Source organism: Nylanderia fulva, unplaced genomic scaffold, assembly GCF_048542155.1.
Source record: "Nylanderia fulva isolate GAGA-0341 unplaced genomic scaffold, ASM4854215v1 Scaffold18, whole genome shotgun sequence".
Taxonomy (NCBI): domain Eukaryota; kingdom Metazoa; phylum Arthropoda; class Insecta; order Hymenoptera; family Formicidae; genus Nylanderia; species Nylanderia fulva.
The window spans coordinates 1,693,903-1,807,253 of NW_028190055.1; the positions used below are offsets into that span (position 1 = coordinate 1,693,903).

At 34.0% G+C, this 113,351-nt stretch overlaps 14 protein-coding genes and 1 long non-coding RNA gene across 28 annotated transcripts; 8 read left to right on the plus strand and 7 right to left on the minus strand.

Annotated features, from left to right (window-relative positions):
- Nucleotides 1-538: 538 nt before the first annotated feature.
- On the plus strand, nucleotides 539-5,158 carry LOC114938418 (F-box only protein 21). Of its 2 annotated transcripts, XM_029312386.2 has the most exons (9): nucleotides 539-1,089; nucleotides 1,769-2,035; nucleotides 2,111-2,555; nucleotides 3,178-3,308; nucleotides 3,398-3,551; nucleotides 3,782-3,970; nucleotides 4,064-4,147; nucleotides 4,382-4,640; nucleotides 4,802-5,158. In XM_029312386.2, the coding sequence occupies exons 1-9, from the start codon at nucleotides 929-931 to the stop codon at nucleotides 4,942-4,944; spliced, it is 1,833 nt and encodes a 610-aa protein (XP_029168219.2). In that variant the 5' UTR covers nucleotides 539-928; the 3' UTR covers nucleotides 4,945-5,158. The 2 variants fall into 2 exon arrangements, with proteins under 2 accessions (XP_029168219.2, XP_029168220.1); XM_029312387.2 differs by lacking the exon at nucleotides 4,802-5,158 and having other exon boundaries at nucleotides 540-1,089; nucleotides 4,491-4,555.
- Nucleotides 5,159-10,406: 5,248 nt separating this feature from the next.
- Nucleotides 10,407-13,162, plus strand: LOC114938423 (sentrin-specific protease 8). Of its 2 annotated transcripts, none has more exons than XM_085481445.1 (5): nucleotides 10,407-10,495; nucleotides 10,700-10,855; nucleotides 10,945-11,694; nucleotides 12,100-12,350; nucleotides 12,694-13,162. In XM_085481445.1, exon 3 carries the CDS (start codon nucleotides 10,949-10,951, stop codon nucleotides 11,648-11,650), a length of 702 nt encoding a protein of 233 aa, XP_085337571.1. In that variant the 5' UTR covers nucleotides 10,407-10,495; nucleotides 10,700-10,855; nucleotides 10,945-10,948; the 3' UTR covers nucleotides 11,651-11,694; nucleotides 12,100-12,350; nucleotides 12,694-13,162. The 2 variants fall into 2 exon arrangements, with proteins under 2 accessions (XP_085337571.1, XP_085337573.1); XM_085481447.1 differs by having other exon boundaries at nucleotides 12,698-13,162.
- Nucleotides 11,989-23,468, minus strand: Hao (Hydroxyacid oxidase). Its single transcript, XM_085481444.1, has 9 exons — nucleotides 23,403-23,468; nucleotides 19,844-20,014; nucleotides 19,403-19,554; nucleotides 13,437-13,692; nucleotides 12,953-13,081; nucleotides 12,712-12,844; nucleotides 12,472-12,588; nucleotides 12,199-12,310; nucleotides 11,989-12,110 (listed from the first exon to the last, which is right to left on the minus strand). Exons 2-9 carry the CDS (start codon nucleotides 19,975-19,977, stop codon nucleotides 12,043-12,045), a joined length of 1,101 nt encoding a protein of 366 aa, XP_085337570.1. The 5' UTR covers nucleotides 19,978-20,014; nucleotides 23,403-23,468; the 3' UTR covers nucleotides 11,989-12,042.
- On the plus strand, nucleotides 14,701-19,352 carry LOC114938420 (N-acetylgalactosaminyltransferase 6). The gene is made up of 2 exons (XM_029312389.2): nucleotides 14,701-15,283; nucleotides 16,040-19,352. The coding sequence occupies exons 1-2, from the start codon at nucleotides 15,098-15,100 to the stop codon at nucleotides 17,657-17,659; spliced, it is 1,806 nt and encodes a 601-aa protein (XP_029168222.1). The 5' UTR covers nucleotides 14,701-15,097; the 3' UTR covers nucleotides 17,660-19,352.
- LOC146723633 (uncharacterized) lies at nucleotides 21,279-22,500 on the plus strand. Its single transcript, XR_014924458.1, has 4 exons — nucleotides 21,279-21,526; nucleotides 21,616-21,675; nucleotides 22,297-22,342; nucleotides 22,427-22,500. It is a non-coding gene; the product is annotated as an uncharacterized LOC146723633 (long non-coding RNA).
- An 885-nt stretch (nucleotides 23,469-24,353) lies between the features above and the next one.
- On the minus strand, nucleotides 24,354-43,545 carry faf (ubiquitin carboxyl-terminal hydrolase-like faf). 3 transcript variants are annotated; one of them, XM_085481441.1, is made up of 30 exons: nucleotides 43,460-43,545; nucleotides 42,074-42,287; nucleotides 41,711-41,975; nucleotides 41,324-41,549; nucleotides 41,096-41,230; nucleotides 40,794-40,950; nucleotides 40,395-40,718; nucleotides 39,958-40,215; nucleotides 39,777-39,875; nucleotides 39,413-39,687; nucleotides 39,128-39,329; nucleotides 38,714-39,043; nucleotides 38,271-38,605; nucleotides 37,942-38,182; nucleotides 37,718-37,855; nucleotides 37,336-37,614; nucleotides 35,507-37,257; nucleotides 35,136-35,309; nucleotides 34,927-35,068; nucleotides 34,431-34,735; nucleotides 34,074-34,324; nucleotides 33,815-33,990; nucleotides 33,532-33,728; nucleotides 33,300-33,427; nucleotides 33,046-33,212; nucleotides 32,591-32,856; nucleotides 32,264-32,493; nucleotides 31,983-32,185; nucleotides 31,549-31,886; nucleotides 24,354-31,326 (listed from the first exon to the last, which is right to left on the minus strand). In XM_085481441.1, the coding sequence occupies exons 2-30, from the start codon at nucleotides 42,137-42,139 to the stop codon at nucleotides 31,179-31,181; spliced, it is 7,806 nt and encodes a 2,601-aa protein (XP_085337567.1). In that variant the 5' UTR covers nucleotides 42,140-42,287; nucleotides 43,460-43,545; the 3' UTR covers nucleotides 24,354-31,178. The 3 variants fall into 3 exon arrangements, with proteins under 3 accessions (XP_085337567.1, XP_085337568.1, XP_085337569.1); XM_085481442.1 differs by lacking the exon at nucleotides 43,460-43,545 and adding an exon at nucleotides 43,203-43,429; XM_085481443.1 differs by having other exon boundaries at nucleotides 31,248-31,326; nucleotides 31,682-31,886.
- Nucleotides 43,546-44,065: 520 nt separating this feature from the next.
- On the minus strand, nucleotides 44,066-49,684 carry eIF2A (eukaryotic translation initiation factor 2A). The gene is made up of 12 exons (XM_029312409.2): nucleotides 49,575-49,684; nucleotides 48,743-49,006; nucleotides 48,527-48,626; nucleotides 48,126-48,301; nucleotides 47,070-47,158; nucleotides 46,830-46,980; nucleotides 46,568-46,738; nucleotides 46,252-46,426; nucleotides 45,999-46,168; nucleotides 45,778-45,873; nucleotides 45,540-45,718; nucleotides 44,066-45,454 (listed from the first exon to the last, which is right to left on the minus strand). Exons 1-12 carry the CDS (start codon nucleotides 49,600-49,602, stop codon nucleotides 45,329-45,331), a joined length of 1,725 nt encoding a protein of 574 aa, XP_029168242.2. The 5' UTR covers nucleotides 49,603-49,684; the 3' UTR covers nucleotides 44,066-45,328.
- A 174-nt stretch (nucleotides 49,685-49,858) lies between these two features.
- On the plus strand, nucleotides 49,859-53,429 carry LOC114938439 (growth hormone-regulated TBC protein 1-A). Its single transcript, XM_029312410.2, has 7 exons — nucleotides 49,859-50,463; nucleotides 50,835-51,036; nucleotides 51,110-51,340; nucleotides 51,474-51,634; nucleotides 51,714-51,822; nucleotides 51,950-52,135; nucleotides 52,233-53,429. The coding sequence occupies exons 1-7, from the start codon at nucleotides 50,444-50,446 to the stop codon at nucleotides 52,338-52,340; spliced, it is 1,017 nt and encodes a 338-aa protein (XP_029168243.1). The 5' UTR covers nucleotides 49,859-50,443; the 3' UTR covers nucleotides 52,341-53,429.
- Nucleotides 52,863-53,936, minus strand: LOC114938440 (mitochondrial import inner membrane translocase subunit TIM14). 2 transcript variants are annotated; one of them, XM_029312412.2, is made up of 3 exons: nucleotides 53,836-53,936; nucleotides 53,309-53,434; nucleotides 52,863-53,219 (listed from the first exon to the last, which is right to left on the minus strand). In XM_029312412.2, exons 1-3 carry the CDS (start codon nucleotides 53,836-53,838, stop codon nucleotides 53,004-53,006), a joined length of 345 nt encoding a protein of 114 aa, XP_029168245.1. In that variant the 5' UTR covers nucleotides 53,839-53,936; the 3' UTR covers nucleotides 52,863-53,003. The 2 variants fall into 2 exon arrangements, with proteins under 2 accessions (XP_029168245.1, XP_029168244.1); XM_029312411.2 differs by lacking the exon at nucleotides 53,836-53,936 and adding an exon at nucleotides 53,707-53,787.
- Nucleotides 53,937-59,608: 5,672 nt separating this feature from the next.
- Nucleotides 59,609-62,345, plus strand: LOC114938491 (uncharacterized). Its single transcript, XM_029312480.2, has 2 exons — nucleotides 59,609-60,100; nucleotides 60,437-62,345. Exons 1-2 carry the CDS (start codon nucleotides 59,888-59,890, stop codon nucleotides 61,442-61,444), a joined length of 1,221 nt encoding a protein of 406 aa, XP_029168313.2. The 5' UTR covers nucleotides 59,609-59,887; the 3' UTR covers nucleotides 61,445-62,345.
- An 831-nt stretch (nucleotides 62,346-63,176) lies between these two features.
- Nucleotides 63,177-68,068, plus strand: pic (DNA damage-binding protein pic). The gene is given in 6 exon segments (XM_029312475.2): nucleotides 63,177-63,512; nucleotides 63,598-63,746; nucleotides 64,159-64,342; nucleotides 64,345-66,883; nucleotides 66,963-67,359; nucleotides 67,466-68,068. Coding segments are annotated over 6 exon segments (3,423 nt in total). The 5' UTR covers nucleotides 63,177-63,442; the 3' UTR covers nucleotides 67,550-68,068.
- On the minus strand, nucleotides 67,388-69,617 carry LOC114938488 (ADP-ribosylation factor-like protein 16). Its single transcript, XM_029312476.2, has 2 exons — nucleotides 68,538-69,617; nucleotides 67,388-68,440 (listed from the first exon to the last, which is right to left on the minus strand). Exons 1-2 carry the CDS (start codon nucleotides 68,742-68,744, stop codon nucleotides 68,120-68,122), a joined length of 528 nt encoding a protein of 175 aa, XP_029168309.1. The 5' UTR covers nucleotides 68,745-69,617; the 3' UTR covers nucleotides 67,388-68,119.
- Nucleotides 69,618-69,687: 70 nt separating this feature from the next.
- LOC114938486 (uncharacterized) lies at nucleotides 69,688-84,285 on the minus strand. The gene is given in 10 exon segments (XM_029312473.2): nucleotides 69,688-70,817; nucleotides 71,049-71,120; nucleotides 71,241-71,357; nucleotides 71,439-71,696; nucleotides 71,908-72,027; nucleotides 72,108-72,317; nucleotides 72,415-75,311; nucleotides 75,314-77,144; nucleotides 77,146-83,715; nucleotides 83,840-84,285. Coding segments are annotated over 9 exon segments (11,715 nt in total). The 5' UTR covers nucleotides 83,284-83,715; nucleotides 83,840-84,285; the 3' UTR covers nucleotides 69,688-70,745.
- A 374-nt stretch (nucleotides 84,286-84,659) lies between these two features.
- On the minus strand, nucleotides 84,660-100,811 carry LOC114938415 (putative Rho GTPase-activating protein CG5521). 7 transcript variants are annotated; one of them, XM_029312377.2, is made up of 29 exons: nucleotides 100,461-100,811; nucleotides 98,986-99,096; nucleotides 98,713-98,730; nucleotides 98,281-98,452; nucleotides 97,836-98,190; nucleotides 97,384-97,661; nucleotides 97,016-97,310; nucleotides 96,556-96,926; nucleotides 96,245-96,467; nucleotides 95,949-96,156; nucleotides 95,160-95,294; nucleotides 94,478-94,693; nucleotides 93,783-93,973; nucleotides 93,607-93,705; nucleotides 93,163-93,447; nucleotides 92,952-93,077; nucleotides 92,704-92,871; nucleotides 91,838-91,948; nucleotides 91,585-91,743; nucleotides 91,070-91,246; nucleotides 90,631-90,994; nucleotides 90,399-90,547; nucleotides 90,144-90,319; nucleotides 89,565-90,024; nucleotides 89,196-89,482; nucleotides 88,975-89,111; nucleotides 88,674-88,799; nucleotides 88,167-88,187; nucleotides 84,660-87,876 (listed from the first exon to the last, which is right to left on the minus strand). In XM_029312377.2, exons 1-29 carry the CDS (start codon nucleotides 100,564-100,566, stop codon nucleotides 87,716-87,718), a joined length of 5,685 nt encoding a protein of 1,894 aa, XP_029168210.1. In that variant the 5' UTR covers nucleotides 100,567-100,811; the 3' UTR covers nucleotides 84,660-87,715. The 7 variants fall into 7 exon arrangements, 6 of the variants coding, with proteins under 6 accessions (XP_029168210.1, XP_029168208.1, XP_029168209.1 ...); XM_029312375.2 differs by having other exon boundaries at nucleotides 94,478-94,711; XR_003821073.2 differs by having other exon boundaries at nucleotides 87,834-87,876; nucleotides 88,621-88,799; nucleotides 94,478-94,711.
- Nucleotides 100,812-100,823: 12 nt separating this feature from the next.
- On the plus strand, nucleotides 100,824-107,090 carry LOC114938416 (uncharacterized). 3 transcript variants are annotated; one of them, XM_029312384.2, is made up of 5 exons: nucleotides 100,824-100,934; nucleotides 101,707-101,953; nucleotides 102,555-102,738; nucleotides 105,865-106,050; nucleotides 106,227-107,090. In XM_029312384.2, exons 2-4 carry the CDS (start codon nucleotides 101,824-101,826, stop codon nucleotides 105,956-105,958), a joined length of 408 nt encoding a protein of 135 aa, XP_029168217.1. In that variant the 5' UTR covers nucleotides 100,824-100,934; nucleotides 101,707-101,823; the 3' UTR covers nucleotides 105,959-106,050; nucleotides 106,227-107,090. The 3 variants fall into 3 exon arrangements, with proteins under 3 accessions (XP_029168217.1, XP_085337576.1, XP_085337575.1); XM_085481449.1 differs by lacking the exon at nucleotides 106,227-107,090 and adding an exon at nucleotides 102,814-103,834 and having other exon boundaries at nucleotides 100,825-100,934; nucleotides 105,865-105,926; XM_085481450.1 differs by having other exon boundaries at nucleotides 105,865-107,090.
- Nucleotides 107,091-113,351: the final 6,261 nt, after the last annotated feature.

Here is a 113,351-nt window from a genome sequence, read left to right on the forward strand (position 1 = left end):
CTTCGTAAATGTACGAAGATGGTTCAAGAAAAGTCTTTACAATGCACATTAATGCAACATCCATTTCCATATTAAAAAAAATCTGCTCCTTAGTACGTAGAATAAAAAGAAAGAGAATCTCTTTATTTTGTACAATTCTGAAATAATTGCAAAAACCTTAGAATGTATATATATTATATTATTACAAATTTATTATATTTATTATATATATTATTGTACTTATATATATTTATTATTGCAAACACTTGAATCTAGATACTTACCACTGTAGGTTCTGTGAGAAATTAACAATAATATATCCTAATAAACATTTAAAAAATTATACATCATCAAACAGCTGTCAATTGCACATACAACTGTCAAAACTGTCAAATTTGAGAGAGAAGAGAGATACCTCTAGATTAGTTCTTTATTGCTGCACTGGTGAACAAGTGCACACTGGTGCAATAAGTTAAAGCAAGATAAATATATTCTGTTTCACTCTAACTTATTACACTAGTTCATCAGTGCAGCAATGAAGAACGAACCCTCTGTCTCGCTTCGTCGTGCTGTGCAGTGGGGGACGATGGTGGGAAAACTGACGCGCACTGTCGCTTCCCCAACCACACCATTTTCTACGAGTTTCTGTTTCCAAAGGAATCGAAGAGAGATCGCATTTCGATTTTCATTTGCACGTCTATTAATTTTATACGCTCTATGATAATTAACATTGGCAAACAAATAGAACTGGTGAACAGATGGAGACAATAAATATATGAATATTTGAGAAATGTAGCAGTCAATCTCGGATGTTTTAGTACAATTTTTGTGAATTTATATCGTAAGTTAAAGTTGTGCGTAATTAATCGTGCGACAAATAAACGTCCATCGCGAGTTAACGCGGATCGCAAATCGTACTTTTTGCGTACTTCATCAAATTTATCTCGCAATGGCTGCGATAACACATTTATCTAGCGAAGTGATCAGCATTATCCTGGGAAATGTCAGTGTCAGCATTAAAGACGTCGTCAGTTTTGCCTCTACGTGTAAAGGTTTCCATGATATGATCAACGATGATAATGTACTTTGGCAAAACAAACTTTATCAAAGGTAATGATCTTCCTCATCCTTAAGTAATATTTTTTGTACTTAACTGTGGAATCCAGTTGTAAATAAATATTTTTTTTATATTCTTCGACTTATTTCGATTTATTTGACATGTAGCACATGATAAACTGTATTTTTTATTTTTCACTTATATATGTATAAGGACTCAGTTTCATTGTATTCTCAGCAAATAATTAGATAATGCAAATGGCGAATATAATGAATAATAAAATTTTTGTGTTCAATTTTTCATTTAATATGATGGCAAACAAAGATATGAATGCCTGTATTATTTTTTATTATAGAACTATATCTGCTTATGCAAACAAGGATCTTGTTGATAAGCTTAGTCATATATGTATATATGTTTAATGATTAATGTACTATTATTTCCTTATTAGATTTCCTATTATGATGTAATCTTGTAATTATAGCAATTTTATTCTATGTAGTGGCGATATAAATAATATTTCTTATTGATATTATATTTTATTGTTTAGGCATTAAAAATTGTTATGCATTAAAAAGAAGATTATTATATTATACAATTTTTTTAATTTATTTGAAATATATAATTTTTTCATATAAAATTTATTAATGCAATAGCATCATGCATTCTGAACGATAAAATATTACATACTCAGAAAATTATATAAGTATCAATCTTTTGTCTTAATTCTAGATGGCCTGATTTGAAAAGAGTCTACAATAAACGGAAATATGAAAGGCATATAAATTTTAAAAATGAAGTAAAAGCAAGTGTGAAATGCAGGAAAGAATTATGGCATTATGTGGAGCAAATGTCTGATCTCCACTATTATAAAGATGATCTATCTGATAGTGACATGAAAGATTTTGATTCATTATTTCATCTAGAAAAAGGTGCATATCATATGAATTATTATTTTGTCATAGATGAACTAATGAGTATCCTTGCACAATCTCCAAGGTAAGATTTAATAAACTGTTCAAATATTTTTGATCAACATTTGGATTTATTGCAGTTAATATATATACTTTTTAGGGAATCCAATTTAACACATAGATATTATGTCAAAAAACTTCTTCGATACCTGCAGCAATGTCGTTTAAAAAGTATATGGCAAGAATTTATAAATTATCCTGAAGAACAGCAGATTTTAGAACAGGCAGCTACTATTGTAGCTCAATGGTATCAACCTAGAAAACATGTTTCTTACTCACGTGTAAAAGCATCATTAACAAGTATAGCACAGCAAGTATTGGAGTGCCTTAAAAAAGAACATTCTGAGCATTCAATATTTTCGACGCCCACTGAACTATTTTCCTTTTGGGAAAATAATAATATTGATGATAACCAATGGAATATTAAAGAGGGAAAACAGATTATAGATACTCTACGAAAGGTTTTATTTGATGAAGTGGGTTTTTGTGGATGGCTTTGTGTGGATCCTGCTATCACCAGTCAAAAATATACTTTTATAGATTGTGTAAGTTATACAGTACCCTCCATAAGTTTGGAAACCTTACATTTTACAGTTAAAGAATTGCATGGCAGCGATCTGTTATAAATAATAATGTCGTTTAAATATTTTACGTTTATTTTATGATTTATTTATACAAAAAGTCTGCACAGATCTGTCAAAAGGATCCTCTTAATTTAAGAGAAAAATTCTCTAAAGAAATATTCTTTAATCAGATATTCATAACATGCAAAAATATAAACTTAATGGAATGTTTTTTATCAGTATATTATTTGAAATATTATTAATCGTGATTACAAAAAACAGTCTTATAAATGGGCATTTGTTATTTATTGCATACTGTACCCTTCACAAGTTTGGAAACACTTTACATTTGACAGTTAAACAATCGCATGGCAGGGATCTGTCATAAATAAAAATGTCATTTAAATATTTAACAATTTATTGATACAAAAAATCTACACAGATTGCTGCCATACGATTGTTTAACTGTAAAATGTAAGGTGTTTCCAAACTTATGGAGAGTAATATATATTATGATATATTAATAATAGTTAAACTATAAATATATAGCTCATATTTATATTTTATAAATATTAATTTTTTATTGTGATTTTTTAATGCATAGGTTTTGGAAAAGAAAAATGGTAATGCAGTATCCCTGGCAATAGTATTTCACAGTGTGGCGAGAAGACTTGGTATACGTTGCGATCTAATATCTTTTCCAAGTCACTTCTTTTTAAGTTGGAAGTCAAAATAGTAAGCATAAAATTTTATTTTTCTGAAAACATCTTACTCTTCTCGATTTTATTCAGCTTTTATTTTACATATATTCTTATTGCTTACAGCAACACAACAAATCCTGAAGATGAAGAATGCTTCTATATTGATGTTCTGCATCGTGGATCTATTCTAACCAGAAATGACTGTCCCAAAATTCGTGGTACTAAGAAGTGTCCTATAGCAAATTTCAGTACATACAACAAGACTAGTCCTACAGAGGTTGGCAATTTTTATATATTACATACATATATTGTGCATATACATATGACAGCTTTTCAATAGTTAGTAAACATAATAAATAATCAGTTGCATAGATATTAGCAAATATATGATGGGTCAATAAAACATTTCATAGACAATTAGAAAAATATTTCTTATCTATTGTAAATCTTAACTTTATATTTTATATTTTAAGATTTATATTTTAATTTTATTCTTTATATTTTAAGATAATGTTGAGGATGATCAATTATTTGCAAATGGTAAGCCGTGACAAAAGGACAGAATTACGTTCATTATTAGAACTCCAGCATCTGATAGAACCAGATAACATAGATACAATTGCACAGTTAGGTCGCTACTATATACAGCATCACATGGATTTGTCAGATCTCATGGTTAAATTGATTGAAATACAGGTATATAAATTAATTTTTTTCATATATAGATAGAATCATAAATTTTTTTATTCTTTGATTTATTAAGAATCTTCTCTTTATATCTATTTGCAGAATAATTCTAAGAACAGTAGATGTGCAGAAGTAAGACGCGCCGAAATGATGTTGAATAAATTTAGGAATTATACAAAACATCTGGTAATATTATAATTATGATAATCATATTATTAATATTTATAATATTAATATTAATTTTACAAAGAGATATGTAATCTAGAGTTTAATCATTATTTTTATATATTTGCGAGTAATTCTTACATATATTTATGTTGAACAAATATATTAGCAAAGTAATTTGATCAACGATTTATATGTATTATAATCACATTAATAATAAACTTAATTTTGATATTAATCTGCATTTTTGCCTAGCCTTACAATATAATAAGACAAAAAAGAAAACAAAGAAAAAAGGAGATGATGTTTGCAGTTGGAATGATTGTAACATGTTATGATAAAATCAGAACTCGTTCCTTAACAGGCGTAATTATTGGATGGGACGAAGTATTTAACGCACTTGTAGATATAGAATGGACACAATGCAGATCCTTATATAATGACTCCGATACTCTATTACAACCATTTTACAAAGTTTTTTGTGAAAACAATGAAGCATATTACGTCATTGAAGGTATAAGAAAATTATTAGAAGCATCTTATAAATCTTATGAATATATTTCTATATTATAAATTGTATAGTGTATAAATTGTATAATGTATAATTATATATTTATGATTTATGATCTCATCTACATATAAAAATCTGCATAAAAATGTTTCTTTTGATTATAGATGCTATAAAGAAGACATCTATACCGAGTTGGATTACTCATAAAGAAATTGGTCGATATTTTTGTAAATTTGAAAATTGTTATTATGTACCAAACAAGATGTTGGCAGAACATTATCCATGTGATCTGCAAATTAATAATTAAAAGACTCGATAATTTCTACCAAAATTTATAATTTCTATAAAATTTTTTTATAGATAATATCTTGATAAAAAAATCTAGTAATCTCTCATTATTTTTATATATTTTCGAGTAATTCTTACATATATTCATGTTGAACAATTATATTAGCAAAGTAATTTGATCAATGATTTATATGTATTATAATTACATTAATTATAAACTTATACAGAAATCAGTTTTATATATTAGTACACCTTGAAAGCATCTTATATCAAAGCATCTCTCATACTTATATAAATATATATGAAAAAGATATTTAATTTTGATATTAATCTGCATTTTTGCCTAGCCTTACAATATAATAATAAGACAAAAAAGAACAAAGAAAAAAGGAGATGATGTAGGTAGATAAAGACTTTATAAAATATAAATATATTGCTCTTTTTGGACGAATAATTATTATATAGCATAATTATATTAAGTAATTAAAATTATTCATAAAATAATATGACAAAATGTGAGACATTTTCTAATTTATTAAATATGAATTATGATATGAGAAAATCTTCAATTTCACATTTATTTCTTGCACAAATTGCAAGAAAATGTTATATATGATTTTTGTTAAAAATGTAAAACTAGATATATATATATATATATATATATATATATATATATTTATATATTTAATATAGTTTATTTTTTATTTTATAGTTATACATAATGTATATATTAATTATATTGTAAATAATAATAACATATATACATTACACTTTTAGTCAAAGATGGTGTATATCTTACTATTGAACCATGATAAAATAGTGATAAATATTTAAAATATTTTAGTTTCTTTGTCAAAAAATATCAAGTAAGCATCACAATTGCAATCTTGCTTTGTATTATATTTTATTCTTGTTATTTGTGTTATCAAAGAAAGATAAATGCACATATAAGTAACATTTAATTTTTATTAATTATTTTTAGAAAGAGAATCATATGTAGTTGTAGAATGAGAAAAATGGCATTGCAAATTTATCGTATATATAAAAAATAGGAGATATACTTATAAAGGAGATATTTTATAAACACATACATTTTTTAAACATACATATATATATATACAGGGGTTAGACAAAATAATATGAACACCATGCAATATAGTATAGTTTGTTGCATGTGACAACACTGCTTCCGTGTAAATAATTCGATGCGTATGTAATGCACAGTTTACGTGGCAAGTCTTGTAGATTATATTTCAGTGTATTATACGCTTTGTTCTGCGACGGTGAAATGCGTGATCTCTCAGACTTCGAAAGAGGGCAAATCGTTGGTGCTCGGTTAGCGGGAGCGTCTGTGACGAAAACAGCTGAACTGTTTAACGTCTCACGAGCGACAGTATCCACAGTAATGACAGCATACACAAAACATGGTAAAACATCATCGGCGAAGAGGAATAGTGGACGAAATCCAAAGTTAACTGACAGAGACCGACGAACATTAAAAAGGATTGTGGCCAGACAACATAAAACTACCGCGGCAAAAGTGACAGCAGAACTCAACGCTCACCTGAGTAATACTGTTTCGACAAAAACAGTACGGCGGGAACTCCACAAAGCTAACATTCATGGAAGGGCTGCAATTGCAAAACCCCTTATAACGGAAGCCAACGCTACGAAAGAAGTGGTGCGACGATCATAAAACCTGGACACTTGATGATTAGAAAAATGTGGTATGGTCCGATGAATCATCGTTCACATTGTTTCCTACTAACGGCCGGGTTTATGTATGGAGAACCCCAAAAGAAGCCTACGATCCGGACTGCCTGCTTCCTACAGTCAAGCATGGGGGAGGTTCCGTTATGATTTGGGCGGCTATATCGTGGTATTCAGCTGGTCCTCTCATTCACATTACTAGCCGGATTACTGCGAATGAATATCTCGACATCCTCAATGATGAAGTTCTTACTATGACTAGCATACTGCTGCCAAACACTGCCATATTCCAGGATGATAATGCGCCCATACACACAGCCAAAAAGGTTCAGTCTTGGTTTGAGGAGCATCAGAATATCATCAAACATCTTCCCTGGCCAGCACAATCGCCAGACCTCAACATAATTGAACCGTTGTGGGGAGTTTTAGAGCAGAGAATAAGGAACAGATTTCCATCTCCAACATCATTGAAGCAATTGGCGGATGTTTTGGTAGAAGAATGGGACAACATTCCGTTGGAAACTATTCAGACACTCTACAAATCTATTCCGCGAAGAATTGCAGCTGTTCTACAAGCAAATGGTGGCCCAACACCTTATTAATAAATAAATATTGTGTATATGTCAGGTGTTCATATTATTTTGTCCAACCTCTGTATATATATATATATATATATATAAAGAAACTTATTGTATATATGTTTAAATTTTATTCTATACATATATTTAAATACTTACATTTTTTAATAAATATGACATATATCTATCTAACTTTTTAAAAATTGTTACTTTATGTAAAAAAAAGTGAAAATTTGAACTTTATTATAAAATTATCAATTTTTCAAAAAATTTTTAAATAAATTAAATGAAAAAAGTGGTATGTTTTTTATATTTAAGGGTCGGCAGGCGACATGGTGGAGACGCCTATCGGCCGGCCGGGAATTAGAGATTCTTATATTCCAGATATTAGCGAAACTACTGAATGAATCTTATTAAATTTATGATATTCTTAATCAGTAAGCTCAAATGCAGTCCGCCAAAGAGTTATTTATTGAAAAAAAGATGAAAATAAAATTTATAATAAAACTTGGGGGAATGCGCAGCTAGTAACGGGTAAGGTTGGGTTAGCCAGGAGTCCGTATTTATTTATTATAAATTTTTCAGAGCAAAAAATGCAAATATCCGACTCTTTGGCGGACTACTTTATTATATCAAGAATATATTAAAAAAAAAAAAAACCAAAGTTATGTCACTTATTTTATGAAATATCTGGACGATAAGATTCTCACTAGATTCATAAGGAGCAGGGGAAATTTCCGTGGTAACATACTGACAGCTAACAGCTTGACAAGGAGAGACTATCATTCTGTCCTTGTCTCTCTTACATCGCATATGTAGTACATCCATGTAGACACAAACACTAATGCGTTGAACGAATGCGATTATTGGGAGATATCAGCAAGAACCGGTTTTCGTATTATCATTGTTTCTCTGTATATGTATATTATATGTAAAAGAACAATAAGAATAGCAATAATTCTTGCCTAACATTATCTTCCAATTATCGTTTCGTGTACGCAATATATATTTCACATTATGCATCTGTAACAAATAATCGAATGATTTATTTAAATATTTGCATATAATCTATATAAATCTATATAATAAATAAAATGTGTAATAAATTATCGAATGATTTATTTAAATATTTGCATATAATCTATGTAAATAAAATATGTACAAATAAAATAATATTTATGCAAATATTATTTTATTTGTGTACATATTTTATTTATATACCCAAACAACACCAAGTCCAAAATTGGCGCGTAAGATATCTTTATAAGATGTCTTTTTGATATCATATCATAAGATAGCTGTCTTAAAAATTTCTTAATGCTATCTTATGCGTCAATTTTAGACTTGGTGCTGTCTGGGTAGATAATATGCAAATTAATATGTTTATATATATGCACACACATAGATATGACAATAGCGTTATCGTGATTTTTTTCGATTATTAAAGTTATATTGTATAATCTCTCTCTTATCTCTTTCTCTCTGCTACATAAATACTATTATAACGTAAAAGAAACTTACGAGTAACGTATGATGGCTCAATGCAATAATATTCAATCACGTAAAAAACTTGAGTTCAAATATATCAATATCAATTTTTTACAATATATTAGAATATAGAAAAAATTATAGAAATAAGGCGATAAACTTGAAAATTTTTAAATATTGAAAATATTTTAATCATTTTTACAATTACATACACTATATATATATATATATATATATAAATGCAAAATAAGTCCGTAAATAAATTTATCAAGTAATAAATCCGTTGCATGCTTGCAGCTACATATGCACACACAAATAGCTGGTATGTTGATTTTTATTATAAATTTATTTTCTGTATTATTTTGCATTTATATAGTGTGTATGTGGGTGTGTGTGTGTGTGTGTGTGTGTGTGTGTGCGCGCGCGCGTGTAGTAAAAATATTTTCAATATATTTATAAAATTTTTTATTGCCGAAATATATTTTTTTATCATTTCTCTGTATTCCAATATATTATTAAAAAATTGATATTGATATATTTGAACTCTAATAATTTACTGGGTGATACATACTGAACATCCTTTGCATTGATCAATATTACTCGACATAAGTTCTTTTATGTTATAAGTATTTATGGAGCAAATTATACAATAACATCAATAATAGAAAAGAAATCAAGAATAATCAACGCATATTCGTCAATCTATGATTGCTATACAAGCTAATAATAATTTATATTCGTTCTCTTATTCTTGTCTCTCGAAAAAGTATAAGCAATAATTATCAAATCTAACAAGTACCCCGTGTCTAACATTGTAGACTAATTTACTTTCAATTATGCTACTGTTATTATTTATCATTAGACAATTATAAAACATATATATATATAGCACTACAAATTATATATGTATATGTTTTATAATTTATTTTATATTTTATTATTTGACAAGTTAAATCTCTCCGAATCATAATTTGCGCTTACATCTTAAAGACGAAATGCTGTAACTCTCTGATATTCCAATCTGTATTTTTGAAAAGGACCACATCCCGTATGGTCGAAATGTTAAAATAAATATATATACAACTTTAATTTGAGGCCAGTGTAGTCAGACCAAATCTATAACCTCTGTTTTATAATTGTCTAATGATAAATAATAACAGTAGCATATATAATTGAGAGTAAATTAGTATATTTTATATATATATATATTTATATATAAATAATATATCCACATATGTGCATAAGCATATATAAAATTTACAAAAATGGGTGCTTATTAGTCTTGCTACGTTACTGCTTTCTGCTACGGAAAGCCAGAAAGCATTTTTAGGCGGCATCTCGCGTATACCGGCACGGTAGAGGAACAAGGAGAACACGTGATTATCGGTCCTTGTCTCTCTTACGTGCGTCCGCGTGAGCGATGCAGTGGTGTATGTACGTGTACAGACATACACCACTACATAAAACCCGAGAATTGGTTTCTCGGCGTTGGCAACACTGAAACCGGAGTTTCGCGTTGTCACCGCACGAGGTCTCCAATATCAATTCGGAGTTTGCCTGGGTGTACTGCCGACCCTTAACCATCAATCCAATCGTATATTTTATAGCGTTTTTCACGGGCAGAATAGAGACCTATAATAATTGTGTCGACGCGCGCTTGCAATGGCTAGAAGATGGCGGAAAAGCCACGTGATTCCAAGAGCCAATCAAAAACTGTTCGGAGTTGGTGCATCTCTTATTTATAGGTCTCTAATCTAAATATTCATGCATCATGACTTAAGGATCAAATTAAAGGTAAATAATAATATATGTATTAAAAAAATTAAATTGATAAAAATATAATTTTAAATGTTTAAATTTTCATGATATGTGTATAAATATCGAGATACGATATTTATATGCAGTGTATGCATATCTTAAATGTAAATTCATTCATAAGACATTGAGTGCACAACAGATTTCTAACATGCTGTTATATTTGATAATACATTATTACAGGAAAAAGAAAATAAATAAAACAGAAGATTAAAAAAAAGACGGAGAGACAAAGTGATATAGAAGAGTGTCCTAAAAGAAACAGACGACAAGAAAAAATTAAGAAACAGACATTTATAATCTTTTCTGTTCCTCAGTAATTCATTCGTTCATCTTAATGTATGCTTATCTTGAAGTATTTAATGCAAATTTACTTTCTATAACTATATCCCATTAAATAAATATTTATATTTGTTGTTGGATTTCAGTATTATGCCGATTTTGCCTGAATTTTCGAAGCACTTAAGCGCTGATTTTATGGTGAATCTAGAGGAAGACAATGATGTTGTGTTGAGTTATCATAATTATTTGGTGAGATCATCGGATGCTGCGTTGTTGGAGAAAAATGATACATGGCTCAACGATATCGTAATAGGATTTTATTTCGAATATTTGGATCATCAATATAAGAAGAATAATAAGAGACAGTTATTATTTATTGATCCAGGAGTAACTCAGTTATTGAAGATGCAAGCCCCTTCGCAATACAATATATTTCTTGATCCTATTGAAGCAACAAGTTATGACTTTATATTTTTTCCTTTGAATGATTGCGAAGGAAATGAACCAGGTGGCTCGCATTGGAGTTTGCTGATATTCTCTCGTTTAGACGAGATGTGTTATCATTATGATTCATCAAACAGTATTAACAGAGCTATTGCAGAAAAATTTGCTAAGGATGTAATCAAATATTTTCTTGATAAGCAAGAAAGAAGATACAGTGAAATGGATTGTCCACAACAAAATAATGGCTATGATTGTGGTTTATATGTCTTATGTTTAGCAGATTTAATATCGAGATATATTCTGAAAGGTTTGAAAATAAGAGATTGTGATTGCAGTCTAGTTACAGAAATGGTCTCAAAAAAGCGTATGCAATTATTAGGATTGATTCAGGATTTAAGAAATACGTAATAATGAATAACAGAGTTACTCTTAATATTTAAGGTATAATTAAGGTAATTATATTTTACTTCTATACAATAAATTTGTTGCATAACTAATATTAATTCTTTTTTATTATGATATTTGACATTTATATATGTGTATAACATGATAATAATATAATTTATTTATTCTTATCAATTAGATAAAATAGTTTAGAAAAAAAATATAACCAACTATATTTTACAAAAGCAACTATATATATACATATATATGATATGGTAGATATATATATATATATATATATATATAATGCATTATAGTACATCAATATTTTAAATACAAATATGTTAAGAAAATAGATAAGATAAAAATATCATAGTATTGTATATTTTAATATTACATTATAAGCAAAACTTTTTTCATAAACGACTATAATATGACGCATGAATTACCATATCTCTTGTAATGTCTTTTAGGGATGCACAGCCTGGAAAAAACGTTGACAAACAAATTTTATTAAATTAAAAGATAAACGCAAAATTACAAATTGAGAGATGTTAAAAATTGCAACTTGCCAGTTAATGCGAATGCTAGATCAATTTCTCTTCTCATAAGTTCAAGAACCTCGCTGGCACCTTTTTCGCCACCATACGCCAAACCCCAAAGCATCGGTCGACCAAAGAAGACCTGAGAAAAAAAGGGCACAGTCAATTGATGAATGTAAAAGGTACAAATAAGAAATTCTCTTAGTAATTAAAAGAAATCATATTTGAAAAATACGATTCAGAAACTGTTCAAATATTTTTACATAAATTGTTGTAATCTGCCATTCGATAAAGTCGTCATACCATTTTTGCGCCTAATGCCAAGGCTTTTAATACGTCGATGCCTTGAGTCACCCCACCATCCATGTAGACTTCAATTTGATTTCCCACAGCTTTGCTTATTTCCGGCAAAACTTCAATCTGCAAATGTGATTATTTTAATGACTTGCTTTGTGTATTATATTATATTATTTTTAATTTGATTGTTTAACAAACTCCTCATAAAATTCAATAAATTTTTTTCAGCAAGAATTATGAACTGACCGTTGCTGGAACGCTGTCTATTTGACGTGCACCATGATTTGAAACAATAATGCCATCGACTCCATTTTCCACGGCCAAACGTGCATCTTCTGCCGTTAAAATTCCTTTAAGAACTATTGGTAGCGTTGTAGATCTACAACAAGTCGACTAGAATACTATTTGATTTGCTCAATGCATTAAATATATGAAGAGATTTAATATGTCAAGATAAGAAAATTTTTATCAACAGTGATATGGATACCTTTTAAGCCATTTGACATCGCTCCAGGACAAGGATGGATTAAATATTAATGTATTCACGTATTCAATAAGAGCAGAGCTGGTTTTTGCGCTATTTATTTGTGCTAAATCGCCTTCAAAATTTGCAAATCTAAAAAATGTGTACATATAAATATTATACCTTTTTGTGTGCTTATAATAATTTTCAAATTAAAGTATATATAATTAGAAATTGACAATCTTTTTTGCTTCAAATATTTGTGAAACAAAGTTAAATTCATATTATCTAGTCTTTTTATGAATACTGAATTAACAATATAATTTAATTTTTGACAAAATAGTTTGATGCGTCAATACATACATATATACATTAATTGCTTTATTTGTACTCTTTTAGAGTTACTAGTAAAGTTCATTTTATAACTTATAATTTATGTATAATTATGTATTTTTGCATTTTTTTAGATATTTATTTACATTTGATTCTATCTAAGATCAGGAAATACCTCAAGTGACTCGGTAACGCGAATTTATTTTTCACATCAGCACGTCTATCACCGGAGAGCGGAGTATCAACAGTAAGAACCAGTGCTTTGAAGCCAGCATGTTCGACGCGTCTTATCAAATTCAAGGTAACATTTTTGTCGTTATAAATGAAGAGCTGGAACCATTTTATACCATCCGGAGCAGCTTTCGCCACTTCCTCTATGCTACTTGTTGATATCGTCGGAAGAATAAAAATCGTTCCTGCTGCCTGAGCGGCTGCAAATCGATAAAACGATGTAAACATATTGGTGTGAGAATAGTTTGAATAATCTAAAAATGGATAAAAACTAAATTGATTAAATTCATTCGCATTTGTTTGTTATCTTGTAGAATTTTAATTATTGTAGATTTATTTAATTTTATTTATTAATTTAATTTCTCTTTTTTTCGTAACGCTATATTGCAAAATTGTACTGCGTTAATTGCAAACTAATTTTAGTTATCCAACCGATTTCACCTATATGATTACATCACGCGAGCAATATGCAACATGCACAATGATTATCACATGCATTATTCGTAACACATGTTAGGTGATTTCTTCCTAATAGAAAAGCAATTATGTGTTTCTTTTATATTATATATTATATTTATGTGTTTCTTACATATTTATATTCTATAGTATATCTATATTCTATTTTTATCGTACAATTATTTTATTTATATATATGCATTTTGTATAGAAATATCAGAAGTTTAGAAACTTGGAATAATTATCAATCAATTTTTATCATTTTTTGTCAATTTTTAAATATTCTCAAATATTAATTATCAAAAGTATAAATATAATGTTAGAGAATATATATATGAAATTATTGAAGAACATCTTAAATTTTAAATTAAAAAAAAATAATATTCTAGTCTTTTTGTCCGTGCAATTACAGCGTTCATTTCGATTTAAAAAAATCCTATAATTGAATCTACATATATATAATTTAACATTTCATAATTATTTACCTGTAATATTTTTTATCTTATTTTACTTTCCACAATTATTGATTATGACAAATTTAATTTTAAAACCAGAAACCAAATAAGTAATAAAATAAAATAAGATAAATATATAAATTATACATATAGTTTTACAAGAATTATTTAACATTTTACAATTGGTTATTCGCATGTAATATATCTTTTATTAATTAAATAATCAATTGTCAAAAACATTAAATAATTCTTAATAAAAGAACAATTTAAGTTATAAAAGAGTTGAAAATATATATTAAAATAAATACAATAAGTACTTCACGCGCGTTGAATAAACTTTTAAATAATTTTTCAAAATTTTACCGCCAGGGCGCATACGTGAAAAAACCGGGCTGACAGGCTGACACCGTTTCCAATCTCCGATCCGCGTCAGTCATCGCGTGGCAGTTGCGCGTGTCGTTTGATTTATCGTTTGTGTCACTTGTGTGTATCACGCTAATTCTCCTTATCAAAATCCAGCATCCGCCGAGACGCTACAACGAGGGAGAGTCAACGAAGAGGAGATTTCGGTTGCCGAGCGGATAAATGACGTCACGTCGCAGCAAGGTCGTTCGCCACGTACGCGAGGAAAGGCAAGGAGTCGAGGTTAAGTCCTCGTGATGAGACCGGCCCGCGGCATGATTCTCTGGCGAAGATGAGACGAAACGTGATCAGCCTAATCAAATTCCTCCTCCTGGCGGTGCTCACGGTCTTCCTGACCATCGTGGTGTTCCGTTATATGCGGTCACCACCTAGCCGTCAGACTTCGACGCCAATTGACGTTTTGGCAGCCGCGGTCGGTCCGAGGAGCAGTCGAGGAAACGATGAACATCTGGATCAGGTACGGGATACAGGTGGAATTCAACGAAGTCCATCGTAATTTCTCATTCAGATGTCAATTCTGACATATGTTGCACCGATTTATCCGCGAGTATAAAAATATTAATATTTTGTTGAATTTAATTTTTAAAGAAATTACGAATAAAATTTCACATTAATTGTCAATTGAGGAATTAAAAACTGATATGTAACTTTAATTGGTTTTAATTTGTCAGATGTAGAAAAAGAAAATATAACTTATCAATAGCTTATTATCAATTATCATGTTTTAGATTAATGTCGATAAATTTTATATTTTATTCTTGCGTCAGAAATAAATCGGTATTGTATGCCGATTACAAAGATATAAAGATAAAAGATTATAAAGATAATATATACTTTGGAAATTCACGTTTCACAACAGTTAGCAAACGAGTTTTTGTTGCATTCCTAGTAGCCAGGAATGTACGAAGATAATCACGCACCCCCAAGACGATTATTTTGTTTTTTTTATGATGATAAAAATTTCATTTTCTGATGTCTAACATACTCATAATATAGATCACATGTCATTTTTTTCAGCTATTGCAATATTTTTAAATATGAAAAAAAAGTTGAGAATTATTAAAAAAAAATATATATATATATATATATATTTCGAAATTTATATAAACGCGCAAATTTTAATTAAAGAAAATTAGCCCGTTATACATATAATAATAGCGATCTTATATTTTATTTCTAATTATTTCTAATTCGATTTTTACATGTTTCACAGGACAAAATCGACTGGCATGACTATGAGAAGATTAAAAAGGAAGAAGAGCGAACTGGAATGGGAGAACACGGAAGACCAGCATTCCTTTCCCCATCCCTCGATACGAGGAAGGAAAAATTGTATCAAGTAAATGGATTCAATGCTGCTCTCAGCGATGAGATCTCGGTGAATCGTTCAGTGCCTGACATTCGCCATCCAGATTGTAGGAAAAAGAAATACCTAAAAAACTTAGATCCGGTCTCTGTGATAGTATCCTTCCACAACGAGCACTTCACCACGTTGCTACGAACTTGCTGGAGCGTAATTAATCGCTCGCCGCCCTCTCTCCTGGAGGAAATTATATTGGTTGACGATGCCAGCACGAAAGTGGAGTTGAAGAAGAAATTAGACGACTATATTATGCAACACTTGCCAAAAGTGTCGATTGTACGATTAACAAAACGTTCGGGATTAATCAGAGGCCGATTGGCGGGCGCAAAGGCGGCCAGAGCGAAGGTTCTCGTATTCCTGGACTCGCACAGCGAGGCTAACGTGAATTGGCTACCGCCATTGTTGGAGCCCATCGCGCAGGATTACAAAACCTGCGTTTGTCCGTTCATCGATGTGATAGCTTACGAAACTTTCGAGTACAGGGCGCAGGACGAAGGTGCTCGAGGAGCATTCGATTGGGAGCTGTATTACAAACGACTTCCGCTGCTTTCAGAGGATCTGAAGAGACCCGCGGAACCCTTCAAAAGTCCCATAATGGCGGGTGGTCTGTTCGCCATCAGTGCCAAGTTCTTCTGGGAGTTGGGCGGTTACGATCCGGGCTTGGATATATGGGGCGGCGAACAGTACGAACTATCCTTCAAGATCTGGCAGTGCGGCGGACAAATGTACGACGCGCCGTGCTCTAGAGTCGGCCACATTTATCGCAAGTTTCCGCCGTTCCCTAATCCCGGCCGCGGCGACTTCTTAGGAAAGAACTACAAGAGGGTCGCCGAGGTGTGGATGGACGAATACGCGGAATACATCTACAATAGACGGCCGCATTTGCGGGCGCTGGATTCGGGAGATTTATCGGAGCAGAAGGCCCTGCGCGTGAAATTACATTGTAAACCGTTCCACTGGTTCATCGAGAACATAGCCTTCGATCTCGTGGAGGTTTACCCGCCCGTTGAGCCGGACGACTTCGCCTACGGAGAGATTAGAAACATGGGCGCGACCGAGTTATGTTTGGATTCCAAAAAGCGTAAGAGAGACGAGCTCATCATGGTGGATACTTGCATGAAGGACGACCCGAAAGTGTCGGGTGAGCAGGAATTCCGACTGACGTGGCACAAGGATATCAGACCGAAGGATCGCACAGACTGCTTGGACGTGTCCAGAGGCGAGGAGAAAGCGCCTGTGAGCCTGTATCCTTGTCACGGGAAGCAGGGTAATCAATTGTGGCGCTACGACATCGAGAAGCAGTGGTTGCAGCACGGTTATTCGTCCAGATGCCTGGACACCGATCCGGGCAGCAAGAGGGTGTTCGTGACTGCTTGCGATAAATCGTCGCCTACTCAAAAGTGGCGGATAGAGCAGGTTAACATGAAGGCCATTAATAATTGGGAGAACATTGGACCCAAGCTCAAGTGAATTTCTTCTTTCCCTTGTACTGCCATTCTCTTAGACAGGTAGGCTGGATTCCTATTTATACAGAAAGGATCCAAGTAGCAAGCGTTTGCTACTTGGAGAACGATCCCTTTATTGCTAGTCATCACAAATTTCAACTTGAACGACATATTGCGCTTGTATGGATGATCGATTATGGGCAAGAATCATCAAATCAGAGTAATTTTGCACGTAGCGTAAAGCGAGATTTTCGTTCCTTTAGATATATTAGATTAGATAATAAGCATTTTTTTCATATATCGACTTATACATATCGCATAAGCGCTATATCGTGCCTTACATTACATATGCAAAAATATAATACTTTACTACTTATTAAGAATCATAATAATCTTAACACATTTAAGTTTTTCATTTTAAAACAATCGCTCAAAGTAATCTTATAATATACGTTACATTCTTTCAAAAAAATGCTCATTAAGCAGGGGACTGATATATTTCATTTATATTATAGTATAAGTTATTGAAGCAAAATTAACAAAATTTTAAAGTCTACTAAAAGAAGCCGAAAATTTTTATAGCGAATAAGTTACAAATTATCGCACATTATTTTCTAAAAAATTATGAAAAGTATAACAAAATTTTGTTTCTTTTATCTGTTAAAGTTTTCTAGAATTTATATGTGTGTGATATATAAAATGTGCAATCGAGATCTCTAAGGAGAACAGAGAAAGGTAAGTCTTCCTTTTTTTAAATGTTTTACATTTCTCTTTAATAGTAGAAAGGGAGAGAAAGAATAGCGGCCTATATATCACACAAAAAATTGTACTAAATCATATAACATTAAAAAGAAAAATTCTTTTTGCTCTATTTGATAGTTTTCGGAAAAATAGCTTGTAATAATACTTCGTGTAACTCTCATGTATAATAATCATATATAATTCTTTACATTCTATACAGGGTGATTCCAATCATCCTGTATAATATACATATATTATAGTCTGTATGAACAAGTATTATGAACTATTTTTTTATCTAATTAGATTATTTTTAGCCAAAAAGTATAAAAAATTGCTTCCTCATAATGTATCAAGTAAATTGAAGAATAACATCAAATACGAAATATTTCTTTTTACAATAAAAAGATATTACGTACAAGGTATAAAATAAAACGTATAACATTAGTTATATCTATTTTCTTTAAAATATTTTCCATTGAATAGTGAAACCGATACATTTTATTGTCTCACAAAAAAAAATTCTTTTCTAATGAAACATGCGTATAGAAAATCGTGATTGTTATATTGAAAGTTATTCTACAATATACTTAAAACTGATCAAAATATTAGATGGAGCATAGAGATTGCGTTAGAAATAAACAAGAGCATTTAAAATATGTTTAATTTTTTTATATTTATATATCAATATATTATATGTACTTGTTTATGTATTAGCATGGATCGTTGAACGAATGTAAAGTGGTAAATGGATGTTGTATAAAAGAGATATCGTTAACTGTCTGTGATCGTTGGTGTATTTGGGCTAATCTTTCATTTTTGTGACTATTTTTTATAGCATATTTATATATGATTTTAATAAAAAAAAAAGGTTTGTATTAAACTCTTATATATATTTTACGATGAATGTAAGTACCAATCTGATGATGGTACTTACATAAGATTAAGGAGATACGCAATAAAGTTATAACTGCAATCAATCAATCTTATGCTGATATTCAACAAGTATTTCAACAAAATATCTACTTACCCCTTGCATTAGCACATTCTCCATCAGGATGCGCCATACGTTGCATCGCGGTAGGTGCAACTCCTAAGGGCATCGAAACTTTGTGTCCCAATACTGTTGCGCTTAAATCCCTTTTGGACACATCTCGTAAAAATCTAGGACGTATCCTGTAACTGCGAGAAAAAGAGTGAGTTGAGATAAATTTATTAAATTAAGATTAATTAAAAATTGAATAATCATTCAATTTAAACATAAGAATTGCATGTTTAAAAATATTCTCTTTAAAGAGTAAATTGTTATTTGAGAAATTATATGCAATATAAATATCTAGATAGATTGTGTACATGTAGAAAATAATTTTTTAAATATTTTCTCAAGAGTTTGCAATGATCTCTTTTATTTCTCTCTCGAGAAAAATTTTTCTAAAAATTGAGAAAAATTGTTCTATTTTTAACTTTATACTTTTTGAAAGCCTCTCTATTCCATTTGACACTATATCCTTCTCCGGCGCCGCTTTTGTAATAATCTCTCACAGAAGGAGGCAAATGTTCCACAGCATATTTTTCGTAGTCCTCGACACACACATACGTTGCCATTTTATCGGAATAAAATGATATTAATATCAGTTGCAATCTGTGAAAAAGTAATTATATTTTGTCTTGAAAAAAAATAAAACGTAAAAAAATTATGAATCTATATTTTTGTCTTATAATTTGATAATTTTAGAAGTAATTTTTGAATACAGACAAGATCATTGATATTTGTCGAGAGAGAAAAATAGAAAGAAAAGCATTGATTTTATAATATAATAGTAGAAAAAATAATAATGCATAATATTGCTGCAAACATACAATAATGTCGCATAACGGACATGCATAAATATAATAATTATAAAAGAGGAACCAATAAATACGTGTTAATTATAATTATGTTAAAGATTATATAAGATATATCTTTTTACTTATAAAATTATATCTCTCTTATGTATGAAAGAATGTCAAATTTTAATAACAAATTCAATTACTTTTTATTTTTTCGTGTATTTTACTTTTGAAAATTTACACACAAATATAGCTTAATGAATGATCTTATTACTCCATGCATATAAGAATCTTTCAGTTATATTATGAATTACGATTTAATATTATATAAAGATATTACAGAAACAAAATTGTAAAATTTTGACAAGAATGCAGCAATATTATGGTAATGTTTCAGAATCGTAAAAATATAATAGGTTCAAATATACACAGAGAAAATATACTAAAAATTACACAAAGTATATATTTTAATTCTTTTTTAGTTGAAGAATATTAACGTATAAGAAAAATTACAATATTTTTATTTAGTAATATTATATACATATTATATTTTACAAATGCATATTTTGATACACACGCAAATGCATAATTATTAATAAATAATAAAATAAATGCACAAATTATAATTTTCATATCTTAATGTCATATTCCAGCTTTATGATAACGTTATAAAAAAATTTTTCGTGTAATTTGTATTATAAAATTTTCTGTGTATTCATATATTTCTGAGATAAAGTACAGAGAAATTTCTAATATGATAAAAAATATATTACATACACATACTATATATGCACATATTCACGGTTTATAATATATATCGATATAATCGCGCGTTTTAGAAATCTCGTGCAAGAAAAGTTATTATAGTTATCAATAGATTGATATTTTATAGCACGATAGTAAATAGAGTGTCGTGTTGCAATATAGCATGTGCTCGAGATACTTAATTTTATAGTATATTATTATTATCATAATTGCATTTAATATCACTTTGGAACATAAGTTCTTATTAATCAAGGAAGGTTTAAAGCGTATTATTATCGTTATTTATTCTATTAATAAAAAGTGAAAAAATGAGTATTATTTCGTCAATACGGTCTCTCATTGGCTGCTGTGTGAACCTAAGAGGAAAAATGATTCACCAATGAGATTCGTTGTAGTATCCGGATAGGGAATGTTGGTGACATTGGTATATACATCTCGAAGTAATAATGACGGGACTGATAGGATAGGTTAGCTGTCACCTGTTGCGTGTTATTGTCAACAACAATATTAAGTGAAGTGTATTATTATGGATATATCTCAAGAAGATATAAATAAAGGAGTAAGTTTCTTCTTTTATATTTATTGTTTTTTTCTTTATTTAGAATATTGTTATTATTATTTATTTATTGTTTCTTTATTTATATGTAGGAAGAAGATACTCGCTTGAAGATATCTGAAGAAGAAAACATTATTAATAATAGAAAACGAGTAAGTCTTGTTATTAATAATTAATAAAAATATATAATATAATTAATAATATAATTAATATGTTGTAGTCATAACATGGCTATATGAATTTATATTTGTCTGCGTAGCCACTTATTTGCTATTAAATTTGCTACGTAGCCACATTGCTATAAATATCCACATATATAATTGTATAAATGTATATAGTTATTTTTTCTCTTATTTGTATATTATATAATAATTATATAATTAATTAAAAATATGTATACAAATATATTTATAGTTATACAAAGATATTAGCGCACCAATAATTATGGCAATGCAGACAAATATATTAACTTACATAGCCAATTATCTACTACAAAAGATTATTCACATATGTAATAATAATTAAGGCTATACAAATATATAAACTTACTTGTGATTACATAATGTATAAACTTATATAGCCATAAGAAAGTTAATATATTTGTCAAAGCCATAATTATAACTGCGTACAAGTTTATGTATTTGATATAAGATATTGTTGTCATCTGTCTTTGTCATCTGTCTCTCTCTATCTATCAATCTATCTATCTAGCTATTTTTTTTTATTTATCTCTCTATTTATATTATATTATATTAATTTAAAAATTGTGGCAGAAAAATATTTGGAAAGAATATAGAACATTGCAGTCACATGGTGAGTGTATGTGTGTCTTTATTATTATTATTATTATATTATATACATTGTAATATATATATTACATAATAAAAACTTTTACATGTGTAGGATGAAGAAGCAGAGAGACAAAAGAATGAAGAAACAGCATAAGAACAGCAATAAATTAGAAAATAAATAAAAAAAAAAAATAATAAAAAAATTAGAAAATAAAAAATAAAAATAAAAAACAAAAAAAAATAAAAAATAAAAACAATTAGAAAATAAATAATAAAAATAAATTAGAAAAAAAAAAAATTAGAAAATAAAAAATAAATTAGAAAATAAAAAATTAGAAAATAATAATAAACTTTTTTACAAAAAAAAAACTCCCGACTGCTGCCAACAAAGTTTTAATGTTTAAATTAGAAAATAATGTTTAAATTAGAAAATAAATAAAAAAAAGTAATAAAAAAATTAGAAAATAAAAAATAAAAAACAATTAGAAATAAATAAAAAAATAAAAAACAAAACAAAAATTAAAAATAATAAAAAAACAAAAAATTATAAGTATAAAAAATAAGCTTGTAAAAGTTGGAAATAATCACACATAAATAAAGTCTGTTGTTTATTATATAATTTTTCTTATTTAAATTTATTGTTATCATACATATTTAGCGCTATATAATTTACAAAAATTTCAGATTTTTGAATTCAAAAAATTTTTTTAATTATAATTATTATTATTAATTCTACAATTTACAAGAGCAGTCGGGAGACGCCGCGCTAAATTTGAGACATATACGCACGCGCACGTTTTATGTAATAAATAGACACAAACACAAATATCGATACTCAACGGACGTTACAGTTTTTAGACGCGCGGCGTCTCCCGACTGCTCTTGTAAATTGTAGAATTAATAATAATAATTATAATTAAAAAATTTTTGTTTAATTGCAGTTCCAATTTTATGAGAACGCAACATTCAGCGAACTATATAATATTTGATCGATACGTATCGAGTAATATTCGCAAATAAAAAAATTTATCGAATTAATCGTGTTAAAAAAATCGCGAGAAATATAAAAAAAAATCAAAGAAACTTACCAACCAAATAATTCACTCTTCACCACGATCTTTAACAGATGACTGACTGTTCTCGAATGACTTTTTACTGCAGATAACAGTTGCAATTCAATCATGTGACCAAGATAAAACAGTTTATACTTGATATAATATTTCTCTATCTGCGAATTATGCGCACTAATATAAGTATAGGTATCTCGATTATTTTTCCTTTTTAAAGAAGAAATTGATAAAAATTTATAAGCTTTAAGAAACTTTTAATTATGACTGTTCAGCAAACTTTTAATTACAGTAGTATTCTGATAAAGTAATTCCGATAAATCTCGTAACACACATTTTTTATGATAGATTATCAACTACAATGAATCTAATATTACGTTCGTATATCAAAATAACTAATATTACGTTTGTGTTTCCCAGTTCATGAACATACTGTTCAATTATTTTATTTATTTCCAATTACAACTTGTCACTTGTAATATCATAAAAATAGAGATTTACAGTCTCATATGGTCTTGTATTAATGCTTGAAATGTTATATTATTATTTTGATATTTATGAACATGCTATACAGGATGCCCTTATTTTAATGTCCCACCCCAAATAAGTTTTTTATTTTTGATTGTAGAAAAAAATGTTTCAGACAAAAATTGTATGGTTTCGAGGAGGACATAAGGTGGTGCCATTAGTTTGACCTTGAATAGTTGCTTGAGGGTCATGTAAAGGTCACCTTTAATTTCTTAAATGGAACCACCTACTTTTCATTACATATTCTTGTAGCTGACATTGAGAGCTTTTCAAAACACTATAATGAAACATTTTTACATACAACTTTTGTCTGAAACATTTTTTTCTACAATCAAAAATAAAAAACTTATTTGATGTGGAACATTAAAATGGGACACCCTGTATTTGTATGAAATAAAAAAAAAAAATTCGCGAAGAAAAGAGGAGGCGAAGTGATCGCATATATTTGTTTAAACTTTACTTTATTACATTCTGTTAGAAATAATACACAAAAGATTCCACAGGCGGCAGAGGTCTCCTTACTGCGTAAACACGCAGGACACACGTGCGAGTACTCGTATATCGTCCTTTTCGTAAGTGAAAGCTCCCCGCGAAAGTTTGCAAACCGTCGCCCGCAACCCCCCGTGTGTATATGTATGTATTTACGTGCATATGTGTGTGTGTGTGTGTGTGTGTATGTGTGCATTTTTCTTTTTATTTGAAATCACCTAGCGACCGCGCGCGCACGCCAACACGTTGCATCTAATTAAGAATATACACAATCTTAATAATTATACTTATATTATATTTATATGTATATATATATATATATATATAATATGTATATCGAAAGAGAGAGTCTGCGAGGGACCATAAATAATCGCGCGGGTCGGCGGCGAGAAGGGTCGCAGGATCGGTTGGCGAGTTGTTTACGAGCTCGATAAGACGAGTTTAAAATGAAAAATGCCTGCATAAATGCGCTATTTTTTTAACGGATATGTAGCGCGCGGGACGACCTGAGCGCTTCTGTTCTTTTTTTTTTTTATTTATTTTTTTGACGGGGGACTTCCGGTCACGCGCGCATCTCAAACGAGACAAATCTGTCTCCCGTTTTTATTCTCGTCTACCAAACAACACGGAACTAGAAGGCATCCTCGGTAAGACGTCTAAAGGACCGATAATTCCTGCGATCTTAATATATATTGTCGGATCTATTAAATCCTAATATTTCGAGATACATTTAAAATCCTAGTGGTTTTTTTACACGTCCTTCAGACGTTTTCCGGACGTCTTTTGGAGTTTTGTATTGTTCGCGTTTCGTCGTCTTGTTCTCAAAATACAAAAAAATCTCGAAAACATTAGCCTCATAGTTTATTCATCTCTGGTAACATTATTTAATTTTATATATATATATATATATATATATATATATAAACGCGAAACAGCTGATAATTTGATAAAATAACGAAAAGAATCCAGATGCACTTGCAAGCGCAAACGTTTTTAATTATGTCGACGCGTTTATAAAAAAAGAAAAATATCGAGATTATAAAAATTGGATTGAATATGCGTAACGTAAATAATTTTGAGGACAATGTTATTTCGCGATAAAAATAAATCGGTTTCATCTAATATCTCCCGATTAGTCAAATTTTTTTTAAAGTTTTTTCTTAAAATCTGTCTCGCTTTAAAAAAATCTTGTCTTGTCTATTATAATATATTTTTCTCCGGAAATCGGTGCCTGTCAACGTACTCTCTTACTTTAACATCTTAAACAACACAGAAGTCCAAAAATCGTCCAAGAGACGTTTGAAAAACGTCCCAGAAGTGTGATGGAGATTTTCCGGCGACATCTGCGTGTTAATCTTACATTGATTTCATTTTTTTTAAAGTCTCGACAGCATTTTTTTCTCTCGCCATCGCACACAGTGCATCTTTAACACATTTACTGTCCATCTATTTCAGCTTTCTGCATACATTCTCGCTGCCTGCATCCTGATCGACTATTCGAATCACCAATTAAACACATTTTCACTCTTGATTTTGGCTAAAAAAGGTTTTTATTTCAGAGATTGCATAATAATACATACGTGATCATAAACGTATAGGTAACATTATTATCAGAGCGATACGTCCATGAAATCGTATGCGTCCATACGACATATATTCGTAGGAACGTTCGTATGTGTGGACAGTAAACACGTTAATAATCCTGCATAATTCCTTACATTTATATGTACTCGTCCTATACATCTCGTCTATAAGCGCAAAAATGTTCTCTTTATTCGCTAACATCTATCATCCAATCAAGTTCCAATACTATAATGTCACATCAGCGAGAGAAGAGGTTCCGAATCTGGCCTCTCTTCATCTTCGAAAATCTTATCTAGCATTATTATTAACGTGCCGTCGAAATCGTCAATTAATTTGTTAATGACGCGTCTCTTCAATGAGACTCTTGCAACTTAATAATCGTCCTATATACGCATTATCGTACATGTTTCTCTTATCTCTCTTTTGCGTCCAATTCAGGTTTCGTTTCAGTATTCAATTGAACGGAATGACAATTTCCAGAGTCTCGCTGGGGCAAAGCAAACGCTAAATAACAGTACGCGGAATCTATTCTAGATCCCGTAATGATAATAGATAATCGTTTTCCTAGTTTTTTATCGCATAAATCGCGATTAATTGGTGCTATGGGTGAAAGTAACAGCGCAAAGGCATTTACATTAACTCTACTGTTTATGCTCGATTCTTGTAAATTACTTTAGCTCTTTCGCCATGACGCGATTTAAAATATTTATACGAGTCCCAGACAATAAATTATTCGGTTTATTCTTTTTTATTCGTGACGCACGTGTTTCTACACTTCTTAATTTACTTCTTTCATTTATTCGCTTTTTAAAAAAAAACATGTGTATTTAGTTTTGTGTGAAGAAAGCGTAGAAATTAGAAACATGCAACAAGACAAGCCTTGTTACACACATGCATAAGTTAAATAATATTCACGCATTAGAATACATAATTATCTCAAAATTAGGGAAATTGTTATATTTCAAAAATTGGTTAAATGTTAATTACATATATTTATTATACTGTGCAAATTCAAAGTCTCGTTTCTTGGTAAACAAATTTCAATTTTACTTTTTTTTCGTCCTCAAAGTTTTCAAAGATACGAAAGCGGCGTGACACTTAGTGTTCATTAAATGCGTCGCAGCGAAAAAGATAAATTAATATATTAATTAATATTTTTTAATCGAGAGTACAAATCACACAATCTGTACTCGCCTCTAAAAAAATTACTCTACATGAGCGTATAAAGATGTTCATGTAAATGTTAAACGCGCGAATAGAAGTGGGAAAACATGCTTCTCGTATTTAACTTTGGTAAGGATTAAGCTTGCGAAACACAGACTTGGCCCAAGGATCATGCGTCAGGATCGATGTTTATATCGGAGCTTTGAAACCGATATTATTCATCTTCGGTGAATCTTTAGTCTGAACGCAGACTTACGACCAACAAATCGCTGTTCGACAAATACTTTTCTATTCATTCCTTATAGATGGTAACTAATTAAATAGTTTCGTAAACGATACTGTGTGGCGATCAACGATCGCGCTGGTGCACAAAGTATTTACAGTGTTTGGTAAAAATGACGAATCCCTTCTTCCCTTCCTTTAAAATATTTCAATGAAGTTTTGCGAAGCGTGATGAAGAGAAAGTTTAGACAAATTCTGTTCGAATAAATTTTAATTTGTAATTATTTTTCAATAATAAAACGAGATTATAAAAGGGGGAGTGCACTCGATGCATCAGCGCTCGCGATCGTCTCCCTTCCACGAGGCGGGATCGCTAAAACGAAGTACAGCGTAAATATATTGCTTTGCAAGTAATCGAGGTAGTTTACAAATGACGAGTCACTCGCACGTCAAAGGCAAATGAGAAAATGCTGAGAAGAAATCGCAAATCGAAATCTGCAGAAACGTTCGTGTGTTAATACAAAATTGATGACAACGGGCGACATACATAATCTCTTTTCGCGGTGTTAGAATCTTATAAAAACTCCGAGAACAGATCGCATTAAATGCGAATAAAACTATTAAATCTCCCCTTTCATTAATTCGTAATTTTATTGACTAGAGCGTCATAATCGCGCTAAATACAATTAAAATTACCTTTGGAACTAGAACTAAAGAAACGTTAATGAGATAATTTTTTTTCTTTTACTACGTATTTACGATAATTAGCTTTACAAGCATACAATTTAAAGAATAACCAATGATTTTGGTTTCCGTCAGTGCACGGCACAGTCCACGCATTTGCCTTTGATTTTTTGTTTGACTTCTGTCCGACGACCCTCGTACTCGAAAACATAAAAAATCGCAGTGCGCCGCGCGAAATACGCAAAGTAATTAATAGCAAATTTTATTTGGTTCGTAAATTGATATCTGTGAGATGGGATCACGCATACCATAAAACTGGTGCACACAATCCTCCCTTTCGTTTCTTTCCTCCCTTTACTTTATTACGTACACAAGTATTATAGGAAATCGTATATAATTCCGGTGAGTTGTAAATTCCAATGTAAATACGTGTCATTATTTTTGCAAAAATAAGTGTAGAAACGATTTTCGCTTTGCACATCCTCGTAGCATTCTCGCAAAAATCTACATTCAGCGAAATTACACTAATCTTAAATGATGTATGTATGTATGTATGTATGTATGCGGGAAAATGACATTCCGTCGCAATCTCTACTGTCCCCCGTTATCTCTCTTCCTCCTTTCTTTTTATACTACAATGCCGAGCGCTGTTTCATCTTGATGGCAAAAAAAAACGATAATTTCAGCGATCTTATATTACGTATAATGCGCTCGGCTATCGCACACAATTTATGTCTCCCTTATTTCTACCACGCATAAGATAAATGACACTAGTATCATGACACTTCCAGTTTTTGTGAACCATATCTCTCTCAAATTAAAAAAAGAAAAGTAGAAATAAAGTAACTTTTTTTTACATGATATACGCGCTTATTATTGGTGGGGGTAAAATTAAATATTAAATAATTATAGACTACATTTTCGTGTTAACAAAAGTGAACTTAGCATACAGTCTGTGTACAAAAACCAGGATTTACAATAGTGTTTCTCTAAATCTCAATGTATATATAATAGGAATATAATAATTTTTTTTATCACATATAAAAAGCAGTTGTCTGTGTAATGTCTATATGTATATGTACATGTTTGAGTAAGATTAGGTACCATTATTATTTTTTAACCAATAGAAGCTATTATATAATTTGGTACACTGTGTTTAACTCGGTATTCGATAAATACGAACAATAATAATCAATACGTCATTATTTCCTGGTGTCTTGACATAGTCGTTGGTTTTTCGCACGAAATCTTATTATACACACGGGTCGCTTATTCCACGTTACATGTGATTTTATTTCTCTTTTTTCTTCTTTTATATAAGATTATTTTTATATATAATATTCTATATATATATAACACACACACGTTCCTTTCTTTATTCAATAAGTCAGAGCAATGGCCAGTTCATAAATTCAAAGGTCGTTCGTTACTCATTCTCCTTTTCTTCGTCTCTATTTCTCATTCTTTCTCGTAGAATATTTCTGTTACGTGGTATGCCGGGACGATTTTATCGAAACGCGCTGTGATCGTTCTCACAATTTTTGCGAAAAGACCACGGCTCTATCAACGATATAGGTCGTACCATACAACGATACAAATTAATTATTTGTTTGCTCCATATCCTCTTTGCATCTTATTACTTGCGTCATGCTTTTTCTTTTTTCAATTCCTTTCTCCGTAAAAATTTGTGTTCCGAATGAGGACATTTTTCATTTCTAAACGATTACCCTTACGGGACAACTCGATGTCGATAATTTTTAACGTATTATGCGTGCGTCATGACATGATAAACTAGAGTGGCTCGCAGCAATCACGTTTTTTCGGATTTCGAAATACGTTTCAACGTTCTTATAAATATCTCTCGTCGATGAATATTGTATCGAATCTCACGCAAGTTTCCTGACAAGTTTCTAGCTTCTTTTTCCCTTTCTTTTTTTCATAGTCAACTCAACAAGCGAGGTATAAGCAATCAAATTTGAAGCAACAACTTGATTCTTAAATATCTACCTAAAAGTACAATGGAGTCGCACAATGTCGAAGGCACAACTCTTTCAAATCGGTCGAACTGAAAGAAAGCACAACAGGAGGCATCATTGGCGTATGTTGAAATTTTAGCAGCACGGCAGGCCGCCGGATAAGTGTCTTTCTTCCAGAATGCTCGAGATTATTAAGTACAAGAAGGTTCTTTTATTCTGTTGTTAAAAGATTAAATAGCAAAAGCTATGTTATACATATATCGCACATAGCTATATGCACATAAATACATACATACATAAGAATATATGTATGTATGTATGTATGTATGTATGTATATATACATACATATGTTAGAGCATAGCTTCGCGATAACTGTGCTTTCTCTGAATAAGATGAGAATATACTAACTCGTTTTCTCTTTTTTTTGTAATTGTATCTTTCGATCATTAAAAAGTTCTATTTCAACTCTTCTTTTTTATTATTAGTAACAAATTTACATAGGCATACGGAAAATTATGCTTTATATTCTTGTTTTCTAATCGGCAGAGAACGGGATTCCGTAACACTACTCGCTATACATTTATACAATCTTATGATACTCGTTAAGCTTGAATCGACATGCATTAATCGAGGCAAATGAAACTCTTAGCTGTACTATTAGTTTTATCGATCTCTCTTAAAAAGAGAGAGAGAGACAGGGAGAGTGCGCGCATCTTTATATATATTTTTCTTTTTTTCTTTGTCAAATTGTCATTTCTAGAATTGGAAGCCAAACAGTTGTCGGGGGACACAAACATGATGAATGACAAACAATGTCAAGATCAAGGAGGAAAAAATTGTCGAAAATTGATTGCCTCAACCAGCATGCATTAATTCAGTTCTCAGTCGTAATCGTTTCCCATTTCGTTTTTCTTGTTTGCGATTCGAACATTTATAGCGCGTCATATTATCAAAAGAACTACCCACAATGAAACTAAGAGATTAGCACGAATTTGTTAAAGATCACTAAAAAAAACAAACCCTCACTTGTTATATCTGTACATATGCTGCTACTGTTCGCCACCAAGCTTCTGGCGCAGTAATATCTAAGTATTCCGAAATCATTTCACTGAGGCAGCAACTTGGTAGAACATCAGTGTTCAGCGTTCATTATGGATCCTGACTGGTATTTTGTGACGACTCACAGTTCTGCGGATTATGCATTTGAAGCGCTAAGTGGGGCGTGTGTACTGGAGAAGGTCCTGGTTGAGGCTGTTGTTCATCTTGCATTTGTTGAATTACGGTAAAATCGGGGTAACTGCAAAAAGTATTAACAATTGTGAATTTATTTTCAAAAAACAATCATATTTACAAAAATGATAAAATTCAATATCTAATATCTAATTTTATAAAACACTTGTCAATAAATTCTAAATTGCAATATTTGTAACATATAGAGAAATTTAAGTAATTATATTTTCTAATTATTACTACTGGAATATATATTATAAAAAAGATATAGTATAGTTGTACAACTTACTCCGTAGATGATACAGAGTACCATCCTAAGTCTCTATTGTTACTACGCCTCTTTGAGACTCGATATGAACTTTGGAATGATTTTCCAGCAGAAATATTGGAATATTTAAGTGAATTGGGATATGTAAACACACGTTTCTCAGCTTCTTCCGCGCAATCTTCGGTTGTGTCTTCAACTTCTGGCTCCTCGTCCGGACACAGTTCGCATGCTCGTTCCAAAGTCTTCCTCGCGCTATTGCTACGTTCCAAAACATACCCATTCGCGGAATCATTGGATTGTGCTGGCGGAGACCAATTATTGTACGCATGTGTATAAGGCGCCGTAGAGGCATATGGTCTCTGAAAATAATATATTTATTCAGCATTTGTAATGATCTTACTAATATCGTAATAATGCGTATGTAAATTACTACTTTTAGCTGTCGCGCTACATACTTTGTCGAGTTCGTCGTGGAGCCAATCTATGGCATGACTCCATTTTCTCTTCAGTTCTGGACTATGGTGTAAAAGCTGATGGGCAGGTCTACATTTACTAAAGAGCTGCACCATACACTTAATACACTGGTAAGCTCTTTTTTGATAATGATTTTTACTTCTTTGGATCGTTTCGAATAAACCCTCTCGTTCGTCGGGAACTCCTGAAAGATACAATCTCAATAATTATCGCGGAACAACTTTTTTTAACTTCAATGTTTCGCGCAAAAGAATCAACTTACCCTTGAGTGCGTTGTGCACGCGATGCGTTTGCCACGAATCTTCCATCAATAGTATCGTAAGCAGCAGATCCGTATGATGCCTCAGCTCGTGAGTATACGCAAAACCTATTTGCCACAATAATTCACTAAGCACCGTACGCGACAGATGTGGATTCTCCCAGCAACAGTATTGCAACAATTTAACCGTGTCCTCCGTCACATTAGCGTCCTCTATCAATTTTTTTATGTAACTGTATGTAGGACAGAATAAGAAATTGTTGAGCAAAAAAAAGACATATACAGATTTTATTTTCCGTTATTAAAAATACGAATCAATCAATCTCTCACCTAGTACGGACAAATAATATATCAGCCGCTTGCGACTGGATCGGCATAAGATACTCCGACTGACAGGCGGGATCTCCGTACGGATTCGGCAAAGGTTCTGCACGGGTCTGCGTGTGACTCGAATGTGCTTTCGATGACACGTCGCAGCACCGTATCAACATGCTTACTACTTGATGCAGTTTAGTCAATTCGGGATACTGATACTTTATGGTAGGACCCGGACCTTCGTCAATGGCGACCAACATGAACGTAACCGGGACATTTAGCTACAACGAAAAAAAATCAGTGATTATATATAATTATATATTTATATAAAATTATATAGATATTTATATATAATATCAGTAACATATATATGTTATTGATATTATATATAAATATCTATATTAAATATATATATATATATATATATATATATATGTGTGTATTTAAATTTGTAATAATTAACTTTATACCTTAAGCAATTGTGCCTTCTCGGCAAGACCGAGCGAAGCGTACGCGTGAAAGAGGGAGAAATAATGAGGAAGATGACGCCCATGATCTGAAATTTCACGGTGCAATAACGACAGTACCGCATGTAACAGATGATCGCTGAGCGTTGCTACTGGATCGAAGAGTATGGCTGATAAAAAAATATATTTATGAATTATAAAAGTGTATCAAATAGTGTATATATATATAATTTCTATTTAATCGTTTGAGTACTCACTCGGTGCATTTAGGCTAGGCGGGGCGCATGGACCATCTTGTAGAGAAACATGTGCAAGGAACACCAAAATCTTGAGAAAAGCAGTGCGTACTTCCGTACTGGGACAACTCAAGAGATACTCGCAAAATCTATAATACATGAATAAAAATAATTAATGTTATTAAAATGTCTCAAATGTTTCTCTCTCTCTTTATGTGCAAGATCATGTATTTTGAAAAATCTGTTGAATTACCTATGCGGATGATTGAACAACACTTCATTGGCGAACCAAGAACGCACTGTTTTACTGCTACGCAAATGATGGCATATGATGTCGTACCAATCTGTCGCCGTTCCGCGTAATGTTTTTTTAGTATGAAAGCCCGTGTAGAAAAGAAATCTGGATGCTAATTGAACCGACAGCATCGCAAGCTCTTCCGCTTCGGGACTCTGAAAATATGCGAATACAATGTTTATTAAATAAGAAGAACCTGTTGAGAAATCTTGTATCTTATGTATGCGTCATGGCAACTTACGAGTTTCTCATTCAGATTCTGTCTGTTAATATTATGTGGATTACAGGACACCAGTTTCTTGATAAATTGAAAATATTCGGCACTAAATTGATTTCGGTGGTGCATAAATTTGATATTCTGTTTCCGCACACTATATTCTATCGCCGGTGGCATTTTCATAACTCCTAGTTTCGTATCTGAAAGGAAACAATGCGCGATAAGAGACGATATTATAGCTAAGATCAAGCTTATCAGTGTTACTAGATACACATATACTTACACAATGACAATTCATTTACACTCTTCATTAGAGAATTCTCTTCTACGTCTAATCTCGTATAAAATAACATGTACGCATTCCACCATCGTTTCTGTTTGCGATAACTCATTCGCTTGAGCATATGATCGAATACTTCCCCTAAATAATCACCGCCAAAGCACTGAGATTTCATTTCTTCTTCCTCTTCCATTTTACACTCCGTCACATCGCCGTCATCGAACTTGTACCACTTGGCAGTGCCATCGTTTAACCTGCAAAATTATTGAATATCAATTAAAAAATATTAAAAAACTTTATTCAGTCAGTCAGTTACACGTATACATATATATATATATATATTTCGCATGTTCAAAGTACCTGTGCAGGATGTAAGAATAATAATGGCCACCGCTAGCCTGACCGCTGTGAACCACGATACCAGTTAATTGATACTTGGTGCACGTCCCTTTCACAGATTCCTCGTAATCGCAATCTATGACCTCTCCCTCCAGTTTAGCTAAACCGGAAACGGTATAAGGCTCCATGTCCAGATCTCGCGGAAACTCAAAATAATCGTTGAATTTTATGGCGCATACGCGCTCAAAGTCGTACTCGAATCTTTTCAACTGAATCGCTAAAATGGGTGGCAGTTTTTTCACGCACAACCTCTTTACTGTTACGACCTAAAATAAAATGCAAAATATGTAAAATGTTTGCTCGAGTTGAACTTTGCCTTTAGTTTGTTTTTAAGACGTATAAAAGATCCATTTTATTTTCATCACTAATTAATAAACTATCATCTATCTTTTGGAAATTACTTTCAAAGGATCTTTTATACATTCGTAAGAAATGATATTAATGCACAGAATCATACCTTTTTGTTACACTTATCACAATGGTAGGCGTCTGCACCTTCTAGCAATTCTCCCTTTACATATTGCTCAAGAGAATCCAATAAATTACTGTGATTCCGTATGTCCACGCTTATCACACTGAACGGTTCTTCTTTGGAATATCTGAAGACAATGTAATGCGGTATTACAGTCTACCGAAGAAAGAAAAATGTAAGAACTAAAAAGGTACCTATGAGGGCAACCTTTGCAGATTTTTTGGTCGCTGTACGAGCCACCAAGAATCTTGCCCATTATCTGCTCGTGTCCCAAGGCTTTCAATGCTTCGTCTAGACTTTCTACCAGACTCATAAAAAATTCTACCGCGTCTTGTTGTTCTCTAAGATTTACAGGTTCTCCTTGAAGTCTATAAAAGTCGAATGCATACATAAAAAATTATTAGAATTTATATATAATATTATATATAAGTAAATATTATATTATTATACAATATATATTGGTAATAAATAATAAAATATAAAAAAAACTACATTTCTAGTGGACATAAATCATTGTGCTAATTTTACTTTTAGTTTGTAAAAATAAAATTGTAATTATTCTTACTTGAAATGCTTCCACAATCCTCTAGGTATATAATATTGTAATTTGCTATAAGCCAGGTGACCGAATATCGCTTGCACTTGCTTCAAAATACCGATATTATATTCCTTTCTAGATTCATCGGCACCGCACTTTTCTTCGTTCGTATCATTGTCGTTCGTCTCGATCGTCTGCTCCCCTTCGATTCTCTCCTCGCCCGAAAAGTCCTCATTTAAATCAGTCGCCGCGCCTTCCGCCGCTAATAGTCCGATTCTAATGCTCTCCACCATGTACAATTGTTGTAATACTGAATTCATGTAGCAGGTCGCCCCTGCGTTTTTCAAGCCTACGAAACCTTTAAGCGGTCTATGACCCACAGGTGGTAGATAATCCCATTCAGCTAAAGGTTCGTCCTTCTCGGAGTAGAACATGTCGGTGAGCATTGTGACTAGAAGTTTCATGTTGGGTACACAGCCTACGCAAAGACCTACGAGCAAGTCGAACGCGGCACTAGTCGATTGAGGAGTACTGCAGACCGGACACGCTTGCGATGGGCTCAATTCGCCGGTGCTACGTAGCTGCAGCATCAAACGAGACGCGGGGAACACAAAGTCCTCGACTAACTCCTTGATCAAATTAACTCCGTGCTTCTCGTCGGAACCGATCTCGTATTTTTGGCTCGGTGGCAAAAAGGCCAGCAGTTCCTTGGTTAGACCTAGGTGACCCTCGAGTAAGGCCTCGTCTACCTGAGTCTCTCCGGTCTCCTTCATGTTATCCCGAACTTTTTTCAACCACGCTATTTCCACGTTTAATAGCGTCTCCGCGGTCGTCAAGGGACAACCTGACATATGCGCGAAGTTCAATAACCGGCACAGAAGTTGGAAGTATTCGTGACTCTGTTTCGCGTTCTCCGTAACGATAGTGTTTAAAACAGCGAAGAGAAGAGTTATAGTGACCAGTAACGTTTGATGTCCGCCGCTGCACCACGTCGAGATGAGAAAAAATTGCTCGCCGGCGGCGATCCTAATGGCTCTCGACGTACTAAGTAGCACCAGGTCTATCAGGAAAGTGTGCCAGATTTTGTCGTGCGATAACGTTTCCAACGCCGATGGATTCAACACAAGGGCGATCGTTAGCACTTCGAGCGCCTCCTTACACACGAGGACGTCGTTGTTGTCGGGATTTCTCTGTTCCTTCTGATTAATCTCGTGCATCAAGTGAAGGACGTCGTTCGACGCGTTAATGTTGTTCAAGTTACCCGTAGATGCGGCCCACGCTAATCTAATTATGGCACGTATAGTAGCCACATCCGGTAATTCCCAGGAAAGGGCCTGCACAAAAAGCTGCCGACATCGATCGGCCTCCGGCCCGCCGGATAGCATTCGATGGGCCAGATGCTGTGCCAATTTAGCCGCTACGCTTCTCAACATGTACTCGGTACTTTGATTCGGTACACTCTGAAGTGCCTGTTTGAGTACCGTCACTCGACCGCGATTGTTAACGTGATTGTCATGATTCTCCGGAGTCCCGCTTTGAACCTCGTCCATCACGCATGCCATCACGTTACCCATCACCGTCAGAAGAAGCTTGCATAATCTCAGCACTGTTAAATACGCAGAGCGTTTTGTAGTCTCGTCCGCATTTGGTAAAAACTTGTTTTTGGTTAGCATATCGAGGATAACGCCCGCTTCACCGCTTTTTATGAAATTATATTGAAATTCAAACGCTCTCTCCGACGTGGGGTCGAGAGCAGGCATTAACAAAGTATACAACACCTAGAAATTAAAAAAAAAAAAGAAGCATTATTGATAGTACAAGCGTAGAAGAATAAAATTTATTTAATCCGCACTCACCTCTAAATTGTATAAAACTTGGCTAGGACTTGCAGTAAAAAATAGAGAATCTACCGTCGTATTCTGCTCGTTACAATGATACTGAGAGGGGTTCTGTAAAGCTTCGTCGTCTTTGTAATGACCAAATAACCACTGTAATCTTGTTACAGTGAAGGTATCCGGCGGCACCAATTGTAAGAGATTTCGCGCACCGTCACGCAGTTGCGAATGTTGAAGCGTGCAGCCAAGATCTGCCAATTGAAAGAAGAATGTCGCGTATTGCGACCTCTGCGACATGACCTAGGAACGAAATCGCACAATTAAATTAATTAATAAGAACGCAATATAACAAATGCGGAGAATGCGAGGATTAAATTTCTAAATTTTACGTTAGTAAACTTACCACACCGGGCAAACTGTTCTCTGCCTCTACATTCGGCCCGTCGTACGGATGATGCGGAGAACTAGTAGAGCTATCAGAGCTACTATCCGGTGAGCTTGGCATATTGCTATTTACTTGACTGAGCTTCGCAGATAACAACTAAAAGAAAAAACAAATAATCACGAAAATTGTACGGATATGAATCTTTACATGTTAAACCTTTTAATAATCTTATTAATATTCACCATTTTGTCTCTCAGTGGGATCTGAGAAAGGAGTTTCCTATCATCGGATTGTTCCAGCGAATCTCCATTAATAAATAAATCGAGTTTCACATTTGTTCCGCTTGCTTTAATTCTACGTAATATCTGACGTCTCAATGAAGCTAATGTGTCATTACTATGCGTGAAGATATCTATGTCGTCGACGTTTCGACCAGGACTCGCAAAACGAATAACAAGTGATAGATGCTTGCCACGAGCTGCTCTGTAATTGAAATGGAATTTAAATATTGCGCTTACATCGTACATGCATTTGTAAGAAGAAACGTTCTCGTTATTATTTGTAACTTTACCTATGCAATGGTAATATTTTTCGTTCCCCTGGAAAAGCTGTATCGCACTCGTTTATATATTCCTGCAAAACTTTCATGACGCGACACATTTTTATGGCTTCTATTTTAATTTTATTTGTCATTTGTTCTTCACGTTCCTCTTTTCCATCCAAATATACTCTGCTCAAAACAGTCACAGTATCATAATGAGCTTTCAGTCTGTCCATGCATTCCGCTATATATGTTTCATGAAATGCTAAAACAGACGACTGCAGTCGTGGTCCTAAATTCGTATTCACTTCCTTTAAGAGTTCTATACCCCTGTTTGCAATTTCCTCTGGGCTATTTGTTACTACCTATAGATAAATAAAATTACCATTGTTAAGCAAAAATATATATACACATGCATGTAAAACAAGATAAAAGACAAAAATAATAAAATTGAAACATATGTTATTACGTACTCTCCATAAATAATCAGTCCCAATTAAATCCACATCATCCATAAGAAATGTTCTACGTTTCAGCTTCAATTTTCCTTCTTTAGAATTAACAGCTTTAAAAAATCTTTCGTAACATTTAATACCGCTTTCTGTAAGTAATGTCGGATCTAATTGCAGTATATTATTTTGAAAAAAGTCTTTGTTTATTGCTGGATCTAGATCTGGCTCGTCTCCCATAAGCTTAGAGAACCATTTAAAGCACGCCTCGCGATCCGAAACAAATACACCCTGCTCTGCTAAACATTGCCAAATCTGCTCCGCTTGATCGGCGCATAACCATAATTGTCCATCCTGAAAAATCCATGTAATGTTATTCAATGTATTTTTTAACAGAAATTCATCCTTATCTTAGTATTCCAAAATGTGGAATCTTACCTTTAATAGGAAACGCAAGAAATTCAATCTTTCCTGCACTTGCATAATATGATTATAGCGACCATCAGGCATAAAAGAATTCGCGTCGATTTCAGGATCTTCCTTTACCAATTGTCGCACTTTATCCATATAATTTGTTAAACTATTTGTTACAAGTATCACTACTGAATGTTCGCTCTGTAAACGTTCTATTACTTCTTGCCTGTGTAATAGAAATAAAGAGTAAAAAATGATCAATGTAATGTAATGTAATGCGTATCTGCATGTACATTTGTGTGTACATACCTGTAATGTAAATGATGACTACGTGTACTGTGACCCAAGTTGGGATTTGGTTCATAAAGGCAACATATTTCGCGAATTTGCTTCAATGCAGGAAGGGCCCACTTATCGCCATTTTTCAACTCTTCAACACACTTATCCAACCAGATTGTCTTTTGCGCGTCTCTTTCTTGCGAACATGAATAATCAAGAATCTTTACATGAGCATTCAATGCCTGATCCATAATTTCTGTCGGAACTTCATCGGAATGAGCCAAAGTCCAAAAAAGTGTCAACACCTAGCAGTAGAAACAATAGAAAAGTATTTCAAAGTCTCTGAAATATATTTACATGTATATGATAAATATATATTGAAGATTCCTCTAACCTTGTGTGCCATAACGCCATCTTTATCATCCTCTGCCAGTCTCCTAATCAGTTCTAATAATTTTTCCCGTTGTTTTTTATTGGCAGTCCTCCAACTTGTCTAAAATAATTGTACATTTGATTGTTAAATTTTATGCAATTTTTGCGATATTGTTATTACATTACACTATTGTAATAAATACCTGAAAACACTCAAATAAATGGTCAAGTTGTTCAGGACTAAAATCCCAAGCTAATTTGGCTAACAAATCATGAACGTTTTTCACAATCGCCTCATGTTTACCAGCTTGAGCCGCCCAAACAGCATCCAAATCTTCTAATGTAAGTGCACGTTCTTTTATAATAAAGCGTAAGATCTTCTCCAGTTTTTCTACATATTGTGGCTGATGCAACGAATCTCTCAGTACAATTTCCAAAACGCCATTGTCTTTAATCCATTTCTGTATCACAAATAAATACTCTTTACATCTTTACAATATTTACGATATAAGTGTCAAACTCGTGATATTTAGTGAAATATTCACTTAATACACTTTCTCTTTAACATGATTTAAACATTATATTAAATGAAGATATATGCATGTGTATAATATTATGTCGATTTTTAAGCAAAACTTACTGCCATACGCTCTGCTGTAAGCCATTCTTCCTCCTCCACTATTGTATTACGATGCTGGTGATAACTAACACTAGATATTACTTTATTAACTTCATTTAAAGCATTCATCTTCCCATTAAAAGAAGAAATTTGTAAGAGTCTCAATATCATCTTCAGTCTCAGTATTTCCAAGTTCTTTATCATCTCTTCCTGATGAGGTACTCGTGACACCAAGCATTTAGCAGCTTTGATTATGGCTGATATTGCATCGTTTTTTGATTCGTTTTTTGCCTCCTTCTTCAACTCATCATCAGTTAAATTATTCAAAATAAGAGGTACCATTTCCTATATGTAAAAATATTTTTTAAAAGTCGTATAAATAAATATTGTTTAATGATAAATTAAGAAAAAAATACTTACAACAATAGGCATCAAATATTTAACTATCGTGTGAACAGTCAATAGTTCATAACACAAGCCAAAAGGTCTGATTAAAGCATAAATAACTGGCACTGTTAAATTACGTCCACTCTGAAATCTAGAGAGCAAAATTTCAAATCCGTTGAGACTCCCGAATCTGCAACAGAAATTGATATCGATTTGTATTGAAATGAAACACATTTGCACACATAACATATACATAATACATATAAAAAATATATATAATATATATGTATATATATATATATAATAAATATAAATATATATAATATATAAAATACCTGTTTATAAGATCTACTAGCCAACCACGGGGACTTCGCGAATCAGGTGGTGGGCGAGCATAAAGTTCCTCATCAGGAATATCACTACCAGGAGGAACGGTTTCAGACACTCTTATTGCATTAAATGTGTGAAATCTAGAAATACAAATTTGACAATATATAAGTATAATCATCTTAAAAGCTCATATCTCGTAATCGAGAAAAAAAAATTAAAATATATACACTTACTTATTACTAGGATTAAAAACCATTGCCAATAAATCAAGTAGAGGAAACCAATCTTCGTCTAATTTCAGGACACATAATTCCACCAAACGTGCACAATTAGCATTAATACAGTTGTGAATATTTAATTTCCAACTGTTTACTGCATCATCTGTTAATATCTTGGTAAATGAGATTGTGAGACCTTCTCGAAAAAAGCGTTGACACGCTTCACTTTGTACATCAATTCCTGCAATATAGTAAATACAAATTGCTACATTCTGATATATAACAAAGACAAATACGTTACTATGCAATCTAAATATTTAATAACACTGCTGAAGTATAATTATTTATAATGCATTTATATGTAGACAAACAATTATCTTTAAGACATTTACAATGTATTACCTTTTTTACAAAGTTCGATACTGGCTTGTAACAGGCACTCTAATTCTTGTTCGGGTAGAACTGGTACAACCCATCGTGGACTAGATATCTTTTCATGAAGCATATTAAGTTTGGAAATAGGAAATTCAGGTTCTCCATGAAGCTGATTGCTATCCTCCACTGTAGTGATAGCGTCATTGTTGCATTCTGTTTGTACCACATTCTCAGTGAGTTGGAGTCCCGACATTGTGTCAGCCAATTGTTGCGGGCCTGGTGGACTGTGCATCTATACAGAACAGATTTTTCATATATTTTGCTTGTGCGATACAATCAAAGCATATCGCAGACCATTTTACTAAATAATTTTATACTCTAAACGCATACCTGTGTATTTTGTTGGCTGTCGGGAGGGTCTATGCCAACTCCCTGGCCCCTAGTGGCAATCGTCATTTTACACCTTTCTTTGTTACACCTTAATTGTCTCAATATCTCTTGGTCCAATGATTACACCACCAATAACAAGCATCCAGCTTATATACTGACATTAAATATAATTGTATCCTAAAGGCCTTGTTTTAATAAACTATACCTACATTATCTGAAACAAAGGAACAGAAGGGACACAATCTTAACACTGTCTTCTTCCAAGTGTCCTGAAAAACAACCAAGAGTCTATGTCTAGCGTAGGTGCACACCATCAATAATGACAATTGTTAAATTCAGTTTACGAGTTCACAAGCAATAAAAGAATTTAATAATTTTTTCAAGCTGTGCAAAGACAGTTACATAAGCCCTTATTTCTCGAATAAGTTATCCTATTATCCTATTATCGAATAATATCCTAATATAATTATTATAAATTTTTCCGAGATTTCAATGTGACGGTCACTCGCTTCAGAAAATCGCTGGTGAATATTCTCGATTATGACGGAATCGGAGTGTATCCGAACGCAGGAAATCGCATGACAGCCGTGATTACATTATCAGGGCTTCGTGCGGACGCTGTTAAGCAAGGTAGCGCGAAGTCGCAGACGGACAGGGCAAACGAAATTCTCTCTGCCGCCGAAGAAGAGCGAGTGACTTTACATTCTCAGGATCGTGCGATCGCGCATGGTTACGATCTCGAGTCATTATCGCCGTAAGAGAATTCACGCGCATCGCGTGAGCTGTCAAACGTCAAGGAGTCGGCGCTGCTGAAGACGACGTCGACGTCGACGACGACGACGACAGGGAGCGGCCGCGGTGCCGGTCCTCCGAGACGACACACGAGGAGCTTCGCCGAGAAGTCGCGCCCGACGACGGAGTCTCGGTAAAAAACAGGATGACAGGTGAAGAAGAAATAATTAACAACCAGGGTGCGGAAAGTCGGAGCAGAGGAAAACGATCGGCCGCAACGGGGGAGAGAGACTCCGAGATGGACGAGATCGTCGTTGAGACACGTCGAGACACGTCGCACACCCGGGACCGAAGAGACGCCTCGACGGCGACGTTTCGCGCGGCTCGCTCTACCTACGCGATTATTCCGCGAGAATCCTCGGCGGTCCAGGCAGCGCCTATTTTCGCCGCACGTTCGCCGCGACCGGGCTAAAACCTCTCCGGACAAAATGGCGACTATCCTAACGATTGGCACTGCCGTAATATTAACAAAAGCGCCGATATTCCGTGGCCCGCGAAACCGCCGCGGATGGCGTCGATTCGTCGACGACGTCGACGATCACGTCCGGGAAAACGAGCGGCGCGACCGTGTCCTCTCGTCGCCGGGGAACGCACCTTTACATAGTAAACGTTGTAGAAATTCGTGTGTTGCACTTTTTTGACGTGACGTTACGGAACTCAACTGGCAAATCTGTAAACACGACTGTCGCGGCGCTGCGGCGCCGTCCGAGACGACGTGGGGGTGACGAGTGACGGCTCCGATTGGACGATTTCCCCTGGCACCCATGCTCCGGTCTCCGCTGATCGCCCAATGCGACCAGCTTTCCTCATTCACGCGGGAATTATGAAATAAGATCCAGAAAACATTTTTATTTTAAATTTAATTATTGGAAAATTAATTGTAAAAAAGTACTTTCCTTTAAACTCAATTAAGATTTCTTTCCATCTGAAGGAAAAAGAAATATACAATTCTATTTTATGCGAGAAAATTCTCGCATTTTATGCAAGAAAAATACAATAAAATATAATAAACTTGTTTGTATTCACACACATTAATATTCCAAATTCTTTGTATATCAGTAGATATTGCTTTTTTTTATATTACATTATTAAAGATTTTGTTGCAAATCTTCTGAAATGCAAATATAAAATATTGTATACAGAATACAGAGTATACATACACATATTGATATTTATATATATTCTTGCACAACCATTGAATTCTTTCTTTAATAATTTATTTCCATAAATTTCATCTTACTATACATAACATTCGCACAATTTTGCTGTTCCTGTCTACATCATAATAAACTCTTATTATGTATCGATAATACGTAATTTGCACATATCTTTTAATGCAGTTACACATACACATATCCCAGATACATACACACATTGTATACAATCTTATATGGACTTTATTTCACTCATTGTCAATTGAACAAGCTTTGTCATTTTGAAAAAATGTTCTTTATTTATACTAATTATGTATGTATATAATTAAACTTATTTATATATACTTCTTTAAAAATTGCAAAAACATTTAACTTGATTTCGTATTGTATATAATATAAAAGAGAATATTTTTTCTGAATTATTATCTAAAAATATTGAATATAACATTGAATATTGAATAGAACATTCAATATAATCAAAACAATAATATTTAGAAAGAAGTTTAAGTATTAAATGCTATTAAAAAAATTGATATTTAAAGTTTTTTTTTAATATTATAAAGACTGATACATCCAAATCTTATAATTTACAAAAAGTAATATTAGGTAATAGTCATGTGCAGAGAAGAATGTTAAGCTAATATTTAAATGCAAAATTTATTACTGCACTATAAAAATATTAGATAACTTCAAGTTTTGAACTAATGTTTGAGAAAAAATTAAAAAAAGGCCAATTATATCGTTCCAATATTCTCACTTTCTACATTTGCTTTTCATATTTTAATAAACAAAAAAAATATCTTTTCAAGTTTTCGTTACAATAGTGAGTTGTCAATTACACAGTAGACTGCTTTTATTTTAATTATAATTATTAAATTGCACAATCATTTGTGATTTCTTGCTAAGATTGATAATAAACACTGCAATTATTTCTATTATTATTAATTTTTAGCAAAATCATACATAACAAACATATTTATTTAATAGTATTTATTAGTTTTCTGTTTAAAACTAATATGACCATGTATTCTTATGTATGTGCGAACACAATTGTTGGATGCAGTATCAATTCAATTTATAATTTGTCTCTTGAAAGATTCAAAGTTATTTTTATCTTACAGTATCACACATGTGATATAATTATCTCAAGTTTTTCAAATTGTCAGAATGAATAATTTGATTTGTATTCATAAGTGTAAGTCTAATTTCTTGCAACTCTTTTACTTTAAAAAGAACCATTTAATTGCAATTTTTTTTTTTTTTTTTTTGCAAAGTCAAGTCAATTTCTGTTCGACATCTAGAGTGTTTATCATACAGTAAGTTCTTCAAGTTCTTTTAGTAATTCATCTTCTTTCTTGATCTTATCTAGTTGATTAATTTCTAATTGTTTTCCCGATTTTAATTGCTCCTTCAATTTAGAAATTTGATCTAATTTCTGTGACATAAATCGAAATGTTATTTTAAATCTTTATTATATGATAGTAATAAAAAAGGAAAAATATTGCTATTAATATACTTACACTTTTCACTTTCTTTATTTTTTTATTCTTTTCAGGATCGTCTGTTAATTCCATTTTTACACTTGTTGTCGCACTTGTAACTTGTCCATTAACAGTGGAATTATTAGATTCTAATTCTTTTTTAGCCTTTTTCGCTTCCCGATTTTTCTTCATTTTCAGTGCAGCTTTTGATGGATTTGCTATAAACAAATTTCAGAGTTAACAATGATATATTCAATATGCATTTGTATATACTTACATTCTGCAGGTTTTGAAGGTGGCTCTATGTCATCGTGCAATTTAAAAGTGATATTTTGTCCTCTAGCACACGGTGGTCTATATGCTCCTTTCGGTGCTTTAGAAAGAGACGTCAATAATTATTATATATTATTATGTATATGTATTCCGAAGCTAGATTCTCTCTCTTATGCTTAGAAAGATATTCACTCCTAAATATTCATAAATAAAAATAATCATTACCTTGTGATTGACTAGGACTAGAAACAATACCCTCGACTGCTTTATAACTTATAGGTCTCTGTTGGAAAGTACTTGAAGGGAAATTTTGCCAAGTCACCTCCCATAGTTCTTCTTGGTTATTCCAAGGTCGCTGATACACTAATGAGCCAGTGTAATGCCAAATCTTAAATCTAACAATATATATCTATTAATTGATAGTACATAGAATGTATTTAAAACTAAATACAGTCTCTTTTTATACGTTTATTATTACCCATTGCCTATTCTTAATCTAGGTGCTGTAGTTGCTGTCATAAAATGTTCACCATCCGGCGACCACTGAAGTAGTGTAGTATCCGGTGCATCAGTTTTAGCAATAAGTTTTCTATTAGCAATATCCCATAATTCAATGCCACCTCTAAGATTACCAAATCCAGCCAAAAGCAATAGTGCACAGTAGTCAAGGAAATTAATGCATATTATTATTTTTTATTACAAGTATTAGTTAAGTACGATTTCAATTACTATTCAATAAATACTAATAAAACATGTATAGATTTATCAGCATATGTTAAGTAATAAAAGGATATTGTTGCCATGTGGATTGTAATATATGCTATTCCTATGTAATGTTCCAAACTCAAAGATTGCTTCGCACTTAAGATTAAACAATGTTGCTTTAGCTGGCATAAAACCGTATATCACGCAGAATTCTGTATTTTTGGGAGACCATTCTACCGCATGTATAGGACCTTCTTTACCTAATTGGAAAAATTTACATTATAATATTGATACAAAATTAATTTTAAATATGCTAAATTGCAACAAAAAAGTAATTTTTGTAAAGCTTACTGAATGTAACCATAGCAGTATCTCCTTTTGTGCTGAAATAATGCAAAGTCTGTTTTCCATAATATGATGCACCAGTCTTATCAACCTCGGTACTTGCCATCAATAATGCATTTGTTCCACGTTGATGCCAATAGATATCAACTCTATCTGCCTAAAAATCATAAAGTAATATTGAGGGGAAAAAAAAAAAAAAAGAAAAAGACAAATAATGACATGATTAGAATACATTCAATGATTTACCTGAAAAAAACTTTTGCTCGCAAGTGCTTCTCCAATCTCAAATTTTGGATATTGAAATAATCTTCCAAAGGAGGGCTGACCAGGTTTTCCTAAGTTATATATTAAAAAGTCTTTAATTTAAATGTATATTTTTTAAATTCTATGAAGTGACATTAATGTTTTCAATTTAAAGACATACATAATACACATACTTAATACTTTTTAAGACATATAAGTAACAAATAATTAATTATTATAGAAGTACTAAATGTGGAAAGTGGTATAACAGCAATGCACATATAAATTTCAATTTGTTGAATTTATAAAGTAATGTAATTTAGTGGAAATGTATATGTTAGAATAACATTATACAGTATTTTCTGTTCTATTTTATTGTACATTATATATAAGCATATATGATTCAATATAAATATAGATATTTAAATTATTTTTTACATTAAATCTAGATAAATTTAAGAACTACTTTGTGCAATTACATATAGCAATATAATTTTTCTGTTTAAAAAATACTTACAAATTGTATGCTGTATAATAATTAGGAAAATTTTCCATAGCAGATCCTCATATTTTGTGTTTCATATTTTGTTTTGGAAAATGCCAATATGTATGTGTCTATTATTTTATTTTTTTTTAATAATATAAAACAATATATATGGTCAGAAAATTATTTAAATGTCTTCATTTTATCACTTTTACTATATTTCTATCAAATACATATATGCTTTAAAACAAATAAACTAAAATAAAATAGTATTTTGTAAACTGTAGCATAAAGTTACTTGTACATATGTATTATTTCCAAATCACACATTTCATGTAACAATATTATTATTATTATCTATATGTTCATTATAAAGTTCTGAAATATATCAACAACAAATGTCATCAAATGCTATCACTGTATACTTTATATACAAATTAAAATGTGATATATATCTTTAAGATGTATATAGTTGCTTTCGTATTTCAGTATTTTACTGTAATTAATACTGATTGACTGACTATATATATTGTTATGTGGAAAAAATATTGCATTATAATAATAAATATAATTACCAGGCATGTAGCAGAGAATGTGATAGGGAGCATTACCAGGTGCTATACTAAATTTGGCAACTTTGCCTGCACTTATCTTGTGCACATATCTATCAAAATTGTTATCTTCGTATAAAAGGACATTTGTACCATTCAATAATCCACAGAGCTTTTCATCACTTGACCACTGTGGTTCCCTATTATTGGTATAAATTTGAAATTATTATTTCTATCTCATATATATATATATATATATATTTAATGATAACAATGTCAGCAATGTATACAAAATTAATTTCCAAATGGATTACCATTTAGGGTTTATATTGTTATTGTAATTACTAATCTCGCGAACTCTTCAAATTTACCAATAAAAAAAAAAAGGATTATAATCAATGTAAATCAATTGTATAATACATTACCAATTAATCTGTTTCTTCTGCACAAAACTGTGAATTAATTCACCATTTTCAGACTTCCATATGTGAAGATTTTGTGTTCCTTGAGGACTTGTTTGTGTTACTGAAATTATATTACAATATTCTCACTATTACAGATATAATAAAATTACATCACATTAAAACTCATTAAAAGTTTACTTATAGCTTTTTGAGATATAATACATAATTTGAAATTACCAAAAGATGGTTCCCAAGTTGTGAAATACGTGCTATGGGTAGAGAATTTAATAGCGCAGATTTTAGGTCGCGCAATTTCAGCAACAATCTTCCAGGTCTCGCACAGTACAATTTTAACACCAACAGTATTAACCCATGCAAAGTACCGGCCGTCTGGACTAAAGAGCATAGCCTTACAGCTTTTGCTGTCATCTTTGGGAAATGTTTTGACTGATTCGTAAGATGGTGGACCTTGCGCTAGATTTATACCAGTGGATCCTCTCACTATACATATATATATATATATATATATATATTAAAAATATATTATTTTTCTCTTCTCATATATATAATAACAATACAAATATTAGCTACACTGTATAATCTTGTACGCATTTGTTGAATAGAATGTACGAGAAAATATAAAATTGACGGATTTTTATATGATAAATGTATGTATCGAGGCAAGAATAATCTCAATATTTTTTTTCAATCTTATTATTCTCGCGAAAACTCACGTCAGCAGTTCGAGAGTAACACGTCAGCAGTTATAGGTTAGACTACGGTATTTCTTATTTTCATACATTTTATTACGCGTTTATAATTCGCGAATATCACCGTTACCATAAATACGCCCAAATTTATTCGACATCGACGAGACACGTGTCTGACACATGTTTATCGCGACAAAAGTGTGCACTATCCGGAACATCGTGCAAGGTGGAGGATCGTGAATGGATACGCGGCAATCCTCGAGGAAGGGAATTCATCCAGAGAATCGCGCGTTCGATAATTAAAAATTGACACTTTTGCACGAATCCAAGAATATCGAATTCTGCGCGAAAATGCTTACCAGCAACGCAGGGAATCGGCGAAGCCATCTTACCACCGTCACCATGTGGTATCGCACAGTCGACATTACGTACGCGCGACCTGAAGTTGGCCACACTTCCGGCGCTCCGATGACAGCTTGCGCGCGCGCGCGCCCGACTGCAGTCGGTACGCGAGATATCGATCATATCGACAGTCGACACTCAAACTCGATACTCTCGCGATATAATTATATTTTCGCGCATTCCTTCGATGCGAGATCGATTGACGGCGCTTTTTCAAATATAATCATTTTTGTGATCAATTGACAGGACAGCGCGCGACTCTCGATAATAATTTACGCGCGATAACTCGCGAAATATGTGTATAATTTTGCGGATGAGTCGAAGCGCGCGGTTACGTTCGCGCGATTAATCTTCTTATATCCTTCGATTCGATATATTTTCAGTGTCGCATTGTGTCCTCTCTGTCATTTTCGTTACAAGAACGATTGTACTTTTACGAGGAGAACGCGAGAGGGGAAATCTATATTTAGAAACGCGATTGCGGAATATTCAATGTTTTTTTTCCGCCTGTGATATATATCGCAATAATAAATTTCGTAACGTGACACAGAAACCTCTCTCTCTCTCTCTCTCTCTCTCTCTCTCTCTCACCGTGTGTACTCCGCCTGAATAATAATTCGGAATACGTAGAACAAAACACGCGCGTCTCAAGACACCCGTTGTGTGACAAAAGCGAACGCACAGTGCTCCGAAATACCTTTTCCGTGCTCGATGCTTTGTTTGCTCGACGAACAACGAAATTCCTAGACGTACGTATTAAATATCTATGGACGGAGTTATCTGCAATCGCACAAATCCATTTGACACCTGCCGAATTACGTAGGGCATGGCAAGTTCATGCTTCAGGTGAGTGTGCTTCATTTATTCAGTTTTATTGAATGATTTTAGCACACACGTGCTTGTCATTTTCTGTCGAATAAGCGACTTATTCCGGTGAATACGACGAATACCGTATTTATTTTCTATTTTTATATGAGGTTAGATTCCTCTGCACACGCCCCCTTTTGTACTTTAAATGGGAAAATCTTTCTTAAAAATTTATATTTTTTATGTTGTTTTATCAAAATTGATTTTTTATTTCTCTCATTCCTTATGTGTTCTTATCAGACATCAATATTCACATCAATCGTTTATATCATATTTTTTAAGCAACATAAAATGTTTATACTTATTTCATCCATCTACTTACAATTATTTAATTAATATAAATTCTCTAGTGATGTGGACGAATATGGTTTTGAACGACCACATGATTTTGATTATGAAACTTATGAAGATTTTATGTCAGAGTACCTTAAGGTTCTCGCAAAAATGGCCAAGAAATGGGCAAAAATTATTGGCGAAGGAAAATCATTACAGAGAAGCATTACTATAAAGAAATATGTTCGTAAAGGTATTCCAGGAGAACATAGAGGATTGGTAATATTATTAAGTTTCATTTATTGTACTTGAAATTTAAACGTTTAAAATAAATTGAGGATCACTTGATCAGGTATGGCTCGCTGTGAGTGGTGGAGAAGAAATAAGAAATACATCGCCAGACCTCTATCAAAAATTATTGCAGTCTCCGCATAATACAGAAATTGCTGAAATTATAAAAACTGATCTCCCAAGAACATTTCCAGATAATATATTCTTTAATAATACAGAAAATCAACAGCATCAATTATATAATGTGTTATTGGCATTTGCTCATCAAAATAAAACTGTTGGATATTGTCAGGTAACATTCAAAATGCAGACTCTTAAATATAAATATTTTTAATGAATATAATAAAAGTACAAGTTTTCAAAAAAGCTTCAAGCAAGATGTTTGCTAATTACTGCATCTTACTTTGCAATACTTTATTTTTTAGGGTCTGAACTATATAGCAGGTTTACTTTTGCTTGTAACAAAAAGTGAAGAGACAGCATTTTGGTTATTAAAAGTGTTAATTGATAAAATCTTACCAGATTATTACACACGCACTATGGATGGTCTACTTACTGATATCGATGTGCTCGCAGAATTAGTAAGGTAAAACATAACAAAGCTTTGACTGAAGTATCATTATAAGTAATATTCATATAAATATATGTGTATATTATTTACACAGGATAAAAATGCCTGATGTTTATCAGCATGTAACAAATATAGGATTGCCTTGGGCAGTAATTACAACAAAATGGTTTGTGTGTTTATTCGCAGAGGTCTTACCTATAGAGGTATATTTAATTATTAAAATATTAAATATAATTTTAACAAATATATGTAATCACATGCATTTTCAATATATTTGAAATGTTTGTATCATAAAAAAATTGAAAATGTTAAATAGTTTTGATTTTGCAGACTACTTTACGTATTTGGGATTGTCTCTTTTATGAGGGTACCAAAATTATCTTCCGTGTTGCATTAACGCTTATAAAAAGGAATAGGTCTAATTTATTAGCTTGTCAAGATTTTACAACATTAGCTGAATGTTTCAAAGAAATTACAAAAGACAGTATTGTTTTACGATGTCACGAGTTTATGCAGGTATATATAGTTGTATATGACATATAGTTTAAATATTGAATAGGTAGATGAATTAGATCAAATATTTACTGAGATAGTTTTTCTTCTTATTTCACAGAGTATTTTTAAAGTACCTGGATCACTGCCTGGTAACACAATAACAAAACTAAGAACAAAAATAACACGACAACGTATAGAACAAAAGCAAGATAAATTAGGACGATAGTATTATTGATTGAAGTTTTCACATACACCGAAATATTCTAGTCGTTATGTTATTCATTTGCATCTTTTGCAAAATGAATGCATGTAAAGTTGTATTATATATATTTTGTTACTGCATAATTATTCTATGCTCTATTGCTGTAAATACAATGTTTCAAGGAAATTAGCAACATAAGAAATTTTAAAAGGTACATTTCAATTACTCTAAATTTATTTTAGCTCATTACTGTATATAAATACAATTAAAAAAACAAATTATAAACTATTAATATTTTATCAAGAATAATGAAATATAAAGTATAATTGTGATACGAAATATAATGAAAGTCATCATTATAACACACTTATGAAGAGATTACATGGGAATATTAATTAAGTATTTAAAAAGACAGTTAGCCTCTTGTAATATTTTATAATTAGTACCAAGTTTTATACATACTGCCTTTATTTATGCATAAATTTCTCGTAAAACTTTTTAATTTGGATTGAAATCTCGAAATTATATAACAGCAGATTCAGAATGTAGATTCAAAAAAGCTTATTTATTATAGGGAGTAGATAATATACAAGATTAAATATGTTAATAACTATGTACATTAAAATTTGGTTCCTAAAATAACATAAAAATCTGATATATTACAAATGTGTACTACAGGATCCCGTTTTACTGTTTCTCAAGTATATCCTTTGCCTCATTAATTTTTGCAGCAATATATGGAGAACCTCCGCGATCTGGATGATTTACACCCATCACTTTTTTAAATTGTTCCTTTACTTTTCCTTTACTAGCTGCGGGTGACACTCCTAAGATTAAACTAGCTTCTCGCCTGGTCATTTTTTGCTCAAAACCACCCTTATAATACTTGCTGTTTGCTAGTGACTACAAATGTTAAACAGTGTCAACACTTTCATGTGCATGCAAATGCAGCTATAAGATCTGTTTAAAAAATATATTATAGACATTCTTACCTGAGAATCTAGCTTCTTCACCGTCTCAGCCATCCTCTGTGATAAATTTGGCATTCTTTTGAGCAAATAACGACCAGCAAAGCCTACAGCAGCGAGGCCAATACCTGCTGCTACAGCCGTACTTGCCTGAAAAAAAATTAAAATTTTTTAACAGCACTTTAAATTCAATATTACGAATAAAAACTTATTTTAATAAAAAAAAGTATATGTCATAAAGAGTAAACTTAACCTTCAATGGTTAAGTTTAAAATTATTTGCGTTGTATTAGTATCGAATGTCAATGATATCTAATAGAAAAATTATATAACTGCTTTTACAACGATATTATCTTTATTTTACGATAATAATATTGCATGTTTATCGATATGAAAAAAAAAAATGATGAAATACTTTTGTACCTTCGACAGCCTTGGCATTTATGTTTCTCGAAGAATGTTAATACAAATATTAATTTACATGTTTACAACATATAGAATGCAATTTTTATTCTATTAAATATCTCTTGATGAAATCATCAAAATTCTTACCATTTTATTTAGGGTTTCAAAACAGTAGATATAATTTTTTTTACACCGGAAGGAAAATTATTTTCGTAGTAGCATGCTGCGTGTTAACGAAAATTACATTTGCTCCATCTATGGCTGCTTTTGAAAACAATCTTATCACTTATGATAAGATCATTATACTGCATTATCGATCTTGCATACATTAGGTACCTATACATCTACATAAACTTTTTGTTGACATTTTATAGATGTATGTGTTATATATATATATATATATATATATATATATATATATATATATATATATAAATATATATATATATATAACGTATATATTTTGTTGTTTTTCGTCTCTTTTCTCATCTTTGAACATTGCCAAAAAATATAATTACATTTATAATTATGATTATTACATATTTTAAATAAATTATAAAGTATAGCCAAATGCAGAAAATAGAGTTCTGCGTTTTTATATTTATATACATATTATATATATATATTATATTTATAAAAAGTATGCATTTTGATACATATAGTTGAAAAAAGAGGAAGAATGACAAATATATCTTGCACTTTGGAAGGAGAGAAAAATAAAAATATAAAGAGCTGAAACAAATGATTATTTAGTAAATGCATGAAAATTTTATTGTCAAACTTTTTTTATATATGCATACAAAAATTACATATAAGATGTAAGGAATAATACGAGAACTCTTTATATATTCTGAAAATAAATAGAACTGTCATTGCTCGACGTTGTTATTCGATTTCAGCTATTGCATTTCATTTATACGTGTCACCTTTAAATTTCAGCTGTTGAATGTTATTGAAAGTCAAATATGGAGAACACCACCGAACTCTCCAATCTTGTGTTAAAGGTATATCAAACATATAAATATGCAAAACGCGACTAGAGAGGCTACAGGTGCATTCGTCGTTTACATTCATGTATTTATACATGTGTAACGAAGTGGTTGCGAAATGCATGAAATGTTCATTTTGTACGCGTATATAATATATATATATCAATTGCAGTTGAACCTGATTTCCAGCAAAATCCTGAAGAAGGCGAAAGACTTTCAAATACCGTCGTATATAGCTGTCTAATTGCGCGAGACTATCTATATTTACTCCAACATCCTAACACGTGTTGCATTTTCCTCGAATATTAAATTCTCGCTCTGAATTTACATTTATCTCGGATTCCGATCTCTAACTTCTTATAAATAAGCTTCGGGAAAAAACAAGGCAAGCGCTACGAACGTAAATATAAGATCGTTTTGACATACACACACATACATAATATATATATATATATATATAGAAGAAAGTAGAATCCGGGGCAGAGGAAATCTTTCGCAGAAATCCCTCCCGTCCCTCTTCGTAAACCATAGAGAAAAATGTCGCAATAAAGGTCGCCCGGATTCGTTCCGATTTTTCTCTCCCTCTTCTCTCCGAAACTCAGGTGAGAAAAGGGGAAAACATCTACGTCGCAGCAGTTACTCGCCCAACGAGTCACACAACTATGTCCCAACGCTATTGTAAGTGTATTACATCTGCGCCGCAAGAGCTAGCATAGATACGCACATATATATGTATATATAAATATATATATGTATATATATATATATATATATATATGTATGTTGTATATATATATATATATACATATATATATATATACAACATACATATATATATATACGAATACATGTGCACAGAACGAAAAGTAGGTTCTGCGCGAAGCAGAAGATAGCGCATGGAAGTTCGCACGGATGAACAAGCGCATAAATGTATGTGTTGTGCAAATCGTGATTGCGCGGGGGGAGGGGGATGAAGGGGAGAGAGGGCGGGGGGAGGGGATGCGCGCGCCCGTGGCGATTTAAAATCATAGTGGCAAAACCATACGCGCGAATTGACGCAAGAGAGAGAGCACGCATATTATATATATATACACACACACACACATATATATATATATATAATTTTTATTACATATTACATATATTACAATATATATGCAATATGTAATAAAAATGTAAATATGTATATATATATATATATATATATATATATATATATATATTACATCCCGTACCTACCCATACAGCACAGATTATTGCAAATATATTGCAGCAACGTTGCAATGTTGCAAGTTGCAATGCAACATTATAAAGACATTGCAGAGATATAAGTGCACAAAATTCCAGCACACTTGTAGCAACATGACATTAATATTTCGGAAATATTGCATGTAATCCAAATTCTATAATTTATATATTGTAATATATATGAATTAACTACAACCTATTTTCATTAATGATTTATTTACATTTATATACCTGTATATGCAACATTAGTTTATGGTTGCAATAACAATACATTATTGCAAACTCATAACATATTGCAATATTGTTGTAATATTTTGTTGCAATCTTCCAAAAAGCGGACATTTTAACATTGCTGCAATTCAACAGCAATGATGTAGCAACATTTTGAGTGAATTTGCAATATTGCAATATTGCGGTGAAAGATTGTTGTAATGTTTTTGCAATCTTTCGGTGCTGTATGGGTAGTAAAAAATTGGACTTATTATATGTTCGGGGTAGAAATCAATGAAAATCAAATAAATTTTTCGACAAGATGCGTGTTCTACATTGAGTCGCAACAGGGGGAGATAAATATATATTCACGCAAAATCTCTTCTTCATTTAAGAGGTTTAAATTAATATATTTTTAGACCAGGGAAATTGATCAATTACAAAAGTAATTAAATTTTTGTTGCAGCATCTACGTGAAGATTTCTCTCTCCTTTCTAGTTCCCCCGTTAATTTATACACGCCACCGCGATATTATATATTATTATACGCGCCTAGATCTGTGTTCGGTGCAGCCGCTCTTTAGGTCGCTCTTGGAATTGACATAGGAGAGAGAATATATACATATATATACGCACAAACAAATGCAAATAGTTAGGTTAGCGTGTCGCGCACGCTCGATACAAGCTAGTTGTGTCACACACATACACGTCTATTTGAGAATATATATATATTTATATATGAACCCAAACGTGTTTATATGTATGGATCAAGGTGTTTTATAATACCCACGCCATGTGTGCGTGTTTGTATGCGTTTTATGCGCTACGGTCTTTGTCCCACGGAACCTTCCTCCGAGCATAAAACGTCTTTCACTCTTTTGTTTGTTCTCTTGTAGTGATAGCGCGCGCGCGCGCGAGTGAGAGTGAAGTTAAATACACCTCGAGGAGGAAGGCGAGGAATGGCATCCGCGCGTTTAGAGACGGAAGAGAAACAGAAAAGGAAAAAAAGAAACGAACCCCGCGAGGATGGGATACGCGACTCCCCCACGTAGGCGACTCCGTATTTATAGTCCCCGTGTTGCTCCCGTAGTAGAGATTGCATCGACATGTGTATATATACAATATATATATATATATATATATATATATATATATATATATATATGTAACATATATATATATATTATTTTATTTTTTTATTATATATTACATATATTATAAAGATACATATGTCATTTTTATTACATATTACATATATTACATATTTACATATATATATATATATATATATATATATATGTAACATATATATATATTATTTATTTTTTTATTATATATTACATATATTATAAAGATACATGTCATTTTTATTACATATTACATATATTACATTATATATATATATATATATATATATATATAACATATATATATATTATTTTATTTTTTATTATATATTACATATATTATAAAGATACATGTCATTTTATTACATATATATATATATATATAACATATATATATTATTTTATTTTTTATTATATATTACATATATTATAAAGATACATGTCATTTTTATTACATATTACATATATTACATATTTACATTTTTATTACATATTGCATATATATTGTAATATATGTAATATATATGTAATATGTAATAAAAATGTAATAACGTAAATGTAATGTGTATAATAAAAATGAAATAAATGTCATATGTAATAAAAATATAAAATATGTAATACATATAATATGTAATAAAAATATAATATATATATGTAATACATATAATATGTAATAAAAATATAATATATATGTAATACATATAATATGTAATAAAAATATAATATATATATGTAATACATATAATATGTAATAAAAATATAATAAAATGTAATATGTAATATATGTAATAAAAATTGTATTATAATGTATATAATAAATAAATAAAAAATGTATATCTGTGCATGTGTATACATGCACGCGTGATTGCGTGCGTACATATGACGAGAGGTTCGCGAATCGTGTAACGGGTGTATGTAATGCTCTTGCACGCATCGTTACGCGCCGTACGTTAAAATAAACGAATGCACTCTAACGACGGAGGGAGACTTCTGGCAATCGTTGTGGAGGTCACGACATTGGTCCATTGTTTCGTTCGTCATGTGTGTGCGTTACTTCATATACGCATATATATCTTCGTCTTCAGGATTAGGGAAAGAGCGAGAGAAAGCTTTTTTTTTCTAGCAACTGACAATCTTATCGTCTTATTCCACACGATATATTTATTATCGATATTTCCGTAATGATATATATTTATCACCTTTTCAATTACCTTGTAATTGAGAAAGTATAAATATATCGTCAACGATGATGATTCCGATTAATTGACGTATTACGTGTTTAATTGGAAGCCACATTATTATTGAATCCCTTGATCGTTCTTATCGTAGTTTTCCTTTGTTGTTCGCTTGCAAGGAATGATTTCAATTTTTTTTAAAGAAGATAGATTCGTCGATTCACGGAAGATAACGAGTACAATGACCTGACGTGAAATTGCAATTTCTAATAAAGGATATTTACTGGCATTGCGAAAGTCGCGCTTTATCGCGGATCGCGAATAACAAAACGCGATGCAAAGTCGCGATGCACAAATGTAAAACGCAATATTTTGATTTAATAAAGACGTTCTTTTACCCTTGTGCAGTAACCATCTCTCTCTCCTCGTGCGATCTACAAAGTCATCGAATATAATGACAATTGTTCGAGCGCGAAATGAGTATACGCAGATTATTACTTGGCAACATATGTAATTTTTGTAAATGAATGACACGAATATCTATTAACATTTTAAATTCAGAAAATGTATAAAGAGAACGCAAATGAGAGAGGAGTAAATTTTTTTAGGAATTAAGAATAACATTATTAGAGAGATCACATCATGAAATAAAAATTTTATATTTTCGTTTCGCATTCGCGTGGGTGCAAGGACGATGATGAGGCAATATGCGCATTTACATATTCTTTCGATTATCATTATTATGAATTGTACCGTGTATGCATAATAAAGTTTTATTAGCAGATTTTTCTTTTGAAATTAAATATATATATATTTGCTAAATTTTATATCTTAGTTTAATGAGTCTTATCGTGTCACAAAGTTAAATTCAGTTTTATTGCCTCCTAATATATACTATCTCGACACAATTTATCGAATGTGTTAGACGGAGAAAGCATAATAATTAATAATATCTCGACACAAATTACAGATAATGTGTAATCAACATAAGGAATAAATATCGCATGCGTTAGACGGAGAGCCATGTGTTGATGCAATTATACATGTGTGCATATATATATATATATATATTTTATTAATGATAAATTTTGGTTATCGAGTCGCGCGGGATCCAGCGGGGTCGAAGCCAAACGTGCGCGAGATGAGGCGCCGCGAATCGAGAAGAACAGAACGCAACTGCGCTGCCTTGCGCCGTGCGAATACGCGATCGAGGTGGAGAGGAGGAGGGTCGCGAGGTGGTCGAAGTAGGGACCATACGTCAGCATGTTTCGCCTCGCTATCGTACGGAGAATCACGGACAGATCAAACATGGCGATTCAGTCGCTGTTTACGGTGAGAGCAAACGGTTTCTAGCGCCCGAGCGGCGTCTACCAGTGCGGGAGAGTGACTTTCTAAGGGCGGAGCGGACTCGTGCCATCCTGAATTGAAGAATTTTCGTGAATATTGTGAGCATGGAGACGCGCGAGGCGGAAACGACGGCGGAAAAAGCGTCGGGCGGCATTTGTGTCGATAGCGAAGTACGCGACGCGAAGGGCGTCGTGCGCTCCGTAAAAGCGGAGCCAACGCCTGCGGCGTCATCACGCCCACTGCCCAAGTGGGCGGCGCCACCTGGAGGCGACGACGCGAAACGTCAACCGAACGTCGATCGTTCTAGCGGAAGTAAGGTAAAGAAGTCTTACCACCATTTTTATCATCTGATGATAAGTGAGATAAGCGTAAACATTAGATATACAATTTTGTGATGTCTATATTTTATGAATATATTTGGAAATATATTCTTAGTGTATTTATTTAAACTAATTTTTTTATAATTATATACTGTTGTTTGTATATGCTTTCTCATCTCAAGCCAATTCTAAATATATAAATTATAATACATATATAATAAAATATATAAATTATAATATATATATAATATATAAATTATAAAATATAAAACGATCATTAATATAATTCTAGTTAAATTTATTTAATAAAATGCTTTTATTTGTGTTTTACAGTATAAAGCGTCATTTATAAAGACCTATGGAAAACTGGAAAGCGGTAGCGGTAGCGGTGACCAAGACGGTGGTCAGCATGAGGATACAGCGGCGAAGAAGAGGAAAACTCGCAGGGGTAAACCTAAGCATAGGAAGTTAAAACCCTATCTGAAACAATTGTCTTATCAGCAACAGTTGCGGAGCAGGTGTATCGGTAGAATTGCAAAAACTAATAGGCAACCGCCAGCCCTATATAATACAACGCAATTTCTTATGGATGATCACAACGATCTACCTGATCTTGAACAAAAATTATCGGAAGCTGCGTCGTTGGAAGTATCTGCCATGTTTCAAAAACCGCCAGCACCACCACGTACTCGTGATTCCAGTTTCAGCATAGATTCTGATGAAGATTATTTTTATTCATCTCCGGAAGATGAAGAGGAGTTTTTGACAAAAGAATTTTCAACTGCATACGAAGCCCTTCATGAGGAAAGATTGAGCACTTTGACAAAAACAGAATTAATACAGGAATACAGGCATTTAGAAGCTAAAATGGATTCGCTGACAAAAAGATTACGTAATAAGAGCATTCATCAAATGGAGGAAAGAGATTCGGAAAATAAAAATGTATCTACTACAGATTCTGAGATAGCAAAAAAATTGAAACTATGCCAACAACGGATTGATGATCTGATACAACAAAACGAGCAGTTAAGAAGGGAAAATGAAATGTTACGTACTGAAAAAAGATTATGCACGAGCAGTTCCGAGTCTAGTGTCGACAGTGAAAGCGATAACGACAGTTGTAGCAATAGCAACCAAAGTAGATGTAGTTGCTCTTTTATAAGCCCAGGAACATCTCCTAAGCATACTTACAAATCTAGATTAGATAATAATATAAGAACGGATAAAAAAAACGATAGCTGCGATACTAGCCAAAGCGAAAGCCCCAAAACATCTATAACACCTACTAATTTCTCCAACAGGCATATGATTATGAATGAAACTAGTGATTTTCCTACATAGATCCTAATTTCTTTTCAATCAAATTTAAAAAAAGCATTGAATCATGCGCAACAAACAGCAAAATGTATCTGTATTTATATCCGATTTCATTAATTGAATATATATTAATATATATATATATATATATATTAATATTATTACGTTCAATATTGTAAAATTATGAATAGTAAAGCATACATTGTATGCATTTATTCGATACATGTACCTTCATATTTAAATATGGCGAATTTTTCAGTAAATTTTGTTGTAACAGCATTCTCAATCTTTCTCTTATATCTGCTAAATTTTGTTAAGCTATTATTTACTCTTGTTGCAATTTACCAGTTGACACTTCTTTCCTTTAAGACGTGTATGTACATACACAATTATATGGATATATATATGTATAACAATATGATAAATGTAGGATTAATAGGAATCTATAGCAAAACTACTCTTTCGCATCTGTTTATCCTATTTTGTTATTTGCTTTAAAAAATATTTACATATATCATGCATTGCTTCTGTCTCCAATTTAGTATCGTACACAATGCACTTTATTTACATTTTTCAATCTGATTTTTGTTCTTTTGCATACTGCCAATTACAAATGCTAAGTTTATAAATGGACGGTCTACAGACCATCAACTAACACGGACTTATGTACATATATGCGCATGAGTACATAAAGCCACAATTCTCTCTTTAAGACTTATTGAAAATATTATATGTATTATATGTAATATATTGAAAATATGTGATGAGAGAATTATTATAAAAGAAATGTATTAAAAATCTTTGTACAATTGTATAGTTTTAGAAAGTAAGATATAAAATGTTAGTTTATGGTCTGAAAATGTAAAATATACAAAATATGTTTTAAATTTCCAAAATTTTTAATAAATCTTAAGTTCTGCTCTGATACACATGTATGTTTTCATCCTCAAATTAGAAACTGGACACAGCTAAATTTTGACTTGAATATGATATAGCAATATATATATATTACAAATATTCAATTTATTCTACAAGAAAATGATTAATATTATTAAATTTGTATTAATTATCAAAGCATTTTAATGAAATGAGAATATTTCTGTAAGTTATAAATAAAAATAAATATATATAGATTTTATTATTAATAATTGAGATACTAAATTGGAAAATTTGAAATAGTCATATAAAATTTGAACTATTTTAATTACTTTTAAATTTCAGTAGACTTAACATTAATGAAACATTTTATCATTTTTATACAGATATATTTTTAAAAATATGTGAAAAACTATAATATATTGTACATAATAGAGATATATGAGACAAATAAGAATCACAAGAATGCTGTGTCTATATATTTTTCAATTTTACAATATTACTTACATATAAAAATGAAAATCTATATGAATATCTTTACATATATAATATATATATATATATATATATATATATATATATACTAATAAAAAAAGAGTAAAAATTAAACAATACACTAATTAAAAATTTTAATAATACTCTGATAAAAGTTTCCACATAAAATTTATTATGTGCAAAGTTGAAAATTCATATTTTACTTTTACTTATACATCTAATTAATTATATTAATTCGACTAATTTCGCCATGTTTGATTTCACAATGGAAAATAAATCAATCGCTAAGATATCAAAAATTGTTTACAGGAATAAATTAACTTACAGCTTACAGGAGGACGTCGAGAACAACTCGAATTCGAAAGAAGAGAGATAACAGATAAATTCAAAAAATCTGTGCACCGAAACTGACGAAAGTTGGCCGAAGACAGCCGAAGTGTAAGGCAGCCTCTCCATGTATGGCTTCATGTAAACACGTCGGAATGAACGGACCTCTCGTTGTGTTTACTATCTGGCAGATGTGACCAACTTCATGGCGCGATAAATTGAAAAACACACAAGCAAGGGTGGAAAGGGAGCGCTCGGTTGAAACTGGTTGAAGAAACTTATTCGTATGCACGAGAGTGTTTATCGTCCACCAGACCGTATATTATGAAAGCAATGTCTCATCATTACATAGTGACGGCGCACAAACCAACAGCTGTCACTGCCTGCGTGACCGGTAAGTCGTGGATTCTGTGAAAAATTACAAGACGAAAGCTAATGTTGCATCTGTGTAATCGTTCCGTTGCACTCCACTTTACAAGGTAATTTCACCTCTCCTACGGATTTGAATCTGATACTGGCTAAGAATGTACGTTTGGAGATATACCTTGTAACTCCGGAAGGTCTTAGACCTTTGAAAGAGGTCGGCATCTACGGTAAAATAGCAGTCATCAAGTTCTTCAGGCCGCTGGTAAGGTTAACTTTATGTATGATGATTTCGAAGGTGTATTTATACCGGTTGTGTTTTCTTATATCATGTTTTTTCTGATATCATCTAGCGTTTCGTTGATCAATAAGAGACACAATAGATAGCATGATTATTTCAATGTTCAGTAATTTGTGCGAATTAGATTATTTCTTTAGCATTATATATTATAATATATAGAGAAAAAGAGAAAATATATGGATAGAAAAATATTATCTCTCTAAAAGATGGAGAGAGAAAAAAATATGTAAAATTTATTATTTATGTTATTTAATTATATTATTCAAATTGCATATAATTATAGCATTATCTTGAATATTATCTTAAAAATTTACTTGACTATAAGAGAATAAATTGTGTACTATAATATTTATACAATTTTTATATTTTTTGACAGCACGAGAAGAAGGATCTTCTATTTTTATTAACAACAAGTTATAATGCTATGATCTTGGAATGTACGGGCGAAGGAGAAGATATAGAGATTATAACAAAGGCTCATGGGAATGTGGCTGATCGTATTGGAAAAGCTTCCGAAACTGGGATTAAAGCTGTTATTGATCCAAAAGCTCGAGTAATCGGTCTAGACTATATGATGGTCTCTTTAAGATTATACCCTTGGACAAAGATAATCCAGAATTGAAAGCATCTTCCATTCGTATGGACGAACAACAAGTGCAAGATGTAAATTTTCTCCATGGATGCACCAATCCTACCTTAATTTTAATTCATCAAGACATTAATGGCAGACATGTGAAAACACACGAAATCAACTTGAGGGAAAAAGAATTTTCAAAGATACCTTGGAAACAGGATAACGTAGAGCGGGAAGCTATGATGGTTATTCCTGTACCTAATCCCATCTGTGGTGCAATTATAATAGGACAAGAGAGTATTTTATATCACGATGGTACTACATATGTTGCTGTAGTACCACCAATTATAAAGCAGAGCACCATCACTTGTTACGCCAAAGTCGATAATCAAGGATTAAGATATTTGTTGGGAGATATGGCCGGTCATTTGTTTATGTTGTTCCTAGAGCTAGAAAAGAAGCCTGATGGGACGCAAGTGGTGAAAGATTTGAAAGTTGAGTTATTAGGCGAAATCAGTATACCAGAATGTATAACTTATTTAGATAATGGCGTAATATATGTCGGTAGCCGGCTAGGTGATTCTCAATTGATCAAATTAATAACAAAAGCAGATGAAAATGGATCCTACTGTGTACCTATGGAAACTTTCACAAATTTGGCACCTATTGTCGATATGGCTGTTGTAGATCTGGAAAGACAGGGTCAAGGACAGATGGTAACATGCTCGGGTGCTTTTAAAGAAGGTTCCCTGCGAATTATTAGAAACGGTATTGGTATACAGGAACATGCAAGTATCGATCTACCAGGGATTAAAGGTATGTGGGCACTTAAAGTTGGCGGTGGTAACTTTGATAATACATTGGTGTTGTCGTTTGTCGGGCAAACTAGGATTTTGACATTAAACGGCGAAGAGGTCGAAGAGACAGATATACCAGGTTTTGTCGCAGATGAACAAACATTTCATACGGGCAACGTTACTAACGATTTATTTATCCAAATAACTCCAACATCAGCCAGATTGATCTCGCACGAAAGCAAAATGGTCGTCTCCGAATGGGAACCACAAAATAAGCGGACCATCAGTGTGGTAGCCTGCAATGGCACCCAAGTTCTTTGCGCCACAGGAAATGATTTGTTTTATATGGAAATCTCATGCAATCAGATTGTACCGAAAGGATTTGCTACCTTGCAGCATGAAGTAGCATGTTTGGATATTTCTCCTTTGGATGGCCTAAATGAGGCCAAGATTGTCGCTGTTGGACTTTGGACGGACATCTCTGTTCGTATCTTGACTCTGCCCGGTTTAGAGGAGATCAATAAGGAACTTCTCGGAGGCGAAATTATACCTAGATCTATTTTAATGACTTGTTTCGAAGGCAACACGTACTTACTCTGTGCTCTAGGTGACGGCAGCATGTATTATTTCACTCTGTACAAACAAAGCGGTATGCTTTCGGACAAGAAAAGAGTCACCTTAGGTACGCAACCCACGGTTCTCCGAACTTTCCGATCGCTCTCTACGACGAATGTATTCGCATGTTCGGACAGACCCACTGTAATTTATTCTTCGAATCATAAGCTTGTCTTTAGCAATGTTAATCTTAAAGAAGTGAATCATATGTGTTCTTTGAACGCGGAATCGTATCCCGACAGTCTGGCATTAGCGACAGACAGCACCGTCACCATCGGCACAATCGACGAAATTCAAAAATTGCACATAAGAACGGTTCCGCTCGGAGAGTCACCGAGGAGGATCGCTTATCAGGAAAGCTCTCAGACCTTCGGCGTCATCACGATGCGCGTCGACGTGCAAGAGAGCAGCGGCGTCAGCATCGTCAGGCATTCCGCGTCCACTCAGGCAGCTTCCACGTCCAGCAGCAGTCACATCGCGTCGCACAACAAACCCAGCGGACACACAGCCAGCGAGATCGGCCAAGAGATCGAGATTCACAATCTCCTCATCATCGACCAGCACACCTTTGAAGTTCTACATGCTCACACCCTGATGCCGACAGAGTACGCGTTATCGTTGATCTCGACGAGATTGGGCGAGGATCCGACCTCGTATTTCGTTGTCGGAACCGCGTTTATAAATCCTGACGAGACTGAGCCGAAAATGGGTAGAATATTGTTGTATCACTGGAGCGATGGAAAGCTTACGCAGGTCGCGGAGAAAGAAATCAAAGGTTCCTGTTATTCTTTGGTAGAATTTAATGGCAAACTTTTGGCGAGTATCAACAGTACAGTACGACTGTTCGAGTGGACCGCGGAGAAGGAGCTTAGATTGGAATGCAGCCACTTCAACAACATTATAGCGCTTTACTTGAAAACCAAGAGTGATTTTGTCCTAGTAGGCGACCTTATGAGATCCCTCACATTGCTTCAGTACAAAACTATGGAAGGTAGTTTCGAGGAGATAGCTAGAGATTACAATCCTAATTGGATGACTGCTATTGAAATATTAGATGACGATACTTTCCTAGGAGCTGAAAATTGTTTCAATCTTTTTATATGTCAAAAAGATAGGTATGTGTGTGTACTACTATTGCGCAAAAATAATTAAATTTGTAATTTTAGCGAACTAACGAATATATATTGTTTCTAGTGCCGCGACATCTGAAGATGAGAGACAGCAGATGCAGGAAGTAGGCCAGTTTCATCTGGGTGACATGGTTAACGTCTTCCGGCACGGTTCATTAGTGATGCAGAATTTGGGAGAATCGAGCACGCCCACCCAGGGTTGCGTATTATTTGGAACTGTCAGCGGCGCGATCGGTCTTGTGACGCAAATTCCGTTTGCGTTTTACGAATTTCTGCGCAACTTGGAGGAAAAATTAACCAGCGTGATAAAAAGTGTAGGCAAAATAGAACACAATTTCTGGAGGAGTTTCAAGACGGATTTAAAAATTGAGCAATGCGAAGGATTTATAGACGGGGATCTAATTGAATCTTTCCTCGATTTAAATCACGAAAAAATGGCGGAAGTTGCGATGGGCCTTATGGTAATTCAGTCACATATGCTTCCTCTCTCAAGTGTATATTTATAAATAATTTGTAGATTATATAATTTTCAGAAATATCTTAATCCATTATATTTTTTCCCCATAGATTGATGATGGCAGCGGAATGAAAAAGGAATCGACGGTAGACGATCTTGTAAAAATAGTAGAGGATCTCACAAGGATACATTAAATGTTATTATACAAGTAAACAATATTACAAGTCTTTGAAAACTATCTGGAAGAACGAGAAGATATAAGCGAGAAAAAAGCGGCTCAAAAAACGGCTCAAAAAAGATTATTTAAGCGGGAAGGCAAATATTTATATAGTTATCTTTGTTATCATTGGTAGCATGTAATGACATTAACGGCATTACAAACACGGCATGTAATAACATAAATCTTCTCTTTCGCGGTTCCTACATCCTTTCGTATACATCCGAATATATACATGCACGTTATTAATGTTTTAGAGATGCTGTTAAGATAAAGTGTAAAAAATTCAAATTCCTTCGTCGCTCATTTATCGCACGTTTTTTTAGCATGCTCGGTGACAAGCAGTATTTTGTTAAATTTTATTTTAGACTGCGCAGACGTAGACTGTATATGACAACACGCGTTAATATATATCTTCTCCAAAAAAACCCGCGAATTTATAGTATACATTTATAACTTTGTAAGATCGAGTGTAAATAAAAATGAAGACGAGACATTTTAAGATAACGTTCTTTCTCAACGCGTAACAATATAATACAATCGTCGCTCATTTATTAGCATTGAGTGTGTTTTTCAGCGTTTCCGGATCGAATAACCAGCTGCGTAGATCCTCTACTCCTTGACCCGTCATTCCGCTGGTCTCCAACACTGTGATCTTCTGCGTCACTTCCCTTTGCAAACGCGCGTATTGCAACATCAATAGAGCTTCGTTTCTCATCTGACGATACGAAACATCCATCTTATTCAAAATGAGTGCAACTTTTACATTTCGTAATCTCGGCTCCACTAGGAAGGAATACAACAATACACCCGCTGCGCTTATTTGGCAAAGATTGCTGGTATCTACCACGAAGATTATCTTATGCACCTGGCAACAATACGCGAATGATGTCTCGTAGCAAATATTTCATAATTGTATCGATTATTGTATGCAATTATGGGATTACGACGAGGACTACGAATACCTTGTCAAAGTAATGCTTCCATATCGGTGCCATGCTACCTCCGATTTCTTTGATCACCATGTCGAATTCGCCAGTATCATTTTTTACGGTAAATAAATTTATCCCATTGGTAGGTACAGTATGAGTCGCATCGTCGATCTCGTCTCCTTGGAGACTTTTCATTAGGAGAGTTTTGCCCGATTTAAATGGCCCAAGACAGAGACACATTTCTTTTTTATATTTAAAGTCCCTACCTCGATTGTCTCGATTCACTTTTTATGCTACCTACGAATCGTCTGACTGTAAATATATATATACATGTCACAATTCTCTTATACTTGTATAGAGGACAAACTATTATTGATTTAACAGATTTACTGTCAGAATGAATATAGTTTCACATTTCAACAATCGAATTAAAACAACGCTAATTAAGGCGTGCAGTTGCAAAATTTATTGAATCAAACAGTTAAAAGTGAATGTTAATAATGATTCGGACTAAAGCTTTCTTATTTAAATATCTGACACTAGTAAATGTTAAAAAATATTTTAAAATTGTATAAAGGTTTTAGAATACTCATGTTCTTTCTATATTTTTTGTAATTATTTTAATTAAATAAACAACTAAACGCCTCAATTAAAATCGTAATTTTATTCATAGCTTATGATTTCAGCAAAATATAAAGATTTTCATAGATTCCTTATTAAATCAATTATATTTACATTTACAACGTGAATATGAACACCATATATATAATATACACTCTCTTTCCTCTAAATACGAAAAATATATTAAATTTGCACTTACAATTTTAAGCTTTTATTGCGATATAGTTTTGTTTGATAAAACTAAAAAATTAATCTTTCTATCTATCCTCTCTTCTTCATTCTTTAAGAGAACAAAAATTAAGTCTCTACATTGCGTGCTATTAAAAATTTTTGCAATGAAGAGTTAATGTGGTCAATCACTATCTAAATAATGGCAGTAATTTCCTAACAATATACATTTCTTAATTTTCATAGACAAAAGATTGTACGACATGATTTTTATATCTATATGTAGCAAATATTTCATATATACGAGATATTTAGAGTACATCATACTCATATATCGTAATATAATCGTAAACAATGATCTCTTTCATTAATAATAATAAATTTACTTCAAACCTTAAGTTTTAGAATTTATTATAGAATTAAATGTAGGGAAACGAGTTTTTTCTTATTCGTTTCCCCATGTATAACATATGCACAAAAACATATAGACATTTCTTTGATTCACATTGATTATGGCTTATCGTACATTTTAGTACGATTTCTTAAATACATAAACATGTTTATTAATGTCTATTGCAAAAGTTGAAACAAAAATTACAGGGTGTGGTAGTGTATTTTTTCCACATCTTAAAAATGTGTAACAAACTAAAATCGAAGAAAACGTTGTCAATTTTAAAAGATCTTTTTAAAGGACATGCAGTTTTTTTAGGAACAATTAACACAGAGTAATAAATCTTTGTGAATACTAGAATAATTCTTGTGAAATACAACGATGAACAAGAGTATTTTGTATAACAGTTTATCTAAATCATCGAGTGCGTGTATTCTCAATCATGCGTAATTAGTTTTCACACATAGCTTAATCTGTTTTATGTTTAGTAACCAAAAATTTTATTTTACGCATATTTTAAGTGTCACAACGATCTCAACGAATATAAGTAAAGATAAACGTTTTCTTTCTCTAATACTTTAACGCAAGGCATGCATAGTAAAATTTTCATTCTCAGTTCAGTCTAAATTCTTTACAAATGTACATTTTACATAAGTTGCGTATAATATCTTTCGTACAGCGCACATAAGTGGTAACAAACAATTTCGCAACAGCCAGTGTACTTTCTCACTATAAATAGCTTTTATATTTTCTGTCACAATAATCTCTGTATTCTAAAAATTATAAGTAAAACTCTTGTTTAGCATTTCTTTCTAAATCTAGCATTCACTAAATATAAAAGATATAAATAAAAGCAATTTGAGAAATGTGATAATAGCAAAATACTATTTATAGTGACAAAGTTAAAATACATTTATTATGTCGTATCTTCAGTGCCAAATAAAGTCTTCTGTTTCATTTACTATTTTTCGATCGCTGTGGCCTGTTAACTAGCTAATTAGCCAGTTAATATAATTATTTTTGAAGTAGAGAATTCCTAGGCGTGCTATATATGATATCTTTTACAATAAGGCACGCACTTGAGTTGGCATTTGCCACGAATGCAAACGCTTGTCTTTACTTCCCGCTATAATCTGAAAGATAATAAAATTTGAATGAAACTTTGATTGGTAATTTAGCAGTAACAGCATGTTATCTTTACGCACTCAATTAAAAACTCCATAAAAAAATTTAATAAAAATAAAGATTTTATTGATACTAATATCATTTTAAAAAAGAGAGGGGAAAATATATACAATACAAAAATTCAAGAAGAAATATTAAAATGAGAAAAATTGTTGTAACAAGTTTAAGTTCTTACATACCTTATTATGTACAACTTCTATACTCAATAGCATATTCCCTGGACCAGGTATACTACATACTAATTTGTGGTTCTATAAACAGATGTAATTAAATATAAATAACATAGATTGATCAATTGTAATCAATTAATTATATTATGAAATTATAATTATATTAAAATTATATTATGAAATTCGCGATGCAATATTTACCCTTGTATCAAAAACGTAGATATTGCCGTCGTAGCAGCCTGCGAACAATAATTGTCCGGAAAGCCGCATACATACGATACCGACTCCAGCATCATATTGAATTGTTTGTTCACCCGTCTGCAATCATGTTTTTTTTTATGAATGGCAATTCAATTTTTATCTAGAAAGACAATAAAAATGCTATCATGCGCCGCTTACCGTGAAATCAAAAACGTTGATCGACGTACTACTTGTACCGCAATAGATTAGATTATTATGGCGCATCAAGCTGTAAACCGTGTGATTCTTTTGGCCGCTAATCGTACGAAGGAACAAGCCGTTCTGTGCATCTCGTATAGTTATCGGTTGGCATCGAGCAGCTACGATGAGAATTCTTCGGGGACCTTCATTTGTCGCTTTAAGCGCAAGAACGGACGTATCCGAGAACGCTATACTATGTCCTTTGATGCTACTAGACTGTAAAAAAAATTGCATTTATATATAAACTTAATATGTTAATATTACTTTTTAATATTAATATATTATTAGAATATATTAACATAAATTTAATATATTAAATATTATTAGAATAATTTTCATACAAATATCTCATTACATTCAATGTTCAAATTCTGATTTAAATAAAGTTTTAAATCGATATATAATTAAGAGAAGAAGCACGTTTTACTTTGATCTGGAAACGCGAAACATGTCCAGATTTAGTCCCGATAAAAATCATTCCCCATGCTTGATCCATGCACTGAATCGGACTGTTTATCTGCACTGGATTCTTTATTAACGCAGCCGTCTAAAACAGAGCATTTTTTAAATAAATTCTCCTCTCTAATAATTAAACGTTGGTTCATAACATTCAAAACATTTTCTTACCATTATATTGTAACATCGCAAAGTGCCGTCTAAGGAGCCGGAATACATCAATTCCTTATTAGAGCCTGGTATTATATCCGATTTATAAATATGCAGACACGTAACCGCGGATTTGTGACCTTTGTAGATGTTCAATATTCCGTTAGATCTCTGGCTATATCTATATATCTTGCCGTCCTCGCTTGCTGCTAGGAAAGATTTCTCAAAGACCTGAAAATAAAGAGAGAACAAAAGTTATTTACTTATTTAACACTAAGTCTGTCTTATATAGAAGTGTATACAATCAGATACTTATTAGATTATATACCTTGATGTCTAAAATAGGACCTGTGTGGACTGTATACTGCGTTTTCATCGTTTCTTCCTTCTGGTTGTCGACCTCCATCGAAGCGGAATCATCGTCATTGCTTTTCATCGGTTTCTCGTCCAAGATTTCAATCTCGGTATTTTCCTTATTGGAGGATTTCTTCGAAAGAGAGCAAGAACTTTGCTCGGAAACTACAGCAGGAGTCATCACGATATCTTGACATATCTTGATGGCACATTGCGGGTAAGACACATCACTCGGTACGTAAGGATTGATAGCGATTATTCCAAGTTCTTCTAAAATCTCCGGACTAACATTTTGCTTGAGCAGAGTATGTTTACAGTCGATTAATCTTACTTTACAGTTCTTTATTTCCCAATCCGTGTACGCTCTCTTCTTCGCGGCCTTGTTCCTCGAAGAAGTAGCGGATTCCACGGAGGAACCACGCGATTTCGCCCGACTTTCAGTCTTGATTTCAACTTCGGTGTTCGATCCCCTTCGACCAGTTGCTTTCTGAGCAGCTCGATTCCTTTTAACGTTGGTCAGGATCTTTTCATCGCGCATCGCCCATGTGATCGCAGGAGATCTGCTCCTGCGTTGCGTCGATTGATCCACTCTCTCGTGGATCAAGCTCGGTTCTAGTTCACTGCTGTTCGAGTTGGAGTCGACTTCGTTCACCTTGGTTGTTTTGACGTTTTCATTGGTGCACCTAGTGCTTCTACGTACCGGAGGAGTCAAAACGTCGGATTTTCGACGGGTCTTTAATGCTTTATTCGCGGTTACCTTGTCGAACGAAAAGGCGGAAGCAGTTGCGCGTTCCAGACTAGATCTCTGATCGACGGACATGTTGGATTCTTCAGATTTTTCGCTCGCACGATCAATCGACATGGAACTGGTATTCTGATCCAGGATTGCCTCGAATACACCGCTTTCAGGATTATTGCTACTTTTCTTTTCTTTAATATTCATGTTCCTGGAATCTCGATAATCTTGTTTCGACGCAAGATTCGCGTCGCATGAAGGTTGTTGCTCGGCATCAGATTTCTTCTGCCCCGTACTGACTTTTTCCACGACGGAATCTGAGTCGCATGCTACACCCGTCATTGCTATCTTATCGTTGGATCCGACACTGTCGCCTGAATCCTCATTCTCGGTAGTATCAGAGTAGCCCTTTACCATACTAATTGTCTCATCTTTTTGCAACTTGCTCACGTTATTCTGGTTATCGCACATCACCACGTCTACTTTCATCACCACCTGTCCATCCTTCTCGATCAGATTCGTTTCGCTCTTCTCTTCTCTTTTCTCTTCTTCCGCAACTTGGATCGACTTAATACTCGATGAGGTATCCTTGTCAGTTTTCTCCAGTGATTTCTCAGCATTCGTCGTAGAATCGACTAACTCGGTGCCGATGACATTACTGCTGCTCTCCGTATTCTTAAATTTCTGTAACAATCCTAGGCTGAAGTCGTCCTTTATCAAAATCTTAGGCACAGATACCTTAATGTCGAAATTGCGCGAGGCAACGTTGTTAAGATCCTTGGGCGGGACAGGTTGGCAATTCAAGGAATGGCTCTCGATTAGAGTCTCTTCGGGCGTGATGCTGCTGTCAGGTTCCACGTTGCGTTCGTCGTAGAACGGAATCTTACTCTGATTCACGACCTTGAAGACGTGATTCGATCCGTCCGACACATCGTTGTTGTTCTGCTGTTGTCCCGCGGTCTCCTCCAGATTCTCCTTCTCTCGAGAGGGCCAATCCGAATTGGCATTTGCCTCGACATCGACGTAAAACTGATGCTTCTCAGGCTGCGACAGGAGATGGGACGTCGTCGGGATGTCATTGGAAACGCTTCGCGCCGCCTGAGGCTCATATAGATCCTCCACTCTGTTCTCCGCCACCGCGTTTATCACCTCCTCCACGTTTTTCAATACTTCCGGATCCATCTCCACGTTGTTCACGCCGTCCTCCTTTCTTTGGCTGAGCGAGTCGAGCAAATCTCGCTTCTGTCGCAGCTTCATGATGTACAGCTTGGACAGGGGAAGCTCCTCCTCCTCTATCGTCAAATTATTGACTTTCTTCAGGTAGTTGTCCAGTTGTTGCTTCTTCTTCTTGCGCACAATCGCCTTCAACTTTCGCGATCTCGCCTGTTCCTCCTTGAGTTTCTCGTCCAGTAAAACCAGACCGGTTACATTCCTGTTCTCGTGCACTTCCGACGCGGTGTTCTGAACCAGAGAATCCCACGTGCTGTCGTCGGAATATATGGATAAAGACTCTGATGTGCCACGTACCTGACAATTCACCCTCGGCACCTTGCTCGGTGCTGAGAAAACGTCTTTATCAGCATCCACGTGTTCCCGTCCAGTAGAATCGTCCGTACGATTATCCGCACTTTTATGCAAAACACCAGTCAAAGCAGGCTTCGAAGATTTATCGGCAACGTCACATTCGGTTTTCCCAGCAGTGTCCTGCACTCCCGCGTCATGATCCAATGTGACGTTCGCTTCGGTCTTCTGTATCTCAGGATCTTCGGACACGTTTGACACAGGTTTCTCAATCGTAGCGTCTTTGGACGCGTTCGATTCAGTTTTCTGTATCATCGCGTCTTCAGGTCTAGCGTTCAAGGCCGAAGAGACGTCGGCGTCTTTGCTGGCAAAAGTCTGCTGCTCCGTTGTTTTGTCAACATCCTCCTCTTCCTCGACATCTTTTTCCTGTCTGCTGAGTGTCTCTTCTAATCGCGGCGTTTTCTTCCACCTAATCACTGGCATCTTCGTCTTCTGCGTGTAACGCGTCATCTCGTCGTCCTCCGAACTGCGAGACGCGATAATCTTCCTTCGTTTATTAATCGACGGGTTCTTCGACGATGTCGATGAATGCTTCTTTCGTTTGGCACGATTTGTTTGGCGTTTCGCGATAATTGCGACGTTAATTGCGTCGGGACTATTCCAACCTGCTCGGGAATCGCATCGTTTTCCCTATTCACCGCGGTACTTTCGGTAGATGAAGTATTATTCAATAATATGTCGTGCAACTTCATCTTCTCCGTCATCAGCTTGTGCATCTCAATATCAATCTCCAGCATTCTAGCCAGGATCGTTTCTCTCGTGCCAGTAAACTGTTTCTTCATCTTTCTCGCCAAACCGTTCCTGTTCAGCCTCCCGGATCGATACTTCATCTGTCGTTTATCTTTCAATTTGTGGAAGATGCCGTTTCGCTTCTTTCGATCTTTATACACGTCCTCTCTCGTTCTCTCTCGCGTCTTCTCGATCATCATTTCGTCGAGTTTTTCTAATTCCACAATTGAATTACATTGTATGCCGCTATGTAGGCATTTATCTGTGGAACCTGTTGAGATCTTATTCTGACCAACACTGGCATCGGTATGAATTCGTTTGTCATTCAAAGCACTGTTTTGCATCACCGATATCGTGTTTATGTTTACAAACTCTTTAGTGTGAGTGTCTAAAGAATGCGTTTTTGTAGCGCTGTGTATGTCAACATGCCACATGGGTGTTTCGTCAGTCAAGCTGTTTGTTTCGCCTTGTGCTTTTTCATTCAACATTCCCTGAGGCCCCTCATTGGTCGACAAACTGTTGAGAGATTTCAAAAAAAGATTTGTCGTAGTCTCCTTCAAGGCAGCTTTGGTCGGGACGTTCAACATTCGCGGTGGTGTATCAAGTATAATCTGCGAGGTTCCTGGTAAATCTGAATTGTCCTCTGACGAGATGCGTTTCAAGTCGAATTTGTATCGCGCCTCCTCGTCGTCGTGCGATAAATCCGCGATCATCGTGGTTTCCGGGGTGATGGCTGACGGAATAATGTCGTACCGTGCCGGGCTGGTTTCCTGATGAACGGAGAAGGTCGCTTCGTCCTTGTTATCAAACGCGGCGGCGCTCTGCAAACGATCGTCCAGGTAGAACATATCGTTGTCCAGCTGTTCGTCGGAATCGAAACCCGGCAACTTGTCGCAAGTGATTTTCTCCGTGGGTATATTCGTCTCCAGGTATATATTATGATTATTCAGGTGCTCCGCGTTCTGATTTTCAGGTAATCTCAATGCGTCGTCCGAAATCGCCGCGTCGTCCAGGGCATCGGACAAACTTGGATCGGTCGTGGTCGTGAGTTTACTCGTGAGATCCTTCGTTCCGGTTCCATCTTGATTGATCTCCTCCTCCTCATTAATAAACATGGATTCCTTCATCGTTAATTCCGCATATTTCTCCTCCTCGCCCATCAATCGTTTTTCTGCTTCGTCGCCGACATTCATGATAATATTTTCATCCTCGACTATTTCACCGTGCGAAGACTTTTCCACGACTTGTGCCCGTCGATCTTCGTCCGCCGTCAAGTCGGTTTTGTCACTCTTGTCCGCGACTGTCTCCTTATTCGAAGCAAGTAAAGTATTGCCGAAAGCGATGTCGAAATTCTCGTTGATACTCATGTCATTAGCATAAGGACGCTCCAATGTCTCGTAGTTATCTCGTTCTTTCGTCATTTTCTCTTTCGACGTTTCCTCTTGATCGTCGATTCGTGTCGCGCAATTGACATTATTTAAGAAATTGTCCTTAACGACGTCGATTTTGTGTAATTCGAGATTGAATTTAGGCTCTTCAAACTCGATGCTATCTTGAAGGAAGCCTTTGAACGGACTACCCGCGCTTTCGGGAGAGATAACGCCGTTCCCCGTCTGCTGCTCCGTAGAATTTTCGTTCGACACCAATGACAGTTCAGTCAGTGGTTTTCCTAGACGAAGAATCTTCGTCCGCGCTCACAGATTTATATATGCAATCCGACATAACCGGTTCCACAATGTTCTCTTTATTCTCATTCATTTCGACATCATTCACCCCTTGATCCTTCTCAACCTTGTTGATAATATTTAATCGAGATATCGCATCTGATTCTTTGATCGTAGGAAGATTTTGATTATTCGATTCTTCAACTTGAATCTGATCCGTGTAATTCTTCAACGAAAGCTCTTTCGTCGCATTAGATTTCTCACTTGATGTAGAAACGTTCACTTGCATCGCTTTTATGATATCGCTCGAAATAGAGGCCGCTTGTACATCGAGTTCGGAAGTGACATTAGAAAATTCTCCTACCCTCTGTTCTTCTTGATTCGTGATCTTAAGACTCGCTGTATTTCCACTTTCTACGTTAGGATCCTCTTCATTTCGCATAGTCTCGGATAAATCGGTGCTTTCGATGTTGCCTACGTCTTCTCCAATAATTTCTCCTTTAATAAATTCTTTCACATTCTTATCAACATTGTGCGATAATTCGTTATTGTTATCAACCTTTTGCAGTACAATTATTGACGATTTCATATCTGCGTAGCTATTGTTTACCTTACTTTTGCAAGAACTCGCGGTGCATTCAATTTTCATTTTCTTATCATCGCTTTCCTTCTCTCGAGTCATCTCTCTCGCATCCTTCGTTTTTGTTGTCTTCTTCAAGGGATACTTTGTCGAAACGATACTGATGGATTTTATTGCTATCGCAGATTTCTTCTTCTGCGCCTTCGACATTTCCTTCTTCAGCTTCAACTCTTTACTTCCTTCCGACCGAATGTTCTGGAATCTTTTAGAATCGGACGGAACTTTGTCTTGCAACTTTTTATCCGTCACGTTTTCTGCAATTTTTAAGCCTTTCTTAGATTTCGATAATGCGGTTTTAGTTGTTGTTACAACGTTAAATAGAGCATCGGCACTTGCATTAGTAGTAGTTGGTGTATATTTACCTTTCAATGTATTCTGATTAATTTGCTCGACAGCATTGCCAGTATCGATAACACGGTTCGAATTTCCTTCTTCAGGTTTCGATGCTATTTTTGGGACCTTGGATTTCTTCGTCGTTTGCCTCTCTTTTTGCCTAACATTTTTTCTCAACGTCTGTGCAATATCATTATCTTTGCTATTTATGACGTAAGGAACAGCTCTTGCCGAAAGTAATCGTGGATCCTGAAGAGAGCCATCGTACGTCGTAGCAAATACGGATGTAGATTTGTTGACTGGAGTTGATTCCAACTCGGCGATCTTCGGCGTGAGAGATAAATCTTGAGTCGACGTTGCAAGATTCTCTGCGGATCTCTTCGTTTCTCTTTGCTTGTTTATGCGACGTTGTATGTTGCGCTCAAAATACGTCTTTATGTCGATCTTCCTACAGGTTCGAGGTTTTTTATCTGCAGTAAGCACATCTGACGCGACGATTGTTGTTTTATTCGATACATTAGCGGAAGCTAAGATATCAGTGTCAGCTTTCATTTTAAAAGCGATAAACGACTTGTTAGACGCGCACGTTGGTCCCTCCGATTGTTGAGATATCGTATTTTCAGGATCATTGTGTAATAAATGCCCGCAATGTTTTATATCCCTCGCGAAGTTGTCGATCGGCAGTGAAGTTTCAGTTTCATTTCGATTACAGTCGGTGGTTTGATAAGATTTATTTAAATTCTCCGAGCATTCCGTCGGATTAATCGTGTCCCAATCCTCTGGTATGCTGGTAAATATTTTGAAGAAAATTTTGTTGTCATTCGTATCGGCATTCGTTTCTGGCATTTGTTTTAATTGCGCCTTGGTTTTCGGTTGCGTCGGTGAAGCCGTTGGCGGTCTGTCCTCAGCATGCGATGATAGTGTCAAAAGAGCAGACTCCAGATTACTCTGAGACTCCGGAGGCGAATACATTGATTTATTTTCCATGATCACGTGATTAGAGGCATTCGCAAATTCAGCGGTATCTCTGGTATTTTCTTCCTGACCGATGTCCAATTCCTCCTTGACAATTACTTCTTGCGTAATTTGATTTTCCATGACTTCTTTCTTAATTTCGTTCTCCGTCAACATTCTTGTTACTTCCTCATTGTTAGTTTTATCCAAAGATTCGGAACTATTCGTTATTTTCTTGCTTTGCTGATGTTTCTTTTTCTTCTTATGATGTAATTTCTCCCTTTTTCGCCATTTTTTGTATTTTCGTGATTTCTTCGACTTCTGTTTCCGTTCCCGCTCTATCTCGGCGTTCACCTCGTCTCTTATCGTTTCGTTCAACGACATTTTCTTGGCAACCTTCTCTTTTTCCTTTATCGCCCTCAATAGCTTTGTAACATTTGGTTCCGTATTGCCACTACTATCATTGCTGCTACTGCTACTACTGCTGTTGCTGCTACTACTGTTGGTGCTGGTGCTAGTGTTGCTGTTGCTACTACTGTTACTGTTTTCAGTATCATGATACGCCAAGTATTCTGTACTATGTCTTCTGTCATCGCTGTGTCGCCTAGACTTTTTATGCTTGTCTTTTTCCAAGGTTCTGTGCCTTGTAACTGTTGTATGTTTTGAGGATTCAGACGAATGACGGCGTCGTTGATAAGATTTTCTAATACGTTCTCTGTTTGATAAATTTTCGTTGTTATTAATTTTTTTCGTAAGAGAAGACGAAGATCCGACCGAGTTTGCTCGTATTCCATGTCTCGCTTCCCACTCTTCTTTGGTAAGATTCCTGTACGCGTACGGATCATCCTGTTCCTTTCTCTTCCATCTGTTGCATCTTTCAATCCAGTGCGCACAGTTCTCCGATTTGTGCACTCTGTCATCTTCCACAAGCGCATCTTTCTCCGTGCTCCTCATAATCGCGCCGTCATCGAAATTATTTGCATTTCGTTGGCTCGCGCTACAATGCTTCCGTTCCTTTACTGCTGCGGGAGTTTGATTTTTCTTCGTTACCTCTGAAAATATATCATCCAGATCATGTTGTAGAGCCGACAATTTACTACTAATACTAGATTTATTAGATACAACAGTACTACACGTATCGTCTTTCAAATTAAATTCATTATTTCTACTAGTATGTTGTATCTGCGTATCTCTGTCGTGTCCCGTTTTTGTTATGTGGCTTTTGTTTCTTTCGGGATTTTTTTCTTGGTTTGTATAGTTTAATGGTGCCGTTTTATTTGCGCAATCTTCGGTAAACAATGTCGCGGGACTGAACACATGATTTGCATCTTCCAAGTGATTGTTCTGGCTACTCGAAGCTGCTGCTACAGATTCAAGATGATTGTCCAGTTGCACATCCAGTTGTAATACTTCGTTCAAGTGATGAATAAATTCTGTAGATAGATCCGTAATAGATACAACTGCATCCGTCTCTAGCATCGCGTTTAACTGCTTCATAAACTCCTGCTGATCATACAGTTTCATCTTCTCATCCTCGATCTGTCTCATTCCCAAAGATAATGTGGACTTTTTTTCTTTGACTAGACGTTTCATTATAACATCAAACTTTCGAAGACTAGTATTATTCACCATGTTAAAGATGTCGTTTTTACTCATTTTCAAAAATTTATTAATGATTTTGTTCTTCCAAGATGTTTCCCAGCTACTTTCGTTCTTTTCTACACAATTTGATTTTTGCGCATCGTTTTTCGACGACGAAATGTTAGAATGAGATTTTTCTGTAGGAGCATTTTTTTGTATTTTTTTGTGACACGATACAGTACTTTGACTTCCAATTGATTCAGATAACGGTTTATTTCCTGAATTATTATTATTCGTTTTTAAATTCTTTCGCTCTTTTTCACTTCGTTTTAATGTACTTTCAAAATTTTTCTTAGAAATTGAAGACATTTTTTCTGATTCCACAGGTTGTATTATGCCATTTCTTTTCTCACTACTCTCTCGCCATCCTGTTCTAGTATTCACTATTTTCGTTTTATTATTTAAATTAAATATCACTTTAGGACGTTCTTGTTCATTCATTAGTGATGTCTCAGTAGACCTTGTATTTGTATCTTGTACTACACTTTCTTCGGATAACAGATGGTCCAACACTTTAGGTTCCTGAATTATTTTCTTGCTATGTGTATCATTTCGTTTTGTTTTCTTCAATGTATTACTTTTACTTTTTGGTTCTCCTGGAGGTAAAGATATAGATTCTACATTATTAATTGTGGTATTACTTTCGCAAAGAACTTTAGAATTTGAATCTTGGTCTCTTCTTTCCGTTACACTTGTCATTTGTTTTGCAAATTTTAAAGCTTCTTGCATGTCATTTAAACTGTCGTCCTTGTCCACATTGCAGTCAGAGAGCTGCAAGAGTTCCGGTGGGGAAACTGTATAGGTATTATGAGATGTATGCATTTGAAACATTGGATGCGATGAGACATTTGTACCGATGGCAGGATTATCTGATGGCATAGAAGAAAATGGAGAAAACTGTATCGTATCAATGTGAGGTGACAAATAAACGTTACCTGGACTGGACATTTCTAATGGTAATGGTCGAGATATAAATCCTCCGCTTGGATTTAATTCTGCATGCATTTCTATGTTATTACAAATGGCAGGTACTGGATTTTGGACATTATTCCATGCAGAAAATTCTGTTCCTCGAGATATTGTTGATGTCAGCAAAGGTCTCATACCTGGTGGTGGTGTTGTGAGATCAAATAATGGTCTCAATGGTGGTAAACTAGCTATAGGACGTAAAGGCATAACACGTGGTTGATCCTGTTTTGTAAGTATTGGCGGTGGAGTACTTGGATCAAAATCAATAGGCAATTTTCTTTGTTTAGTATACCGAGATAGTTTTGGTGGTTCAGTATGAAAGGGATTTGTCTTTTTCTTCGACAATTGATTATCCAATGTAACATTATTTAATACTGATGCAGTAGTTACTATTGGTTGTGATGATGCTGCATTATTACTATTACAATTATTACTAACTGAACTTATTGTAGGAATCTGGGATTCTAAAACGTTGTTTTGAATTTCTAAATTTGTGGTCATTGGTTCTTGTTCACTTTCCAATACATTTTTGTGTTGCGAGATATCCTGACCTGTCAAATTTGGGAGCGGTATATCCTGTAAAGTTGGCTTTTTAGACACATCTTGTTCTATCACTGTAACATCTGTTAGAGGTTTGTTTCCCTGAGAGATATCCTGTTGATCACAACAGTCTTGCGAAGTATTAACCACAGGTGTATTAAACTGACATTGAAGATCCGAGTCTAATAATCCACTTTCAACATTGTTATCATGTAAATCCGATTGTTCTAAATTGTGAAAATTATCGACCGACTCAAGCCAGTTGTCCATTTCTAAATACTCATTCTCATCCGATAAATTTGTCATTTGATTGTTAGGTATCGCTTCTAATCGAGATTCATCTTCATTTTTACCTAATGTTCCTACATTTCTACTTGAATTATTATTATTATTATTATTAGATACATATTGTGTGTTATCAAATCTCGAATTGTTAGAATTTACTTTTCCAGTGTCTCTCATCGGATCAATAGAAGTTGGATCAAGCTCAGGTTCTCCATACTTGAACGCAACAACATTTTCATCGTTCTCACAGTCATCTTCGGCAATGGTAGACGAAAGTAGCTTATCATGGTTCCAAATATTATGCATTTCACCACTGAAAGAAGACAGTTTTTGTCTCAAACGATCCGCCGTTTCCGAGATCTTCTGCTGCCGCTCCTCTTCAGAACCAAGCAGGGGTTGCTGTGGGATAGCATCTGTCTGATTATACTCTATCTGCAGGCTGTTCAAGTTATCCGGTGCAATAACGACAGCTTCCTCGTAAGGCTCTGGAGGCACGGGCAGCCTATTGGGGGCTGGAAATCGTGCATTGTAGTTGCAAAAGCTCTTTCTCCTACCACCTGGTCTGAACTGCGGGTTGCCACGTGACAAGTGGGGCTGAAAAAATACATTGTTCTGTTGCCAGGGCATGAATAGCGCGGGTCGCCCTGGCCTCAGGGGGCCTACATGTCGAAAGGGTGGATGCAGGAATCGGGCTCTACCGAAGGAACTCGCGGTGCCACGAGTACCTCGTGGCCTTAAGCCCCTTCCTCGCCCGAAGTTGGTGTAACTCATCACAATATGCCCGATATGTCTATATACCGTTAGTTTTTTTTTTTTTTTTTTTTTTTTTTTTTTTTTGACAGCACGAAAAAGAAACAGATTAACACAACACAATAATCTTTGGCAGCTTAATGAAACACACACGTGTCGGAACGCCGCACATCGTCTCTTCCTCGAGAATGTACATTTATTATTGCACAGATTAGGTATTAGTTAACGTGATTCTTCGCCTCCCGGATTCGTAATCCCTTGGCTCTCGTGTTCCCCGGGTCATCGAAAATCGTCATACTTTCCTACGTATTTCCACGATTTCCCTGTTATATAGGCGCATTCGTTGTTGGACTCTACCTCAACGTTAACTCTGACACTGCATGCAACAGCTAACCTCTTATACAAGTCGCACTTGGTAGAATTCACCGGCAGGATTCTCGTGAGTTCCTTCAACTGCAAAAAAGGATGTCTATATTAGTAGGACTTAATATTAAGGATCGGACGGGGAAGAGAATAATTGATTTTGTTTTCGTGCGGTTGTTAATAATAAGGAAATTAAGATCCGTGAAACACTTACGTATACATATATATGTCGTATTCTATACACGACGAGATCAGATGTCCTGTTCTGTCGCAACGACGTAATATATCTTCGTCCCAATGTCCAGGGATACGCTTCCCTCTACAATAGGAGTATCCTGCCTCTCACCTGTCAAACGGTGACAGGTGCTTTCGAAACGTGGACCCTTCGACCGATGTTCAATATAAACACGGATATTTCGTCACTCGTGAAGCAACGTGTTGCCACGGCACGACGTCACCGTCATTCGTTACCTTCGACAAGTATCGTCGAACTGCCCGATACAGGGTGCGCGTGCGACTCGGACGACGTCCGTAACTTTAACTCGATTTTTAAGCTCGATTACGCATTCGCGCGTAGACGTGTCTTCGACACGGAAAAATCAACCAGTCACGTGTCGAACATGAGGAGTGTCGCAACATGGCATCCCTTACGCTAGACACGTCATTGGTGGATTTTTCTAGCCGTAGGTTTTTTTCTAGCATTCACGTCTGTCTGAATAAACCTTAATGTTTTTTCATGATATGAAAATTTTTTTACACGAAGCAAAGTGCGCGTATTTTGCATTTTGTTTTATAAACATTTCTGCTCTTATCGATAGCTTATGTTTATATAAAAAAAAAAAAAAAAAAACGACTTAAATTCTTAGAATACAATAGGAAAATTTTACATTTTATATATATATATATATATATATATATAAACTTTTTCATTTAAATATAAAAACAGCGAATCGAATATGTAGCTAAATATTTATCATTCTTCTTCGTATCTATATTTATACATTTTGTCATTAAAAAAAATGATCGATCACGTGTTTATTCATATCTCTAAATATCTATTTATAGTATATTGATGCTACATAAGGTTTTGATATACATACAATTTATCAGATATATTTAGCTATAAAATTAAAACGTTATATTTTTTCTAATTTATTTAAATATCGTGTTATATATATTTTATAAATAGAGACATCAGGATTTATTCTCGCTCTCTTATTTCTCTTTCGCGCCGTAATTCATCACAATTTTATTGTGCAGTAAAATGTACAGTCCATTACAGAAATGTGTACAATTAATATATTGTATAATTAGCGGAGATATATCTTTGGACAACAAATTTCTGTGGCAGAAGAATAACATTTCTTGAACACCTTTGAACGCCGTACAGATATCGAAGCAAATTTGCGATTGATTGCTGTACCGCACAAGATTGTTTTACAGAATTTGTGCAAGAAAATCATTTGGTATTTCTCTCAAAAATTGTATAATATTAATAGCTGTACATAACTCGATGCCGCAAAATTCAAATTCTATGAATCTTTTATGTTAAGTTACAAATATGGAATAAAATGCACACATAACTGTTCTTCAAGCTGACAAATTCAGCTGAAGTTATTATACAATATACGATGTTAATTACATTGATAAAAAGATAATTATAAGATAAATATACATTTAGTCTAGCTTGCTTTTCTGTAGAAAATAATAAATATATATTAGTATTGATTCTCTCTTCTCTGTTTTATATCAATATAGAATCATTGCATTGTAAGACATTTTATCTTAAATATGCCTCATTTTTAACACTCTGGAAATAATTAGTTTCTTCGCAAATGGAGAAATGCTCTATAAGATCGTTATATGTTATTCCGCACAAATATTTAATATATGTAAACATTTGCACAATATTTTTACATATAGATATAGAGTACAACTTTATTCTTGTACAAGAAACAATTAAGAGGCTTGGCATATTTTATTTTTAGGCTTTTCTTCTCCTCAAGTTTATTATATATATATCCAGCCCTTTTTTTGAAAAAAGTAAAAATGATTAAGTTCATTATTTAACGAAAAAAATTTTTTTACATTTGTTTTCTATTCTTTTGCACTTACTAATTTCTTACTCTGCCAAAATCAAACGTATTCAAGAAAATTTTTTGATGTTAAGAACAATTCATTTTAAAAAGTTAAATAATGGTAGCAATACTAATGAAGGTATTAAGTACAATATTTATATAATATAAATACAATTAGTAAAAGCATGTACATATATATATATATATATATATATATATATATATATATATGTACATGATGATAATCAATGAATTTTATGTTTATCGTGTATGTGTGTGTGTGTGTGTCTGTGTGCATATATGTTTAATTAAATATATCATATTATATAATGCAATGTAGCAATATATAACATGACGTACATTCGGAATCGACTTTGGAATCATTTTATACGCTTAACAATTTATATACAATACATACACACAGTTTCTCTGTTCTATCTTATTATAAATTAGTGAAAAAATAATGCTGCTTTGGCCATGATCTGCGCATCAGTAATTATTAACTACATTTTCGTTGCTAATACCTACACTTTTGAATGTGTTTCATGAAATAGTCTTCAAAATAGTCAAAAAATTCTAATTATACACAGAGTTTACCATTGCGAAGTGTATATACTTCTAGAAAAATCTCATCTCAAACACCGCGTCGATCTCGTTACCACAATATAATCCCGTATTGCAGTCTGCCGTTCGTTAATAGTAATAGATATAACATTAATACTTTGATTATTATCACTGCATTAGAGAGAGAAAGAGAAAATGTGATTCGTATAAAACAAATAGTCATTGCTTATTCAATGAATGGAATAAATTTTACTTTCAATTTCAAATATACGCCTCTCTCTTATAACTCAGTTGAAGATTTGTGGTAGTTATAATTTCATATCTCACCATACAAAATATTCGCTCATATTATAAAACATCAAGCACTTTGACTTTGGTATGGAAATAAAATGATTCGGCGATTACAATCTCTTCATATTATTACGAATAAAATGAAAGATTCCACATTATAAAGCATATAAAAAGTAGATGCATTCATCGAATTATGAATATAATGTTCGAAAATGGAATGGCTCACAGATATTCATTTATATATGTATAAATTTATATATAAATGAAATTTATATAATATAAATGTAAATTAAAAACAAGATGATAATGGAATGTATAACTTTTAAGTGTTCTTTTACGAAACAAATCTTGCTGTTTGTCATTTCATTCAAATTATAATAATCATTATTGTTTTGCTTCAAATCAGGCTAAAGCAATTATTAAATTTACATTAGTCCCTTTAATGTTTAAGCTAACAAGCTTTATCGCGAATAACATTTAATCGTAAATCCTCCCACATTTATCTCTTGCCAATTAATAATAAAATAGTTGTTCTATATGTATACTGTGATAAATAAGATAATTACAAGGCCATGTAGCAGTATCGCAGAGCATTCTGACAATGTTAGTATTTCTATGCTTATTTTTAATTTAAGATAAACACCTTTCCTCCCTTCTCTTTCAGACAGAGAATTATAGCTATCGAAGCTATATCGAAGTAGAATAAATCAATTTTAAGAATGTGCTGTACAATGTAAATAGCTATCTCTCGACATCGATAAGTCTTTACGAGAAATACTTAATTGCATACCTATGATTTAATAAATTTATCGTATATTTACTTTATCCAATAAATTAATATTCACGTTGTAACAAATAAACAACGATCTGTACATTTAATATAAAAATTAAACCTAAGGACGGAAAACAGAAAACGCTAATTGGATATTCATTCTCCACTGTGAATAAAATATCAGTTGGCAAAAGTTATTGAATTGCCAAGGATTGATATATATTTATAATTCACGTTACGCGTGAAATACTAACAGTGGAATACCCTCTCGTTTAATTATTCCTTACTTTAATTTTTACCCGGTAAGTTCCTTTAAAGTGCTCGGTGAGTTTCACCAAAAATCAGCGCGCAGCACAATTTTGCCGATACGAATGAAAAAGATCTTTTATTTGTATCTCGGACTATCTGGCGGAGTGGATTGCGTATTAGCTCTCTGCTTTGGTCCAGTTTTAAAGGACATCTTTTTTACGGGTCTCGGTGAAATTCCGTGAAGCGTAGTGCTCTCGGGGGTGTCATTACTAAACCATACTCTGCTTCCATCGGAAACTAAAAACAAACGCAAAGATTATTTTAGTTATAATTTTATACAAATTATCAATTAAGAAGCAAAATCGAGAATACATAAAAACTTTAGCTGCTTGTGAGATATTGGGTAGACAAATTAAGCGTGCAATCGAATAAAAAAGAATATCAGCATTAACATCATTATTTTACATTATTTTCTATGCTTTCCTCCAAAGCAATATTTTAAAAAATTATATATGGAAACATATAAACATAAAGAAAAGATATATTTAAACATGCTATTTTGAGTGCTCATAGATTGGAAAGATTACCTCTGAATATATTTTGCAAGACTGCCAAACAAAGAGTGAATTAAGAGAAATGTTAAAAAAAGAGATTTAATTTTTATAAATTTTTATAATTCATCACGCGATATATTCGGCAGATTAAATTTCGCAATCTCCTTTACTATTATTGTTATTGCATACACATACACAGAAGTACAACATAGCAAAAGCATATAACATAAAAATTAGACTCAGGATTATATAAAAAAAGAGAGAAAAAAGTTACGTGTGTTAATATCTTAATTTTACAAGATATTTTCTTCCAAACATTAAAACCCGCTGCATGATTTACAGATATTTTTACGAACATTTACTGTCCGAATCACGATAGGACGATTATAACGTATACTTAACAGATAGATAGAGACGTAGAATACAATGTCAGATAGAATGCTGTGGAAAGACAGCACGGAAATAATAAAATAACTAATAATACTACCTTGTCCAATGGTGTTACAAGGTGGATGGGGGTTAGTGGACTGAATTAGTCACCTCTATTCGCACGATTGTCACTGCTCGCTGTCGAAGTGCTGCGCAGACCGGAACGTCCTTGATGCGGATCAATAAGTGCTGCCGCGAGGTTCGATGATGCTGTGGATTGCACACTTGTTGTAGAGCCTATAATGATGCAATATAACGGTAAAAATAATAACTTTACAAGTTATATCATGAAATTTTAAAGACACATATATCATGTATATATTGATGTAAAAAAAATGAAAAAAGAAATGAAAAAAAAAATTAATATAACTTTTAAAGACATATGTATGACAGAATGCAAATTTTTACACACCAGAGACAGACGAAGTTCCGCTGAAAGGGCTTGGTGGTTGCACCGGAGAGTAAACATTAGCTGCAAACTCCTCAAACGTTGTAGGTTCTTTGTGATTTCTCATTACGGTATCGATGGATCGTGCTCTTTCCTCGTAACTGAAATTTACAATGAAAAATAACTCTCAATTCTACTTTTTTCTCTTTTTCGCAATATCGCGACATATAAACAGATAAACTTACTAATTTTGATATAATGTGAGTGTAGACCGTTTAGCTCTACTCGCGGCCAACGCGGTCGTTCTCACCAAACCTGGCAATACCTTATCCTCCACTACGCACTCATCGAATAGAGGTCCGAAAAACGGAATCTCCGGTTTTCGCGAGATCTGTATTCGATATAGTTTATTCTGCAACGGATAAATGACTATCAAAACGTCGCAGAATTCTGTGGGTATGATGTCTCTACGATAGTCTCGCCAGTGTTCCGACCAGACTATGTGGATTTCATCATTGCCAAGATGTCGCGTCTGAAAAAAATCGAGGATTATGCGAATATTTTGGAGATACTTTTCCTTTTTTTGATAAATAAATCTTTCTAAAAGTCTTTACTTTTTGCAATAAACTCTCGGGACTGTCCGACGGCATTCTCGTAGCAACATGGAAGAGAACCTCGGTGAACGACGTAGCGTAATATGGCGCAGTAACGCCGGACGCTTTCCCGGGCACCAGACCACCGAAGAAACCAGTGTGCGATTCCAGTTCGACTTCCCAAGCGAGTCTCGCGATGAAACTCTCGTACTCCTTACTGGCAGTGACGTTGCTTAGTATGGAGTTCTTGTCTTCCTGACCTTGGCTGACGTAAATCACCGCTATCTTATGCGTCTCTCTGGATCGTTGGCTGTCGAGATTACGGAGCTCGCGTACGAGCTTCTCGTTTTTCGCCAGCAAATGCAACCTCTTGCGCAGTTCCCAACCGGACAGGCCTAGATGCGAGAATAGAAGGCGGCAGTGATGAAACGGCGCCGGAGGTGGGTGGCACGACGGCGGACTAACTGCCGATGCGCTCATACTGAAATTGAAATTTGCGATATATTGAAATTTAACATAATTTAATGTGTCACAAAAAGCTATTCCGATTATGATTGATTGACAATTCTATGGAGCAGAGATGGTAACAGAACACGCAACCTGATGTGTTGACTCCAATTATTCACGTGTTCCTGCTCGGCATTTCTTTGATTCAGAATCGTCGCGATGGTCTCACTTTCGAGATAATGTCCCTGAGGTGGATTAGCAGGCGCATTGAGAGCGACCTCCGGATTAGTCAAAACTTCTGGACTGGTGTGCCCTATGTATTGAAGGAGCTGAAAACATGAAATTATATTTAATACAAATCATTGTATTAAATTACGAGAGATAAATTAACTTGATTTTACAACTTACATCATCCAAATTGTCCATATCGCTCGCAGCATTCGCAAAAGTCGGCAATATGTGAGGCTCACGATGTCGTATCGTATGTCTGGGTGTACAATTGTGAGGTGTGATGACGCTGCTCAAGTCGTCCGTATGTAATTTTGCGTTCCACTCAACTGAAATGAATCGTTAATAGACAATGTTATATTTTTGTATCCAAAAATAAATACCAATGCGTATAAATAAATTATAAATTTACCAGGCTTCGCAAATGGTAACGGTAGATCATCCTCGACAAAGGGCTGGCTATACAAGATCGAGCTGTCCCAGGAAGCTTTTCCAGCCAGATCGCGCAACAAAACTCTGACCAAGGAAGGCGCTGTCGTCAAACCGGCCGTGACTCCTCCACCGGGTGCATCCAGGGCCGCCAGTTCTACCAGCGACATTATGATCGAGTTAGAGAGCATCAATAGCTGTATATTAGGTGCTTGAAAAATAGCGGATGACAATTCGTCCCCGTCGATTCCAGGAACGTCGTCCAGCTCGACGACCAGCGATGAGAGACGCGCCGCTCCGATACCCATCGGAAAGTGTCCCAGATGATTAATTAAATGCATCATTACCTGTGTGTGTTTAAAATATCGCGTAAATTATATACACATACTTAAGCATACATAGATTACAAGACAACAGCTTACCATTTTCGCTGCTAATTGTACAGACTGAATATTTCCTTTGTGAGGCGATTTTGAGGAGGACGCATCCAAATTATCTAATGTAATGTTAGGATCAAAATCATCATCGTCCTCTGGATTACTCCTCGTAGTTTTCATAAATTCCTTTCCAATTTTATTTTGCACTATGGCGTTTAACACCTACACATACAAAGAAAAAATTTAGTTAAATTTTACAATAAAATTTAAAAATTAAAATATGTTTTAAATAATATATTATAGGTACCCAGAGTGAAATCGTAGGACTTATAGAGGTCTTAATTTTTTAATTCAAAGTTTAAACGTTTTACGCAAAAATGAAGCAAACTATAAAACAGCTGTCAAACAATGTGATGGTGTTTGAGACAGCTCCGCTTTTTATAACGCGGAATAATATGTAAATAATAAAAAATAGTGTTTAAAAACTTCAATACAATTGAGTAATCGATTTTACATGTCTTTTAAAATAATGAATATAAGAAAGCACATGATTTACTAACTGTAAATAAGGTCATCAGAAGAGGTTTCCCTTGGAACACCTGTAGTAATACTGTCGGTCCTAAGTGCATAGCCCATTCGCCCAAGCAAAATAGCATCGACACTGTCAGTGGTCCGCGTCTTTCACGCGTTGTCATTCGTCCAAGTGTATCCGACAAGATCTATCAAACGATAAAAAATTCTCGTTATTCTTTTAATCCAATAAAGTTAAATCTTTCTTAATATAGAGTGTGTATTAACTTCATTTTTGTTCACCTGTATTATCTTAGATGGCACATTAGGATACAATTCTAGCAGCACATCGGCTTTATCGCAGAGAAGTAACAAAGAATCGCACGCAACCTGCGCAACCGTAACGTGCGAAGCCTGAAAACAGAAAACAAATATAATTATTAAATATGGATCAATTGCTGACAAACAAAGATTATGTTTCGTATAATTCATCAACGAGTTAGTAACATGAAGATTTGCTCATTAGCAGATGTACAGAAGTCAAGGTAGAAAGGTACCATTGCAGACTGAAACAGTTTTATTATTTCACACATACACACATAAGAGTAGGCCATGCAGAATCAACAATATCCTCATAAGATGCAGGTATCAGTCCGAAACTGTAGAACATCACATAATAAATGGCCAACACATCTACATTGAGAAAAAAAAATAGGTAGGACTACCTGATCCATCAGAGGAAAACAGAAACCAGCTCTGCGACGCTTCGCCCCTTGCATTTGCTGCCAACAATACTCAATGAAAGAAATATTCGCTTTTATCTTACTATTAATATTCCAACACCTGCTTAGCTTAGCACAAAGATGTTAAATAGGTCTTATTTTTAAACCGATAAACATTTACATTATATATAAATAAATAGCAGTGGTGTGTATCTCATATACTGTTGTTTAATTCAAAACAATAGTGCATATTGTCAAATAAATTAAATTACAAACTAAAATCGAATAAAAACTTTTCTACATCATGCTCTATATATTCAAAGTTCTACAGGCTTTGTTAAAATCAGTGCATTTTTAGCTATTCTTGCGATTTCATATAATCGTATTACACAAAGACATTTAATAAAAATGTATAATTTTGTAACATAAAAAAAATTTACAACTTACTCTAAGTGCAAGAAGAAGGACTGTGACAGCCTCTGGAACTCTTGGATGTTGCGTCTTGTAGGACAGTTCTTTATATGCAAACATCGCGATACTCGATAGAGCCAGGCATCTCGCAATTCCGGTGGGTTCTCGTCGACAGCTTCGCAAAAGTATCGTTACAATATGCTCCTGAAAATAGGCATAAAATTACATAAAAATTTGATGATTTTTGACAAGTAGTTTCATTATGCACAATAATAGAACATTACTTTTGCTTCTGGACACGTCATAGTTACAATGTCAGGCCCATTCGGTTGTAACATGGGTAGTTTGACAGTTGAAACGGGTAAAGATAATAACGAGCCGATGATAGAAACAGCTTCTCTCCTCGGTGCCTGAAAAAAATTGTAAAACATATATAAATGTTAGATTATTTCTTATTATAATTCAGAGAAAGAAAATTAAATCAAAGTTTAATACCTCGATGTCTTGACTGCTAAGTATCACATTCGCAGCGTGTATATAGTCGAGAATTAAAAGACTCGATCCAGGTAGATTCAGACTAAATAATCTGGGTCCTGTGTACTTGACGAGTACGTGCAGCACTTTATCGTCATTACTGGCGATTCCGCTGTGAACGGCGCGATAAAAGAGCGTAAGATGCTGTTTTGGTAGACTGATATCCAACGGCTGCACAGTTAAGAGACATATGAGACGATATGCGGCCAATTTGCCACTTTCGTATTTTTCGGGAAGTTGAATAGCCTGCAAAAAATATGTATAAACATTGATTCCGTTGTGTTATATCTTATAATTTTACATATATAAAATTACATTTATATATTATATATATATATATATATATAGTATATCTCAAAATCTAATTATATATATATAATTATGTATATGTATATATACACATACCTTGAAGCACCAAGGTGCAATGACAGTTAAAGGTGGGATCAATTCTGGTGCAGGAGGTGTTGCTTGATTATCCCCAGACACACCTTGGTTTAAACGTATCTAAATAGGAGTAATTTATTAATGCAATTATTTTAAATTATTTAATATTTTAAAATAGATGGAATTCTTTCCCTTACCTTAATTAATGTTTGTGTAAGTTGCACGAGATAATCCATCACCTGACCATGCAAAACAGGATCTTGAATGTTATTGACATCTCCCAGGGCCGATAGCATACGTCGCCATAAAACGACAGCCACATCTGGTAACCATCCACGTACTCCTCCGCCTGCCATAACTGACCTTCTCTCAGATGCATCGTTTGTATCTGTGGAACAGTAATTAATGTATCAAAACTTCAGTTATGTAAATATGTACAAAATCTAGACTTAATCAAATATTAAATTGATAATTCATTATTTATAGATTATGAAATTGCTATAACAATTAAGCTTTATATTTTTTAAAGTAGTGCGATAAAAAAATTGTTACAAGCTCAACATATTTAATTCAATAAAGTATAAACCCCATAAAGCAGAAAACCATATATTATTTGAAAAGCAGAGGCTTTGATAAAAAAAATATTTTGATGATGCTTCAGTACCATTCAGAATTTTTATCTTTGACTGCACGAGTGATCATCAAAGCGTAATATATTGTTAATTATAAAAAAAACATTCGATATTAATATGAGATGTTACAAAGTGGTTATTAAATGTAAGACAGACATGTAACAATTTTTTGAAAATGTTTGGAAACACTTTATAAAACAAACTTGCGTACGTTCGTTTGTCTCGTATAAATATTAGATACAATGATGTACCATACATACCGATACTGCTACCATCAATATTTTCTATCTGTATAGGGCTATCTTTGTTGCTGTCGACGCCGCTGCTGGGTGTTGGCGATGGACAGCGAGGCGATGGTGGCTCGCTATCGACTATAACAATGCTATCCAAAGATTTGGCACGTCTGCTGGGCATCTTCCGACCACCGGTCGCTGAGGACGAGCTGCTTGTTGTCAATAACCGCGCCATATCTTGTTCTATCGATAGGGGGAGTACTGCATGTGTGGAAATTGTTCGTACTTAATCAGACAAGAGTAGGACACAGACACTGCGAAGATGTACTCGATAAGTTTCGTTTAGTTAATAAAATCAATCTTATGAACGGCATGTCGCGATTGAATATTAGAACAAGCGACGACGATGGGCGTTGGAGTTACAAATGTAATATATCTATGAGTAAGAACGATGCGAGATCACTGTTTCGTCTATCTGCTGGGTCCGACTTGTTATGGTACCAGACCAAGTTATTTTTAACTCGGCACGGTCAGCGTCAAAGCGAAAGAAAGAAAGAAAGGGACACGGTTATAAATAAACTGCGCACACTGTCACACAGCAACATCACAGAGGGCAAAGAAGAGATGTAATTTTTCGCCATATATCATAGAATCTCGAAAAATAAAAAGTAAAAAACTAAATGCCTTAATCACCCTTATTTTTACCTACCAGGAATGCCACTGTGCATCGTATGCGTACGTTGTCTTGTGTGCAATTTCGTACGAGCCACCTTGGCATATATAGTGTTGTCGCTCGCGCTGCGAGGTAGCGGACGCACCTTCCTCAGGTCGCGCAACGGGTGATCTGATAAAAGAGTTTCTTTTGTTAAGTTTCTTGTGCAATAAGAATAAAAAAAAATGTATAACATAACATACAGACGTGTGCAGATTAGACTCAAACATATTTTTATGTTGAGATTACTTCAGTTATATTTTTTACGTTTTTTTAAAGATTTCTTTATAATTTTTTTGATCTGTAGATTATATTTGGAAACATCTTTTTAGCGATAAAAATTCATTTTGAATCATGTATGCTGGACAATAATTTATTTTTAATTTTAATTGAATTTTAATCTTTAAGAAAAATCTATTAATTAAAATATAATTTATTTATTTATTTATTAAAATTTAATTTTGACCATAATAATAAATCTAATTTTGAGTATTTTGTATGTTATAATTAAGGTTTATTTCCTCAAATAAATGATTAAAACAGTAAAAATGTTTGAATTTTATAATCTGAATAGACATCAGTAAAAATCATCATCATTTTTCTTCTCCAAAACTCAAGAAATTATAAAATGACTAAGTCAAGAAATTATAAAAAAGTCTTTTGCAAGAAACTTAAATATAAATGTGTCTATTAAAAAACACAAAAAACTGTAAAGTATAATTTCAACAAATATGTTTCTAATAATCTGCACACGTCTTTTTATATGTATACTTATATTTTCTGTACCTGTGACGCTTTCCTTCGGCACGGCATTGTTCTCTTGATCGACACTACCCTTTCGAGGTGGCTGAACGCTTCCCGTCGATGCAGCGCGACTTCCGACTCCGCGTCGCTTCTTTGATTTTTGTTCGCTGAGTCTGTCCAAAGGTAAATCGTTCAAATCCAAGTTATACACGTGTCGTGCTAATACCCTCGTTAGTGTGTCCAGCGTTTTCTATACAAAATTATATATTAAAACAAGGAAAATTACATTATTTCTCACAAGCATGAATCAGAATTCGCGAGATATTTGTCACACTTACCGCCCACTCTCGAATTAGATCTTCCCATTGTGTTAACGACGTTAACACTTCTAGAAACTGGTCCCACAGTTGGGTAGAAATAACAACGTTTAAGTTAGCCTTGATCCATGTAACGATTAAAGTTTGAAATATCGCAGGAGCAAGCTTTCCGCCGATAGTTTCTTGATGTTTGCGACGAGACGATTTTTCGCTCAATACGAGTGATGTAATTTGCAGTAACACTCTGATAGAAGCAAGAAATCGAAATAAATCATTGCGGATAAGTGTGAAACGTAAAAAGAAGACGAATAATAAATAAATCGCGAATATACCTGAGTAACTGTTCCCAAGTTGCTGGTTCCAGTCTAGAGTGCATAACAACGTATCGATATACATTCAAGACTCTTTTACAACTGTCCGTTTGTTCCTCGAGTAATGTTGGAGATGCATTAGGTCCCGAATTTTCCAGGAAAAATACATTTGACGCTTGAGTAATGAAAATTTGCAAGACATTCTGCAAGCCTGCTCTAATGAATAAATTCTCTCGATGTATAGCGCCAAGATAAGAGTCATTTCTTAATCTCGTCTGCCGATAACTTTCGGAAGGACTCTTCTCCGTCTCATTAGCATCTTTTCTCTGACTTTCCTCCGAGTCCCGATCCTTATGACCGTCCAAAGGCTCCAACATGAACGGAGGAATTTCCTACAAAAATATGTCAAGATAAAATCATTTATACGCACAAACATAATACATCTGGTAAAATAATTTTACATAGCAATCGCAGAACTCACATTCATTTGAATCCAATCTTTATAAACGGCAATAGCTTTTCTTATGGCTCCCGCATGATTAAAATCCAGAAGAAATGCCTGTCTGTACAATTCGTGTACAAAGTTTACATTATCTCTATTCCCATATAAAACCTCTCTGACTAACATGATCGCTGAAACGGCACTGTCTTCCTGACTTTGACTATCTTGCTGGGACATAGACGATTCTGGTGACAGTAGATTCGAGTCTGTGGAATTTTGAGTAACAGACACACGGCGTAATTCCGACTCGGCATTTTCCTCATTCGGCGTTGTGCTAGAGATAAACGATTTCGATAAGAATTAAAATTACCCACGAAAATATAAGATATATTAATAAATAAGATTACCTTTGTGACAGATGGGCAAAAAGTCCATCTTTTCTAGCGACATGTGTGAAGCTTGCGATCCATTTGATTACAGCGACTTTACAGAGCATATAGTTATTCTGATTTTGATTCATCGGTTTTCGCATTGTAGGTAATTCCAGATTAGGTTTGTAAAGTGAAAAGTTGTCATCAAATTCCGGACAAATGTGACGAAGATAGGTGATTTTAAAACGTTCTAATAAAAATTGAAAAGTTTTGTATTGCCGCGTAGATTTATCTCGCCATTCTATTTTCACTACCTGTAATTAATAAACGAAATTATTAATAATTAATTTTTAAATAATTTTATATTTAATTATTGAATTATTTAAAAATTTAATAAAATTGATATTTACAAATTATATCGGTAATATGCGTAAAAAATGACAAAACGAGTAATCTAAAGTAAATTATATATATATATACATATATACCTGAGTAACCATAAATTCAAGTAATGCTTCCAAAAATCTAACAGTCTCATTATCGAGCGGCTTTTCTCCACTTTGCGGTGGTAAGATAGGCCCGCCGTCAACTTGGCTGACGGGACATTGATTAGATCCATCATGAAAAGTACTCTGTCCAAGTTGCGTATCATAGAATTCTCTCTTGTCTTTTTCTTCGGAATTAGCTGCTTTCACGACTTTTTCTTTCTTCCCTTCTGTTTTACGGTCGTATTTATAAGGCGACGCTTGATGCGGCGGAAATCCAGGCACCAAACTGGCAAACATCTGATGTATATGCTCGGGAGCATTTTCGCCAAGGGCCTGATACCATAAAATAAAGTACCTAAAACATTTAATCATATATAAATATATCGTTTTAAATAAATATATATGTAATATGCATTGAGCTTTAAAAACCTCAATTGCTATGTACCTTATGGCTTGTCTACGAAGTTTCCAACTGTTACCAGGATGCAAGAGTTTCTGCAGAATCCGTGCTAAACTATGACACTGCCATCGTCTGTTGAGCAGCTCGGGAAGAAGAGTTAACACTTTTTCCAAAAGCTGCAATACTTGTTCCAATTCCTCCCTGTGTGTCTTATGCACTATAAAGAAAAAATAGTTAAATATCTATTTTCAAATTATACTATATAAAAAGAATATTTGAAAAATAGTAAATATTATATAAATAATTTTAATATTTGAAGAATATTTAAAGAATAGTAAATATCATATAAATAAAATAGTCAATGTAAGAATTGTTTGCATAAATTTTTGTATAACTCGATCCAACGAAAATTATAAATTAAAAAAATAATTGATTGTAATAAAATTTCTTAAACTAGAGTAATATAATATGACTTACCGATATGGAAGGAAAGCTCTGGCAGCAGAATGAAAAGAAATGAAAGAGATGATAATAAACTAATAATGTGTGAATATCGCGTTTAATAAAAGAAAAGTTATTATAATTTTAAAAGCAATGAGAGGTATGTTATATAGTTAAGAGTTATATGTAATATAATTATGCGATGTATATATTACTTAGTATGAAACTTTTCAAAGTTATATAGCAGTAAGAGGCAGCTTTATTTAGTACTTATATTATTTTAGTATCAATTTTCAATCTTCAACTTACCGCGTTGCCGAAGATTTGCTTCAGCAGATACGAAACTATCGTACAAGATGAAGTACACATGGCTGAAGTTCCCCTCAAAAAATCCCTTTGCCTCGTCAGTGTCCACATTTTCTTCAATATAAAAACATATATTATTATGCATGCGTGTACAAAATATTATAATATTTAAAGATATAATTTAAATTAATTGAATAGAAATAAAATAAAGAAGATTGTTCTTTTTCTCATGACACATATGTCTTATATAGAGAAGTGTAGAAATCCTATTACATCATAACTGGTCTTAGCCACCTGTGCTTATATAGCAGAGCTTCTTTTCTTTTTCCTTATATACATATGTATTATGAGAAGAACAGATGGGAGTGGCATAATTATATATTTTGATATTTCAGATGTAATTGAAATAATAAAAGTGAAAATAGATAATAGAATAGAAATATTTGTTGTGATATAGAATAAAAGTTTTACAATATCTATAAAAAGATGTACGTAAAACTAATTTAAAACTACAAGCAATTTCTATCAGCGAACTTAAAAATGAAATAAAGAGAAATATCTAGATATATGAAACTTGTATTTATATAATTCCATATATAAAGATATATGAAACTAGTAACAATGTAACTTTAGCTGGAGATGGAGGCCATAGAGGTTGGTTAATGTGGTCATGCGGTTTGGTGATTAGATACTGACTATCTTTTATAATATTGCGAGACCACAATTCTATAACTGCATAAATCCTTTTAACTAGGACATGCAACAAGTAATATGATGTAAAACACATTTTATCCATATTAAATAAGAATAAAGTAATATAAAGTATAATAATAACATGCTAGTTGTAATTTTATAATTTTTTTGAAAAAATCTGAATAGAATAAATATATTTATGTTTTCATTTTTAAAATTATTAAGTATATTATATGAAGTACATTTTGCAATTGGAAGATGTGTATAAAATACGCACATTTTTTTGATAAACATGAAAAATACATGTGCGCAATATATTTTAATGATTGTGATGATACTTTTGCATTTAGAAAAAGATTAAAAATTCTTGGTATCGAATTCTTGGTATTGTTACTTAATGATAAATGAAAATACTCTATTTTAACAACATCAATATTTTGCACTGTGTCATCCTTAAAAATGAATCACATTAATAAGCAAAACTATATTTCCCTTTCAGCAACGAAAAAGCAATATTGTTTACTCCTCCAGATTCAGATAAGCGTAAGGAGTAAGAAGTCAAACTTGTTAGAGAAACACAATACAAAGTCAAACGAGAACAGACGCTTCTTCGCATGGGAAACATCATTAAACTCCGCTTTAAGAAGTCAGAGTATGCGTGTGTGGGAGTAAACTAACTAAAGGTCAGCTCTCACACATCACACACAATATACAGCCGTCCTCCCTCAAGATTCCTCGCCAAGTTGGAATACAGTCTCCGGGAGCAGAGAGGCCAGATTCCTCACCTAGCACGATCTTGAGGTGCTTCAACCTAGTCCCGCTGTCCTTCTTGACATCCTGCACCTTGAGCGTCGACTTCTTGACGTCCACATGAAGTTTCTTGCTGAACATGATTCAGTGCGAGCCGCCGGCGGCCGCGGGGACAGGAACAACCATCGACACGACGGCACCCAGGGGACGGTCCACATCGATACCGATGCCGAAATTAATTGACTTAACGCGCGATCATCGTGCCATCGTGGGGCGCCGTGCACGGCTCGATATCCTTATCACGTCAAATCGGCGTCGAATTTCGCACACACACCTCCGATCAGATGTACGTGACGGCCATCTTGAGAGGCTGCGCGTCAGCGGTGCGCGCTGAACCACTCGGGGCAATGACATCATCTGTCATCCAGTCTCGGCGCTCGATCGGAGAACGTCCAGGAAATTCGAATTTTTGCAATTACGATATGGTCACTGCGGATCTTCAAATTATCGTAAGGTTCAGTTTCTTCGTATTAAAAGGGCCCAGCTTCGCCATCTTCGATAAACTCCGGCCGATTAAATTTTCAAAAGCACAGACATATATTTTATAGGGTTATATTAGTTAAAAGTTGTTTTAATTAAAAAAGGTATAATAATTTAATTTTATTTTTATCTCTGAATACTATTTTTGTTTTTTTATAAGTTATAATATACTTATTATTTTTAAATTAAAGTATTATTAATTTTTATGTTCATTCTTTGTCATAAATTGTAATTACCACAAAATAGGAAAATAAAAATAAAATAAAATAAAAAATAAAAATAAAAATAAAAAATTAAAATTACAATTTCTTTGTTTGTTATTACAAATTTTAAAAGAATTAACAAACGAAATTTTATGTTGTATAAATAATATTTTAAAAAATAAACTTTTGATTTAACTTTATCTAACCCTGCTTACATTGAATAAGGTTATTGGTTAGTTTTAAGCTTTGGTCAATTAAAATAATCGAAGATGATCAAACTAGCCCCTAATTCTTATAATTATAATTCATCCTGGCTTCGATCTATATTGCTAAATATTTACGAACAAAAACAGACGAGATTTGAGACAGAAAAGTATTATTCACCCTTTTATTTTTATTATTTATTAATTCGTAAAATACATAAATTGCGGATGGAAATTTTGAATTTGGCGCCAAATGCTATCGAAAGACTGAAAATATTTGATTGGTCGAGGGTCGAGTAGCGATTGTAACTAGATTCAATATTCGATATTACTAGATGTTCACTTTACACGTGTGGCTGCACTGGCACGAGCGGAAGTGACGTCGAGGGAAGAGTTATATCAAATTGTACCGTTACGCATCGCCACATATCGCGCTTTTACGCGATTTCAACATGGGTTCGAGAGAAAAACCAGCTTGTATGGAATTTGTATTTGTTAGAGAAGACAGCGAAAGTCGACAGGAGAAGGTGAAAGCGTTCTGGAAGTTTTTGGACAGCCAGAATTGCTTGCAACCCCATAAAGGTACGAGACAAAATGTATATATATATATATATATCTATATATATATATATTGGGTTATGATATACATTCGGCAAGAGCGTTTCTATTTTTTGTTTCATTGTTATATCTTGCATAATTTGTGAAAAATAAGTATTTAATGCGGCACAATAAGTTTGTATCTTAAAATATTATCATAAAATGTAAGCAAAAAAGTATTTTATATATATATATATATAATATGTATAATATTATATATATATATATATATATATATATAATATGTATAATATTATATATATATATATATATATATATATATAATATTATACATATATATAATATAAAATCGTGATTCTAAATTAAAGTACATCTTTCTTCCTTACATTTTATGAGAATATTTTAAGATACAAACTTATTGTATATATATGTATATATATATATAAATTAATAAGATATGTATGTGTGTGTTGTATTGGATATAATCTCTTGTGCAAAAATTATATATCAAAAATTTCGTTAAACATTTACACAGATGTTTTATATGTCAAATGCATTTTAATGATAATTGAACGAATAATTAATCAAGAACATAAACTAACAAAAAAAATATTTCGTCGTAAAGGTACATTGGGGGAGGTACATGAATCATCGGAAGCAGAATCGGCAGCTTCGAGCTTAGAAGAAGCTATAAAGGAGAAGGATATTTGGCGCAAAGGATTGAAAGTCTTCCAGCAACTCGGTCTGGATAAAGCTGCGTTCGCAGCCGATAAAAAGTGTCGACCCTGTCATATGCAGAAAACAATCAGGTATGATGTATGATTTATCGAAATGATTTACGAAAGACTGTTGGAGATCATTTCTTCTTTCGAACGATCCTATAGTTGCGAGAATCTAGCTGATACGGTGACGGAGCCGTACGAGGAATTGAACGCCGACATGAAAGCTTTCGACGAACGTCAGAAAAGTCGCGCCTCGGATCGGTGCAAAGCATCTTATGCCGGAGATAAATTAAATCAACGCAACTCCTATTATGCGAAAACGAAAAAATAATATTTAATTTGTTAATCTTTAATTCTTCACTGAGAAAAAAATGCTGTTGATTCAATTAAACGCGACGTCACGAACTGCCATCAACATATGCAGTTGATTCAACAGTATATTAGTATAAACAAAAGCATGACATCTTGATTTGATTAATAATGTCATTGAATTAACAAAATACTGATGAATCAACTGCATATGTTGATGGCAGCCCGTAACGTCGACGTTTAATTGAATCAACAGTATTTTTTCAGTGTTTGATTTCAATATTTAAATTCAACTAATCAATAAAAAAATACATGCGTTTATTTATTGGAAATTATCGGTTTCAATCTTCTCGTTACTAAAAAAAAAAAAAAAACGTTACGAGGAAATTTCAAACGCATGATACGATAAATAACTTGCAAGATGTCTCGATGACATAGAATGCTTCACTGATCGCACGTTTTTAAGCCGCTATCGAAGATAAGCAGTACACATCAATCGATGTAATCGATGGCAGGAATTACAACGTTTACGATACTCGCGGCACACGAAGGCCGAGCTCTACTTCGAGGTTGTCAGTTGTTTAATGGAATTGGAGCGAGCCGGAATATGGATGAGTAGGGTAGCGCACATCTCTCTCTCCGGGTACCGTGCTGGTGTGTATCGGATTTCCTTAGTCCTCGGAGGTCGACGTTGTTTCGAGCAAGGTGCGCTGCGCCACGGGAGCTGCTGTGAATGGACCGGCGGATTCTGAATCCTTACGCGACATCTGGCCTCCTCCAACCGACGACATCATCTTCTTATTGTCAGTTGGCCGTACAAGTGAGACACTTTGCGAACTCAATTGGGAACCTCGCTCGCTAGGATCTTCTCGAGGTATTTTCATAATTGAAGAATACACGGAGAGAAATTTCTCTTAGAATTTATTCTGAAAATCATGGTAATCGTAGGACAATATATGGCATTGAAAGCATCTTATAAGAGTTTCTGCGATTAATTTTTACCATAATAAAAAATATTAATTATGTACATAATAAAATTAATCGAACATATTTTATATTTTATTGTAATAAATATAATATTTTTATTGTAAATATTAATCAGAGAAACTTATAAAATTCTTCCAATATCATATTGTCTCACGATTACCATGATTTTCAGAGTAAATTCTAAGAGAAAATTCTCTCTGTGTCTTACCTGTTCTTTTAAGGATTTGAGATATATAATTTACATTCGAAATTGCTCCAGGTTTATTTTCTTATAAAACAGTTGTATCATTATGTTATACTAAATTTTTCAAGTCTTGTGTCGCGCTTCTTTTAATTAATCTGTTTAGATTTTGATTATTATTTTTCTGATCGCGTTCATTAAAATTAAGTTCTTTTCTTTCTATTGTTTATATATTTTAAATTGAATAATATTTATAGAAAAGAATATATGCGTATATTGTATATCAGTATTTTTTTAGTGAAATTATAAGAAAGACGCGTCTTCTAATCCTATAATTATAAAATTGAATAAAACCATGATCAGAAATTGCATTTATCTTGAAAACGTGCTTTTATTTTACTTAACAAAAAATCTTGTTTTATTTCACTTAATTTTCTCCATAACTTATATATATTTCGCACATACATATATTAATTGGTGACAAATAGCAAAATTTTATCAAATTTGACATAAGTATCTCTTACAATATCTACATCTTTTATAAAAAAAAAAAAAAAAAAAAAAAAAAGGAAACACTTTAATTCCATATTTGGAAATTAGATCGAAGCGTAGATCGTAACGACATAGCCTCGAGCGAAATGCAACCGGAAGTCCGGTTCGACCAGGCGACTATCGATTCGGTTAGCATTACTTTCCCATGGATAATAATCGCAAGTGATCGTTTGTGCGTCACAGGGGTAGAAGAAGGAGAGGGACTCTTCCGTTTCGCCTCGATCTTATATGTTCTTTTTTCTCTCGCTCGTGCCATTACACGCGGACCATTTGTCTCCGCCGATGGACGAATGGTCCATTGTCTCGTAAGTTTTTCGATCGGGGACCCGCGCCGGAAATCGGCCATCGAAACCGCACCCGTACGCCGTACGTATATGTGTGTGTGACAAAATGCGTATCCATAATATCTCATAAATGTGATCCCATAACTATTTCGGGGTCTCGCGAACACTTCTGCGAAATATCCTCTCATCTCTATCGCCTAAGTTCGACATATGTACATAAATAATACGATATTGTAAGTACGACTAAATTATGACCGGATATTGGTACACCATCACGTCGTTGATTTTGAGATTTATGGTATTTATTGCGCGAGAACTAAATCGAATGTGTGTCCAGCCATGATTAACCGAGTAATATTCTAAAACGGAGATCTAACTCTCGATGATACGAGTTAAGAGACATATCTAAATATATCCAAGAATTAAGTTCAGCAAATTATTGATACTCTGTAATGCAAGAGCGATAACTACTTCAGAGATTCGATTATATCATTTTAAAGTATTGTAGAACCGAGAAGAAATATGCGCATAAAAAATTATATAAAATTATAAGTTTATACGCAAACTGTAAAAAATATATTATAATATCACATATACATATAAGAAATATAGAAAAAAATAACAATAAGATGTAAGAAAGATATATAAAAAGAAATACAATAACAACGTCTTAAATATAAAGTTTGATGAAATCTTACTATTTTTATTAGATAAAAAAGCTTGTGCGGTGTTTTAAAAATATATTTACAACAATATAATTTATGACTTAACAGTCGACTGCGTAAATCGTTAAGAATTATTGTGTTTGATCGATAGATTTTGTAATTATAATATTCCACATTTCCATTAGTGTATCATTTTTTATACTGAAAACCGCATAAACTCCTTATTAATTTACAGAATTTTCGCAACCGTAACTCCGTTCCACGCAACCCTGATGTCTGACACGTCGCACGAGAGGGTCGTCCTGGTTTTCATACCTCTTCCGCGATGATGGAACCGCACCATCTGGAGCATAATGGACATGCCGATGGAAGAAGGACGAGCGGGACACGAACATGCAGAGACAAAAGCAAGCGGTAAAAGGTAAGAGAACGATCGAGAGGTAGTACAAAAGGAGCAGAGAGAATCGGACGAGATAAAGAGACTATAAGAAAGCCGAGGGCGGAGAAAGAGAGAGAGTGAAGGAGAAAAACGAGGAGATTCCCGTTGACGGGGATTCGACGAAGCAGCGATGTTTAATCGGTGTTGGCCCGCATCAGGTTGATCGAGGACCCCCCAACCGGGTGTTGGAGGACGACATGGGCCCCTGACGACGACATAGGGAGGTCCGGAGTAGCGCAAGCGGAACCGGGATGAGGCTGCGCCGTGCCGATCAGACGAACAATGGAGGCGGGATGCTCATTTGTCTGCGGGCATTGTTGTTCACCCGGCCGGAAACACGAGCCTCATACTCTCCTTTTCCCCTCTCTGTTTCTCCATCTCTCTTTTTCTCTCCCCCTCGCGTTCGCCATCCGTGCATCCTCCTCGTCAATGTCTCCCTCCATATCCCGCGGTACCTTTTTCCAGTATGAAAGTACCGCGATGATTCCGCCAATCGTGTCGCTCGACGTCCGCAGGTCGATGGTGCAAAAATTCGGGATAACCGTTTCCACCATGTTCAACCGCGAGTCGACGCACAATGTTGAATGTGTCCCGACTCCGCTGACTTATCGATCGGTGAAGGCTCTCGCATCGGGTCGTCATTTAAAGGAGATTCTTAAGAAGAAGATATCTCGGCTCTTGTAACGTGGACAAGAACAGATAGACAACCGACAATATTGTTCTTTGTCAAGCATTTCTAATACGAGCACCTTTGTGCTCTGTCGTAGCAACCTAATTTCTCCTTCGAGCTTTTGGCTGATAGATCCTATTCAAATTATCGGTTGCTAAAGAGAGTCGTTAATTAGTGACTATCATCTGCTACTCGATAATGTATCTGATAGCTCATTAATTTAAACAATAATATATATATACATTATGTAGCTTCTTATATAGATATATAATTGTATACAATTTAATAGACTTGGATCGCATTCCAAGAGGTTTAATAATATTCGCATAAATAAATATCATTGATTCGATGATATGAGATCATTCTAATCGTGCTCGATATCGATGATCATGGAGGTGAATTTTGAGAGAAGAGAGAAGAAAAAGGAGGTCAACCAATAAAAATGCGCGGAAACAAAAAGGCGAACGGGAGCGTGTGCAGTAGGTAAGTTACAAAAATAGAGGGGCAATTTCGCGGACGACCACATCCACTAGCGGTCATCGAAGGGGCCCTTGCTTTTTACGGTCGTTTCGGATCCTTTCAACCGGCAGGAGCCGGCTCTAAGAGGAGCAGTCGAAGGATCGCCGGCGAGAAAAGAAAAAGAAATGAGAGAGAGAGAGAGAAAGAAGCTCTCAGCTTGAATGGGCTCTGTCAAATTAACAAATGATTTATGAGGTCGGTGTACCCGACCGGTATACACCATTCTATTAACATCGCATTATTCGATCGACAAATTACACACCGACGGTCTCTCGCGCTTTCGGGCCGGATTCGACACTTTTTATTTGCGGTAACAAATGACCCCGGTGCAATTACTTCGGGCGCGTGCATAATAAGGATGCGCGTTTAAGGTTCCTCATTCCTAAAAAGCTTAAATATCCTATAAATAAATATTTTTCTCTCTCTTTCTCGCGTTCATTTGCATACTCTTTTCGACAATGTTCTCCTCTCTCCTGCCGTACTTTTTTCAATATAAAAATACCGCAAAATTAATTAAAATAATTATATGTTACATGTATATTCTTTAAACTCGATTAATACTTTTTGACATAAATCAGCTGATAACTGTCAAAAAATATTAATCGAGTTTAAAGTATTGTAACATATTATTCAAAGCATATTATTTTTATTATTATTATAATATATTATTATTTTAAAAATTAATTAGCAAATTAACGCTTTAATCAACTGATTTCAGTCAAAAATACTAATCAAACGTTAATTTGCTAATTAAATTTTAAAATAGTAATATGTTATAAAAATTAAAATAGTAATGTTTTAAATAATATGTTATAACGCATTATTCTCGATTAATATTTTTTGACAGAAATCAGCTGATAGTTGTCAAAAATAAAGAATTATATTTAAAACATATTATTTTAATTTATTTTAATAAAAGATAAACACTCGATCGACGAGAAGTTAAAGACGAGATATAACAAATTTGCCTTGTCCATGATATTTCTACGTATATTGTATATTTTCATTGAATCCCGCTCTCTTAATTGGTCGCGTCCGCAGAGCTTTCCCATTGCGTGTAAAAATTATTAATAATGCATCATACGTTTTGTTAATATTTTCTTCACCGACGTATGCCGCGGCACGGTCTATATTTTCCGACAAGTATCGATATCACAAGGTACATACCGTCCCTTTCCTCTAGTTATATATGTTATATCTGCGCCACGTAAATTCTCAACGATTAAATATCGCATCGCAGTTTTCCATATCACATTATATGGAAAACTGATTTATTATATAAATTAAACATCGTTAGTATATTATATTAATATTATGGTAACGTATACAGTTTGTGCGCGTTTGTTCGATTCTCACTAATTGCAAGGGTTTCATAATTACATACAAATTTACGTATCGCGCGTATATGTAGCGAAAGATTCGACGTGGCGATTCGAGAGACGCGGCGATTTTCCCGCAACTTTTTTTTTTTTTTTTTTTTTTAAATTTCACGTATCTTCGATCGGGCCCAATGATGCGGACGGTAGCCATTTTGAAGCACGAGGGCCCAGTTTCGCGGCTTCCTCGCCATGATGTGGAAGAACGTGGCAAACGTGGGTCTCTTCAGGGAGTATGGGGGTGCACTTATGGCTCATTGGGCAGGCGAACAAATTCGTCGCGACGTACTCGTGGATTACGTGAGGGGGCCGCTGGTCCCCGAACTTCGGCGTGAGAGGACGTTCGTCTTATCTTGGACATCGGGGCCTCATCGAGAGCTTCCTTCTTAACGGGTGATCGAACACGAGCTACGCGTATACGCTGGGGAGTTTTGTGTTGTACGCGAGTCCTCCTCTCTTCTGTGGTATCAATGCTTTTTTTTGTCCGCGACATGTGACAACCGGTAACGGGGTTTGTATTTTTTATTTATTTTTTTATTACATTTGAGACTATGTCACTCTTCGTGAGTTACGCCCGCGCCTGCTCTTAAATATTAATTCCATATGTCAAAGTTAAAAATAAGAAGTTTTTCTGATTCTCTGCCTGCGAAAATTTTACAGGTGCCTTTTCCCTCTTTTTTTTGAATTTTTTATTTTAGATTATTTATTTACAAATATATAGAGCCAGAGATTTGCGCAGATTTTTTAGTAGAAATAATTTTGTGATGAATTCTTTGAAAAAAATTCAAGAGGATGAATTTGCACAGAAGTAGAATGCTTCGACTACTATACTATTTCGCTATAAATTTTCTACGATATTAAATTAAACTAATAATCATCCACGCGATTTTTTACGAGTTTCTCTTTAGCTATCGGCAATCATGTAAGACAAGATTGTCCATTATCAGAGGTCTTCTTATGTAGCTAGGAAGGCGGTCGAGAAATTCCAGGAAAATTCAAATCGAGACCCTCTCTTTCCTTCTAATTTCTAATTTCATTACGGATTCTCGGACGACCGGGCATAATGGTCTCGTCCCGTCCCATAGGCCATCTGGCACGATCTCTGCGAGGATCTATATCTATACGCATATCGAAAGATCGATCACAAGATCGATCAAGACGGAACGACGTCTAGCTTCGACAACCGACGGCGGCGACGAACCCGGTTATAGTTTGCCAAGGCGTGTAATCATGTTACGATCGAATTTACATGGCAAATTGCGCCAACGTAGAAAAAACGATTTCCTTCTGGCGTGGGTATCGGATAGAAATTTTTCTGTCGAGGGACGAGTGTTCCGTTGTTTCGAGAAGCCTATAGCTCCTCTGCAGAAATTCATATTTCGCGTAGATCAAAATTAATTCTCTTTTTTTTTTCCTTTTCATATATAGTCCCTTTTGGCGACACAATTGTCATATTATTAAATATGAGTTATTAATAATAAAATATATTATTGTTATGTTATTGTTACGGTTGGACGCGCTAATATTTAATCGGGGATTATTCATTGAATATAATCGTACTAAAGTGGTATTTAAAATCATAAATAAAAATTATATGGTCTTTAAAATTGCGAAAATTTGTTTATAGGCATTTTCTCTTATTGATGCTATTATAATTTATCCTTTCTTTTTGACATAGCTGAGACACACTTATAAACTTTATTTGACATAAAATAGTTTCGAGTGAAACGAACATTCTGTGAGATAAACGATTCGTAGAATGTGGAATTTGTGCTTCATTGTTTTAATTCTCCGCGGAATGACAAGTATTATACATCTTTTTCGGAGTAAAATGAGCCTGTATTATAAACATTTAAATAAATAATTGCAATTATATATGTAATGGCAAGAGCTGAGATCAATAGACAACGATGACAACGATAGTCTAACGCGATATATATTTAGTGAGGCAGCCAGACAGAACGAATTATTCTAATTCGCTTTGTATTCGGACTGACGCGTCTCTCTAGGAAACAGTCATTAGACGTTTAGACGTGCCTAACCGGACCTAGGCAATGGCTTTATTAGTGAGGTGGAGATTATTACGAGAAGAATCATTCAAACTGCTCCGTTAAATTTTCCACGTTTCAAAATTGTCCAACGGTGACGCGTCTTTTCTTCTTTGTTAGGTAATAAATTCCCATCGGAATTTTAATTGTGGGATTTTATATAAAATGCATATATATAAAATCTAACTATAAATTTATAACTTAACGCAAGAGTGTGATTTTTTAATTTTTTACAATTATATAGCGTGTCTATTTCATTATTTATCCGTAACAGCAACATGACAAGTATGGTACATACATTTAGCGTTCGCCTTTACAAGCCTCTCATTCATAATTCTAAAGTGGGACACTCGCGTTGAAAAAGGTTCGCGACGTTCGCCAATTGGCGAATGCGGGACAACATTGTCCACGTCGGTTACATAATGGGCCTCCTCTCGCGCGTCCGTAATAGCGGGTAGCCCGGGTATTTAGATGAGTTGACTCCAATTGGCGTACCGTGAGAATCCAGTATCTGGTGCGCGGACAGGCCGAAGCAGGGGATAGAGAAAAAAATGGGTGAACTTAATCATGCAAATTGCTCGACAAGAGTTGCGCAACCTCCCGTTCCGTCTTCGCGTACGTCGCTCTTTTTTTTTTTGTCACTCGTTTCCTTTATCGAACGATAAATAATTTTTAATCGGATTCGATGTATTAAAGTCGACTCTCTCTCTCTCTCGCTTCCGCGACTGATAATCGACGCAGTTAAATGACACGCCTCGAGCGCGTATAGCGCGTGTTTTTATCATTATTATAATTAACCGATTTTGTTTGCGCGCCGCGAACACGATCGCAGTCATTAACCGATACCTTACACTCGTAATTATCTAGTTACATATGCCACGTAAGCGGGATAATGTTCATTATCGCTTTTTATTCATTATCGTTATAAGCAAACACCGAAATACGTAATTATGTTACAAATAATAGAATGCATTTATAAATCCCTCCTCCTCTTTTTTTTCTTCAACGTGTTCGCTTTGATTAATTAGACCGGAAACGTACAAGAAATTTATTCTTGATTTTTCGGCGCAGAGAAAGCGGGTCGTATATATAAACACACGCCTAAATATCTCTCATCTCTTCAAAGTTTTAAAAGTTTTTGAAAATAATCTCAATCTTGAAATACATGCATTTTTCAAGAATATATAAATTATATAGTAGCTCTCTCTCTCTTATCGAGATATACATTTTAATACACGCTCTGAAAAATTGACGCTCCTCGAACGAAATAATAAATCTATATTTCCATTGCGGTAGCAAGTGCAAGCGCGGGCGCTTGAGATGAAATTCCATCGACAGATTTTTGCGAGCAACGGAAGAAGAACCCGCCGTGAATGATTATGCAGCGTTGTGTGAAGAAGGAGAGAAGGAGCAATGTGCGAGGCTTCGCGCGGCCGTCAATTACGATTAATTAGAGCGGAGACTGACAGCGGACGCGACGACGCACGGGCTACTTAATAACTTTAACTTGTCGCCGACCCTACGCGCGCGAGACTTCACTTCCTCCGTACGTCAGACGTGACGCGAAAGACCTCGCGCGTGCGAAATTTCGCTCGCAAATTACGCGTTAATCTTTGCATTCGCCGGCAATTACGTAGCAATGATCGCCAGTTTATTCGCGACACGAAAAATCACTTTCTTCGATCATTCAGCAATCTCTTGGCCATTAGTTTTTCAATTTCGACAAATTATATATGCTGATTAAGGATACTTTCTTGTGTTTACATTAAGTGATGAATATATTATAATAGCGTTCTATGTGAAATCGCATGAGTAGGATATTATAATATTTATACTATATTTAGGAATATATTAAAATTCCTATATAAAGAGATATTTATGTATGCAAATATAGAGGGAGGTCTCTTTAGAGATTCTGAGGTGCCGCAATCTTCGGGATATCGGAATCAATTATTTTTAAAAGGATAATCAAAATAGAATATTTTCTTGTTATTTAATTATTATTATCGATTATTTTAACCTTGGCTGGGACTAGTCTCTATCAGTGAAAAAGTAGCGGTATCTTGCGAATGGGTATAAAGGATTTAATGAAAGCGATCAATCTATCCTCTTCAAAATGAGCGTAAAATGATAGCTCTCTCTCTCTCTCTCTCTTTCCCTCCACCCTGGAAACAATTTACGAATTGCTGAACACTTGAATCGGCCGCTGAAACGACATGCAATTCTTGACAATGCAACACCGGCGCGACGCGCGAAACGTAGCTTCTACGTAATGATATGGTTTTCGGTTTCTGTATTGAAACACGATTCTCTCAGTGGGGTAGGTCACGCCGCGCGAGTGTCGTGTACGTGTGCACACGCGTGCAATTCCTTGTGGAAGACCATGCCTTGACTGACGTTTCTGAATAAACCATTTCCGTCGTAGTTCCCGTTTGCTCCGATATGCGATACGACTTTCAAAAAGTGGAGAAAGTGTGTGTCACTTCAAGTCTGCATCACATTTTTTGGCCTAAATATTTTTGACAAACATTTATTTCCATATATCAATTGGATGCAATGATTATGGAAATAGATCATTCAGCTTTTATCTTAATATTAATTATTAATTTTTTATTTTTAAATTTTAATTGCAATTAATTTTTTTTAATAATTAGACAATGTAAATTATTT

What these genes read in the sequence shown, in the direction of transcription:
- LOC114938418 (XM_029312386.2), top strand. Translation starts at nt 929, where the DNA reads ATGGCTGCGATAACACATTTATCTAGCGAAGTGATCAGCATTATCCTG. An exon ending in TTAAGTTGGAAGTCAAAATA is followed by an intron (nt 3,309 to 3,397) that starts GTAAGCATAAAA and finishes TATTGCTTACAG; the next exon opens with CAACACAACAAATCCTGAAG. An exon ending in GGAATTATACAAAACATCTG is followed by an intron (nt 4,148 to 4,381) that starts GTAATATTATAA and finishes ATTTTTGCCTAG; the next exon opens with CCTTACAATATAATAAGACA.
- LOC114938423 (XM_085481445.1), top strand. Translation starts at nt 10,949, where the DNA reads ATGCCGATTTTGCCTGAATTTTCGAAGCACTTAAGCGCTGATTTTATG.
- LOC114938420 (XM_029312389.2), top strand. Translation starts at nt 15,098, where the DNA reads ATGAGACGAAACGTGATCAGCCTAATCAAATTCCTCCTCCTGGCGGTG. An exon ending in ACGATGAACATCTGGATCAG is followed by an intron (nt 15,284 to 16,039) that starts GTACGGGATACA and finishes CATGTTTCACAG; the next exon opens with GACAAAATCGACTGGCATGA.
- Hao (XM_085481444.1), bottom strand. Translation starts at nt 19,977, where the DNA reads ATGGCAACGTATGTGTGTGTCGAGGACTACGAAAAATATGCTGTGGAA. An exon ending in AATAGAGAGGCTTTCAAAAA is followed by an intron (nt 19,555 to 19,843) that starts GTATAAAGTTAA and finishes TTTTTCTCGCAG; the next exon opens with TTACAGGATACGTCCTAGAT. An exon ending in GATGTCAAATGGCTTAAAAG is followed by an intron (nt 12,845 to 12,952) that starts GTATCCATATCA and finishes GACTTGTTGTAG; the next exon opens with ATCTACAACGCTACCAATAG.
- faf (XM_085481441.1), bottom strand. Translation starts at nt 42,139, where the DNA reads ATGACGATTGCCACTAGGGGCCAGGGAGTTGGCATAGACCCTCCCGAC. An exon ending in AAGTTTTATACAATTTAGAG is followed by an intron (nt 37,258 to 37,335) that starts GTGAGTGCGGAT and finishes TTTAATTTCTAG; the next exon opens with GTGTTGTATACTTTGTTAAT. An exon ending in TCCACGACGAACTCGACAAA is followed by an intron (nt 31,887 to 31,982) that starts GTATGTAGCGCG and finishes TATTATTTTCAG; the next exon opens with AGACCATATGCCTCTACGGC.
- eIF2A (XM_029312409.2), bottom strand. Translation starts at nt 49,602, where the DNA reads ATGGCTTCGCCGATTCCCTGCGTTGCTG. An exon ending in CGAGCAAAAGTTTTTTTCAG is followed by an intron (nt 46,981 to 47,069) that starts GTAAATCATTGA and finishes TATGATTTTTAG; the next exon opens with GCAGATAGAGTTGATATCTA. An exon ending in AGATTAAGAATAGGCAATGG is followed by an intron (nt 46,169 to 46,251) that starts GTAATAATAAAC and finishes ATATATTGTTAG; the next exon opens with ATTTAAGATTTGGCATTACA.
- LOC114938439 (XM_029312410.2), top strand. Translation starts at nt 50,444, where the DNA reads ATGGCAAGTTCATGCTTCAG. An exon ending in ATGGCAAGTTCATGCTTCAG is followed by an intron (nt 50,464 to 50,834) that starts GTGAGTGTGCTT and finishes TAAATTCTCTAG; the next exon opens with TGATGTGGACGAATATGGTT. An exon ending in GTGCTCGCAGAATTAGTAAG is followed by an intron (nt 51,635 to 51,713) that starts GTAAAACATAAC and finishes TTATTTACACAG; the next exon opens with GATAAAAATGCCTGATGTTT.
- LOC114938440 (XM_029312411.2), bottom strand. An exon ending in TGAAGAAGCTAGATTCTCAG is followed by an intron (nt 53,220 to 53,308) that starts GTAAGAATGTCT and finishes TAACATTTGTAG; the next exon opens with TCACTAGCAAACAGCAAGTA.
- LOC114938491 (XM_029312480.2), top strand. Translation starts at nt 59,888, where the DNA reads ATGGAGACGCGCGAGGCGGAAACGACGGCGGAAAAAGCGTCGGGCGGC. An exon ending in ATCGTTCTAGCGGAAGTAAG is followed by an intron (nt 60,101 to 60,436) that starts GTAAAGAAGTCT and finishes TGTGTTTTACAG; the next exon opens with TATAAAGCGTCATTTATAAA.
- LOC114938488 (XM_029312476.2), bottom strand. Translation starts at nt 68,744, where the DNA reads ATGTGTCTCTGTCTTGGGCCATTTAAATCGGGCAAAACTCTCCTAATG. An exon ending in GGAAGCATTACTTTGACAAG is followed by an intron (nt 68,441 to 68,537) that starts GTATTCGTAGTC and finishes TATTGTTGCCAG; the next exon opens with GTGCATAAGATAATCTTCGT.
- LOC114938415 (XM_029312375.2), bottom strand. Translation starts at nt 100,566, where the DNA reads ATGTTCAGCAAGAAACTTCATGTGGACGTCAAGAAGTCGACGCTCAAG. An exon ending in GTTACCATTTGCGAAGCCTG is followed by an intron (nt 90,548 to 90,630) that starts GTAAATTTATAA and finishes GATTCATTTCAG; the next exon opens with TTGAGTGGAACGCAAAATTA. An exon ending in CTCACATTATATCAAAATTA is followed by an intron (nt 89,112 to 89,195) that starts GTAAGTTTATCT and finishes TGTAAATTTCAG; the next exon opens with TTACGAGGAAAGAGCACGAT.
- LOC114938416 (XM_085481449.1), top strand. Translation starts at nt 101,824, where the DNA reads ATGGGTTCGAGAGAAAAACCAGCTTGTATGGAATTTGTATTTGTTAGA. An exon ending in TTGCTTGCAACCCCATAAAG is followed by an intron (nt 101,954 to 102,554) that starts GTACGAGACAAA and finishes TTCGTCGTAAAG; the next exon opens with GTACATTGGGGGAGGTACAT. An exon ending in CATATGCAGAAAACAATCAG is followed by an intron (nt 102,739 to 102,813) that starts GTATGATGTATG and finishes ACGATCCTATAG; the next exon opens with TTGCGAGAATCTAGCTGATA.